Raw genomic sequence first — 132,931 nt, 5'->3', positions numbered from 1 at the left:
GGCGCCCTCCCACCAGGCTTAATAGGACTGGGAAGGACAATCAGAAACCACTGGAAACACCCACTGTGTATCCAGAGTCGAGATCAAATATCAAAGAACTTAAAAATAGGAAACACAGGAAACCCAACAGAGGACACATCCAGAGCTACTCACCCGATGTCCGTGACAGCTGACCTGCAAACCACTGGCAGCTTGGATTCCACAACTCTGGAGCAAGTCTAGACATCACGAGCACCTTGTCTCACTGATGGTCTCACTTGATGAGGCCAAGTGAGACCATGGTTCCACTTGGTTGGGCCATGTTTAGGTTCAAGACACGGAGACTCAACCAGAGCAAAATGCTGCCCATGCTCCACTTTTAAGAATTGTTTTTGACTCTGTTGGTTTTCCTTGTGCACCCTGGTAGGTTCAAAATTGCATTGCTCATATGCAGACTTTTAATGAGAAAAGGTATTCCAAATTACTGTTGAAAGTAAATTTTATTATCTATGCCACCAATACCTCATCTAAGAAAAAGGGCACTCTGACCATGGGAAGGAGAAGCTCAGGAGGTAGGTAGAGAGAAATCTAGATCTCTAGGTACACACACATGCACACAAGACTGTTAAGTATCTTGAAACATCTTTATCTATGCAGCTTTATTACTTCTGAAAATAAAAGTATAGTAGTAGTAATATCGTATAGCTATTCTGGTCTCTGTCTATACAATAAGACTGTGAAACTTAGAATTCAGATTTAACTCTTTTAAAGGCAATGCTAAATTCAGACTGAAACTGCTGGCTCAAACATCTAAAATCAGAACAACTTGAACACTCATGTTCCTTCATCATGAGGCATGCAGAACATGGGAGACCACAGTGTACTAAGTTATTTTAAAAAGTATTTAGCAAAAAGTACACATTGCTTATATAATATCTTAGTTTCTGTTCCCGGACAGAGTTACAGTGGATATTCCACAGCCTGTGCAAATAACAAGCTAAGCTTTGAAAATCCCTGGCTCATCACTTCTGGCCCGAGGGTCACTGACTTCACTAGGGCTCAAGCCTTTTCAGGCTGTATGCTAAAATTCAGTGCATTTTAACAAGCTGTATTTTTGGATGCGACACATCACTTAGGATTTAAAGAAAATAAATCACTCTACCAAGATCAATGTGAAGTTTGAAGTACTACCAGGAAGCCAAATAATTTAGTATTCACCAAATTTTAAGACATCTACACAGATTTTGCTAAGAAGTCAAATATTAGTCACTTGATTCTTCAAGGAACTTTCAGAATACTTGTGGGTTTTTGTGTCGCGTGTGTTGCTGGGCCCAGATGAACCACCAGAGTGGTCAAAATTTGAAAGAACAATTCTAGGAGAGGTGCACTGTGAGAGCAACTCCACTGTCCTCCGTCCTTTGCCTCTCCTGGCTCTTGGCGCCGTCACTTACATCTGTGGTCCTAACTTCCAGTGCACCCGGCCCACGTGGGGTGCGCGTTAAAGACAATTCCCTAGCCACCAGAACTCAGAGTCTGCGGGTCTGTAGTGGGATTCGAGATGTACCTGTGACAAGCACCTCCCCAGGTGATCCTAATGCAGGTGATCTGGAATGCTCTCTGGGAAACCCGCTCAAAGATCACGTTCTTCCCCCTTGGGGATCACATGAATTACCCAGACCTCTATGTAGCCACCATTTTATAAATCGAATCTTCACCAAGATGGTTTCCTTGGGTGCATAATCCACTTAGCTCCGTTCTTCTCACAGGCCTGCCACGAGGAAATCACCAGCATTCAAGACACGATCAACATCAAACAGTATGGTTTAGTGACTTAAAATAGAAGGAAGCCTCTGTTTTTAAGTAACACAGATAAACGCCTTTTGGATCGCCTATTTGTTCTAGACACTACAAAATTTCATTCAAGAAAATATAGGTCCATGAAAGACTTAAATGTTTTATAGAACTAAAATCTAGTTTTCCCCAGTAAATCGCACTTTTAGCCAAAAGCCCTCCCAAAATTTCTGGAATGATACTAAAAGGGGGCTTCTGATTATACAAGAGCAAAAAAAAAAAAAAAAATTAAATACTTACTTGAACAACAAGTTTCAGTTCGAGCCTGCCGTTGGTAATGCAGATTTTTAACACAGATCACACAAAGCGTGCACCAAAAACTACTGGTGCCAAAGACAAAATGATGCTAAGAATTCAGCTAAAGCACTGCTGGTTTAGGAAAACAAGAGGCCTGAAAGCACTATACGAATATAAAATGTAGTAACCACACATCCAAGAAGTCTTTATTATTGATTATATTTCAAAATTATTTGTGTAGTTCATTGTAGATAAATTGTACTGAGTGTAAGATGGTATCTCATTGTGGTTTTTCATTTGAATTTCCCTGATGACTAGTGATGTTGAACATTTATTCATGTGTCTGCTAGCCATTTTCATGTTTCTTGGAGAAGTGTCTGTTCATGTCTTCTGCCCACTTCTTGACTAGATTATTTGTTTTGGGTGTTGAGTTTGATCAGTTTTTATAGATTTTGGAACCATGACCCTTTATCTGATATGTCATTTGCAAATGTCTTCTCCATTCTGTGGGTTGTCTCTTAGTTTTGTTGACTGTTTCCTTTGCTGTGCAGAAGCTTTTATCTTGATGAAGTCCCAAAGTTCATTTTGCTTTTCTTTCCTTTGTCTTTGGAGGCGTGTCTTGAAAGAAGTTCCTGTGGCTGCGTCGAAGAGGTTACTGCGTATGTTCTCCTCTAGGATTTGGATGGATTCTGCATCACACTGAGTCTTTCATCCACTTAGAGTTTTCTTTGTGTGTGGTGTAAGAGAATGGTCCAATTTCATTCTTCTGCATGTGCTGTCCAGGTTTCCCAGCACCATTTGTTGAGGAGACTGTCTTTTTCCATTGGATGTTCTTTCCTGCTTTGTCGAAGATCAGTTGACCATAGAGTTGAGGTCCATTTCTGGGTTCTCTGTTCTGTTCCATTGAACTCTAGTCTTTTTTGGAGCCATTACCATACTATCTTGAGGATTACAGCTTTGTAATGAGCTGGAAGTCCGGTTGTGATACCACCAGTTTGGGTTTCCTTTTCAACATTCCTTTGGCTTTCGGGGTCTTTTCTGGTTCCATACAAATTTTAGGATTATTTGTTCCAGCTCTGAGAAAAGTTGGTAGTGTTTTGATAGGGATTGCATTGAATGTGTAGATTGCTCTAGGTAGCATAGACATTTTAACAATATTTGTTCTTCCAATCCATGAACATGGACGTTTTCCATTTCTTTTGTCTTCCTCAGTTCTTTCATGAATGTTCTATAGTTTTCGGTGCAGATCCTTTGCGTCTCTGGTTAGGTTTATTCCTAGGTATCTTATGGTTTCGGTGCAATTGTAAATGGGATGACTCCTTACTTTTCTTCTGTCTCATTGTTAGTGTATAGGAATAGCAACTGATTTCAGTGCATTGATTTTATATCCTGCCACTTTGCTGAATTCCTGTATGAGTTCCTAGCAGGTGGAGTCTTTTGGCTTTTTCAAATGAGTACCATCTGCTGCAAAGAGTGAGAGTTTGACTTCTTCTTTGCTTGATTCAGATGCCTTTTACTTCTTTTGGTTGTCTGATTGCTGAGGCAGGACTTCTAGTACTGTGTTGAAGGCAGATGGTGATAATGGACATCCCTGCTGTGTTCATCATCTGAGGGAAAACTCTCAGTTTTCCCGTGAATGATATTGGCTGTAGGGCTTTTCATAGATTTCTTTTAGGATATTGAGGTATAGTCCCTCACCCTACACTGTGGAGAGTTTTAATCAGAAGAGGCTGTACTTTGTCAAATGCTTCTTCTGCACCAGTTGAGAGGATCATATGTACTTGTCTTCTGTTTTATTAGTGTGCTTGTCACGTTGATTGATTTCAAATGTTGAACCAGTTGAGTCCCAGGAATAAATCCTACCTGGTAGTGGAGAATAATCCTTTTAATGTACTAGTTGGATCCTACTGGCTAGGATCTTGTTGAGTATTGGCATCCATGCTCATCAGGGAGATAGTCTGTCTGCAGTTTTCCCTTTTGATTGGGTCTTTGTCTGGTTTTGGGATCAGGTGCTGGCCTCCCAGAACAGGTTTGGAAAGTTTTCCTTCCATTTCTCTTCTTGGAAACAGCTTCAGTAGAATAGGTATAATTTCTTTAAATATTTGGTAGACTTCCACTGGAAGCCATCTGGTCCCTGGACTCTTGTTTTTGGGAGGTTTTTGATGACAGCTTCAATTTCCTTGCTGGTTATTGTTCTGTTCAGATTGTCTGTTTCTCCCTGTTTCACTCTTGGTAGTTTATAAGTTTCAGGAGATTGCTAATTTGCTGGCATATAGCTGCTGGTAATAATCTCTATATTATTGTTTCTATTTCCTTGGTGTTAGTCGTGATCTCTCTCCCTTTCATTCATGGAGTTTACTAATTTGGGTCCTTTCCTATTCTTTTGGATAAGTCTGGCCAGAGGTTTACCAATCTTATTAGTCCCTTCAAACAACCAGATTCTACTTTCTTCTTGTGGTTTGAGTTCCAGTTTCACTTCATTGGGGTCTGAAGACACAGGGGGATTATCTCAGTCTTTTGGAATGGGTTGAGACCTGACTTGTGACCCCGTACATAGTCTCTTCTGGAGAGCGTTCCATGTGCACTGGAGAAGAATGAGTATTCTGTTGTTTTAGTGACGAATGTTCTGTAGATATCTGTGAAGTCCATCAGGTCTAATGTGTCATTCAGCTCTCTTGTTTCTTTATTGATCTTCTGCTTAGTGGATTTGTCCATTGCTTTGAGTGGAGTATGGAGGTCTCCTACTATTAATGTATTATTATGATTATGTTTCTTTCTTTTGGTTATTAATTGGTTTCTATAATGGCTGCTCCCATGTTGGGGGCATAGGTATTTCAATTGTTAATCTTCTTGTTGGATAGACCCTTTAGATATGACATGGTGTCCCTCTACATCTCTTTACTATGGTCTTTGGTTTAAAATTTAATTTGTCGACATAAGGATTGCTCCAGCTTTCTTTTGAGGTCTATAGCGTGGTCAATGGTTCTCCATCCCTCACTTTCAGTCTGGAGGTGTCTTTAGGTTCAGAATGAGTCTCTTGTAGACAGCATATGGATGGAGTCCTGCTTTTTATCCAATCAGAAACCCTGTGTCTTTTCATGGGACATTGAGCCCATTTATATTCAAATACTGACTGAAAGATATGAATTGGTGCCATTGTATTGCCTGTACTCCCTGTTTCTGCAGATTTTCTGTTTCTTTCTGGTCTGTGTGACTCTTGGGGTTTCCCGCTTCTTACCGAATCCTTTAATATTTCTTGCAGGGGGCTGGCTTGATGGTCACATATTCCTCAGTTTCTGCCTGTCATGAAAGCTCTTATCTCCCATCAAAATGCATGACAGCTGTGCTGGGTAAAGTATTCTTCCACTGCATCTTCTTCTCATTTAGGACCCTGAATATGCATTCCTGCCCTTTCTAGCTTGCCAGGTTTCCGTGGACAGGCGTGATGTATTCTGATGTTCCTCCCTCCTATGTAAGAAATCTATTCCCTCTGGCTGATCTCAGGATAGCAACCTTGGCTCTAAGATGTGCAGTCTTCACTATTATATGTAGGGTGTTGATCTATTTTTATTGATTTTGGGAGGTCCTCTTTGTGTCTTAGACATGAATATTTGTTTCTTTCCCTAGATTAGGGAAATTCTCAGCTATGATTTGCTCAAATATACCTTCTACTCCTTTCTCTCACTCTCCACCCCTCGGGGATGCAGAAATTCTGACACTGGAGCGTTCACTGGCATCTTGATCTCTCGAAGTCTACTTGGGCTACTAGCTGCCTATCCCTATTTTTCCTCAGCTTCCTTCTTTCTATCAGCTTATCTTCAAGATCACTCATCCTCTCTTCTGCCTCATTTACCCTGGAACTTAGGGTATCCAGTTTAGACTGCATCTCACTCATAGCATTTCTAAGTTCAGCTGGATTAATCTCACTTCTGCCCTTAGAGATTCTATTATGCCACTAATGCTTTTTGAAGCCTAGCTATTGACTTCATGATTACAATCCTGAATTCTATCCCTGACATCTTGCTTGTATCCATATCCATTAGTTCTGTGGCAAGGGCGTGCTCTCTGGTTCTTTTCTTTGTTGAGAATTCCTCCTCCTAGTCATTCTGTCGGGGATGGTTGAGCAATGAGAAGAGTCAAAATATCAACCCGACCCAAGCTGGAAGCAACTTAGCAAAGTCTGGAGTGGTGGGACACCACCCCCCAAAAACCACTGCCAAAACAAAACACAAGAAATTAAGAAATTGAAAAACTGGGGAGAGGTGGTGGGGTCACAATCTCTCAGGGTGGGCAATGCAGGGTGTTTCAGTTTTTCCTGGGTGTATTTTGGTCTCTGTGTTGAAGAACACTACATCCCAAAATTACAAGGAAAAGTAAAACTTGTATATATAAATAGGTAAAACTGAATAGAGTGGAAAAGAGATTAAAATAAAGCATATAACTATAAAAATATAAGTGTGTAAAAATACAAGTTAAAAAGTGACTATGAAAATAAGTTGATATAATAGACATCTAGTGAAATGAGAGCGTAAAAGAAAAATAGAACAGAAAAAATATGAAGGGCAAAGAAAGAAAGAAAGAAAGGAAGGAATGAAGGAAGGAAGGAAGGAAGGAAGGAAGGAAGAGAAGAAGAAAGAAAGAAAGAAAGAAAGAAGAAAGAAAGAAAGAAAGAAAAGAAAGAGAGAAGAAGATAAGAACAGGAGAATTCTGACAAATAAAACGAAGTTCTGTGGCCACACCTGGAGCTCCATTACAATTTCCCTGGCTTTGGGGTTTTACAGTCTTATAGGATCCATGGAATTGTCAATCAATGTTCTTCCAGCCTGTCTTCTGGGGGAGGGGCTGTCACGCTGTTTCTCAGGTTACCCTGCCTCTGCGGAGAAACTTATCCCTTTCCTCTGAGGTTGTCAGCTTGCTGGTGTATAGTGTCATAGTAGTCTCTTACAATCCATTGTATTTCTGTGGTATTAGTTGTAACTCTTCCTTTTTCATTTCTGATGTTGTTTGTTTAAGTTTTCTCTCTTTTTGATTAGTGTAGCTAAATGTTTTATTCATTTGCTTTGTCTTTTCTAGAGATCAGCTCTTAGTTTCATTGACCTATTCTATTATCTTTTCATCTGTTTCATTTATTTCTGCTCGATTTATTATTTCCTTCCTTCTACTAGTTTTGGACTTCATGTGCTCCTTCTATAGTTTCCTAGGTGTGAAGTTATATTGTTTATTTGAGATATTTCTTGCTTTTTGAGGTAGGCCTCTATTGCTGACCTTCTACAATCTTATATACATCTTACACATTTTGGTATGTTGTGTTTCTGTCTTCATTTGTCTCTAGGTATTTTGTTCTGTTGCTTTCTTTGATGACCCACTGGTTCTAGAGTGCATGTTGTTTCACTTTCCACATTTTTGTGGGTTTTCCTATTTTGTTTTTGTAACTAATTTTCATTTCATGCCATTGTGGTTGGAAAAAGATGCTTGGACATGAACGTGTGCTCTGTCTTGGAGAATGTTCCATGTACATGTGAGAAAAATGTGTCTCTGCTATGCGGTAGAATGTTTTGTATTTATCTGTTAAGTTCATCTGGTCTAATGTGTCATTTAAGACCATCATTTCCTTATTGATCTTTTTGTCTGGATGATGTATCCAGTAAAACCTATTTTGAGTAAAGGTGCGTGGGTATTACTCTGATATAAGGTACCAGGGAAGGAGAGCAGAGAGCATGCTGCTCTGGAAATAGTGGACATGGACTGAGCCAGCCTGCAAGACCCAGGCCCCAACCTGCCATAGGGACCAGCCTTCCTTGAGAGCCGTCTGAAGTGTGGCCCTTTCTTGGAGCACTTCCAGTGAGCCTGATGAGTTGCCCACTTCTCAGGAACTTCACAGATTGTCAAGACATGCCACATTCCTGTCTGCACGATGTCTCCTTAATGCTGCCCTTGTGAAATATTTCACACATCACCCCTGCACGAAACCTTGTCCCCACTCTCTTTCCCATATCATCCAGGACATATATGAGCACCCCTCATTGGGTTTAGTACTAGATGTCCATTCTGCTTCTGTTAAAATCCCTGAGTCTGGGAATTACAACATGGGGTTCAGGCACGCAGTGAATGGGAAGGAGAAGTAAGCTCAATCTCTCAAGACATTTGAGCCATGGATGGCTACATGAAATCTTTTCTACAACAGTTAAGGAAGAAAGTGTCCCTAGGACTAAGAAGAAACCGGCATTTATCAGGTCAGCCTCAGAAGGCCTATAATGATAAGACAAATCCTCAATCTCATTATTATCAAATAAATGCAAATTCTAATAATCATTGAAATGTTGCTCTTCTATTACACAGTCAAAAGTTAAAAGGATTTGGACCATCTAATGCTGGCAAAGTGTAGAGAAATAGGCACCCTGAGCCAAAAGACATCCTGAAACGGGATGGCCCTTTAGAGTTGCTTTGACTTGATCTGAGAAGTCACAGTCTTCATGCCCCCTACACTGTCCCAGCCAGTGGACAAAGGGCAGGGACATGACCTTAGCCGAGGCAGCTCTGCAAGTAAGACCTTCCTTGGAAGGCTGACAGCTGAAGGACATCTACTGGCAGCACTTCCAACAGCTGGATGGATATTCTTTTTTGTTGTTGTTGTTTTTTTTTGAGAGAGAGAGAGAGAGAAAGTGCAGGCACAAATGAGCTGGTGAGTGTGGGGAGAGGGAGACAGAGACTCCAAGCAGGCTCCATGCACAGTGCACAACCTGACACAGGGCTTGATCTCACCGCCCTGAATCATGACCTGAGCCAAAATCAAGGGTCGGACACTCAACCGACTGAGCCACACAGGCACCCCAATTCTGTATTCCTGAAAGGAATCTGAGCAGTGCATCGATGCCCCCCGCCCCCACAGTATATTATCCTGTTTATCCGCTACTGTCACCCTGAGGGCAGACATAATTGTTGCTACTTGAGAGTGAGGACACAGGTTCAGGGAGGTTAAGGGCAAGGAAGTGGCAGAGCCAGAATCCCAAAGCCCTCCACCTTCCTGTGAAGCTCCCGCCCCCAAAGCATCCAAGAGGAGCATCTGTGTTCAGGGTGGGAAGCTGCAGAATCCTTGCACCAGTGTTTCATTTGCAAGGCATTCCTCCTTAGAGTCAACCAGAAATCCGGCCCGCTTTATTAGCATGGTGCCTTACAAACGGCAAACTCAGAAACAGCTTTGTAATGTATCATCACCCCCTTCTTAACACCAGGTCATTTTTGTGTTTTACTTGTCTAACCCTCTAGCTTCAAGCTAGCTGTCCTCAAAATGGGTTTGTCACTGAGTCCTTGTGGAGTCATAGTTAACATTCAGTTGTCCTTAGAAGAATGAGCTAAGAATTTTACTTTGGTTAAAAATATCTAACACAATCCCGCCTCACACCCATTAGGATGGGTACTGTCTAAAAGAAAACAAACAAATGAAACATACAAAAACACAAAAGAAACAACAAAAAAACAAAATAATAAGTGTTGGTGAGGATATAAAGAAATTAGAACCTTCCTGCACTACTGGTGGGAATGCAACCTGGTACAGCCACTATGGAAAACGGTATGGAGGTTCCTCCAAAAATTGAAACTAGAAATACCATATGATCCAGCAACCCCATTTCTGGGTATATACCCCAAAGAATTGAAAGCAAGGTCTCCAGGGTCACCTGGTTGCCTCAGTCGTTTGAAAGTCTGTCTTCAGCTACGGTCATGATTTTGGAGTCCTGTGTTCCAGCCCAGCCTCAGGCTCCCTGCTCAGCATGGAGTCTGCTCCTTTGTCTCCCTCTGCCCCACCTCCTGTTCACATGAGGGGAGAGGTAAGGAGCCCTTCCCTCTCTCTCTCTCCACCCCATCACCCAGAAAAAACTACTAGGGGCACCTGTCTTAGTCAGTAGAACATCTGACTCTGATCTCAGGGTCGTGAGTTCAAGCCCCACATGGGTATAGAGACTACTTTTTAAAAATCAAATAAAACTTAAAAAAATAAAGAATATCAAACTAAAAATCAAAAATTGTTGAACTCAGCAGAAACATCTTCAAGAGCTTCTGAGGAATGAATGACTTCTCAGTCACAGTCACCAGCTTTTCCAGCCCCCCTACCTATACAGAATAGGTTTGGTGAAGAGAGCAGTGGAATTAGAGGTGGTTGGAACACTCGGGAAGAAAACCACATCCGGGACCCACAATAGGTGCCCAGGCTCTGCAGGTCACATGTCTCAAAGCCCGGGAGGCACTCTGTTCTGTAGGAGGGACAGCTGCAAAAGTGAGAAGTTTGGTGCTCACATTGAACAAGCCATGAGTAGCAAGTGCCTCGTGTGTGAGGGCAGTGTAAGTGGCCTGGGGTGGGGGGCAAAGGAATAGACAGGGCTGTGAAGGGGCCTACCATCGCTATATGGGAAGGCACAATATTAACATGGAAAAAATTGTGCTTTCAGGAACAGTATCAGGTGCCACGTGGAGGTCCATGCCGAACCTCCGAGTCGGTACAGGAGCTGAGTTCAGGGGCTGCCCTGGGTTAGTAAGAAAAGATTGTGCACAGGTGGATTTGGTGTGAACCATGGAGCCTTATTACTAGAATTGGCCTTGGGAAACATTACTGTGCTTTGTTGATTCAATCAGCAACCTGGTTCTATCTGTGGCTCACAAAGGGGGAGTTCCAAGCAGACACCAGGAGCAAAGGTCTGTTTTTCCTAGGCTGTCAGCACCAATCATCATAAAAGGGGATCCACTCTATTCGTTTGGTCTGCACTTTGAGTGCTTCCTATAGTCCTTTGAGGTTAGTCACTGGGCAAATAAACACTAACCCAGGGTAAATCCCCTTTACACCCCCGGGAAAGCAGCTGTTCCTCGTTCTGCCCAGAAGCCGTGATATTCCCGTTCTAGCTTTCATTTGCAACTCACCTTCGCTCCCACCTTTCCCAGGTGGGTCCACACAGACACAACGAGCCATCCTAACTCATCCCGGTGTTGTCTTTCTTCCACATCTGGTCCTATTGTGGGGAATGGATGGTTGCATATTTGTGAAACGAACGAATGGTCAAGAGGGACACAGATAAAATGGGAAATGAATTGTATCCTGATGGACTAGTTGGCGTGCACTCCAAAATGCATGAGGGAAATAACAAATTGTGCTGTCTGGTTTTCCTACTGAAGTTTTCTTTCTCTTTTTTTCATTTATTTTGTTATTTTTGTTATATTCAGTTAGCCAACATGTAGTACAACATTAGTGTTTGATGCAGTATTCAAGCTGATTCATTAGTTGCATATAACACCCAGTGCTCATCATCATAACACGTACCCTCCTTATACCCATCACCCAGTCACCCCAACCCCCATCCCTTCTGTAACCCTCAGTTTGTTTCCTAGAGTCCAGAGTGTCTCACGGTTTGTCTCCCTCTCTGATTTCTTCCCATTCAGATTTCGCTCCCTTCCCCTGTGGTCCTCTGCACTATTCCTTATGTTCCACATATGAGTGAAACCATATAATTGTCTTTCTCTGCTTGACTTCTTTTTTCAAATTTGTTTTACATTTGTGATTGGTTTGAGAAGGATTTTTGTGGAACAGTGTTCCATACACGCTATTTACACGGGCATTCCTTGTGTACGTTTTATGTCCAATTACCCCTTCATCCAGTTTCCTTAAACCCTGTCCGGGTTAGTCTTGCCTTCTCTAGTTGTCAGCTGGACCCGACCTTAAATAGGGTGCTCTCACAAAGCCACCGACAAAAACAGTCAAACTTGATTTAGGAAAACTTGTGCTTAGCCTCTTGACAAGAATGGGACTCTGTTATTTCTTACCAAATTGCTATTTTTAAAAATCAAGACCTATGTCTCTTTGCTGCCGTCAGCTGGTGTAGAAATACAGCACTGAATAAAATCAATTCCCCCATGGGGCACGTGGGAGGCTGAGTGGATTAAGCATCTAGTTTAGGCTCAGGGCGGGATCAGGGTCCTGGGATTGAGCCCCTTGTTGGGCTCCCTGCTCAGCGGGGAGTCTGCCTCTCCCTCAGCCCCTACCCCCACTCGTGTGTGTGTGTGTGTGTGTGTGTGTGTGTGTGTATCTCTCAAATAAATAAATGAAATCTTAAAAATGAAATAAATCCCCCTGGTTCAAGCCCTTTAGAAAACCAAACTAAAACTCTCTGTTGTTTGAAAGAGTTTAGGTTTCATTCACAAATGCTGAAGGTCTTCAGCCGCCTTACTCAATAAAGTTTAGCAGATGAAGCCACCTTTGTCTTCCTTCTTCAGGAACCGAGAAAACGACTTGGGAAGATCTGGTCTATTTTCTTAAGGAGGCCGCTTGGGTTGAGAAGTCATGCAGGGAATCCTGAGTCAGAGCACGAGCATCGCCCTTATTTGTACTCCTCAGTGCCCTTCATTCCACCTGCCTGTGTTAGACAGTGTTCTAGATCTGAGTCTCATGCCCTGAAGTCGGTGGGTGGTGGGTTTTCCAGAAGAGGGATGCAGAAGTCAGCATACCCTGAGTTTCAAAGGATTCCTTTCTGCTTGGGCAAAGAGCCACTGAGCGAAGAAGCGGATGGAACACCTTAAATTAGACATCAATCCCTTTTATTAGGTGCAACCTCAGTTAATTTTCGAAAAAGTAATCGGCCACTGTTACATCTATTCATCCATGAAAGGAACAGCTCTGTGCTCAGAGCTAACCACGTGCCAGGAAGTACCCAATCTCCAGGTCGTGATTTGGATAACAAGGGATAGAAAAGATGAGGACAGCTTGTTAAGAAAACGTTTTCCCCAGGCACCTTGATTCGTTTGGGTTTTCTCTCAAAGAGCTCCAGCAGAGGGCTGCTCACAGGTTGGTCCTCTCGCCTTTCACCAACCGCCCTCGAAATCTAAACACATCCTGGAAGTAAAGCCAAACCCAGTTAGTTGATGGAACACTGGGAATCAGTTGAGCATAAGACAAAGTCGATTTCTAGCATCTACCAACGGTTAAATGGAAAAACGTTGCTCAGCAGTCCTGTCAAGTAGTAAATAAACCATATTCTACGTCTCCAAATAGTGTGCCTTACGTCTAGAATAGTGTTGAACAAACTAAGAGAGCAAGTTGCTAGAAGGTCAGCCTGTGTTATTTGGCGCTATTGTTGACCACAGGTATCTCCAACCAGCTGAGCACTGTGTTTGGTCAGAACAGCCCACACTCCCCCATGTCCTGGGTTCGTTCAGGCGCTACCCCATTGAGTGATCTGCTCCCAAGTGAAAATGATGTCATGAGTTACGGGTTGAAAATTGCTGATTTGGGGATTTTTTTCCTTTTTCTTAAAAAAAATTCAGACTTTTTTGTTTCTTGTTTTTTTTTTTGAGCCGACAGCAAGGTCAGGTGGAAAGAATGGTTTTGGAAATTGATGTGACCCTTAAGTGTAGGTCTGTCTCTTACATCACTTTGGCCAACCTCTTGGACTTTTCTCGTTCTCTTTAAGAAGATGGAGTGAGGGGAGTCTGGGTGGCTAGTCAGTTAAGTGTCTGACTCAGGTCATGATCTCAGGGTGGTGGGATCGAGCCACATTTGGGACTCCTCACTCAGTGCAGAATTGGCTAGAGATTCCCTCCCTCTCCTTCTCCTCTCCCCTGGCTTGTGTGCTCTCTCTCTCTCTCAAATAAATACATAGGTCTCCAAAAAAAAAAAAAAAGTGAGAATGACTGCTTCATGGGATTTGTGAAGAAAGTAGAACTTAGGGCTATGAAAGTGCTCTTCTACTTTACAAAGAACTATGTAGCAGAAGTTGATATCATTATTCTAAGTAAAGCTGAGAAACTATATCTGTGAGACTAACATTTAAAAATAAATACAGGAGGTGCATCTGGGTGGCTCATCAATTAAGTGCTGGTCTTTGGCTCAGGTCATGATCTCAGGGTACTGGGATCAAGCCCTGCATCTAGCTCCCTACTCAGCAGGGAGTCTGCTTGTCCCTCTCCCTCTTCTGCCCCTCCGCCTCGCCCCGTCTGCTGTCTCTCTCTCAGATATATAAAATCTTCTAAAAAATAAAATGAAATAAATACAGGAGGCAATTCATCTATCACAACCCTGGCAAACCTCAAACATAATGTATGCATTTTTTTTCTGCTTTAAAGTTCAGAGTATTGCCTGGAAGCCCCAGTTGACAAAATATGATGCCTTCATAAAGCATTTTAAGTATTGGATTGAGGGAGAAGGACAGGACTGTCTACCACCTGCAAATGTGAAATGAGAGCCTTTTCAGATACAGGATAGGTTCATACATTCTAAAGGAAGAAGGGGCCAAGGGAGAAGTGAGATTCTTAAGCTGGGAAGGAGTTTCAGCAGATGACTCCCAATGGCACGGTAGCCTAGTGCTGGCGGACGGTACTCTTCACAGTACCAGAATACCCGGAGTTATCACGACACTCCGTCTCCTTGGGGGTCCTGTCACTCCCATAGGAAATGCACACATTTATGATTAATGCAAATTAAAACATAGGATCAGCTTCTTGGTTTGGAGGCTAAAGTGGACTTTGTCTACAAAGTGAATATATTTCTTTGCCTTGACTATAATTAGTCTGGTGAGCATCATCAGCTTTGCATGTCCACTAGTTACAAACAAGGACTTTACAAGTGATGTGTATTAAGTACGAGACCATATGAAATAATGTCTCATGTCCCATATTGATAAGCATCAGTGGTTTCTGGAATCTGCTCCATGAAACTCCAGATGCTAACGGACCCAAACAAAACCCTCCGTAAGAATGGTTTTCTGGGAATCTTACTGGATTTGCCTATGTGTAAATCCTCTGCTCTGTGCACATAAAGGAGACCTATGGGGACAGTCCAAACTTTTAACTTTCCTTCTGTGCGTTCAGAAGGTAGCCTTTGTCCTTCACTTGCTGTCCTCCAGATCTGTTTTCTGTTTCCACCTGTCTGTCCTGGAACAGGACAGCCTGCATACCACAGGGTGGCCAAAGACATAGAGAACCGTGGGACGCTCAGGTGCCCCAGCCTGGGAAGCAAGAACAAGCTGAAATACACTGTCATTCTTAGTGGGTCTCAGCAATGCTTCTGCAAGGCACTCTAAACAAAGCACATTATACTTCCAAATTACATCAGGTATGAGAATTATTAAGCATCTGAAGAAAAGAAGAAAAAAAATATCTTAACCTGTCATCTCACACAAACGTACCTTCAGGCTGGTGTCCTTTGGAATTCCATATATTTTGTTTCCTACCCCTACAACCTCCCTCTCAGTGATTTCTTGACTGGTGCCTTTCACATCAATGTAGTGGCAGTCCGCACTGGCGAAATGGCAGGAAATTACCTGTGCCGAGTGACAGGATGAATATTGGGAATAAAAATTCCATCAACACCAGCAACCAAACAGGGAGACTTCTTTTAGAAAGTCAGCTATTTCACTCAGCATTTGGTTTCTAGAATGTTCCATGGTGTTCTGTATTAGTCTTTTCAGGGTTCAATAACTTTTTCCCCCCAGGTACAGTTAAAGGCTAACTGAGAAATACAAGAAGTTTTTAGCTCCCTGCAATACTTGTGTTCAAAATGGGCAGGCAACATAATGACATGAGTAAGAGGACTTTACTTTTTAACATGTGATTTTTCTGGGTGTGGATGTCCTCAGGTCCTAAACAGGAATGTGTTCCAGGGTTCTTTATCATCTTCTTAGTCAGAGAAGTTAGTTAACTCAGTTGAGTTTGTGCTGAGTTGTTACTTCAATGGCTACAGATCATGAAAAAAAATCCACAAAAATACCTTGCAAACGAAAATAACATACACACCCACCCCTTTGAAATCAGCCTGACATTTGAAGTCCAATTCACATACGATCCCCATCTTGTTTCCTCCTGAACGTATGATGGAGCTTACTTGGTTCTCCCCATTCTTGAAAGACTTACAAGTTGATCTAAACTTAAAACTCACTTTCCTAGACTCAAGTTATTTCTCTTGAGGTGACTATGCCTACTGGAAGGTCTGCCTGCTTAGCCCAGAACATCAGATCTCTAGGCAGTGGAGTCAAACTCCATTTCCCACAGAAGCTCCCCACCATGCCAAGGAGGGGTGACGATAAGACCAGAGGGGAAAATCGCACACCCATGTACATGTTTTCTCGTATTTTTTTAAGGGTTCATATTTTCCCAAACATTAAATTTTAGTTGGAAAACCACTGAAAAATAGCAAACTCAGGGTATTAACACTCACATTACTTGGGTTTTTTTTTTAATTATGTAACTTTCATTTTCATACCGTAATCATTTTACACTCAACTTTTTAACATGGAATCTTTCAATATGTAGTTATTCTATCTCAGTTTATGATCCTGATCATATGGCACGTAATATAACTTTCTGACTCATGTACACTTTCAGACAATTTGTCTTTGCTTCCTGTTTTTATACACACTCATACACATAAATTTCTATTTTTCATTTCAAGTTGAATTTTGGGGCTAAGGATACATGATAAAAGGCCTAAGTTAGTGAAATCAGGTACACTCATATTATTTGTGTCATTATGGCTATATCCCCTGGTTGCACACTTCTGATGGTCAGGCTGGTGGAGAGTCTGATCTAGTCTTTATTTAAAATGTTGGCATTTTGTTCATCATGGATATTTTTTCGATTAATTTTGATTTTTTAAATACTACCCTAAATTATCATTTATCTTGATTGCTGAGGGTTTTCATTGGCACCGTCCCCCGAACCCCCATTAAATTTTGCCCCAGAAGAGAGTGCTTCTTGCCTCACTGTCATACCAGCCCTGTCAACCTAATAAAATTTGAATGAATAGAATGTGAAACCTGGTAACTAACTCTTGACTTCAGGGAGAAAACAGGACTTGCTGTGACAGACTGGAAGGCTTCACTCAGCCCCAAAGAAGCAACCAATATTTAGTATCAGGAGCCGTGTTATATGAGGAATATGAGTCCAGTAATGTCAGATCTGCTGAACTTTTGAGAAGTGAGAAATCTGGGACTATGAGAAATTTTGTCAATTTTTAATGTAAGCAATGAGGTTTTTATAAAACATTCTGGGGCTAAAAACAAATTCTGGGACTCAGGAGTGGAAAATATGGCTGCCTGCAAAATCTGAGGTCTAGGCAGCCAATTCAGAGCCATTGTTTAGATTCGATAATGGTTTTCCCAATAACAAAGCTATTATAAACTTTCCACTTATATGGTTACTGTGAGCTATATACATTCCAATTTTTGTGATTTTAGTATCTCAGCCATTGTTTCTGCCTCCAAAAGCACAGGTTGTGGGCTCTCAAGTATGTTCCTTCTCTGAAGCAATTCTATGAATGTTCATAATTCAGTGTCAGTAGGATTGGGATCCTGAGGTCACCGGGCTTCTTACTGCTATGAGTAAAAAAGCATGAGGGAGCAAATAGATTCCCTGGTAAATAAACCAGACTAAAGGACAGTTTAGTTCAATGACACAAATCTCATGAAGTTTCACAGATCTTGACATTTTTGTTTCTAACCTATTCATCTTTGGAAAGTAGAGTGATGTGAATGCATACCTTCCGGTATCCTTGAGTTCTGTTCCAACCAGATCCATGGATGAGCAAAGGATGAAAGAAAACAGTGTCCCCCTTCTCCATCACAAGGTGCACTCGGGGGCTGTTTTCATCATAGTCCTGGATCCCATGGAACATTATGTTAACTCCTCCCTGGAACACATAAGAGAACCCAAGTCTGTATTTGAGGAACTCAATGTTTGAGAATTTTATCAATGACTCATTAGGTAAAGCAAAGTTTTCCTACATTCTGCCGAGACAGAGAGATAAATGTTTTCTTAAAAGAAACTGTAAATATCCAAAAGATTCTCAGATATCTGGTTGTAAAAGTCACATTGGGATATTGAAATCATGGATTTGGGGGACCAAATGAAGAATCTGAAATTTCCATTACCCCTCATTACTGAATTGTAAATAAAGACCTAGACTGACTTTGCATTTTGCGATTAAGGCGGGAGATCCCCTTACCAGCCTGAATCTGTACTCACTGATATTCGCCTCACCTGGAACTTTGCCTAAATCATTTTGCTATTACTCAGGACTTCCTCTGAGAAGCAAGCTGTTTTCCTAAGCCAACAGAGAGAAGATGCTCAAGTTTCCTCAGCTCAGAAAGCACTAATTTCATACTCAAGTAAAGAAAGAAGAATAGTAAATTAAAACATTGTGTTTTTCTTATAACTATTTCCAAAGTTCGTTGTTCCTTTAAGTAATGGTTATGGGGGGAACACCATATCCCATTGCCCTTCCTAAGACTCTCCCACATTCTTCTGGGGGAAGGACTGCTTTCCTGCTGGACTGTGTTGGGACGTAGATCCAGTGCACTTCTCTCCTGTCCAGGGCAGTATGTGACCTTAGCTAAGTAATCTGACCTCCCACTGCCCTCACTTCATCTGAACAGAGAATTGATCAAAGGCACTGATCATGGCTAAGGTTCAACTGTCCCCACCAGGTGTCCCAACCTGACTGCTGCCACTGAACAGTGATTCCTACTTTCCTGTTTACCAGAGCCAGCCAGCCATTTCTTGACTCACCATGTGCCTGCAACCCTCCAAGACACTCACTTTGGCTTAAGTCAGCCACAACCCACTTCTGTTGCCTGCACCAAACATTCCCTAAACCTCAACTCAATTTATGAATCTCACAGTTTCAGATTTTATATCAGAATCCAGACTCAAAGATTTTCACTTAGCACTAATCCTCAGTGCCAGAATTCTAACTAATTGAGACAGAAGTCCTGAAAGCCATATTCTTTACTTCCTACAGAACCACCTTCCTGCCTTAACAACACGTGCTCGTCTCATTCTGACCATCATTATGGGGTTTCCAGACCTTATTGTCTGATACCTAAAAGACTCCTAGTCTCCTCTCTGGTTTCTCTGCCTCTGGACTCCTGACCTCCAGTACCTTCTGCTCTAGACCTCGAGATTATCATTCTTGAAAAGCTGATTTGATCTCATCATTCATGGGTGCAAAAGCATTTAATAGTCTTCTAACATCAATATTCAATCAATAAACCATGCAACGGGCATGCAATGGGATACTACTCATCCTTCCCCAGCGCCTTCGTTGGTCTAGCAGGAAAGAGATGATTCCTCCCTCTTCTTTATCCTAAGAGCCATCGATCAGTGTGTGAGAATTACTTGGCATTTGACATATGCGTCTGGTGTTGTGAGTGTTTCTGTATGACCTCTGCAATGAGGCTTGATAATCTCAGATCCTATATAGCACCTACCAGAGTTCCCCACACTGGTCAGCTTTCCAACACTTGTTGAAAGAAAAATGATTATTTTACCTAACATCCTTGAATTTTCCCTGATCCTAATTCCAGAAACCTAAAACCATGTTTTACTAAGAAAGGAAATGTGATCTCATTGTTAAAGGTCTTTATGGAATCTGATTCAAAATCAAAACAATAAGTATTCCAGGTAAGATTTATCCCCTCAGGGCTCCTGGGTGGCTCAGGGAGTCGGGTGCCTGACTCTGGATTTTGGGCTCCGGTTATGATCTCAGGGTCCTAAGATCAAGCTGCACGTTGGATACTGCTCAGCAGAGTCTGCATGTCCTTTGCCCTCCCCTTCTGCCTCTCTCTGCCCCGCCACCTCTCTCATGTGCAAATATCGCGAACTCTCTCCCTTTATCGCTCTCTCTCTCTCTGGGTCTCGGACTCAAATAAATAAATAAATGAATCTGAAAAAGATAGAAGAAAGAAAGATTTATCTTCTATGCAGACGTACCTCCCACTTGGGATAACCATGTGGCTTCAGGTAGCCTTTGTGTGTGCCTGGGAGCACACACAGGCAGCCATTGTTCCGGTCGACATGCTCCATGGCGGTCCATGCACAAACTATGTCATTGCTGGGCCTGAAGGGGAAATAGTGCAGATCCTGGTGCAAGGGATGGCGGGATGTCTTCTTGCCTGAAACAGAAGCGGCTGTTAAGACACACCTGAACCTCAGAATTTGTCTCCTTTGCCTGCAAAGCCAGAACAATGACCATCCCCACAAAACCCAAGCAACTGAAAGGACACTCTAGAAAATCAGCCTGGAGAGATAAGCACCAAATTGGAAGAGCAAAGCCACAGGGTGACTCCAGAGCCCACACTTTTCTTCTGGGTTGCTGGAAGCCGAGGACTCACTCCATTCTCTAGCAACTCATAACATGTCATGATCTCTATTGTGCTTTAATCCTTTGTAACTCTGGTTTGGGCACTGAGCCTAGTATTCAAAACAAGTTTGATTAATTGAAGAGAGTAATTTAAAGTTCCCTGTTAGCCTTCTCAGTGGCTGATACAAACACTATCAATGAACTAAATTAATAAAAGGCCTCCAAGAAGTTCCTCGAGGAACTAGAAGCACTTTGCTGCACAGTCACTCTGTAGAAACAGAGACCACAGAACCACATTTACATGGTTCCCAGTTTTGTGCTCTGAACCTGATGTTCCCCAACCCCCAACCCCGACCTCTGTAATCAAGACATCCAGGGCAGGAGAGATTTGGTGGTGCTATAGGCCAGTCACTAAAGCTCTCCTGGCCTCTTTTTCTCCAGAAAAGGTGGAAAGTGATGAAGGACCTTGAAGGACCAATTTATTACTCCTGGTGGAGTACAATTGCTCAGCATGGCCCAAGAGCGGGATGGCTTTAAAAATGCAGATTCCTGGGGGTGCCTGTGTAGCTCCGTCGCTTAAGCATCTGACTCGTGATTCCGCTCAGGTCTTGATCTCAGGGTCATGAGTTCAAGCCCCGTGTTAGGCTCCACGCTAGGCTTTTAGCCTAGTTAAAAAAAAATTTTTTTAACGCAGATTCCTGGGTTTTAGCTTCCAAATCTGTTTCTCTGGGAGTGAGATCTTAGGAACTACATTTTAGCAAACACAGATATTTTAAGAGCAACTGTAGTATGGGTTTTGTAAGAATAGTTTTAATTTTGTTGGTAATTATAATGTCTTCAGTCTTGAAGGCCGAATTCACACCATCATTGGTGAGAATGGATAACAAAATTTAGAGGTGAAGATTGTAATAATAAGAGCCTATGGTATATGAACAGTCATGTTTATTAAAACAAACTTTTGAGTAGCAAGGCAGTCTTCTGAAAATCTACCAATAACGCTACAGTTAACATCTGAAATCACCCTGGTACTTCACTATTGTCATGATGTATGCTATTTCAAGGCTTAAATAAAAGGACATAGATATTTATTTATCAAAGTTTAGCAGTTATACACACAGGTATAGTTAGAACACCATAAAGTTTTTTCTTTCTTTCTTTCTTTCTTTCTTCTTTCTCTTTCTTTCACTTCTCCAGAACAAATAAGACCTTTACCAGAATCTGGAGGTTTGTTTATCAGCATTGTATGCATGGCCATGATATTGGGTCCAGTGAAGCACTCCACATATTTCAGAACCTAAGAGAAAAGAGGAAGAAACATTTCATGAGAAATCCAATGCACAAAAGTGGCACAAAGTACAATTATCCGTACAAAAGCCAAGATGCTAAGAATTAAACACTTGGTAGGAGTGCCCGGCTGGCTCAGTTGGTAGAGCATGCAACTCTTGATCTGGGGTCGTGAGTTCAAGCCCACATTGGGCATAGAGCCTACTTAAGAAAAAGAAAAGAAGGGACCGTGAGAGGCCCCTACAGGTGCAGCAACCATGCATAGCCCAGAGGAAAAGAGAAGAGCACCTGGACCCTTCACAATCAGAGCACAATCAGACCATTCCACAGCTCTTCACTGAGGGCTCCAAACCTGGCAGAGTGACAGGAAATGGAGGCACGGTGGGGAATGAGATGAGCAGGTCCCTGCCCCCATAGAGTCGCTATCCTGGTGGAGGAAGGGTGTTCCATAACGACATGGGCACAGGGGCTGGAGAGCATGGGACCCAGAGGCCTGAGTTCGGCCCGAGCTCTGGCAGCTGGGGGCTACCTCCTTGCATCTAACCCACCGAGGGAGAGGCACGGTGGGGAATGAGATGAGCAGGTCCCTGCCCCCATAGAGTCGCTATCCTGGTGGAGGAAGGGTGTTCCATAACGACATGGGCACAGGGGCTGGAGAGCATGGGACCCAGAGGCCTGAGTTCGGCCCGAGCTCTGGCAGCTGGGGGCTACCTCCTTGCATCTAACCCACCGAGGGAGGCGTACATGCAGGAAGGACTCGGCGTTGTATGCCTACTACCTGCCAGGGGCTTTCTGCATCAGCTCAGCCCACCCTCACAGCGACCCCTGAAAAGTAATGCCCCATGAATGAATCATTAACGTGAACACCCCATCCCATTAAGCCTGAAGCTAATAAACTGCCAAGTGGCAGAACCAGTTAAATGGAAAAGATATTTTGTCTGACTCCAAAAAATGAAGCATATTCTACTGCTTTCTCACTATTTGACCCCATGTATAAGGAATATGGGCAACTGGAGCATGAAATGCTTGAAATGGTACCAAAGTCCTAGGAGTCAAACCTCATACTTTTTTGTTTTAATAAGGCGTGTCAACTTTGGGGATTCCCTTAAGCCAGTATTTTCTTTCTTTCTTTTTTTAACTAATCTCTAATCCCACCATGGGGCTCAAACTCACAACCTCAAGATCAAGAGTCTCAAGCTCCCGCGACTAAGCTAGCCAGGTGCCTCCGACCAGTAATTTCTAAACCTCAGTGACACTCATGAGCCATTTTACCATTTCTATCGTACTTCACAGAGCTGCCCAATATAGTTAGCCAATAATTTTCCTAAACTAACTCATGTCTTTTCCTGATTTATTCCTGAGGTCATAGGTTAGATGTGCTGGTTATTTTTTCCAATACACATAAAAATAAATACCCAACTACTAAAATCATGCCCACCTCCTAAAAATCACTGCATGAGCCAGCAGGTGCATGGTTCACACTTTAGAGAGGTGGGAAGCCTGGATGTCCTGGTCGTGCTTAATCTACCCTGTGTTGCCTCTCACTTCAAGCCTTTCCTCCTTGATCGATGCTCACAAGTTCCATTTCCAAAGCAGGACTTGAGGTTGGGAAGAGTGGATGGTTCAGAGGGGCCACGTCCCCTCTCGTCCCCAACCCGAGGGGCTGGACATCATAGGTGGCTTACCTGTACAGTCTCTTTCATGAGGCAAATTTTCTTTCTTTTTTTTGAATTATTTTTTAACTTTTGTTTTTTAAAGATTTTATTTATTGTTTGAGAGAGACCGAGAGAGCAGTAGGCAGAGGGAGAAGCAGACTTCCCACTGAGCAAGGAGCCTGATACAGGACTGAATCCCAGGACCCAAAGATCCAGCCCTGAGCTGAAGGCAGACTCTTCACCGACTGAACTACCCAGGTATCCCATTTTTTTAACTTTTCTGTGGGGGGGGGTTGTTTTCTTTTGGGGGGTGTTTTTGGTTTTAAGTAACCTCTACACCCAGTCTGAGGTTCAAACTCACAACCCAGAGATCAAGAGCCACGTACTCGGGGCACTTGGGTGGCTCAGTTGGTTAAGTAGCGGAGTCTTCATTTCGGCTCAGGCCATGATTTCAGGGTCCAGAGATCCAGCCGCATGTCAGGTTCCGTGCTCAGTGGGGAGCTTGCTTGAGATTTTCTCTCTCCTTCTCCCGCTGCGCCTCCCCCAACTCCTGCCTGTACTCTCTCTCTAAAATAAATACATAAATCTTAAAAAAGAAAAAAGTCCCGTGCTCTACCAACTGACCCAGCCAGGAGCCCCCATGAGGCAAATTTTCTAATAGCACTTGGAGTTATAATTTCTAACATGAGCTACATGCAAAGTGTCCTTTAAACCATTCTACAGAAATGGTTCATTAACTGTGGTACATTTATGCAATGGGATGCTACTCAGTAGTTTAAAAGTATGATATAGATTAATATATAAGTGATATGGAAAGATGTCTAAGATCTATTATAAGTGGAAAAAACTTGGTGAAACCAATATGTTCCCACATGACACAAAAGGTGGGGGTATAGAGATGCACCTGCCGTGGAGGAATTCTCGCTGAATGCACCAGAAAGCTCGGCAGAGAGTGGGGCTGGCAGGTGGGAGACTTTCCTTTTCATTGTAAGCCCTTCTGTCCTATGTAGATATCTTTATAAATATGAATTACTCTCAAAGAATAATTTTTTAAAAATGAGTTTCAATCTAAACACAAACTTAAACCTCTACTGACCAGAGTCATAAAACCAAAAGAAACAACAAACGGATGTCCAGGGAATCAGATCTGCAATGTCGCTCCTGTTGATATGCCCATGTCCAGAGTGAGAGAACTCTGTCTCTCTCTAAGGCAGAATTCCCACCCTTCTCAACCAAGGATAATTACCAGACTCCAGAGCAGGGTTTCTCCATCTGGCCACTACTGACATTTGAGACTGGATAATTCATCATTTGGGGGAGGGGGGTTTCTGCACGTTATAGGATCCCTGGGCTCCATTAGCAGCATGCCCAACCTCTGGACCTTAGAAGCCAGCAGCACACGGTCCCCACCCAGTGCCACCCCAACGTGGCTCCAGGCACCGCCAGATGTCAGCCCCCAATTGAGAACCATTGCTCACCAGGCACAAGACAAGGGGCCAGAGAAAGTGTAGGCAGCAATTCCAGAGACAAGCATGCAGATGGGCTATTCACTTAAAGGAAAAGAAAACTCAGGAAGGTTCTCAAACCTCAGGGAGAGTGCAGTATCTGAAGAGTTCCTCATCTTCTTGGAAACTTTGTACTTTTGAAACTGTCCTTTCACTTGGAGCATATTCTGATTTTGCAATAGTCACATCTCTCATTATCGTCATTTGTTCTGGTTTCACCTCCCCTTTGCAGATCCTTTCAAACTCGTTCCTAGAAAAATAAATTGGCAGATGATGCCATTACCGCAGCCTCCCGGCACCTCCCTGGCCTCTTCTGTGGAAAGATTCTCAAAGATTGGGGTGGGGGGTGTCTCTGCACCAGGCTAACCTCCAGGCCAGGCTTGGTAGTTCTGAGGAAGGGAAAGGGAAAATGGCCAGCTCAGAAGCCCCTGTCTCCTCACTGTAAGGCCGGAATTCACGTATTCCTTAGCCTAACAGAACGATGGGGAAACTTCTGTGATTTGGTTGCACCTGAGTGATAATGGCAAATACTTCTCTCATACTTACCATAGGCCAGGGCCCGTTCGAAGGCCTCTGTGTGTACTTCACCTAATTCAGCCCTCACAGCAAGGCTAGGGTATAAGTACTGTTATTATCCCCATTTTACAGTTGCGAAAACAGAGGTGTGCAAAGTTGCCCCAGGACACACAACAGAAGTGGTGGAGCTAAGATGAAAGCCAGCCAGTCTGGCTCCAGAGCTCATGTTCCTAACCACTTCCCAATGAGCCAATCACTGAAAAATATCTGAACACACATGCTAATCTTACTCACGTTCCCATTGCAAACATACAACGTATTTCTGTAAAATAAGGAAGGGTCACTGTACCTAAAGCGTTTAATATCAGCATCAGATACCAAATTTTTAATGACAAGATACCCATTTTCTTCATAAAATTGTCTCTGTTCTAGGCTTAGAACATTATTATCCCGAGTATACCTAAAGGAGAAAAAAAATTTCAAGTAAGTCCAGCAGAAAAATCATACCCAACAATATGTATCGAGAGCCTGACACACGTTCATACTCTTCCACCCAGCATTTCTATTTTTTCTTCACTGTAAGGAAATAAGCTGAACATTTTTTTTTTAAAAACAAGTCTTTGAGGTTAAGGTTTATTTTGTTTAGTAATGTCTATACCCACTGTGGAGCTCGAACTCACAAACCAGAGATCAAGAGTCACATGCTGTTCCGACTGAGCCAGCCAGGCTCCCTTAATCTGACTATTTTTAAAAAAGGTTTGAATCCAAAACGTTAACTACTACTGTCACAAAAAAAAAAAAAAAAAAAAAAAAAAAAAGGGAGAATAATTAATTAATTAATTATCCATTCAATGGGATAGGACTTAGGCATTAAAAATTAAGAGCATGGGGAAGCGTGTGTGGCTCGTCAGTTAAGCGCGAACTGATTATTTTGGCTCAGGTCACGATCTCATGCGCCTAGACTGAGCCCCACAGTGGTCGGGCTCGGTGGGAGTCTGCTTTGAGATTCTCTCTCCCACCTCCCTCCACTTGCAATGTGTGCACTGTCTTTCTCTCTTAAATAAATAAATCTTTTTTAAAAAATGAAGAGCATATAATAGCATGGACAATAGCTTAGTATAATAAAATATAGTTAGATTTGTGTAAAACCAAGATACTACTTGAAAAATATGCAAAGAAAAAAAAAATTTTAAGTGATTACCTTTATGTAATGGAATTGTGAATAATTTTTAAAATTCCTTTTATTTCTCTGATTTTTGAATTTGTCTCTAATGACTATGTTGGTTGTTCAGGTGGGAAAAAGTTCAATAGATTTTATATTTTAAGTTGTCTAGATCATACATTCTTAGAAGAAATCAAAGTGACAAAATTCAAATAACTACATGACATGTGCACAAACTCAGATCACCCCATCCATTCTTCTAGATTAGAAATGTGGCTCTATGAGAATAAACCATGGAATCAGTGTCTTCCCTACAAAGGTAATTTAAGATAAACCAAAGATACTAGCTCCATAGCAGTAGGACCACAAACTACAGGCTAACTTAAATGAGGTATAACATGCTTGTTGAAAATCAGATTATACCCTTCTGAATTTTAAAATACATATAAAAATTAAAGTCAAGGTCTTCAAAATTTTCCTGGTTCTAATTAGAACAAGTTCTGGCAACACACAATATGTATAATGAATTTTTTTTTTTAAATGTATTTATTCTCTGTAGAGATAGGGAGAGACAGCAAGCATGGGCAGGGGCAGGAGCAGAGTGAGCGGGAGAAGCAGACTGCCTGCTGAGTACAGAGCCCGACCCAGGGCTGCATATCACGACCCATATGATCATGACCTGAGCCAAAATCAAGAATTGGACGCTTAAACGACTGAACCACCCAGGCGCCTGTGTGTAATCACCAGACAACATGAGATGTATTTTATATCATAATTACCACTAGGAAAAGCTTTATATACACTGTATGATTAAAAATGACAATTCGATCTACTTACTGGAATTGTGGAGTCTGGAAACTGTTAGGAGAAACAGCCCCTGAAGTGGGGTGAGCAACCTAGGATGTGAATTAAGGCAAATAAAATGAAATTCAGGAGTCTGACTTTTCTAGAAACAACAGTCTGCCCTGGATTAGCTCTCATCGGGGAAGACTGGGTTACACACATAGCCGCTTACATCATTTCATTTCATGAAGTCCTGAGGAGGGGCCGGAAGTCCCAAGACCTTTATCACCATTCCTGCTGCCCAGAGCAGGGGACCTAGACCCATTGTGCTCAGTAACTGAGTCCACCGTCACCCAACAGAAAATGCCTCAGCCCAGACTTGACCCATACTCTTTACCTCATAACTTCCACTGGTTTATTCCACGTGACTATTCCTTCCACTAAACTGCTGAACAAACAAAAATCATAAGGTTCGAATCTAGAAGTAACGAGAAATGCACTCTTCCAAAGAGGTACTGAATTTAGTGGGAGTCCAGTCCACAATAAGAGAAACTGTTTGGCTCATTATTCCTTAAAAAAACAATAACAAAAAGTCTGTTAAAATAATCAGTGTGATCCACATAGTTGAGTATAATTTTAAATATCTTTAAGAGCTAGAAATTCTAGAAATTCTTTCTAGTTTTCTACCCAGGGAACCACAGATCATTTACTTAGCATTTCCTTCTTCTTCTTTTCCTTTTAATTTTTTTCATTGTCTCTTTATCTCAAGGAGCGACTGTCACAATGTCACTACTCATAAACATGTTATTTTTGTCCTGTCTTTACATAACTGGGGACACTATAATCCTCTGTTCTCCATGAGGCAGAGAGGTTAATGACCTTCGCCAGCTACTAGCAAGATGTGGCGGACAGAATGCAATATTTCAGTCCCAATTTCTTCTCCCTACCATTGTGGGTTTTGGTGGTGGTCGTTGCTTTCCTCAGAGAGTTTTTTTAATGATGTGGAACTGTGTCCTGTGCATACTATATAACGTTAGTGAAACGAAAAAATGGAATCAAAAAGCTGTCCACCCGGGATGGCCGTAATTATGGAAATACATAGAAAAGAAACACACCAAAAAGTTGGCTGATAATGATCCGCAGCGAGGGGTGGAATCATAGGTCATATTTGTCTTCTTCTGGAGGCATCTCTGCATTTAAAAAATGCGTTGTGTAGATGCTTGAAAACCCTGCCTTGAGCCAGAAGCCACGTCTCTTTAGAACCACTTAAGGCGGGAAGAAACTGCCACAGGATTTCCAGGATTCTGCTTAAGCCCCAACCACACACACATTCACCGACCATCTCAGCAGAGCCGTCCAATACCAGAGCCCCGGCGACGTCTGTCTCCTTAAATTGAAGAGAATGAAAATGAAAACTGCCCCTCGCCATATTTCAAGCGCTCAATGGCCACATGGGGCTCGTAGCCATGGACCTGCACAGTGCTGGTGGAGAACATCTCCACCGTGGCAGCAAGTAGAGAGGCTAGCGCTCTTCTAGCAAACACAGACGAAAAAAATAAGCTCTCACCTCAACACTATTACAGCAAGAACCAGCGGGATCCGAATATCAAAAAAAGAAAAATGAAATTTTTTTAAAGTAGGCTCACTGTCCAGCGTGGAGTCCAGTGCAGGGCTTAAAGTCACAACGGAGATCAAGAGCTGAGCTAGACTCAAGAGGCAGATGTTTCTCGGACTGAGCCACCCAGGAGGAGCCCCAGAATATCACATTTTCATAGTAGTCACAGACTGGACCTGGAAACCTTCATTCTGGCTCTAGTTATCCCCAGTCCCAGAATGTTGGGGGTTCTCACTGTTGGGCATGTATCAGAAACAAACGAAAACGACTTGATGGGCCCCCCTCCCAGGTATGTGGATTCCATGGGTCTGAGATGAGCCCAGGAATCTGCATGTCTAACAAGTTTCCAGGGAATGTTGACATTGCTGGCCCTGGGAACGCACTTTGACAACCAGTGCTTTACTTAAATGTCTTTGGTCAAGAGTTTTAATCTCTCCTGGCCTCGGTTTCTGTTCTCTCCCTGGTCAAATGAGATGACATAATCACCGTTGTCAGTGTATGGACAGGATTTTAAGCTGACAGTGGTTCCTCTACATCTTGGCTTGGAACTCAGCCTGGAGAGCAATCATAGTAATAAAAGAAACAGCTCCTAGAAGCATTTTTAGGAAAGAGTTCAGGATCCTGCACACAGCAGAACAGAGCCTAACCATGTCGCTCAGGGAGAATCGCACGCAGTGTTTTCCCCGCTGCTTTTCAAAAGTACCCCCTGAAGTGAACACTAATCGGAGCAGGAGAACCGATTCTATAAAGCGATGTGATGTACCTGTCCCGTAGTGACATCCTCGGGGATCCGGCACGGGGGCCCCACACATTGCCTCGGAGAGCAACTTCTGAAGGCCCAATCAGGAGAGATCGCATCCACTCCTCGGGGTTCACACAGCTCTCTCCAAGGAAGGAAGAGCCAGAGGGTGCCGGCCAGTGTCCCGCCAGAGCGCACTGCTGCCTGCCTACCTGCAGGCCCGCCCGCCGGCTCGCCTGCCTGCCCGCCTCCTCGCCTGCCTGCATGCCTTGCTCCAGGCAGCTCTGCGCTCCTGTTTGCGGTGCGACTGTGCTTCGCATGTCTCGGGCTCTGGGCGGTCGGGTCACGCGTGGCCAAGTGCAGAAAATACCACCGTAGCTGAGCGCAGGCCCCTCAGTAAGGACTAACACATCCCCTGGCAAACCAGGGAAACAGGCCCCCAGAATGCCCCGAATAGCCCCCGCCCCCTGTCCGCCCACCCCCTCCCCTGGCTGCCCTAGGAGCCCTGAACAGCTCTGAGCATCCCGAGGACGCGGTGAGGAGGAAGGGGAAGAGCCAGCTGGGCGGCTGGGCGCTGAGCCCTGGAGGCCACCACACTTGCAGCCCGAGCCCCGCGGAGCCCAAAGGATACGGCGGCCCCGGCCCAGCGCTGGCCGAGGTGTCCCAGCATGATGCGCAGGCGGCCGCAAGAACGCGACTGGTTCATGATTCAGGCGGGGAGACAGTCAGCTAGGCCTTGGTCCTGTCTCCGGGCAGCGGGGCGGGGCGAGGAGCAGAGGCGTCCCTGGCCGAGAAGGGGGAACTCCTAGGTTTCCGGGTTGTGCGGAGATGTTTGGAGCCTCCCGGGTCCACGGGCTGGGCCACTTTACTGTGCGGGCTCCCTGCCCACACACGCAGCTCCTGAGTAATCACAGAGATCCTCCCTGACGCACACAGCACGGAAAATGCTTTTGAAGGGTTTAGTAACCGATTCAGGTCGCCCAATGAGAAGTGAGCCAAAACACAACCCACATTCCCAACAGCCTAGTTTCAGTTGTTTATTCCACGTGACTGTGCCTGCCTCTCTGAGGCTGACGTAACAAGTCAGATGTTCAGCCCTAGAAGTAACCTGCAGTTCAAAAGAGGCGTTTAATCTATTGGGAATCCAGTCTGAAATATTAGAAACATACTGGCCCTTCCTTAATAATAATTTTAAAAAGATACATGAAATAAATGACTCCCTGAAACAGGTCGATCCACACAGTCTAGTATTATTTTAAATTTCCTAAAGAAGTAGAAATTCCTTTTCTTTATTTATTCTTTTAAAGTTTATTTACACAATCTCTGCACCCAATGTGAGGGTCAAATTCAGGACCAGCACATCAAGAGTAACACATTCCCCCCCGCCAAGCCAGCCAGGTGCTTGCCCTTTCCTCCCTTCCTCCCTTCCTCCCTCCCCCCGCTTTTTTCTTTTTCTGTTTCTTTTTCTTTCTTTCTTTCTTTCTTTCTTTCTTTCTTTCTTTCTTTCTTTCTTTCTTTCTTTCTTCCTACATTTCAATTACTTTGGGGACAAGTATACAGGATACCTCCACCACCATCAAGGTCATAACCATCTATCACCTCTCAAAGTTCCCTCCCACACTCTTTTTCCTCATTATTTTGTGTGTACGTGCTAAGAACACAACATAAGATCTACTCTCTTGGCAAATTTTCAGTAGATAATGCAGCATTGTCAGCTATGGACACTATCCTGCGTGGTGGAGCCCTGGAACTATTTACCTAGCATAACTGAAACTTTGTAGCCTTAAACCGTCCCCTCTCCATTCTCCCCTCCCTTAACCCCTGGTAACCACCATTCTCTCTGCTTCTATGAGTTTGACTCTTAAATTCCTCCTGTAAGTGGTAGCAGGTAGTATTGGTCCTGTCACTGGCTTATTTCACTTACCATTTTGGCCTCAAGCTGCATCCCTGTTGTCACACATGGCAGGATCTCCTTCCTTTTTAGGATTGAATCATATTCCATTGTGTGTGTCTACCCTACTTTCTTCATCCTTTCACTTGGTGACGGACACTTAGGTCGTTGCCAGATGTTGGGTCTTGTGAAAAGTGTTGCAGTGAACTTGGGAGTCCAGATACCTCTTTGAGATCTAATTTCAATTCCTTTGGCTGTATACCCAGAAGTGGGATTGCAGGATCATATGGTAGTTCTATTTTTAATTTTTGGAGGACCTTCCATAGTGTTTTCCATAATGGCTGTAAGAACTAGAAATTCTTTCTAGAATGTCTTTTCCATCCAATCTCTGCAGGTAATTGGCATAGCATCTCGCTATTTCTTTTCTCTCCCTCATTTTTCTTTTTTTTTTTTTTGTCCTAAAGGGTTACTTCCAGAATGTCTCATCTCATAAACATGTTATCGTTTCTTCTTTTTTTAAAAGATTTTATTTATTTGAGAGAGAGAGCAGGGGGAGGGGCAGAAGGAGAGGGATAAGCAGACTCTGTGCTGAGTGTTGAGCTCAAGGCAGGGCTTGATCTCGCAACCTTAAGATCACAGCCTGAGCTGAAATCAAGAGTCAGAAGTTTCACCCACTGAGCCAGCTGGGCACCCCTAAACATGTTATCATTTCTTAAGGGATGTCTTTATGTAATGTGGTTAAACTGCCATACTCGAGGAGAAAAGCAAGGCCAGGACTCAGAATTTAGTTAATTAGCTGCTATTTCCTCTGAGGCAGGGTGGAGAATTGTCAGTGTCCAGAGCAAGCCTTGCCCTTTAGCCTTCGTCTTTGGGTTCTCTACCCTTTTTCCATGATTCCTTCTTGCCCAGACTCTCAGATTTTTTTAGGTAGACAGAAATGTCCTGGGCCTTTCCTCATTAGCTCTTAACCTTATTGCCCACAAACTGAACATCACATGGCTGGAACCTGATCCTGAACTCGTTGACTGGATTGCCAGGGGTTTTTAGGAGAGGCACTTATGTTTATCATAGTTAAAAATGAAGTATCTGGCCTTTGGCAGGTACAGGAAAGAGAATCTTCATCTTTCTGCTTCTGAGAGAAAGGGCTCCTGGACTGGGCATGGGTGAGTAAGTGAATCCTTACTGCCCTCGCCTGGTGGAAAGTGGCCACTGATAGGAAGAGGCAGATGGAAACTAAGTTCAGGCCAACCCAGATTATTTAAAGGTCAAGACCTTTACCCACACAGGTCCTGAAAGTTATTGACTTTCCTGACCAATGGGAAAGACAGTGTGATGAGACTACCTACACCTGTAGTTTTAATGTTCCCCCAAATACCTTGTTTTACAAATGTGTGAAAATCCTCACCCGCCCTACCGTGAGCTGGTTTAAGTGGATGGTTGTTGAAAGAGACGATGGACATCTTTGAAAGTTTCCAGTTATTATCTGCCTTTTTAAAATTAGGGGATGCTGGGGCGTCTGGGTGGCTCAGTCGTTAAGTGTCTGCCTTCAGCTCAGGGCGTGATCGCCCAGGGTCCTGGGATCGAGCCCCGCATCGGGCTCCCTGATCCGCTGGGAGCCTGCTTCTTCCTCTCTCACGCCTCCTGCTTGTGTTCCTTCTCTTGCTGGCTCTCTCTCTCTGTCAAATAAATAAAATCTTTTAAAATAATAAAATAAAATAAAATTAGAGGATGCTGGGTTTAAAATGTCTCATTGAAGATCCCATGAGGGAATTAAAACAATAATTTCTCTGTAGGTAATTTGATGAATGTTACTAGTTTTTAAAAACAGTGATTTGGATTATTTGGAAATTCCCTAAGTAGGCATCTTTAATAACTGTGTTATGAAAATAAAAATATTTGGGAACGATTGAAATAGAACACTAATGGAACATAAACATAATCACAAGAACGATCATTTCTTTCTCCTTCAGCATTTGGAATTTATTCATTTCTTATTAAAGTTGAAATTTTGAAGATTACTTCAAAAGTAACCTTAAAGACAAATGCTGAAACACAATGATTTTCAAAACCATCTGATGAATAGTTCTCCCCAGATGTGTAAGAAGTTAAAGAAAATGATTTTTTAACAACAGTCATATTTAAGCAGCTAAGAGAAAAATAGTATGACCTAAGAACCTTGAATTACATTGTTCAAGAGTTGTGCACACTTAAGACAATTTTGTTTAAGATTTTATTTTTAAGTAATCTCTACACGCAGCTTGGGGCTCGAACTCACAGCCCTGAGACCAAACTTTGCAGGCTCCACCAACTGAGTCAGCCAGGCACTCCAAAACTACTTCACTATATGAAGGAGAAATTGCAATCAGTCCCCAATTCAAAATGCCATTTCTTCCTGAGAAGAAGAGATGATCGTAGCCAGGTAATTCAGTAGCAAGTTTTAAAGTTGGTCAGACTCACTCATGCACCAAACAGAAGCCCACATGTTGACCATCTACCTGCAGCTCTGCCCATCCCGGGCTTTCTCGGCTACTGTGGAGCAGTTCAGCGCTCCCAGCAAAAGCCAGCCCTCCCCTTGTGCAGTAATCCCTATCTCCTGTCTTGACTAATCCAGAACCTTGTTCAAGCGATTCTCCTTTTCTTCTCCACCATGTTGGATCTCCCCCACCATCAGCATAGAAGCCTGCTGCTAGCTCCCCATCTTATGAGAGCTCCCTACTGATTCTACTTCCTCCAGCTCCCACTCACACATCTCTCCATTCTTTCTGCAGCAAAACTTGAAAAAATTGTATAAATTCCCTGTCTCCAGTTTTTCTCCTCTCATTTTCCTTTGGAAGCCGATCGATCTTTTACCCTCCCCATTCCACCGAAACTGTTGGCCAAAGTTGACCAGTAATCACCATGTGGCACACCCAAAGGTCAATTCTCATTGTGAAGCTTATTAGACCCCAAGCATCATGGGACCCAGGGAAACACGGACGCAACTTCCCTCCCTGCTCCTTCTCAGCCTCCTTTGTGGGTGGGTCTCCCTCATCCCCCAGGCTCCTTTGACATCTCTTTTCTATACACAAGGGTTTCCCCAGTAATCCCCATCTCGTGACTTTAATTTCCTTCTGTAAACTGACAACCCCCAAATTTGTATCTCTGGCCTGGACTCTCCTGTGAATTCCAGACTCTGTGTATCCAACTGCCTGCTTCCCCATCATCGCCAGGATTTCTAATAGACATCTCAAAACAGAATTCCTAACCTTCTCCCCTCAAAAATCATGCCATCCCCCCCCCCAAAAAAAGTACGTTATGTCCTAACTCCTGGAAAGGGTGAAAGTGACCTTATTTGGAAAAAGGGTGTTTGCAGATATGATTAAGGATCTGAAGCTGAGTTCATCCTAGATTATTTGGGTGAGTCCTAAAACCCAAGAAAAATCTCTCCACGTGCCTGACCTCTCACTACCCCCACTCCCATCCTGTTGAGCACCACTGATCTCTGGTATTTTGTGACGAAGATGGGCTAGGGAGGAAAGAAACCAAAAAATCACACACACATACGCACGCACACACTCCACTCATTTCCATTCCTTTAGACCTGAGGTGTAATTTCAGAATCTGCCATGGTCTTCTCACATCAAAATAATTTAAGAAAAACAGGATAAAGGAACTCTATTTCTAAGAGCACAAGTATAATTAAGCTATGTGCTGTAGTTCTAAGACAAGCTTTCTATAAATCATTTCACACAGAGAGACACAAGCGTATTTTCTCCAAGCCTGTTTCTGATATCAGCCATAATTAACACTAGTCTGAGGAACTGACAGTGTGTGCGGTGCAGAGATTTGTAATCTTTCAGCACGAACTTGAAACTCAAAGAGACATATGTATCAATCCAGCAGAAGATGAAAAGATAAAATTATCGCTTATGAAATTGTTTGGGTTGAGAAATGTCAAGAGGACTGGGGTAAATTATCTAGCATGAAATGAGGAAAACTCAACCAACAAACCTTCGCACACTTCTTGAGCACCTCACTTGTGCAGGGCTGTGTGCACAGTACAGTGGAAAATAGGGGACAGCAACCCTTCTTGTGAGCAAAGCTTTCACAACCTCGTTGGGGAGAAAGGCAGCAAGAACCTAGCAAGGGGGGGCAAGCCGCAGGAGGAATTTCTCTACAGGGAGTGTGTGCGGCCAGAGGAGAGGGAGAGGGGCTGCAAGGAGACACTGCTGGGGGAAAGTGGGGTTTCGGTCGTGATGCCAAATTGCCCAAGAATGGGCAAATGGGCAAATTTCAGACTTCCATGGCCCCTTTGTGTATATTCCATCTTGGCATTTGTCATTTTCATATATATATTTATTATATTTATTGTAATGAATATATATGTTTAGGGGCACCTGGGTGGCTCAGTCAGTTAAGCGTCTGCGTTCAACTCAGGTCGAGATCCTGGGGTTCTGAGATCCAGCCCCACATTGGGCTCCCTGCTCAGCGGGAAGCCTGCTTCTCCCTCTCCCTCTGCTCCTACCCCCTGCTTGTGCTTACTCTCTCTCTCAAATAAATAAAATCCGGGAAAGATACCTGAGAGGATGTGTCATGTCCAGAATTGCCCTGCTGCTGTTTGATGATTCAAATATTTGGGGATTGGATGTTTCTCTAAACTACTGCCTCCAAACTGCTAGCTTTCCTGGTACGAGGTACAGGGAAGCAAATTATGCCAGTCTGCCAGCAGCCCCAGGGTACAGGGTTTGGCAGCAGGAGCTTGTGAGATCTTCCTCTCTGCTGGCCCCACTCCACAGGGCCATGTAAGCAATTCTTGTGACTAGATTTAAAAAGTGTACTGTTTGGGGCGCCTGGATGGTTCAGTCAGTTAAGCGTCTGCCTTCGGCTCGGGGCATGATCCCAGGGTCCTGGGATTGAGTCCCACATCAGGCTCCTTGCTCATCCGGGAGCCTGCTTGGCCTTTGGCCTACCGCTCCCCCTGCTTGTGCTCTCTCATTCTGTCTCTGACAAATAAGTAAATAAAATCTATGAAAAAATATAAATAATAAAAATAAAAAGTAGTGTTTGAGCCACCACTTGTGTCCTCGAACAGAAATGAACACTGGCAGACAGCTCTGGAGGGCTGTATAAATAGCTACTTGTATTCCTATTTCTTTTAAGTTTTTATTATTCATTTGTCAGAGAGAGAGAGGGAGAGAGAGAGAGGGAGAGAGAGAGGGAGGGAGAGAGAGAGCACAAGCAGGGGTAGTGGCAGACAGAGGGAGCAGCAGACTCCCCGCTGAGCGCAGACCAGACTCAGGGCTCCATGTCATGACCCTGAGATCAGAAGCTGAGCCAAACTCTTAGACGCCCAACCGCCTGAGCCACACAGGTGTCCCTATGCCGATTTTTTAGACACTCCACCTCTCATTTGCTATTTCTCTTAGTTTTGCTCACCTCAATTATTTTACACTCTGGAAGTTCTCTTGTACTATACAATGTGCCATGGAAATGCCATGGTTAGAGTCAAGGCACTCTGATCACCTGAAATCATCTGATCGTCTGGGGACGTTCCCCACCTGCCACTTGACAGCGTCACAATGTCTGAAATTTATTTATGAGAGCGGCTCTCACCAACAAAACACCACAGGAATGTTTATGTGTATGCATGTATGTATGCATGTCTGTGTGCATACGTTCTACACAGAGAGAAAGTGGATGTGGTAAAATATCAGCGACTCAACATTTCTAGAGGTATCCATTGTACTCTTTCGGTAATTTTTGTTTAAACTTGTTCAAAATAATAAGTTGGGGAACAGAAATGTCGCCTGGATTTTAAGCACCCCACAAACTTACTGTAAGTGGATTTACTAGACCAATCTGACTCAGTAAGGTGGATGATGGCTATTTAGTTTTACAGCTTTCAATATTTTAAAATGTATTCATCTGTTTGAGAGCGAGCGAGAAGGAGATAGAGAGCTCTCGTGCACCTATGCAGGAGAGTGAGGGGAGGGGCAGAGGGAGAGAATCCAAACAGACACCCCGCCAAGTGCTGAGCCAAATGTGGGACTTGATCCCATGACCCTGAGATCACAACCTGAACGGAAACCAAGAGTCCGATGCCCAACCGATGGAGCCACCCAGGCGCCCCTTTATTTCTAACTTTTAAAAATGTCCAGGTTAATGGTCTTATTCTAATACTTGAGAAATCCTTTATAGATGCATCTGCTTCCTTTGTGTTACTTCTTAATGAGCTAGAAATAGAATATAGCTTTTTACTTAAAACCTAAAAACAGGACTTCATGGATGGACCTAGAGGGTATTCTGCTAAGTCAGAGAAAGCCATACCGTATGATTTCACTTGTACGTGTAATCTATTTTTTTATATGTGGAATCTAAAAAACAAACAAAAAGCAGAAACAGACTCATAAATAGAGAGAAATGACAGTTGCTAGAGGGGAGACTGGTTGGGGGATGGGCAAAGTGGGTGAAGGGGAGTGGGAGGTACAAGCAACCAGGGATGGAAAAGGTAAGATACAGGGAGGACCGGCACAGCAGAGGGCAGATAGTCATTATTGTAATAGTGGTGACACATGGTAGCTATACATGCAGGGAGCACAGCATGAGCACAGTAGGTTCGACTACTAAAATTTTCTTCATTATTCAAAATGGACCAAAGCAGGGCCATATTCTAGAAACCACTTGTTTACAATTCTCCTCTAACAACTAGGCAAAATACAAGACTTGATAATTAACTTACCATTTCATAGGTCTTCGTAAACTTCTAGGTGCTGCTTGTGCTTATGTTCTTGAAATACAGAGTACAAAATACGTTGGCTATTCCGCAAATAGATCACTAGCATGGTGAATTTTCTTCCCTTCCACAAAGTTTTGTCAGGCTTCATTATATGCCGTCCTCCCAAGCTTGAAACGCCCTCCACAGGTAATAGGACTGGGAAGGACAATCAGAAACCACTGGAAACACCCACTGTGTATCCAGAGTCGGAGATCAAATATCAAAGAACTTAAAAATAGGAAACACAGGAAACCCAACAGAGGACACATCCGAGAGCTACTCACCCGATGTCCGCTGACCTACCCAAAGCCACTGGCAGGCTTGGATTCCACAACTCTGGAGCAAGTCTAGACATCACGAGCACCTTGTCTCACTGATGGTCTCACTTGATGAAGGCCAAGTGAGACCATGGTTCACTTGGTTGGGCCATGTTTAGGTTCAAGACACGGAGACTCAACCAGAGGCAAAATGCTGCCCATGCTCCACTTTTAAGAATTGTTTTTTGACTCTGTTGGTTTTCCTTGTGCACCCTGGTAGGTTCAAAAATTGCATTGCTCATATGCAGACTTTTAATGAGAAAAGGTACAAATTACTGTTGAAAGTAAATTTTATTATCTATGCCACCAATACCTCATCTAGAGAAAAAGGGCACTCTGACCATGGGAAAGGAGAAGCTCAAGGAGGTAGGTAGAGAGAAATCTAGATCTCTAGGTACACACACATGCACACAAGACTGTTAAGTATCTTGAAACATCTTTATCTATGCAGCTTTATTACTTCTGAAAATAAAAGTATAGTAGTAGTAATATCGTATAGCTATTCTGGTCTCTGTCTATACAATAAGACTGTGAAACTTAGAATTCAGATTTAACTCTTTTAAAGGCAATGCTAAATTCAGACTGAAACTGCTGGCTCAAACATCTAAAATCAGAACAACTTGAACACTCATGTTCATTCATCATAAGGCATGCAGAACGTGGGAGCCCACAGTGTACTAAGTTATTTAAAAAATATTTGGGCAAAAAGTACATACTGTTTACACAATATTTCAGTTTCTCTTCCTGGAAAGAATTACTGGACAGTCAATATTTCCACCCAGCCTGTGCAAATAACAAGCTAAGCTTTGAAAGTCCCTGGCTCATCACTGCTGTGGCCCGAAGGATCACGGACCTCACCGGGGCCCAGCCTTTTCAGGCTGTATGTAAAAATCTGGTGCATTTTAACAAGCTATATTTTTGGATGCAACTACATCATAGGATTTAAAGAAAATAAATCACTCTACCAAGATCAATGTGAAATTTGAAAGTGCTACCAGGAAGCCAAGTAATTATTAAGTACTCACCAAATTTTAAGACATCCTACACAGATTTTGCTAAGAAGTCAAATATGCGGTCACTTGATTCTTCAAGGAACTTTCAAAATGCGTGGGTTTTGTGTGTGCGTGTGTTGCTGGGCCCATATGTCAATCAACAGAATGGTCAATTTTTGAAAGAACAATTCCAGAAGTGCACTGTGAGAGCAACTCCATTGTCCTTCCGTCCTTCACCTCTCCTGACTCTTGGCGCCGTCCTTACATCTGTGGTCCTAACTTCAGTGCACCCGGCCACGTGGGGTGCGCGTTAAAGACAGATTCCCTAGACCACCAGAACTTGGACTCTATGCAGGACCCGAGAATGTGCCTGTGACAAGCACCGCCCCCCCAACAAGGTGATCCTAATGCAGGTGATCTGGAATGTTCTCTGGGGAACCCCGCTTTAAAGATCCGTTCTTCCCCCTCGGGATCACATGAATTACCCAGACCTCTGTGTACCCACCATTTTATAAATACGAATCTTCACCAAGATGGTTTCCTCGGGTGCATAATACACTTAGCTCTGTTCTTCTCAGCAGGCCTGCCACCGAGGAAATCACCAGCATTCAAGACACGATCAATGTTAAAAGAATTCAGAGTTAGTCATCACTAGTGGGGGGGGGGGGGAAGCCCAACAGTACGTTCACCTTACTCAGAGGTTTCCAACACATTTTATTTTGTAGACCACTGGTCTGTAGCTTTTGAGGACCAACATCTGTATACATCCCTAGAAAATGTCCAACGAATGTCAGTTCCGAAGCAGCCTTTTGGGTTCCGCACGCCGTACTTATGGCTTGAGTTCCAGCTACACTTGCAAAAAGGCTGCCCTCTAGTTCCTGATGGAGGGCGCATCCAAAGGAAAGCCTCTTTGGGGGCGTCCTCTCCGGAGGGATGGCTTCCTTTGGCAAGAAGAGGATCTGTCGGCACGGCTTTGGGGCCCGTAAGCAGGAGGCATCAGAGACTCGCAGGGCCGGCTGCTGCTTCTCTCAGGCGGACACTCGAGGAGTCAGCGAGCTGGTGCTTAATGACCGCGATCCCTCCTTATGGTTTAGTGGGTTAAAATAGAAGGAAGCCTCTGTTTTTAAGTAACACAGATAAACACCTTTTTAGATCACCTATTGGTTCTATGACTACAAAATTTAATTCAAGAAAATATAGGTCCCATGAAAGACTTAAAAGTTTTATAAAACTAAAATCTAATTTTTCCCAATAAATTGTACTTTTAGCCAAAACCCTCCCAACGCTTCTAAGATGATACTAAAGGGGGCATCTGATTATACAAGAGCAATAAAAAAAATTAAATATTTATTTGAACAACGAGTTTCAGTTCGAGCTGCGACGTTGGCAATGCAGATTTTTAACACAGATCACAAAAAGCGTGCACAAAAAATCCTGGCGCCAAGGACAAAATAATGCTAAGAATTCGGCTAAAGAACTGCTGAGTTTAGGAAAACAACAGGCCTGAAATCACTATACGAAATATAAAATGTAGTAACCACTACCATCCACAGAACAGTCTTTATTATTGATTATATTTCAAAATTATTTGTGTAGTTCATTGTAGATTGAGTTGTAAATGAGTATTATACATGAACCCCCTTCCGGAAGGCCAATTCCTTGTTGCACTAGAGAAAATCTAATTACATTGCAAAAAGGATCCTTGCTTGCTGTCCATAAAGAAAACAGTTAATAATATTACTGTAAATATTAGGAAGGCTACAAAAAAAGAAAGTTAATTTCTTTTTTTGTCTTCAAAGTGCTTTCCATACAGAGTTAAGCACTTGCCTTGGTGAACTCAATGAACTACTGGGGAAATGTCCTGGGTCAAAAGAGATACTCTTGAATGAGAAGACTGGGCTTTACAAAGCAAGGACTGGAAGGAACCATGCAACCCTCTCGCTCCTGGGATACCACTGTGTCACTTACCAATTCCATCTTTCCAGAATACCATCCAAGACACTTACAAAAGACCAGACTGATAATGATAAATACGCACAAAATGAAAAGACACCAACTGCTATCTGACACCACAACGGGTATGTCTGTGCTACGGGAAAGCACCTTTAAAAAGAGCCTATGCGGCAAGAGATAAGTGTCTAAAGATTCAAAATGAATCAACAGTATTGGATAACAATATAATTCTCAACTCAGAAGCTGCCTCCAGATTAGGTGCATCTTCAGTTAATGTAACAGGAAAAAAAGGCAATGGATTTTATTTTATTAATTGCATCCACTCACAAATCGACCTAAGGTCACCAGATGTGTAGACACAATGAGATTTTTGTGGTCGTTTAGAGTCTTTAATTGAAATGATGAAAAAGGAAATAGATCTATTTAAAAACAAAACCAAATTGCTACTTGGGTTGAGATTAAGAGGTGGCCCCCGGGGTGGGGTTCACGTTCTGAGTGGCCACCTGCGGTGCGACTTCGATGATCCGGGGCTTGTCTATGATTCTGGCTGTGCGGTTGCCCTTCTCCACGATCCCAATAATCCATGCCTGGTGGCCTTCCCCGTATTTGGGAGACTTGATCTCTGCACAGAACCGGGCGGCTTGCTCTCGTGGTAAACAGATTAGGAGGCCTCCTGGCAAAGGGAAAAAGAGAGAGAAAGGATCATCGTCCACTGGGATGCCCTGCTGGTAGTTTCTTGGCCACTGGCTTTCCAGGGCACGTCTGCCCAGACGGCTGTCTGGCCACCAACCCGTTTCTGTCGCTAAGTGAGCCGCCCTTTCCAGGCAACTGACTTCCCGCAGACGACAAGGCAGAGCAACGCGTGGGTTCTCGGTGCACGACGAACCTTCAACTGTGAAAATGACCTGTGTGAATCACCGAACACCATGCAGGGAGAGGTCTGAGGGCTCAATCACATATGCCATAGCTACTTTCTTCTTCCCACACGGAGAGAAGTATTTAAAACCAAAAGAGAACTTTTCCTTTTTGACTTGATTTTCTACGTGGATTCCTCCTTTTATAAAAAAAGACTTTCTGTATTTTTTCCCTTTAACTTAAAAGTTAAGATCATGAAGAGGTGTATGCCTCAAAGTACCGAGATCCTGTCATCTTCGAAACAGAAAAAGCATAAATATGTTATGAAAGGCTTCATCATGATGTTGGGAGCTGGGACAGAAAATTTTATGTATTTGTAAGTGGAAATGATACAATCAGGAAAAAATATCTATCTATACTTCTAACAAAGAGTAAAAACTTCTCATTTTTGAGTAAAGGAAACAGATGGAACTTGATGGAACACTTATTCCAGGTCCACCAGGTGGCAGACACTGTTCTAGGCCAAAGCGGCACCAAGAGTTCAGTCACCCGCTTGTAACTTTCTTACTAGAAAATGGATTTCGGTTTGTTGTTTTTTTAAGGATAGGAAATTGAAGGGTCCTCTACAGAGGTCTTGGGAAGCCTAGGGAAGAACCACAGGCCCTTCTGTAGAGCTGGCAAGTGGGCAGGGCTTTGCGGTCCTCACCTCCGGCTGCACCCTCAGAAGCCCACTGAGGCACTGCTACAATTCCTGCACCCAGGCCCACCCCAGACTGCTGCAGTCAGGTTTCCTGGGGGGTCAGGTGGAGGCATCAGTATTTTTACTTATTTTTATTTTTAAAGATTTTCTTTCTTTCTTTGAGAGAGAGAGAATGGGAGAACGAGAACATGAGAGGGGGGAGGGTCAGAGGGAGAAGCAGACTCCCTGCTGAGCATGGAGCCCCATGCAGGACTCAATCCTGGGAATCCAGGATCATGACCTGAGCCGAAGGCAGTTGCTTAACCAACTGAGGCACCCAGGTGCCCTGCACTGGTATTTTTAAATCCCCAGATGATTTCACTCTTTTGTACGGGTAGGGAAATTACGAAGTTAGAAAGAAAAGAGAAATAAGAAAAACTGGAAAGAACGGGACTATACCCAGGGTGAAACACAAGAGTGCAGGTAAGGGGCACTGTGGAGACATCTCATTCTTAAAATACCAATTTTGGACATTTTCTTCAAGGAAAACATATAGCATGTTCAATGTAACCTACAGGGATCACAGTTCATTCAAATGGTAAGTTTCCCATGAAAGTCGAGGAAGGACTCATTTTCCCATATTCTCCCTCCTGTCCTATCACCAAACAGAAACACTGCATTTCACGCCAATGGATCACACACAGACGGGCAGGAGATGGATGACCTGTCGCACCCGGGGGAGCTGAGGACATTCATACTAAGAAGGCCAAGGTTATATGCCAGCACTGACCTCACACACAGTGGGGTTGTGCTCATGTACTTGGCTTCTTCCTTGTCAGGGGACTTTCCGTTAGCCTCGCTAGTTTAATCCTCAGATCTGGGCCCAGGATCCTTGTACCTGATGTCTCCGGGCAGGTCCCATGCATGAGGCCAAACATGTTTCCACAGGCCTTGCTCACAGCAGCCATCTTGGCCAGGACAGGAAGGTTGTGGATCACGAAGGACACCTCGTTCCTCTGCTGCTTAGCCAGGTTCTGTGCGTGACCCAAAATTCCAAAGCCCGTGATGTCCGTGGCGGCGTGGGCATTGAATGTGTGCATGAGCCCCGCAGCTAAGAGAACACAAAGGAGCCATTTATTATCTGGTGACATAAATGAAGATGGAGAAAAAAGCCACCTTTCCTCAACTCAAAATTTTAAATACTCTTGGATCTCAAAATTCCTAATTTGTCAGGGAGGTGGCACATTGGACTAATGAAAATGTAATTTTAAACAACAACAACAACAACAACAAAAACCCACACATACAAAACAACAAAAACCAGAATGAATTTTTGAAAGCCGATTTTTTTAAAGGTTTTATTTATTTGAGATAGAGTGAGAGTGAGAGAGACTGAAAGAGAGAACACGAGCATGGGGAGAGGGAGAGGGAGAAGTAGGCTCCCCACTGAGCAGGGAGCCTGATAAGGGGCTCGATCCCAGGACCCTGAGATCATGACCTGAGCCAAAGGCAGACGCTTAATGCACTGAGCCACACACATGCCCCTGAAAGCATTATTTCTTATTCTTCTTGAACCATTTAAAACTATCAATAGCTTCAATCAACAGTAATTTTCCAGCAAACTAAAAAAAAAAAAAATCTGTCCAGAAGAATCAGATCTAAACCGTCCTAAAATCAAAGAACAAGAATTTTTAAGACAGACCTAAATTTAAAGCACTCTTACTACAAGTGATTACCTAAAAGGTTAATTTTCTAATTGAAAAAATAGTTCTCAACATAGTATTAGGTTTAAAGAAAACTGAGCAGGAAGTACAGGAGGTCCCGTATAGTCCCCTCGCCCCTTCTAGCATTAGTGCGCTCCCTTTGTTACAAGTGATGAGCCATTACTGATGCATTATTCTTAAGTCAAGTTCATAATTTACACAGGCGCTCACTCTTGATGTTGTACAGTCTCTGGGCGTTGACAAATGTATGACAAGTATCCATCGTTAGAGCATCCTACAGACTATTTGTCTATTTATGCCCTAAAAATCCTGTGCTCCACCTTATTCATCCCACCCCTCTCCCCAACTCCTGGCAACCACTGATCTCTTGACTGCCTCCATGGTATTGCCTTTTCCAGAACATCAGAATTGGAATCGTAGAGTATTTGCTCTTTTCAGATTGGCTTCTTCCACTCAGAAATACGCTTGTAAGTTACCTCCATGTCTTTAATGGCTTGATAGCTCATTTCTTTTTAGAACTGAGTAATGTTCCATTGTCTGGACGGACCAGTTTACATATCCATTCACCTACTGAAGGACTTCTTGGCTGCTTCCGAGTCTTGGCAAATATGAATAAAGCTGCGACAAACATCCGTGTGCAGGTTTTTGGGTGGATAGAAGTTTCAGTTTGGTTTGGTAAATATCAAGGGGCACGACTCTTGGATCATATTAGTATATCGTATTACTGTGTGTGTTATAAGGACTTTGTCCCCGTCTGTGGCTGGTCTCTTCAATCTCAGTGTCTTTCATGGAGCAGAAGTTTCTTATAAAGCCCGAATTGTCAATTTTTTCTTTAATGGATCGTGCTTTCGGTGCTGTATCTACACAGTCATCACCAAGGTCCCCTACATTTTCTCCTAGGTGCCTTGTAGGAATTCAACATTTAGGTTTATGATCCATTTTGAGTTAATTTTTATGAGACATGTTAAGGTCTGTGTCTGGATGTGAACTGCCTGTGAATGTCCAGTGTTCCTGAGCTATCTGTTGAAAGGACGATCCTTTCTCCATTGAACTGTCTTTCCTCCTTTGTCAAAGATCAAACTATATTTATGTGGGTCCATTTCTGGACTGTGTACTCTGTTCCACTGGTGTTCAACGTCACACTGTGGCGATGACTATCGCTTACGCTGTCTTGAAACCGGGTGGTGTCAGTCCTCCAGCTGCTCTTCTTCAACACTGTGTTGGCTGTTCTGGGTCTTTTGCTTCTGCATATAAACTCAATCAGTATGTCAATATTCACAAAATAACTGGCTAGGATTCTGAGTGGGACTGCACTGCATCCATACATCAAGTTGGGAAGAAGTGACATCTTGACAACATTGAGTCTTTCTATCCCTGTACCTGGAATACTTCTCCTTTACATCTTTGACTTCTGTCATCAGTTTTATAGTTCTCCTCATATGGAGCATGCATATACTTTGTTAGATTCATACTGAAGTATTTCATTTTGGGGGGAGTAACTGAAAGCCTAATTTTTAAAAAATTAAATACCTCTTTCTAATGAAATGAAATACACCCTATGTTTACAGGAGTACCCTGGAGAGAATGTGTATTTTTTGGTAAATTTTCTTTTTGTAGACCAACATCTCTTACTTAAGTGCATTCTCAACCCAGAGGTGGACAGAAGAATCGACATTTCTGGTCCACTATGGTGGTTAAGCAACCAGACATCCCATTCTATTAACACATCTGCCCCCAGGACAGTGGGGGGCAGCCGATAACATTTAATAGAAGCCAAGACCTGCACTTCAGAAGCTCTTTCCAGTGCCATCTTGGGTGAGCTTAGAGGACCAGAAGATACAAGAGGACACACTGAATCCTGGTCAGTAATAGGGACTCCATTTTTAGGTATCGATCACCACTTTGTCCCTTCATAGGGAATTACTGTCACTAATTTTCCTACGGAAATGTTAATGAAACGCAGAGCAGAGAAGAGTAGTCCACTACAACCAACTCCGGTGTGCCCAACAAAACCCAGCTTCAACCACTACACCCTCCCACCAGGGTCTCTTCTACTCCAGTCTACTTGTTGGCGGATGGGGTGGGGTGGATCACTTCAAAGCAAACCCTAGTCCCACTACTTCACCTGTAAATATTCTGATATGTAACTCTTAAAGATAAAAATAACTTGTTAACCACAATACCACTATCATTCTAATACAATTAATATTGTATATAACATCTCTCTTAAACCTCTGAATTTTTAAGTTTCCCCTTTTTCTCCTCCATGCCCTTTGTCTGCTGTTCACGCAGAGTCGCCGGCTCTGTAGAAGTTCCTGCATTCTGGATCTGGCTGTCTTCCCTGAGGTGACATGTTCTACCTTACACATGGCCCATCCTGGCACACAGGTCCAAGGCTTGATGAGATGGAGTCAGTGCTTCACGGGCGGGGCTCGGGGGCCCTTATCACCTCCACCTGAACCTTTCACCTGATGGTTTTAGCTGCTGATGCTTGTTCTTGAGGTTCCTTAAATCAAGGGGGCAGCAAAAGTGGCAAGTGTGTGACTCAATCATTCTTCCTGCATTTATTGGAAGTGACTCTTCTAATGAATTTAAAAGACAATTATCTGGATTTCCTGAAACACAGTCCATACAAGAAAGGTGAAATGTGTGACTGATTCCTTTAATTTATTTTCAGAATGCGTTGGTGCTCTAGCAACCTCCAAAGGTGGCCCAAAATGTTAATTATCGTGATGGTCTCATTGGTGTTTAGACACTTGGCTAGGCTTCAGCTGGCTTTAGTCACTCTTCTTGATGTTCACATTGCCCCCTCCCCGTTTGACTGCTGGGGGCCTCCTCAAGTTCCGGTGCAGCGACATGACCCCATTGGGTGACTCCTCCATTACTTTCAGGCACAGGAGCTCCCAGGCTTATCTTCTGTACTTCCTTTCCCAGAGTTGGAATCAGCCCTTTCCCCAAGGAGTCCTGGCACTTTTTCGTGGGAAATGTTAATTTTCAGATCAGAATCTGGGCACTAGGAGTTCATTACTACGAGGTTATCACTGCTTCTAGGCCTTTTCAATAGGCTCGGAAATAAACATATTTAGGGGGGAAAAAGTCCTGAGCTCACACTGATAATTCCAAAGTAAAGATTACAGTTATTAACTTAGCTTGTTCGGTCTTACTTCTTTGTATTCTTGAAATCTTTGTTCCAAACTGTATTAACTTATTTGCTTTATCATATTATCCCAACATTCTCACAAACAGAAGCCCACTGAATACAATGAGATATCTTGTGGCTTTTTGTCCGGGGGGATACACACTGAAAATACCAGGCTCAAAGTGATTTGAAATAATTCTTCCCCATGTGGTCCTGCCACTAACTTGATATATGTTAGGCAGCTTTTTAAAAAATTTGGTTTAGAATGGTAAGCAGTGTTGTTTTTTATATAATTTTTGAACCACAGAAAACATTCATTTCGAAGGCAAACTTCCGAGAGATCTACCTCCTCCCTAATTCCCTCTTAGATGGAACTATTTTTATTCGTGATTTATTTTTCCATTGTTCCTTTTTGAAAGTATAAAATACTGATTATTCACATATGAGCACACAAATGTAGCACACCATATTCGTGCTTCTGTCCCTTTCCTGTCGGATCGTATCCTAGAGCACCCAGGAATAAAGAGCTTGCACTCCTTTCAAAGGCTGGACAGTACTCCACTGTGTGCACGTAGACTAGACCAGTCTGTAAGCTACTGTGGGCATGTGGATTGTCTCCCTCTTTTCACCTATAATCAGTGCTTCAATGCGCAGTCTTACAGACATGCCGTTTCACATTTTGGCCACTGCAGCTTTGAGGCAGTCACAGAAGTGGGACTGCTAGGTCAAAATACGTGTACACAGAATTTTGGTAGATAAGATCACATACACCTCCATAAGCTCTGCCACATCGTCACTACCAGCAGTGTACAAAAACTTAAGGATGGGGAATCTTAAATGCTCAAATACAAGGAAACTGAAAGTTTATACAAATAAAAATTAATCCATTACAAATCCCTTTCTTACTGTTAAACGACTTCATTGAAGAACCAGAAAAGGGAAAAAGACTCCTTGTACAGTTTCAGTGGCACAGGAATAGAGAGGAAAAGCCTTGGTGGTCAGTGATGAGAGCATCTGAGGACCAAAAATTAAATAATTACAATTTCACTTTGGAATACAGCCAAAGAAATATTCCTGGAAGGCAGAAAACAAACTATGGAGAAATCTGATCCCCCAAACACTATTCAGGAGCGGGCAAAAGGTAAATTAATCATGGTGTATCTCTCTGGTGGACCATCCAGGCATTAAAAGTTATGTGTTCTAGGGATATATATAATGTGAAAAAAAGAATTCAGTAATGTTAAGTGAATAAAAGCAGATTTCAAATACAAGTAAAATGTATGGTAACCACTAGTTGAAAACATGAACAAGAGGACAATAAAGCAATTAAGCCACCAACCAACTTCAGGAAAAAATCCTGGAAGAAAACATAAATATACTACGACAGAAGCTGTTTTGGGTGGTGAGACGATGGATAAATTTTCTTCTCTCCTTTTTTTCATTTCCTAAGAACTTCTATAATCAGCATATCATATTTTTACAGTAAAACATATATATAAAATAAATGGGATGAGAAAACATATTACAGAAATTTTTTGAATGTAGCCGATCATTGTACGCCATGGTGTGTGGGCCCCTGGGAAACAGTGAGCGCCGTCCAGAAAAGCCACGGCAGCACTGACCTCTTACACGTTGTAAACCAGAAGCCCCGGCCTAGAAAATGCTCAGCAGGAACCCGAATGCCCACTAGCAGTAGACCACACAAGTCAGTCACGGAGTGGAAAATTACACAGCAGTGAAAATGAATTAAATACGACTACATACACCAGGAGTAACGCTCAGGAACATTAAGTGTGAACAAAGCAGCAAGAAAAAACACACAGGTAGGATTCAAAAAGCAAAAATTTTAAAAACTTAACTAATTGCTCACAAGTCTCTGTGATAAAAATACTTTACAGTGAATGAGAATGAGCACGAGATTCAGAGCAGTAGCCCCCCGACGCAGGAATCCAGGAGCGGAGTATGGGAGGGGCACCTCTGGGCTCCTAAGGCCAGGCTCTGTTTCTCATACCAGATGGTGATGCACTGCTGATCCTTAAACCCTGCACGGATTTTATAAAATTCTTTTGTATCAACTTGGGATCTCATAAAAATAATTTAACTTAAGAGGGGAAAGGCAAATATTGAAAAAAAAATCTGTTTTCACATTTTTAAGTAACTTTAAAATCAGAGTGTCAGCAAGATCTTTTAGGATCGGCTGGTCAACCTTAACATTTCTTCTTCTTTTAAATAATCGAAGACTCCATGGTTCAGTGTTACATGTATTTGGTTTAAAGTCATTTGGAGAAAGGTGAATAGAGGGGCGAAGACAAAGAAGATGCATTCAGATCCATTTCTTTTTTTTAGAGAGGGAGAGGGACAATCTCAAGCAGGCTCCAGCATGGAGCCCAACTTGGGGCTGGATCCATGACCCTGAGATCATGACCTGAGTCGAAATCAAGAGTTGGACGCTTAACTGAGTCACCCAGGCGCCCCACATTCAAATCCATTTCTGACTGAGGCTCAGGGAACCCTGAAAAACTAAATGAAGAGTGATTTTTTTTTTAAAGTAGGCTCCATGCCCAGTGTGGAGCTCAGTGCAGGGCTCGAACTCATGACCCTGAGATCAAGACCTGATCTGAGATTGAGACTCAGACGCTCAATCAACTAAGCCACTCAGATGCCCCGAAGAGTGACTTTTTTTAAGGAAAAGATTTTTGAACCTCATCTTCCAAGTTACAAAACAGAATGCCACACAACCCACATCCTTTAATACAACATGCCATTAATAATGTGAAAGAAAACTGGTATTTCCAGAAAAAAAATCATAAAAACTTCCATCACTAACTTATCAATGTGGATGAAATGTGTGGTACCAGAGAAAGAGCAGTTTTTACAGCTAGACAGTTTTGGGTTTGAGAACAGGATCTGCCTGCATTAGTGCATTTCCTTTCAGCCAAAGGGAAGAAACAGGGTCCAATTCACATGATTATGAAAAAAAAAGTCCGTGAAGTACCATAAAGAAAGCCAGCACATGGTATACAAAGGTAACTCATCCTGTGGTCCGTATTTAACAAGGACCTACAGTGAGAACGAGTCCCTCGTTCTTCCAAGTGCTGGGGCCACCACAGTGAACAAACCACTGGAAATCCCCGCCGTCTGGGAGCTGACATTCTACAAGCTGGTTTGCTTCCAAATCATCCGCACAGATGCTTTTTAGAAAAGTTCCTCTGGCACGTCAGAGGTCAGGACTCCAAAGACCCAGGAGAAGAGCTTCCTTCTTAATTACACAATATGCCTGGTATTTTCTACATACATATGAAAGCCAAAAAAAAAAAGGGGGGGAAGGAGTATAAAATACTTGAACTATATCAAGTAATTCTCTTGGCAAGCCTTACTGCGTTCTAGAAGATGAACTGTGGTTCTTGAACTTTCCTGTTTCATTTTGATCTGCTTCTGAAACTTCGTGTAGTACCAAAGTAGTCACTCAGTTACTGTGCGTAAACACTGTGGAATAGCCTCAATCTTGCACTTAACGGTGCAGAAGGAATAGGTTGTAATTCTTAGAAGCGTTATAAGCAGTAGTTTCAAATCCTGGGTCCCCACTAACATGCTGTGGGTCCTTGAGCAAGTTACTTCCCTGTAAACGGAGGATACTAGCAGCTACCTTTTAAGGCTGTCCTAAGAATTAAATAGGAAAGTAGGTCAAGTTCCTGATGCACAGTAATTACCAGATAACTGGTAGCCACTATTTATTATTATTGCTTTTACCCGTATTAAGAAGCTAGACAAGAAACAAAATGTAATGAAAAAAATGATGACATGGATGTCATTCCTCGTTCACACACACAAACATGGGAATTCAAAGTAACAATGCGACCACCTTGAATTGATAAGTCAAATACTTCTGAAAACATGCTACATAAGTTTCTTTTCCATTTTTATTGGGGCAAAGAGGAATTCAATACTGCCCATTATCCCAGAAATTTAGCACTGGAAGGAACGGAGAGAAAACAGAACCTCGACTCTGTTTCGTCAATTCGGAAACCAAATTCACGAATCCATCCCTATTCTCTGCTTCTCCTCTACGCCCGGCATCGTTGTCACTGTGAGGGAATCTACGCCAGAGCGGGGACAGAGGTGCTGGCAGAGCCACAGCACCCTGGGACCCCAGGGCCACGGCTGAGAGTGTGCTGCAGGAGGGGCTGCCGTGACCCCACGACCTCGTCTATCGTAGCATTTCCCCTAGTCCTCAGTCCTTCGTTTTTCTCTCTTGCAAGCCAACAGTTAAAACGCATTTCTGTCAGGAACACACAGTGTATCTGGACTCCCACTGGTGATCTCGGACCCCAAACCAGGTACCAATAGAAGAGGGTCTGCAGTACGGGCCCAGTCTGGCCCATGGCCTGTTCCTCCAGCCAAGAATGTGTTTTTTTTTTTACATATTTAAGGAATTGGCACCAAGGGAGGAGGGGCAACGCAGCCAAGACTGTACGTGGCCACAAAGCCTAAAATATTTCTCGTCTGGCCACCCCTGCCAGAGATGAGCCCTCCCGCCCCGATACCTGTTCTGTTGAGCCTCGCCATGTTCATCATTGCCTCCTGGTACGCCAACTCGACGTCTTCCTGGGTAACCACTAGTTTGATCTTATTCCATTTTTCAGGCTAGTAACAGGAACAGAGGTTAGGAGGAAAAGGAGAAATTATGTGATTAATCTTCTAACCACTTGAAGAAAAAGCATATTTTTGGGGGTCATCATCTGGGGGTTTCATTTATCTAATTTTATACACAAAGTTAAATTTTCTAACTTTAACTTCCTGTGACCAGTGTTTTAGGTGCCCCATTAGATGGTGAATCATGCAATCCTTTCTGTTCTCGATGCCCACCTTCCGTGGTCCAGTCGTGCAGTTTCCTGACCACGTAAGCCCAGCAGGACACAGGGCTGCAGCACGCACAGTGAGGCTGTGCGTGTGCCGGGGCAGCTCTCCCCACGGTAGGGCACAGATCACACTGGGAATAGTTCCCAATGCGCTTTGTTGCTCCTCCCCATCTCCTCTAACAAGCTGATGGCTTGCATTTCCATACAGGTATACTTGAACTGACTTTACCTAAATTCTGCATCGAGCCATCTCGATGGACAGTTGAGGGTAAAAACAGCTCTGATTGCACGTGCCCTGAGGACAGCCTTGGGTGGCCACAGAGGAGGTCACAAAGGTCACGAGAAAAGAAGCTTCCCTTTTTCCTCAGTCTGATTTTCAAACACTCTAGCATCATGATACTATCATCCTGCTCCACCATGAGTGGCCATCATCCAGGCATCTTCTTTTCTTTAAATAATACCCAATAATCTACCACCTAATGCAGTAACTGAAGTCCACCCATGTGCTCCTCCCTTAATCCACAGCTCCCCGTATCTCCCCCAGAGCTAACAACTCTTTCGAATTTTATACTTGGCCTTCTCCTGCCATACAAAATAGAGTATTCTCGTACATATGCCAAAACAATATACTCTTTGGATGCTTCTGACCTTTATGAAAGGCTATTATGTGGTTACATCTTTGGATCTTGCTTTTTTCAATTCTGAGCATTAAAAAAAAAAAGTAAAGGTGGTGTCAGATTGGGGGTAGGCAGAAGGATTCCCTCATCTTTGAGGCTCCTCTGCCTCACCTGCTTCCAGCAACCTTGTAAGTTACTCAGACCCGGACAGTCGCATGGAGAGTCACTGTGGATTCCTGGCCAGTCATGACCTTCCAATCTGATTTACAGGTCATCATACCTGAAGGGAGGTCTCGCCTCGTCACTGGATGGAAGGGAAAAGTAACTCAAGGATGTGGCTTAGAGATTTTCTCTACTCTGCCGTATCAAGGAAGATAGATCTTGTTGATCAATAACATAAAATTCTTATTCTTTCTCAACTGTTTCTCAGGAATGGTAGTTCAGATGACAGCAGCAGAAATTAAAAGCACCAAGATATGTGAGAATATGCCACAACTGTATTAATTTTTGAATTGTTATGGCAAGGAGAAGTACCCTAAATGAAGTGTGATCATAGCTCAGTGGAAAAGTGACTCAGGATAAATATCTTCATATTCTAGAGGCTTTCTCCACAAGATAATTATTTATCAAAATGTCTGAGTTACTAATTCGTTTAAAAAGACAACACAACCAAACAAAACAACCGAAAACCTCGTGAATAAAATAATTTAAATTGTCAACAACCTTGCCTGTACTTATACCCCCAAACACTACACTTTCTGTACATTCTACTATGATTTCTTTTACTGATGCTTAAGATACGAAAGATAAAGCACTTGATATGTGGAACTCTAATTTAATAAAAGACACACAGTCCCTAAAATCTGTGAAGGACATGGCTGATACTCTACTCCCTGGTAGTGGAACTGAAGGAGCTCACTTCTGGAAGACAGAGTGAAGACACGGGGACGATCTACATCTGAACGTGCAAACACGTCTAAGGGGCAGGGCTCACTTATGGACGAGGAGCGGCGCTCACTCCGGAGCAGACACGTCTTCTCAAGAAAGCACACTCCGGAGCGAGCGGAGTAAGGAGACGCTCGCTGGACCTGATGTGCGGAGTGAACGCCCGGCTCTCCACATCCACCAACAAAAACGACCCCGGTCCCACCAGCGTGCTGTCCAACCCGCCCCCCATGGCAGGCAGCGCTCCACTCACAATGTCCAGCCACTGGTGCACGGCCACCGCCACCTGTGTCCCCAGGGGCTTCGTCAGCACAAGCACATCCCCTGGCACCGCGTTATCCGGCCTGAAGAAAAGAACATAGCGGTTCAGTGTAATCAAAGAGGTAAACTCACTGTCAATGGAACAGAAGAAAGAAAAGGCTGGTAAAAGTTCACGTGCATTTGCAAAACACTTAAATTTAAACCAACCACCACCAGGGCAGTAGAACCTTCCTTGCGACTTGCTACTGAGGCCATCGCTGGAGCAGAAACGCTGAAAGAACTGAAGAGTCTGCCAATTACCTGCAGGATTCTCCCCCCACCCCCAAGGAGTGGACAAAGAAGCAGACCACAGCCTTCAAAGGCAAAGGCCTCATCGGGCCACGCTCGTGTGTAATTCTCAGTACCGACCCACCATGGTTCTGGGGCAATAAGACTCTGACACCAAGACCATTTCCTACCATCACTTAGGAGGTAGAGACACAGTGGGATGTGGCTCCAATCTGTGGGTCTAATGTTTTGGTGAATTTATCAAAGTTCTCAAATTCAAACTGACCAACACTAAGTTCCCTACTTGGCACCCAGATTCCTCGGTTGTTCTGTGTCTTAAAGATAGAAGGCCAACACTAAAAACACAAAGACTGACTCTCCAAGCGAAACCCCTATCACATTCCGTCCTCACTGTGGGGCATGGCCAGCACTCGTGTCTTCCTTGTGTCGGTTCAAGCTGTCCAGCCAGCCACTGTCCTCAGACGGCAGAGGACTCAGACACTCACCCACGTCGATCACAAAGCCAGGGGCACAGACCTAAAATCAACCACTAGCTCCCCAGCGCATCCTGTGATCTCTGTACCCACTGTTAGCTTTGAAAAATGTTCATTCGGTAACGGTACTTAAGAAACTCCTTTTCCAAAAACTAGGCCTTGAGACGTAAGTGTCTTTCAGGTGTGACTCAGCCGCACCTCGGTGCTGGTATGAGCACAGGTCACATGCCACCCACAAACATTACCCCCACATCTACCAGGTGATATTCAAGCTCACGGGCACGGCTGCATGAAACAGAACACGTGCACAGGCCCATTCCTGTTTTACAAACCAAACATACGTGCTGTTGACCAAAAAAATTCACTGAAGCTTGTTTTATTATGTTTTCCTCTTTAATTTTTGCAATTGCTTAAGTTTTTTTCTACTGAAAAGCTGAAATGTGGGAGGCAGACAGACTCCAGGCTCTTCTGTCCTGTGTGTGGAAACTTGAGGACAAGCAACGTAAAACACAGGAAAACAAAACTCGGGTGCGAGTAAAATGCAAGACCCTTCACATGAAAGCCATCAGATAATGTCTCTACAAGGAGCTCCCGTCAGTTACAAAGATGGGCAAAAGACGTGAATATATGAAAAACATGCTCAACTTCGCTCATGAAGGAGTAAGGTTTAGGCCACCAAACAGACTGGCAAAGAACAAGAGGCCTGTTAGCACTCTGTGTTGGTTGGGAGGCGGGGCCGTGGCACTCTGGTTCACTGCTGGCCGAGCCTCTAGGCAGGGCAGTCTGGACAGACCTGCCACAGGACTCTGCACATATATTTGACCAAGCCATTCTATTTTGAAAAATTTCTTACCAAGAGTTACGCATATGCAAAACGATCCACATATAAGGTTATACAACGGAGTACTATTTATAATGTCAAAATAACTGAGTCATCTGAATGTCAATAGTAAACTGGCTCCAAATTGGTAAAAGTGGTTCCTGGTCCAGGAAGGGAAACTGGTGATGAGGAATGGGGGAGGGACCCTGCACTGTAGATCTCTCGTTACTGTGGAACAATGAATCACGTGAACGCCTGTTAGTACTTCTTCCCAGAAAAAAGGCAAATGTGTACCTGGGTGGCTCAGTCGGCCCCACATCAGGCTCCCTGCTCTGCTTCTCCCTCTCCCTCTGCCCCTCCCCCTCACTTGTGTGCGTGCTAATAGAATCTTAAAAAAAAAAAAAAAGGTAAACAAATGGAGTTTCTGCTTCCTTCAGAAAATAGAACATTTTCTTTTCGTAACGGGGCATCAAACATGTAAAGTTAACAACTTGTGTTAAGACAGAATCTAAAAAAAAAAAAAAGAGAGAGAGACTCTTTTCCAAAGATCTAGAAATGGCCAGAAAGCACATGAAAAGATGCCCATATTATTTGCTACCAGGGAAATGCCCATTTCCCACAGGGCCAGAGAGCACCTCACACCTGCTAGGCTGGCTATTATCAAACACGCAGATAAGAGAACGAGGACTAGCGAGGATGTGGACGCTGGCGTTCTCCTACGTTGCTGTTTTGGATGTAAAATGGTGCCACTGTTTAGAAACCAGTGTGATGGTGGTTCCAGCTACAGTTACCACGTGACACAGTAATTCTTAGGTATAGCACTGTGGGAAATGCAATGTATGTCCACAAAAACTTGCACACCAAAGTTCACAGCGGCATCATTTGTAACAGGTGGAAACAACCCAGCGGTCTGTCAACTGTGAACACATGAACACACACTGGTCTATCATATCATGGAGTATGACTCAGCCATACAAAGGCACGAAGCAGGGACACACGCCACAACACAGGAGTCGGAAATGTCGCGCTGACTGAAAGAAGCCAGACACAAAATACTGATCTATCCTAGGATTCCATATTTCAGAAATGTTGAAAATGGGCAACTTCACAAGACAGGAAGCATATTAGTGGTTTCCAGGTCATCGGTGATAAGTGAGTTGAGAGTAACCGCTTATAGATAACAGGGTGATCGAAATGTTCTGGAATTGGACAATAGTGATGGCTGCACAACCTTGTTAATACTAAAAACCAGGAAGTGTATAGTTTAAGAAGCTGAATTTCGTGGGGCTCCAGGCAGTTGGTTAAGCGTCTGACTCTGGTTTTGGCTCAGGTCCCGTGCCAGGCTCTGCGCTCTGCATGAGTCTGCTTGCCCCCCTCCTCCCTCTCTGCCTCGCCCCAATAAATAAATAAATAAATAAGTACTTTTTAAAAAGGCTGAATTTTATGTGATGTGAAATTTTGTTATATGAATTGTACTTCAATTAAAAAATGCAAGATTTTTTTTAAAAAGGAATAAAGCACTGATACGTGCCACAGAGTGGATGGCACCTTAAAAATATTATGCTACTATCACGTGAAATGAAAGAAGGCAGAATGGGAGCCGGGGGAACATGGAACGACAGTGAGGGGGTGGGTTTCCAGCTGGGGTGACGGAATGTTCTACAATCATCTCTGGTGATGGGTACGTAACTCTGTGAAGTACCACTGATGAGAGGTAAACTCATATTTCAATAAATCTTTACAAAAAAATGAAAAAAGAAAGGGAGAACCAGGCCAGGTGATGGGAAACAAAATCAACTTACATGATAAATTCATTGGGCTGGCAGACAGTTGTGGCCACTCCTCCCAGAACAATCCAGGGGTTTAACACCGTCTGGCCACCGGTCACAGACGTCCCTGCCTCTTCTGCTGCGTCTTTAAAACCCTGAATAATTAGGGGCATCACTTTATCCCTTTCCTAGGGTTTAAAAGAACACAAATTAAAAGTCACATAATTCAGTTCAAAACCCAGAAAAGAGAATCTATGCTTACAGTTCTAAAAAAGATCATAAAACCCTAAAGGGGGTCCTGCAGTTTACAGCCCGGGTAGGAATCAGAGAATGAAGTAGGGAAGAGCATACATTGTAGCCATTTTATCAAAAGTTGGAAGGCGCTCTAGGTTACAATGTGCATGGAGCCCAGACAACACGGAGTTAAAAACTGGAATTTGGGCGCCTGGGTGGCTCAGCCGGTTAGGTGACTGCCTTCGGCTCAGGGCTCAGGTCACGATCTCGGGATCCTGGGATCAAGTCCCACATAGGGCTCCCTGCTCAGTGGAGAGTCTGCTTCTTCCTCTCCCTCTTCCATTCCCCCTGCCTGTGCTCTCTCACTGTCAGATAAATTAAAAAAAAAAAACAAACCTAAAAACTAGAATTTGGCTACACAGGTCCGGCCTACATCTGAGAGCCAGCTCTTTCAGCGGTCCTTAAGAATTCCAGGACTAGCTTCATATGCCTCCACACGCCAGAGGCCATGTGGAAGCGGTACCCCAGCAACTGTTTTGAGGGCAGAAAAGGGCCTCCTGAAAACTCTAATTTCTACAAGGCATGGCACACCTCTCTCTAGGGCACAGAAACAGGTACCTTTCAAAAAGAATCTAAATGGAAATCATCCCTGTGTCAAAGGACAGGGGCTGGTGGCAAGGCCACAGACATTGCTGTGCCAGCACGTGACTACCCAGGGCACTCCTGTCGCATCACAGTGGACATCACGACCCCACCAGCAAGCAGAGGGGGCACCTGCCCAACGTGCCCCGCACCCTGGGTCTGTAAGGCTAGGCCCGGGCCTCAGGCCTGGCACGGAGCTGCTAGGACTGTGGCCTCAACTTTAGTAAAGCAAACAAACATGCCTGTCTTGGCTTCAGTCTACCTGGAAGAGAGAAAGGGAAGCAGGTGGTGGAAATGAAAACAAGAATAGGTTGGAGTCTCTATTTTAATTCACCGATAGCTGCCAAAAAATAAATGGGGAGCCCGATGGAAGAGGAGAGCCGTGCAGCCTGGCACCTCCCGTTACAGAGGGGAGACGCAGGGCTGACCAGTCAAGTGACGCCAGCAAGACAACAGACTACTTACCCTGTCAGTCATTTTATTACTGACTCCAAGGAGCATCAGCATATTGTCACATTCCGTGACCCCCATGGCGTAGAGGTCACTGAGGACGTTGGCACATGCTATCCTGCCCTGGAAGACAGGAGAGGCGTGAGCGAGGACAACTGGGGGACTTTCCGTGTGTGCCTACAGAGCACCTCCCAGGACAACTCGGGGACTTTCCAGGGACATGGTCCCCACTTTGTGTCCTTTACTTCATCACACAACGAGGCCATTCCTGCGCTCTTTCTCAGACATTCCTGTGACCACCTCTTCTTTCTTGTGCAGAACACATAATTTCTGTGTTCTTTCCCATTCTAAATAGTGGGAGAAGCCTGCAATTTATTTAGATGGGGGAAGAGGGGTTGGGAGCAGATGCTGGAGTGAGCAAGGTTGGAGCTGATGGGTCTGGGAGGAGAGCTTATGGAATGAGTTGGAAAACCATGGTCCTACAGCAAACTTGGAAACAGCCACATATCCTAAACAGACCCTAAAACTATGTTCACTTTATTGGTCATTGAGAAGATGGTTTTATAACAAGGCTGTAGGAGATAAACAGGAAAAACATCTTGCTTGAGAAATCAAAAAATAGAAAAGAGAAAAAACATCTAGGCCTGATATCAGATTGTTTTCTAAAGCACATAAAAAGCATTTCTAGTAAACTATATTATTTAGTAAGGAACTTTAATTCAACAGATACATGATGATAAAAATTTTTTTATCTCCACTGGAGATTTTTTAAATATAAGTTGTCAGGGGCACCCAGATGGCTCAGTCAGTGCAGCATGTGACTCTTGATCTCGGGGTTGTAAGTTCGAGCCCCATGTTGGGTATAGACATTACTTAAACATAAAATCTTTAAAAAAAAAATGGTGCGCCTGGGTGGCTCAGTCGATTGAGTGTCAGACTCTTGATTTCAGCTCAGGTCATGATCTTAGGGTTTTGAGATCAAGCCCCATGTTGGGCTCTGTCCACGGTGGGCATGGAGCCTGCTTGAGAGTCTCTCCCTCCCTCTACCCTCTTGCCGCCCCCCCCCATAAATAAATAAATAAATGTGAGTTGTCACTTCTAGACAGTGAAGGAGAAAATGACAACTTGTTCTTCTGACATAAAGATCATCAAACTCCCAAGAATGATCACTTCAGCAGCTGGCTCATTGCTCGCTGATGTTTTCTTATGACTTCCTGGCAGATCAGCAGTGAGCTCAGAAGAGACAACAGCAGGGGCAACAGGGGTTTTGCAATTCAGAGGTGCCTGCTGCTGCTTGGGCTGCAGCCATGTTCTGTCCCCTCTCCTCTCTGATGCTTTTAAGAGATGCTGGCTAGAGGCACCTGGGTGGCTCAGTCAGTCAGGCATCTGCCTTTGGCCCAGGTCACGATCCCAGGGTCCTGGGATTGAGTCTCACATGAGGCTCCTTGTTTAGCGGGGAGCCTGCTTCTCCCTCTCCCGTTGCCATTCCCCCCGCTTGTGCTCTCTCCCTCTCTCGGTCAAATAAATAAATAAGATCTCAAAAAAAAAAAAAAAAAAAGAAAAGAAAAAAGAATGAGATGCTGGCTAAAGTCTGAATTCTGGTCCTAGCTGCCTCTGCCACCTCTGGTCAAGTCGGGCACCTGCGGTCTCTCAGGACTACTGCTCCAGAGGAGGGAACAGACAGGTTTCTAGTCAACTGTATGCTTGTCACTGGCACCTGAGAGGTGACCTTCCTCCTCCCTGCACTCAGCTGTCTCCGGGCCGAAGTCCCTATGCGTGTGGCTTGAGTTCAGTGCCTCCAGCACACAGGGAAGACCATTTCCTAACAGCACGATGCTCCCAGTCTCTTCACTGGCTCTTCATCCAGGAGGACAGGGGGTTAAAGTCGGGCAGATCATGGGGCTGCTGGCGTAGCCATGCACTGAGCAATCTGGAACTAGATCGAGGCAGGCCATGATCAGCAGCCAGGCACTTAATGCCACAGTTCAGATACGCATTCTACACAGCGACACATGACACCCTGGGGTGCGTAGTGACCAGAGTCAGAATCAATGGTCAAGGAGCTTAACAGTGGTGAGATGCTAAGCTGTTTATTTCTGGAAGGAAATATCTAGCATCAGTCCCACTACCGAGTATGGTAACACCTCGAAGCCTGACACACAGGCATGTGGAGTCTACAATGTCAAAGAGAGAAGGAAAGAAGGAAACTATAAGCACGTCCATCAACAGACATGCTGAGGACACAACAGGTGTTCGTGCACAGACACACACGCAGGTGAAAGAGCGGCAGAGGGGCTCCCCGCGTCCGCCTCCACCGCCTTCCGCCCGGTATGGAGCATGAGCAGGGCAGACCCAATGGCTGCAAGTGAGAAGGCAGAGCGTGGCGGGGTGACAACTGGCGTGTAGAAAGCCAAGTCCCCAGCCCCGGCCCCAAACCCAACCAACAAGCAGTTCCAGATGTAAACACACGCCAGGGTCAAACTCACCATCATGTAAGGATCATCGACGATAGGATAGATGTAATCCGTGGTCTGAACCAAAGAGAGACCGCCATGCCTCAAAGGAATGACGCAAGTATCCATTCCAATGCCTGCAAAGACGAAAGTCGTCAGCGTCCAAACACCAAAGGGAAAAGCCATTTCATCTTAAACCGTCAGTGTCGTGAAGAAGAGCAGCTTCGCGCCTGACGCGGTGGAGCGCTGCACCCTGCCAATAAGGCAACGTGTTTCCTGTCAAGACCGTAACTGAAATAAACGTGAAACGTAACTAGCTTAAGATGGAAAGTGAGAACAAAATTTGTTAGTCATGAAGACTCAACTTCAATACGGTACAATTTTTAGACTTTAATGATGCCTCCAATGGAAATTTTTCCTTTGTATTACTGTATCATGTGGCTGGCACCACACAGGATTTCTTTAAGGATGAGAAAGCATCAACGGAACTTGGGTTGTCTTAGCTACTGTTACTTTCCAAACAGATCTTTAGACATTATTCTATTTTCCCCAACAGAAAATCTGTAAAATCTTTTATACATATAAGAAATGTTATCATTACTTCTCCATTTTAGTCAAAAAGGAAAATGACAAACGGGGGGCGCCTGGCCAGCTCAGTCAGAGGAGTGTGCGACTCTTGATCTCAGGGTCGTGAGTTCGAGCCCCATGTTGGGTATAGAGATTACTTAAAAATAAATAAATAAGCGTGAGAGAGAGAGAGCGAGAGCAAAGAAAAGAGAGAAGGACAAAGCCGGAACGGGTATTCATCGTTTTCAATCAAGCGTGGACAGACACTGTGGCACCTGTGGGATCTGTTATGTAGGTTCCCAAAAGTGTTCTTTAAGAGGAAACTTAAAATTCCATGTTATTTCTCTTGCAGAAAACTTATAAATGTCACCTTTACTAACTTACACTGTAAATAAGGAAAAATATTTTGCTAAATAAGCCTGCAGGAAATATTTCTATTAATTAAAAACTGTTTCTAAACATTTAGAAAGATAGTATGGACAAACAGATGGTCTAATTAGAAATAATTCCCTTTTACTGAAATTGGTTCGGAAATAGTCAAAACTAAGCTACTATATGCAACACTTCTTTGGAAATCACCTGTAATGGGGACATTTTCAAATTCAGACTGCCCTTCCCTGCAAGTAAGCTGAACACAGAGCTTTCCCTCACCTCTCTTGAAAGGATACCCTCCTGCCCCCTTATGAGGATTCCAACTTTGCAGCACAACAGCTATGGGTGAAGGAAGAAATCAGGATAAAATACCAAAGGAAGCCAAGTGGATGGCACCTTCTTAATTCAGAATTCCATACAGAACAAGAGTAAATCATATCTGCGTCACACTGAAGCAAACACCTGAGCACCTTTCATACTCTCCTTGAGTAAAATCGCTAAGTTACAACTACCTCAGCACCACAACAGCAAAACACCCACTGGAGGCTGCGTCCTAGGGGCACCTTATTTTCCCAGGCCTTGATCCATTATTACTAATGCAAAAATAAAAAGCAAGTTTAATAAAGTCACAGACTTTGTGAAGGCGGGCTGATTTTCCACCACATAAGACGGCAAGGCAGTGTCCGGATGGCAAGTCTCACGGATTTGTGACAATGGAGCGCACTGCCCAGGTCATGAGTGTCCATGTGCATCAGGTAGGAACACGTGATAACTCATCTGAACGACGTATATGTGCACACCTCCCAGAAACTTCACCTGACGACTGCTTCTGAGCACTTAAGTGGAAAGAGGGCAAGAACCACAATTTTACTCATACTAAATCTCCCTAAATTGATAATCCCAACAGGTCATTCTGAGGATGTTACTGTTTGCTTTAGGAAAGAATGAAATACAGTTTTCTTTGGGATTTTCATGTGTAAACTACAGGACTCCTGAAAGAGACTGATCATAGTTGCTGAACGTTAGCTTTAAATGTTTCTAATCAGGGCACCTGAGTGGCTCAGTTGGTTAAGCGTCTGCCTTCGGCTCCATGATCCCAGGGTCCTAGGATCGAGTCCCATTTTGGGCTCTCTGCTCAGTGGAGAGCCTGCTTTTTCCTCTCCCTCTGCCCCCACCCCCTGTTCATGCTCTCTCTCTCAACTAAATAAATAAAATCTCTTAAAAAAAAATAAATGTTTCCAATCTGGTTAATCCAAATTTGAATTAAATAAATTTGATTTGTGAACTATTTAATTTCTATTTATAGATATCATCAGAGCATTTTAACTGATGACTCTTGAGAATGTTTGCCAAAAAACCCAACATTTCACTAGTAATATTTTATAACAATTATGTGTTTAAATGAGATTTTTTTTTTTAAAAGATTTTATTTATTTATTTATTTGACAGACAGCCAGTGAAAGAGGGAACAGAAGCAGGGGGAGCGGGAGAGGAAGAAGCAGGCTTCCAGTGGAAGAGCCTAACGTGGGGCTCGATCCCAGAACACCGGGATCACGCCCTGAGCTGAAGGCAGACGCTTAACCGCTGTGCCACCCAGGTGCCCCTAAATGAGATTTTTAATATAGAAGGTTAAAATACATTAGAATTAATTTCATCTGATGCTCTAGGAAATTTGAAATTACACGTGTGGCTCACATGGTATTTCTTTCGTATGGCACAGGTCCATAGTGACTAGGGGAGAGAGGACACATCTGAGATGAGCCACTGGCCTTAAAAAACCAGAGGATCAAGTTGAGAGAGAGGGACACTCCAGGGAGAGGGCAGGTGGTAACAGATGAAAATACCACAGCGAGGAGGAAGCCTCAAATACCAGACCAAGCAGTGTATATTTAATCACCAGTGGGTGGTGGGGAATTCTGGGTTTTCAGCAAGACTGAAACCATCCACCAAGAAAAAGAACCCCAATGATCCCAATGATCATACTACCACCACTGCCAGCAGTGATCAATACCTGATAGCTCTTTACGTCCCAGGCAAGAAACACTTATTTTAACATTTCCTTAATGAGAATACATCTCATAAACATGTGTACATTTAACAACTGTCACCATCTTAGGATCCAGGAACTCTGACACTCGTTTAGAAAAATAGTTTAGAAACAGAAAAACACACTTTGTACATATACACACACATAATTTCTAGTACTTCCAACACTTACGAACAGTAAGTATGATTATCTCATTCTAAAGATTGGGTAACTTGCTCTGATTAACACTAGTGACTTGTTAGTGACTGTGTCCGGACAAAAATCCACATCTGATTCCGAAGCAAAGCTCTGGCTATCTAGATGTTATCACTTCTGGATGAGGTTTTAGTACCATGTTTCCTTCAGCACCCATGTACTTGTAACCTAGGGTCCTTCTACCCCTGGAAAATGCCATGAATGCTCAATTTTGCGAGCGTGCATTTTTCTGGGAAAGGGTCACGGCTTCCAAAGGCTTCTCGAAAGCCCTAGGAGACTAGACTCCTTTGCGCTAGCAGTTTTTCTGCCTCTCCCCTTGCTGTTCCCATCTGTCCCTTTTGCCACTGCTAGGTTGTAGCTTACAGCCCCTCTTCTCACTGCAAACACGTTGGACATAGAAACCGGGTGACACGCAGGATGGTGGGTCGAGGAATCAGCAAACATGGATCCAGGTCCTGACCCTCGCCAAGCGACACGGGATGGGTTACCCGGCCTTCCTGAGCATCATGGGGCGGAGGGAAGGAGCAAATGACCTGACCCATTCTCAAAGTGCTTAACAGTGCATGGCATGCTCATAAGGTCAATAGGGGAAGTTATAAAGAGGAATTACTACTGTATCCATAAGGCTTTTATTGCATTTGGTTTTGGCCATGTGGCAGATTATTTCTCTTAACAAAGTTATCTGACAGCTTTCTCAGTACATTCTTATTTCTTGACAAGTAAGCCAACATCTAGTCCAACTCACTCATGTGGTATTTCTCCATGCCTAGGCATCAGCTAGATGACACTGGTTTTCAAACTGAGCTCCTGGGAGCCAGCCCTGCGGCCCCTAGAGTGTGGGGTGTGAAGTTTCCTTTCCTCCAACCAAAGCAGCTCTGTTTTTATGTCTGCTTTATATATCAGGAAAGAAAGGAGCATCCCGGGTTGTAAGACAGAATGTTGTAAGACAGAACTGCACAATGAAACAATGGGTGAAAATGAAGGGAATGAAAACCTTAAGTAAGAAAGCTGATCGGGTCACACACCATGACTACCAAACATTCAAACTCCTAGAACACACGCCAAACACTCAAAGGGCCAAGTGTTCACGGTCTTACACCACGTCCTTAACGCACCAAACGATAAAAGCTAACAAACAACACCCCAATAGCCTTGAATTTCTTTCTGAGCTCTGTGTTTGGGAAGAGGCAAACCACTAAAACATCAGGAATTTAGTAAAGAAAAAAACCACACGCTCCATGCCAGATGACGTCCTCCGGTCAGGCGCAGACTCAGTCTGGTCTCCTCCCTCCTCCCTGCTGGAGCTCATCAAACAGTGCATTTGAAGAGGAACCCCGGAGTTCCCCCCAACCCAGTCTCTGCCCTCAAAGCACTGCACAAGGACACGTAAGCACTACCTTGCCAAAGAGGAGAATGCAAACGTTTAAGGAGAATTTTAGGACAGAGGCATAAAGGAGTTTCTGCTTAATCCTCAGCTAACTACAAAATTCAATTTAGTAAAAAATGCTCTTACTGTAATAGAATTGTCTCAATTGCACACTTAATAGTTTAAAAATGGCTCGAGCACATTTCTTGATGCTTTTCAAGTACTTCCTCCAAATAAGTTACAGTAATAGAATAGTTATCGTTGCTTTGCTCTTTGAATCCCCATAGAAATTAAACTTTTTTAAAAAAGCACCACTGGAGGACAGAAATTTGGCTTTCGACTCACTGACTACAATTGTAGCCAAGATGTTCCACTTGGGGAAGCATAAAAGAAACAATGGTTCACATACCAAGCCTTGGCATAACTGCTCCCAGAAACTGCTCATCTTCTTGGAAGTGGTTCTCCTGTAAGGATTCCAGCAATTTCTGCAGGACATCTTGGGGCACTTTGCAGCCGGTGCCCTTCAGTTCAGTGAATCTGGTTAGCCGGAAGCTCTTGTCCAATTCATAACTTTCCGGGTTAAAGGACTCCCGCGTAGACATGGTTCTGGGGCGCACACACCTCCCAGCTGGGCTCCTCCCCTCCCTCTCCTAGCCGGCTGGTTTCTTTAAGGATCCACCTAGATACCGCCAAAACACAAAGACACTATTAAAAAAGCTCTCACCAGTACTTGCTCGGAATCAAGCGAATACATGACAGTGACAAGTTAAGTGTGAAAAGAGCTGAAATCATCCAGACCACAGGCACAGGGCAATCAGAGGCCACAACAGTTCATTACAGTGATGCAAAAGCCAGAACGAATCATTTTAAAAAGTGACTGTACCATCACAGACATCTTCTATGGAAGAAGATCTGACATCTGTGTTGCTTTAACTGTGGCTCTGAGGGGCAGCCAGGACACCTCCCCTGAAGAAGGCACTATGGGCCAGCTGGCACATGACACCAGCCCATCTTGAGCAGTAAGTCCCAAAGGTTCTTCTGGCAGCCAGCATTATGAGAAAACTTCTAATCACTTCATCTGTCAACCTAGAAGCACTATGGTTTAGAAATTAGAAGGCCTGGCTAAAGGGACTTTTCTGGAAAACCTTTTAATATCTACTGTTATCCCACACAGAAATATAAAATGCCCATTAAGACAGACACTCTGCAGGAAGAGGATGCTGACGGAAATGCATTTGATGAAATTCTTTATGATGCTCAATGCATGAAAAGCATGTTTTCACTCTTAGCCAAAAGCACAACATGATCCAAAACTAAGGAAGCCTCACTAAAGAACTCAACTTGAAAAGTGGAATGGCTGTTTAACACAGCAAGATTAATTTTCTCCAAGACAGCAGTGGAAAGTTTGCTAATGTTTTAATGCAGTGCTCTTTCCTAGAAAGCAAACATCCCGCCCAACAAACCAGTCCCCACACATCATTGACAAAATAATTATGCGTGCTCCTGCTCATTACGGTTTCATTGCAGAACTAAAATGAGAAATTAAACTGTACTAAACCACTGACACTTAGGGTACTTGGTACCAGCAGAAATTTGAAGGGCAAACCCTTCTAAATCTGAAGTCTCAGAGGTTAAACCAGAATCTTACATGGGCTCCCAGGGTTTACAAACCTCCAGATTGATATTTTATTGGGCATAGAATTACAAACACCCCAAGTTTTAGAGTCAGTTTCCCCTATAAAATTTATGATTAAGAACATAATTCCCATTTATAGAGTTTCTGATCTCCTGGGAAGCACACATCGCTCTTTAAAATCAATCTCTCTCTCTCTCTCTCTCTCTCACACACACACACACTAACTAAATAAATAAAACAAACCTCACAAAACCCTTGTTTGGGCAGTAATCCAAACCGTCCCTACAAAAACATGTTTGGGGTGAGCAATCATTTCGGTTTGAAACCTACAACTGTGCCGGAATAAAACTTCGGAGATTCCAAGAAAACAACCTGTCCAAGAGGGTGGCAGGAAAGCAAAGCAAATTACCCAGAGTGGAATTCTGAAGCCATTTTAGAGTTAGGAAAAGTCCACTAGCACTTTGACTTGGAAGAGTTTGGAACAAAACAACAGTCCTTTGCTCACAAAGCGCCTCGCATTTAACACCGCCTCACTCTTACCAGGGCGAAAAAAAATCCAACTCACGAGGCATCCAGTTATTTTCCTACCTCCAACCTTAACACACCCCCCCAAAGAGGCGGGGAATTTGAGGGACTAACTTCCTTTTAAACATAATTTATATTATCCCAAATTTTTAAGAGGAAAAAAGTTTAGAACACCTCAGGTCTGAAAGCACTCAGGAGTTTTAAAATTCTAAACGGAACGAGGGACACACATCCCACACTCATATCCGAACCTCGAAAACTTAGCAGTTTTTGGAGGGTGGGTGTGTGAAAATGGGGGAGGGTGCTTGGGGAAATCGTAATTAATGGGGGGAGGGGGTAAATTTGCATAAGAAGAGGTAGTCCACTCCACCCCAGAAGCCGCATGTTTACACCTTTAAAACAATGATATGAATATTTAAAGACAACGGTTAACCCTTTCCTTCTCGGCCACCTTTAAATTTTTTTTTTTTTTTTTTTTAACCGAGTGCGCCAAGCGGGCGGTACAGCTCGGGAAGCACGGTAAGCGGGGATGGGATGGGGAGGTACGCCGCAGCCCCGTACCTACCTCCCTACCCCCAAGCCCCTAAGCCCAGGAAATAAACAAAGGGGTGGACTCCGGGCCCGACGCGCGGAGGCCGGTCGCTCTCCATGCAGCACGCGTCCAGGAGGCAGCCGGAGCGCGGAGGCCGGCACACAGGGACACCTTAAGTCTCGCTGCCGCCTTTAAAGGCAGACCGGGCCTCGGCTCTTTGTGCGGCGCGGCGCGGCGGGCTGGCCGCGGCCGGACGGAGGCAGGGCGGCGCCGCCGGCTGGGCCATGCCCGCCCGCTCTCCCGGCGGCGGCGGCGGGAACCGCAGGGAGGGCGCGAGGCGCGCACCGCCAACCGGCCGCGGCGGGGCGGGCACGAGCGCGGCGGACCCCCCTGGGGCCGGCCGGCCGGGGCGCCCAGGGTCAGGCGGGCGCCCGCGGGCCGGAGGGCGCGCGCGTGGGGGCGGGGAGGGCCCCGGAGGCGCCCCGCGCCGCGCCCGGGGACCGGGCTGGGTTCTCCCGCCGCGCGCGCGGGCCGCCGCCGCCGCCGCACAAAAATGTCGGCGGGCGAAAAAATTAACCCCTGCGTCGCCGCCGCCGCCCTCCCCCTCCACTCCTCCCCCGCCCTTTCCTCCCTCCCTCCTTCCCCGGCTCCGCGCGGCGGCGGCGGCGGCGGCGGCGCGGGCGGTGCTTCTTTTTTAAAGCGGCCCCACCAAGCCCTGGCTCTGCCCCTCTCCAGGCAGCGCTGGAGAGCGCCGGCCGTGCACGGCTCCCGGCGGGCCCCGGCGGCCCGGAGGGGGATCTGCACTGCCGCCATGGGCCTGCGGACGAATATTCCCCTTTAAGCCTGGCGTCGCGCCCCCCCCTCCCCAAGCCAGGCGCTTACCGGTTCGCTTTGCGCCCTCCTCCTCCTCCCGAAAACGGGACTCCGGCGCTCCCACAATGCACCGGGCGCGGCCGGGCTCCCTTAAGCGTCGCCTGAATAAAAATGCCGCTCCCGGCGGCGGCGGCGCGGAGGGCGGGAGGGCCCAGGCCGCGCCTGGGCGCCGCGGGGGCTCGGCCTGGCTCGGCGGGCCCCTGCCGGGAACCGGGCCACCGCGCTCCGCCGTGCGCCGCGCGCGAGGGGCCTTTAAGGGCCGGCTACCGCCCTTTAAGAGGCGGTGGGCCGCGGCCGGAGCGGCTTGGTGGCTGCGTGCGGCCCGGGAAGGGGGCGGGGGCGATGTGCAGGCCCGAGCGCGGCAATGATTGGTCTCGGGGGAGGGGTGGGGGGTTGCAAACCCGAGGAGCGGTGGCATCCGTTGCATGATGCAAAAAGGATTGATTTCAAAAGTTGCGAGTTGCATTGGCAGCAGCTTTTGGCGCCCGGGCCACCACCTACTTTTCCTCGACCCGCCGGAAGGGCCGGGAATGTTTTCCAAAACCTGGCCGGGCTCCACCGTGCTACACCCTGCGGGACGCTGTACCTGCTCCCCGAGCGCCGCCGTCGTTTCGTGCTGGGAGACAATGACCGTGGAAACAGTTTGAAAAAGAGTAGGAGCAGAGGAAAAGAAGCCTCTGCCACGAGGGAAGATTTTTTAAAACCTAAACGGCGCATTTGATTTATAATGACTTCTGTCGTCTCTCCTTTCTATTGTTTAGCCTGGCTCGGGAGCTAACGTGAGCCTTAGTGGGTATGCAGACGTCCCGCAAAGTTTCTTGAATGTTCTACGTGCTTGGTAGGGAGTCCGAGCTCAAGGTTCCTCGGTTACATTGTTTGCTCTTCACATGTCCGAGTAAACATGGCAGCCTAATACTGTGTGTGTTTGAATTAACACTGATAGAATAGCTTCTGCATGTGAAAGTGCTTTCTTCAGGTTTCCGACTTTCTAATGCATTGCTGATTAAAATAAAGCAAAACGTCTTCCCAGTACTACGTCTTTTAGGGCTTCCCTCAAAACCCAGGAGTGTGGAGGAATGCCNNNNAAACTTTTGGAGGGTGGTTCAGCATTTTCTAAATGGGTTTTGGGGCAGGAATATTTTTGGTCAGGTTTGCAGGCTATGCAGATGCCCTTTTCATTCTCAAAATTTCTGCTTGACGATTCTTGAGGGTTTTAATCTCGGAGAGGATGCAGAAGTGATGTAACCTAGCAGACCGGCTGATGCAGGCTTTTCCGCTCTGTTTTTCTCTCGGTACCTCTACAGTAAGTTAGGAAAGAACAGTAGCCTGGCTTCTCTGATGTGAGTTGGACTTTTTTAAGAATGGCACAACTCTGTGTTGAGCAAAGCTGGATCTGCCTCTGAATCACCTGGGAAGATGCCTGGATACACAATCCCCAGGCAACCCTCCAGACCTCCGGAATCAGAGGAAGAGGATGCAGTATCTTTATTCCTCCCATCCTCTCCCTTTTGAGATTAATTTTGTGAGTTGTTGTGGGGTTTTGGTTTTGTTTGTGAGTTTGTTTTTAGCAAAAAAAGTCACAACTAGAAAAAGATTTTGGAGATTAGGGGCAAGGTGAGTAGGGCCCTATTTGAAGATGATGTGTCATGCTGGGGAGTTTGGTATTTATGCCATAGTCAACAGAGTTTGTCAGATTTGTTTTTTTACAAGTTGAGCTTATTAAAAAAAAAAAGGCTGCACCACACCTGGGAGGATGGCATCCCCCAGAGGGGAAAACGGGGCCACATCTCTAATTAGAAGGTAATTGTAATAGCACGGAGTTGAGGGGATTTGAAATGAAGCAGTGGGACTGTAGACAAAAGAGGGGATTTGGGATGTGGTTGGAGGGAAGAAGCATAAGATGACCCCCAGATTTCTAGTTTCGGGGGACTGGGTGGATAATAATGCTAACTGAAATAGCAGCTATAGGAAGGCAAACAAGTTTAGGGTTAAGTTCAGCTTTGGAAATGTTCAATTTCAGGCACCTGCCAGATATTCTAGGCAGAATGCAATTGGTCAAACTAGGGCTTGACACGAGGGGGGGGTAGGCTCTGAGTTTGAGATGCAAATATGGGACCATCAGCATGTAAATGGGGTTTAAAGCGTTGGAAAGAGGTGGGATTAACCGGGAAGTGGAGTTCAGGATGAAAGGTGAAGGAGACCTTGGACAGAGCCCGCCCACCCCCCCCCTCAACCCCCCAGGGGGCTTCCAAGTGGAATGGCTGGGTGTGCTGGAGGCTGATTCCTGCAGAGCTTGTGGGCGGCCAACATCCTCAAAACCTGCTCCTTCCTCCCCCAGCACCCCCCACCCCCGGGTGTGTAACTCTTAGCAGCTCCACAACAGCTGGAGTCAAATTCTTCTGGGCAGAGGCTTTAGACTCTTCACTAAGCCACGGATGCCTTCATTCATATGGAGTCCATCTCCTTGGGCCCGGATAATCTACTGGATCTTTCCACCCCCCTTCTTTGCCCTAAATGCATGCCTCTCTGTGCTTCCCCCAGTCGGCTTTTCTCCCACCAGCCTTTTTCTGAGTCCTCCCCAGTGGAGCCATCAGAGCCCCATTCCACTGGGAGCCTTCTTCCCTGAGTTTTCAGGTCCTACAGGCTCCAACTAAAAGATGGTTCTCCTGGGTTGCTTTAGCTCGTGGACCCTTGTTAAAAAATACACATTTACCAGCCCTGCCCCCAAAATCGTATCTAGCTGGCATAGTGGGTTGAATAGTGAGAGTCTTTGCTTGACTAAACTTTAGTCAGGCTCCTGAAACTTCTAGGCCCATCTACGTGCTTCCTTGTAAAATCCCATTTTAGCAAGATTCCCTCCCCCACCCTCAATAATCTGATCGGGTTCCCTACCCACCACCATCCCCCAGGTGATGTCTGATCACCCTGGCCTGCCTTTAGCAAGAATCCTGTTAGGTAGGTTTAGCCAGAATCCCCCCCACCCCTGTTATTTCCTCTTAGTAATTTTCCACCCACGGGTCCTCACCCTGCTCCTTGACTATAAATTCCCCCTTGCCCATTCTGTATTCGGAGTTGAGCCCAATCTCTCCCCCCACTGCAAAATTCTCTTGCGATGGTCCTGAATAAAGTCTGCCTTACCATGTTCAACATGTTTATAAACTCTTTCTTCTTTAATAATTGTGTCCCCCACCAGAGATGTGTTGAAGTCTTACCCCCTGATACCTGTGAACGTGGCCTTATTTGGAAGGGTCTTGCAGGTGTCATCAAGTTAAGATGAGGTCATGGTAGATTTGTGTGGGCCCTAAATGCAATAACTTATGAGAACAGGAAGATTTGGGGACAGAGACACGGGGGAAAAGGCCATGTGAAGACTGGGGCAGAAATTGGAGTGAGGCACCTTCAAGCCAAGGAAAGCCAAGGATTGCTTCTGATCCCCAGAACCAAGGAAGACCCTTCACTAGAGCCGTCAGAAAGAGCCTGGCCCTGCCAGCACCTTGACTTCGGACTTCTAGTCTGCAGAACTGTGAGAGAATACCTTTCTTTGTTCTGCATTAAGCCACCTAGTGTTGTGGTATCTGTCACGGCAGCCCCAGGAAACTAATTGAGCTGGTTGGGGGTATATGTTTGGGGGGAAGGAGTACTAAGAATCCATGCTTTAAATGGGCTCCTCTGGTGATGCTGATATTGGGGGGCGAGGGTACTGCCCTAAGAATTCTGCTTTCTCAGACACTCAGAGGGACAGGAAGCTGCCTGTTCCACCTCCCACATTCTGCAAGCTCCAAAGCAGCCTCAGTGACATGGCTTGCCTCCTGTCCTGACTTTCTCATTTCGGATTTTTGCTATCGAGCATAACCACCATCTATTGCCAGGGTAGTCACTCCCTACATTGCTTGCGTTGTGCCTGTTCAAAAGCGGCCCCTGATTTGTCCTCACGGGGTGGGAGGACTTTCTGGTCATGACTAAGACCTGGTAGGTGATGGACACCTCAAATCTAATGACTTTTACCTTCACTCCACTTCAGCTACCCATTGTTGTGTCTATATGATAAACTGTCTCTTCTCTGGGAATATTAAGCACCAGCATCCTATCTCGGCTCTTGTAGTCCCCTCATTTCTTTACGCCCAGCCACCTGCATTTCCCCTGTATGGGGGTCACCGGTCTCTCAAGATGGTCCCTTTTCCTTCCATCCGGCCTGGAGCCTTCAGTATGCTCCTCAGCCTTGTCTCCAGCCTGGAGCCTTCAGTACGCTCCACAGCCTTATCTCCTGCACTGCCCTTTGACCACATCCACCCTCAGACGTCTGGTCTTACATCCCTTCCCTCCACCATCTTCCCTACCACTTTACAAGGCAGAGAAAACTCAAGAGTTTAGAGATTGTGCTATGACAGATATATGCTATCCAGTGCCCACTGGGCTTTCCCAACAGCTCAGAAATCCCTAAGTATGCTCTTCTGAGTCTTCATTATTGTCCCCAAAGTCCGTACCACACTGTACTGTCCTCAGAAGCAGAAGCAGCTCAAGAAGAAAATGGATGCCCTCATAGGAAACCCTTCAGCTTGCTCACCCTGTCCCCACCCCACCCCTCTGACCATCCATGTCTTGGAGGGAGAACCGTCTCTGTCTGTACAAGGCTGAGTTGAAGACTATACACCCCACTGTATAGACTCTTTTATGAACATTGACTCAGAATTCTCCCAACAGCCTCGTGAGCTAGGTACTATGCTGTATTTCGCCTTCATGGTGGAGGAAACTAGGGCTCAGACTGATTGAATAACTTGCCCAAAATCACTGTCTTACTTAAGGTTCCTCTGAGGCAGATCTTGAGATGAGGATTTGGAGCAAGGAAGTTTATTTGGGAGGTGACCTCGGGAGACACAAAGCAAGAAGTGGACAAGATGAGTCAGGGAAGGAAGAAAGTCCAAAAGAATGTAAGTGAGCGGGTCACCGTCGTGGGCTCAGTCCTGTTGGCATCTATCTGGGAAACTGTCTGGAACCCCCTCTGGGAGGTAGAGTAATGCCTCTGACCCCAAAGATGTCTGTGTCCCCATCCCTGGGACGTGTGAACGTGTTATGTTACAAGATAAAGAGGAATTCAGGCTGCAGATGGAACTAAGTTTGGCCTTGAGGAGGTTATCCTGGATTACCTGGGTGGGCACAGTGTGATTACAGGGCCCTTACACATGGAAGAAAGAACCACAGGAGGGACCCAGAGTCATGGCAGCATGACGAGGATTCAGCCCGGCGCTGTCAGCTGGGATGGAGGAAGGGGCCACAAATCAGGGGAAACAGGAGCCTCTGGCAGCTGGAAAAGGCAAGGAAACAGTCTCTTCTAGCGCCTCCAGAAAGGAATGCCCCCTGCAGATACTCTGATCTTTGCCGGGTAGGGAGGACCCCCCCCCAGCTTCTGACCCACAGAGCCGTCCAATCACAAACGTGCCCGTGTTCACAAAGTTGGTGGTGATGTGTCAGGGCAGCAACAGAAACAAATACCCGCGCTTAGGATCACAGCACTGGCAGACGGGGAGGCTGAGACCTTTCTCCAGTGAGTCCCCTGGGCCTCCCTCCCTCTGGCCGGGGCAGGCAGGTGACTGAGGGGGGCATGCTGTCCTTGAAACCACGGGCGAACTCGCAGGTGGGCCGGGCAGCTCTGCCGCAGGGCCCAGCGGTGAGCAGTCAAGCCAGGATTCACAGGGCCGAGTCTGGAGTCCTTGTGCCTGGGCCGGAGGGCCTCCCTGCAGCATTCGAGGCCCATTCATTCCTCCTCTTCCTGAAATTCTCGGGGGGTGGGGGCAGTGAGGTTCCTGTTAGCTCTTCCCTCATTCTCCTCCTAGCCTCTGTGGCTACCTCATCTTTTTTTTTTTTTAGTTTTTTTGATTTATTTAAGTAATCTCTATGCCCAACATGGGCTGAAGCTCACGACCCAGAGATCATGACTCACATGTGCTTCTGGCCGAGCCAGCCTGTCTCATTCTTTTCTGATGCCTCCTCTTTTGCCGTCATTCGCACCCCACGCCGATGTGCTCCAGGGTTGTCCTGACACCCTCTCCTGCACTTCTGTTGCATGTGGCTCCCAAGCCATGTTGTCAGTACAGCGGCCACCCTTCGTGGGGGTACTGAGCACTTGCATATCCGGAGTGCGCCGTCCTCTCAGTGTAAAAAACCGCACTGGAGTTTGAAGACTTAAAATGAGAAAAAGAATGTCAACTATCTAAATGGTTTTTCTATTGATCCATTTTGAAATATAATAATTTGGATAGTTTGGGTTATAGAAAATAGACTATTCATTTTGTATGTTGCTTTTTACTTGTTTTGATGTGGCCACTTGACCGCTGGAAAGGGCATGGGGGGCTGACCGCCTGTTTCTGCTGGATGGCACTGCCCTGGAACGTGCCCCAGACACAGGCATTCAAGCACATCCACCAGTGTCCCTCAGTACCTCACAGTCAGCAGATGCAAGGACCGGAGGAATCGTTTCCTTCCAACCCTGACCCCCCCCACCCCACCCCCGCACCCTGCCACGGACTCCCCCCTTATTCACTATCTTGGTGAATGGACAATTATCCGAGGCGTTGCACATGCTGGGACCCAGCAGCTCTCCCCAGTCCCCCTTTTCCTTTTCCAGTCTTCGCTATCATCCAGCTCTTCCCACCTCCTCAGTACTGTCTGTATCCATCCCCCTCCTCCACTCCTCTCCCCTTCTCTCCCCTCCCTCCCTTCCCCACCTCTCCTCCTGTCCCCACATCCCCTCCCCTCCCCTCTTCCTGTCTTGATTCATTTTCTCATCTCTCACCTTGACAATTGTGAAAGTATGCTAATTTATGGTCTTTTTGTTATAATGTTCACTTGTTTCCATTCAATCCAAAGGGATTAATGCTGCCGGAATGGTATTTATCACAGGCAAACCTAACCATGTTGCCCCCCCCCAAAAAACCTTCAGATGGTTTTGCGCTGCCTCTGGCTCTGTTTCTCTAAGTATGGTGCTCATTCATGCTGCGTGAGGATGATTTTAGGTGGTACATGCAAGAACATTTTACTTTTATAGTTCTGTATTTGTTTCAAGACACAGTGGAAAAGATAGAACTAACATATAAAACCTGTGATTTTGGGACATTATTCTTTAGGACAAAAAAATGAGTCAAGAAAATTTTTAATTTTTAAAATTTTTATTTATTTACTTTAAATTTTCTTTCTTTTTTTACTTCAGAGAGAGAGAGAGAGATAGGATCTCCAGCAGACTCCATGCTGAGCACGTTGCCCAACGTGGGGCTTGATATCACAACCCTGAGATCATGACCTGAGCCAAAACCAAGAGTTGGACGCTCAACCGACTGAGCCACCCAGGTGCCCCTTTATTTATTTGTTTGTTTGTTTGTTTGTTTGTGAGAGAGAGAGAGAGAGCAGGGGGAGGAGGGGCAGAGGGAAAGGGAGTCTCAAGTAGACGCTGCTTTGAGCACAGAGCCCAACACGGGGCTCAGTCCCATGACCCCAGCCGAATCCAGCTGCCCCACCAAGGCACCTTGAGTCAAGAAAAGTTTAAAGAAACAGTGACCCATATTAGTTAAAGTATTAGCATTGTTTGAGTGAATTTCAGATACATTTCAGACTTCTTACTATGGTTAAAAAACACCAAAACCAAAAACCCTTGGTAATCCAGCTTCCACTTTTCTCCCTAATCTGGTCTCCAGAGGAACTCTCTTCTGAGTCTTCAGCCATACAGCCAGACCAAGGGGTTGCAGGTCTCAGGCTCACCTTTTCTCATTCTCAGCTTAGCATCTCAGCAAGCGCTGTTCCTCTGCTTGTACCTACCGTGTCCCCCCCGCCCTTTTCTGGCAAATGAACTAAACCTGTAAGATTCTGCCCCGAGAGTCTTCTCTCTCAAGAGTTCTCTGGCAACTCCAGGGGGAGCGACCGTGCCGTCTGCGGTAGGCAGAATCGTGGCCCCCAGAGATGTCCACATCCTATCACTCTTACTGTATATGTTACTGTATGTGGCAAAAATGATTTCGCAGATATAATTTAGGTAAGGATTTTTTTGATGAGGAGATTATGCTGGATTTTCTGGATGGACCAATGCAACCACCAGGAGCAGAGTGATGGGGAGCCACAAGCCAAGGAATGTGGGTGGCTTCTAGAAGCTGCAAAAGGCAAGGAAATGGATTCTTCCCTAGAGCCTCCAGAAGGAACACAGCCCTGCCACCCCATTCTGGTCCTCACCTTGGAACCTATCCTGAGGGTCTGCAGTTGTCCCATATATCTAGTCTCCCTTCTCTCCCCCAAAGCCCTGAGTTCTTGTAGAGACTGTCTTGAGTATCTTTGCCTCCCAGAGCCTAGCACGTTCCCTGGCATTGGTAGGAACGGCAGGAGAGTGTATGCTGAAATTGGTGGGGGGACAAAGAATTTTAAGAAGGTAGGAGGAGCCGACATTATCAAGTGCTAGAGAAAATCGAGGTGAGATCAGAATTGAAAATAGATCATTGGGTTTAAGAGGTCCCTGGTGGCCTTGCCCGGAGATACTTACGTGCAAGGGCCAGGGTGGAAGGCAGGGTGTAGTGTGCTGGGGAGACGACGAGTGTAGACACCTCTTTTAAGAAGCATGCCATAGGGGGTGCCTGGGTGGCTCAGTCAGTTAAGTATCTGCCTTCCGCTCAGGTCATGATCCCAGGGTGGAGTCCTGCACACCGGCTCCCTGCTCTGTGGGGACCCTGCTTCTCCCTCTCCCTTTGCCCCTCCCCCTGCTCACATGTGCACATGCACACGCACTCTCTCTCTCTCAAATAAATAGATAAAATCTTTTAAAAGAAAACAAAACAAAAACAAAAAACCACAAGTGCTTGCTGTGTGCTGGCCCTCTTCTTGGAGCTCTGCATATATTAATTCATTCGGTCCTCGTCACGAACATATGAAGTAGGTACCATCATTATTTCCACTTTACAGAGGAGGAAATCAAGACACAGAGAGGGTAGTAAGTAACTTGCCCAAGGTCACAAAGGCAGAAAGTAGCGGACATGGATTTGAACTCGGGCCCTCTGTCCCCTTGTCCGCAATCATGGATGGAGGCATTCAGTAAGTAGTGGTCAAGTGAATGAGCAATGGCCCTAGCTTCTCGTGCTCCACCATAAATAGCCAGATGAGTTTGCTCTTCTGATTCGCTCTTCCCCTCCTGCCAAGCGGCGCCCTCAGCATTGTCCTCTCACGGATGAGGCTTCAGTGGAAGGTCCAACTGTCTACTGGACCAGGGTTGAGGCCGCAAAGATGCGTGAGATCTTATCGTTTAGCCTCCATGTGGAGGCAGGACCCGCAAACCCTCGGTTCCATTAGCATGACACCTTCCCAGACACCCCCTCTTCCCTCCTCCTACATCGTGGCTGGGGCCAGAAGGAGGATTCACCAGGCCAGCCCTTGCTTCCCAGCAGGTTGCCGGAATATTCCTTCCACGTCACCCCCTGCGGGCTTGGCTTCACGGCCCTAGAATTGTCTGATAGCAGCGCTTAGCAACTTGATAGCTAGTGTCCAAACCCTACTGGAGGCGGTTTCTGCAGGGGAGACAGAAATTCAGATGCAGAACCAGGAGGGCAGAGAACCTAGGAAGGCAAGATGGGGGCTTACCGGGTCAGGCAGGAGAGCGACATGGAATCACTCATTGTGGGTACGCTTGCAGCTAGCGTTGTCCTGGCGAGTGGATGCTGGAAAGGAACAAGTCCCCTAAGACCAATTTTAGGGCGCATCCTGATCTTTGGAAGGGGAGGTCCCCTCTGTTTTCTCCGAGGCCCCTGTTGAGGCTTATTCTTATAATGACATATTCTTCCCTATCAATTCTCCCGAGGACTTAGGTCCTGGATCCCTGTCTGTATAAGAGAAATTGGCTCTGTTTCTTCATGGTCTGAAATTTCCAAGGGATCCAAATCCTAATAAAAATGGAACTAGCTGAAAGACCAGTGTTTCCTTGCATGACATAAATATGTGTTCTCCCTACTTCTAAATATCTTTTCTCTCTTTCCACCGTTCTTGCCTTAAAAAGTCAGGTTAACAGTGAGTCTTATCTTTGAGGAGCTACTGGTTTGCAGGCACTGTGCTCAGTATGGGGACCCTAAGAACAGGTCAAAATCCCGATCAATGGAAGAATTGCTGTAATATCAAGTGCTAAGTGGAGGTCTCGGAATTTTTTTTGCATTTGGAGGGGAATCTAGGAACCTTCTAAAATTATATGCAAAATTGTGTCTACTTGTGCATTTCTGGGAAGAGCGTTCCTAGCTTTCACCAGCTCCTCAGAGGGGTCTCTGACCCCCAAACTGAGTAATATGGTGGCAAGGGCTATGGCAGAACAGAATTTGAATTTGGAGGAGAAAGTTGAAATATAGGGAGTACATTATTATTCCATTAATTCATTAATGCTACGGTAATTTCAGTCATCATCATTCACTTTCATCAGTGGCCTTTTACAATCTGCAGTAAAAACCATAGGTTTTTTGGCAAGACATAAAGGTCATGAGAAATTAAAGTCATGGCGTTGGCACTTCTGTGTCTCGTTTCAGAAACAGCGACTTGATTATTTCTAAATGAAGGACACTTTAAATAGTGTCATTCCCAGTTAAGAAGCCCCCTTCAGGTCTCCGCCAGGGTCTCCTGAGTGACACCCCCCTCCCCACCAAATCGGGGGCTCCCTCTGAGATCTCCTCCCCATGACGCCCTCCCCCGCATTGTGCGTGGCTCTGTGGTTGGGCTCAGGAAGGCTCACGGAACCATCTCGAGCTGGCAGATTGGCGTCAGGATGAAGGATTCTGACTCAGTGTACGTACTTACACAAGGGGACGTCTATTTGATGAAGTTGGACAGAAAGACGATCCCCAGTGTGGTCGGTCAGGGGGGTCCTCGCCACTGAAATGCAGTTAACAGTAAGGCAGTTTCTGAAATTCTGGCTCTGCACCTCCCAAAATGTAGCCACATTCCATAAGATCCCACCATGCCGTGGTATTTTCCCCAGCAGATCCTGTTTCTCTCGAGCACAAAGGTGATTAATTTCGTGCCGTGTAGTGAAGATGTCATTGTTTGCACCCAGAGAGTATCTGAGGCTACAAAATTATTAAGTTTTCCCTTTGTCTTTCTCATGCATGAAAGATAATACTGGCAGGGGCTGGTGTATTTTCTTCTATTGCATGTTCCATCCTTCTCCCTTCCTGTCTCCACTGATTACAATGAATCCAGTTTTGCGTCTAATTTCACAAAATGCACAGAACACCCCCCCCCCAAATCCTGAGACCCCGATAGCCAGCCCCTCTTCATTATTGACCCAGTTCTTCACTCAAACATTCAATTCTCTTCATTCTCTCTTTTAAGAAAAGCTGCTCTGGGGGCGCCTGGCCGCCTCAGTCTGTGGAGCGTGCAACTCCTGATCTCAGGGTTGTGAGTTCGAGCCCCCTGTTGGGTGTAGGCATTACTTAAGGAGAAAAAAACCCCAAAAAACCCTGCTCCTGCCTACTTATCAGGTGGCCTATCCCAACCATTTCCGTCCCCTCCAGCCTCCTGTCCTGCAGGGATTCTGCAACACAAGAAGAGTCTTGATGACCTGGGTTTGGGCACATCCCTTCCCATGTTTCTGCATCATAGGTAACTGGCTCTCTTCTCTCCTCCGCTCATGGTCATATTGTAATGCATGGTGGTTGTTAGAAGCCAGATTCTCCTGCGTATTTGGTGGGGGCAGGAGGGAAGGGAGAGGTGAGGCAGGAGAGAGAGCTAGGTGGAAAAGGCACATGTGTGTGGGCGCCTGTCTCAGGCTTCCTGTCTCCTAGTCTCAGAATTGGTTCACTTAAAATTGGCCCCAGAGGTAAATCCTGAGTCACTGTTCTCCAAGCAGAGGAGCAAGCTATTCATTCACAGTCTTTGTTCCCAATGCTCAATCCATGGCAGACTTTACCCTTTGCCCCCCACATGCACCATCTTCCTCAATTATCTCCTCTGGCCAGAGGTCGCTTGGGAAAAATACTTACAAATTGAGGTCCTCCTACCTGACCGTGACTGTCCTTACCTGGCACTCTGTGTTGGCGCTTTGCTGGGCATACGCTCAGGAGTGGACGCGGTCTTGGGGCCTCCAGACTTGGAATTAGACAGGATACGAGATGAAGAAGAAGAAACAAATAATGGCGGAGGCAAAAGTTGTCTTTATTTGGACTCCCTTCAGAGCATCCACATCTGGAACACAGGGACCACATCTGGTTTTGGATGTTGTTCAGGTTTGGCCCTCCTCAGCTCGAATTTCTCTGCGCAGAGCCAATCCTCTGTCCTTCGCGGCATTCTGCTCTTCAAAGAGAGAAAGTGGGAATGTTTCCGTTTTGATGCTTGGCAAGTGGATGCAGCACATGGGTGGTTGTTCTGGATGAGCACTGAGAGACTTTTTGGCCTGGAGATTCTGCGATTCATTTGAGGGGGAGGCACACCCCTGATGGTTTGCTGGTGGTGATTTGCTCTGCTCGCTCTGGCTTCCAGTGGATCCTACTTCTCTGAATATTCCTCAAATCCATTCAGTTTCATCCTCCTCCGCTGGTTCTTCATAAATTCACATTTCATTTGCCTGAACGACTTGCTGTGGTCTCTGGCTAGGGACTGGATCTTTGTTACTTTCCAAGATTCACCTTCCTGTGCTGGTCGTGGGAGGTGGGGTTGGTTTGATGAGTCTGGTTGAGATGAGGTCATGAGGGTGGGGCCCTATGATGGGATTAGTGCCCTCTTACTCTCTGCCCTGTAAAGACACTGCAGATGTCTACACTTGACAAGTGACATCTACAAGTGGGAAGGGTGGCTTCACCAGACACGTATCTGCTGGCATCTTGATGTTGGCCTTCCCAGCACTCCCCCCCAAAAGGAGAGAGAATGTTTGCTGTTTCAGTCCCCTATCTGGTATTTTGTGAGAGCCGCCTGAGCTAAGTCTCTAACTGCTTCCATGCTCTTGTCCCAGCCCTCTAACTCATCTCCGAAATTCCATCCTGAAGCACAGCACAGGTAATGCTGCTCCCAGCCTGAAAACCTAGAGCTGCCCCCCCAACCCCCACACCCCGCCTTTGGAGTCAGGCCTGCATCTTTTTGTCCAAGTAGCCCTGCTTGGCCAGTGGTGGAGGCCTCATCAGCCACATTGTTACTCCCACTCAGTGTCGAGATGCCGAGACCTCACTCAGCTGATAAAGGAAGCCTGTCTTGTGCAGTGCCGCCCTCTCTGAAATTTCTGGAAACGTCCGAGGTGCTTATATGTCCCCCAAAGCAAGCCCAGTTCTTATGGCTCATCACACAGTGCCAGATGCTCTTGTCCTCACCCTTAAAATGTGGAAGGGGAGTACCAGGAGGCCTGCAGGGTTCACGAGCGTAGAGGCCAGTGTGTCTTCCCTTGCTTGAGCTGTAACCTAAAAAATTAAAAATGTCAAAAATGGTAAGCGGGAGTGGTATAATTGAAACGTATTTATTTAATAAATTAATGCTTTTCACATCTATACACAAAAATCAATGCATTATAGTTGTGCAAATTGCAAGGCAATTATAAGATTTATTGAGGAAAAGTAAATCTTTACACTCAGAGTTTATGTCTTCTGAGCAAGAAGGATTTCTTTCTTTCTTTCTTTTTTTAAGATTTTATTTTTAAGTAATCTGCATACTCAGTGTGGGACTCAGACTCACAACTCAGAGATCAAGAGTCGTATGCTCTACCGACTGAGCCAGCCAGGCGCCCCAGGAAGGATTTCTTAAACAAGACAAAAAGCACATATCAGAAAGCAAAATATCAGCTTGGCTGTGTGAATACTTAAAACTTCTGTATAATTAAAAAAAATACTTAAACTAAGTTAAAGAACTATGGGTAGTGGATATATGTAACTTGTAATCAACTAAGGAACACTTTCCAGAATATGTGGAGAACTCATACAAATCAGTGAGGAAATAAAATCCAACAGAAGAGAAATGGTAACGATCTGAATGGGAAATTCACAGAAGAGGACATCTGAGTTGCTAACACATGAGATGTTCAACTACCCCAGTAACCAGCAGAATGCAAATTAAAACAAGATAGGGTTTTTATGGCCACTGGATTGGCAAAAATTAGCAAGACCACATGTGGTCAGGAATGTGGGGGAATTGGGGCTATCTGATGCCGATGGCAGGAACAGAAATTAGTAAAGCCATTTTGGAGAGCCACTGGACGCTCTGTAAAGTTAGAAGTGCATTTATCTTCTGACTTGTTAATTCCTCTAGTAGGTGGGTGAATGCGCAAAGAGACATATACAGGGGTATTTGAAGAGCCAAAAATTGGAAATAATTTAAATTTCCATCCAAAAGAGGGGAGCCTGCTGGCCCAGTCAGTTGAGCCTCCAATTCTTGGTTTCCGCTCAGGTCATGATCTCACGTCGTGAGATCAAGCCCCTCATGGGGTTCCACGCTCAAGGCGGAGTCTGCTTGAATTTCTCTCCTCCCTTTGCCTGTCCCTGCTGCGCTCACATGTGTGCGCTCTCTCTCTCTCTCTCTCTCTCTAAAATAAGTGAATAAATCTTTTAAAAATGTTTTCATCAAAAAGGGAGTGGAAAAATAAATGTTGCCTATTGGATCATGGAATACTACATAGCAGTTAAAATGATTGCAGCGATTCTAACTGGATCAATGTGAAGGACTCCTGACGCGATGTTAAGGGAGTTCCTGTTGAATAGTGGGGAGCTGCCTTTCAGGAAGATGAAGTAAAGTCTGGCGATGGGTGGTGGGGCTGGTTGCACCACAGTATGAACGTAGTTAATGCCATTTGAACTGTACGCTTAAACATGGTTTAAATAGTAAATTGTATATATATTTTAAAGATCTTATTTATTTGACAGAGAGAGAGAGAGCACAAGCAGGGGGAGCGGGAGGCAGAGGGAGAGGGAGAAGCAGGCTCTCCGTGGAGCAGGGAGCCCAACGAGGGGTTCGATCCCAGGTCCCCGGGATCATGCCCTGAGCCGAAGGCAGACGCTTCACCGACTGAGCCCCCCAGGCGCCCCGTGAACTGTACGTTTTATATATACTTTACCACAGTAAATATATGAACAGGACAAGTGCACCACGAAATGCCTTATGTGATGCATTCATGACACGTATGACACGAACTACTACTACCACATACTTACTGAATATGTATGTATGTCATACATGCAGAAGGGAAGGCTGGGAAGGTGTCACCAGCTCTAAGACACGCTGGCCTCTGGGAGGGAGAGAGGCGGAAAGTCTGAGGGGTGGCCGCACTTGCACTCTATTTGTGACATGTTCTCCCATTAAGCAAATCTAAGAAAAGTCATGAAAATGTTTATGCGGAATGGGGGTTTAAGGCACTCGTCTCTCTGCTGTTGTGTCTGAAGAGCAATCCCTCCCTCCCACGAAGGCATTTAAGATGGGGCTTTATCTCTCATGCTATCTGGCTGTGCAGCCGTTTACTAACAGATCTCATCTCTGTTTTCCTGAAGGGCCTTTTATGTCTCAGGCACTTTGCTGTGCACTGGGCACTTCACTCTGAACGGGCAACGGGTTCCACACTTACCGTTTTCCTCCTGGAAATGTTCTTGGACAATGGTTTTCAAAGGCTGGTCTCACCTGGGAAGTTACTGGAAATGCACATTTGGGGGCCACCCCCAGACCTGTTAACGCAGGCGCTTCCGGGGTGGGGCCCAGCATTCTGTGCTTTGATGAGCCCTGCCAGTGATTGTGGTGCTGGGGCAAACTTGGGGAACCATTGCTCTTCTGTAACGAAGAGATTGCTGCCTGCTTTCAACAGCCTATCTGAGGCAGGGAGGTGTCCGTCCGGAAGTTTCCCAGAAGTGCTACAGTTCCCACGGAAAAGTGGGATAGTGCTACATACCTGGGTATTGGGGGGTCTGTGCTCCACCAACCCACAGACACTCCCCCCCACCCGCTAGCCCCCACCCCCAGCCCCTGTCTGGTCCAAATATCCTTCTATCCTCCTTAGCTTGGCTTTTAAGACCCTCAGGAACCTGACCCCATCTGCCCTTCTCTCCTGAAAGCAACTTAGGCTCCGGAAAAACAGCGGTACTTGTTCATAGAAGATGCTCGCGCTTTCCAGGCTCTGAGGCTTGTATTTTATTTTATTTTATTTGTATTTCTTTTGTCTGGAAGAGTTTCCATATATGACAACTCCATCCCCATCCCCCACCCCATCCCCACAGATGCAGCTTATCATTTCAGATCAGCCTCAAATGCCATTTCCTCCTTCTCTAGCTAGAGGCAATTGCTTCTTTCTTTGTGTTTGCCTAGTAGAGGGTTTTATCAGCCTCTGTAACCTGCCATTTATCTCTTACATTCCATCTGGTATTCCAGTTTATGTATATGTCTTATTAGGTCATAAAACCTTTTATTCAAACATCTTGGTCAAGTTGAAGTCTTTAATAATGCTGAGCATATTTTCAAATTCAAGTGATATAAATAAGTGTATTATTCACAAATACCTAAGACATGGTCTGTCCTCAAATTTCTGGAGGTCTAGAGCGTAACGGAGACATGTATAAACAAGGCGACAGAGCTAAGCACAGGGCAGTGTGGTTCCTGGGAGGACAGACAGACTGAGTCAGCTTGGGAACAGGTGCAGGGGTGGAGGTGGGCAGAGTTTGGGGAGAAGGTGATAGTGTATGCTGTCCATGAGGAGATGCTGAGACCAGGCACAGACCTCCTCCCCTATTTGGGGGATTGGAGGGGGGGCGGGCAGAAAGGTATATGGGCAAAGAAGAGAAGTAAGTTCAGTTTCACAGAAGCCAGGGCAAGAGTATAGAGCTATAAACAGCACCAAAATTTAAGTACAGAGATGCCATAACGAAAGGTCATCATTACTGCAAGACTTACTGTGGGAAGTAAGCAAGGAACATAATCCCCAGCACAAAGATAAGGTCTGTGCCTTGCACAGTTTCCCTGGAAACTGAAGGCATCTTTTAGAATTTAAGTCTTGGTTGCTGTTTGAACTTCTTCATTTGCATGATATAGAATGGTGTTTTTCAGTCTGGGGACTGCAGATATATTTTAAAGAGATTTTTTTCCCCCTTTAGTGTATTACCGAAGCACCGAATTACAGTTTTCCTGCCTGTGGGTTTTGTGCAGTGTCTTATTGTGGCCAATAGGAGGCAGCACAACCTAATGTTCTGTGTCAGGATCCTCCTTGCTGGAGTCAGCTCTGGCCCGGGAAGGGGGAACTGCTCACCAGTTTTGTGCTTGTGTTCTCTTCTCTGTATCCTGGAAAAGGTAGGAATTAACTGATAGCCAAACATCTTCAAACATTCAATGATGTGGGGGTGCTGTGCCTTGGCCCTGAAATCTGAAAAGCTCAAAGCTTTTTACAAGTGAGTCTTGTTCTCATTTCTGCAAATGGAAACTGGCATGTTATTCACAGTAGACATAAAATGTTCTGGGAAGACGTCTGGTGGACTGGTGTGCAGATGTAGCTGAACTAAAATAAACCCCTCACCAAACTTCCACCTATAGGTATGAAAGTGGAAAAGCATGAAAGAGAAAAAATATATAAGTAGAATAAGACGTTATGTGAAAAATGGTTGTGTCTCTTACAGACTCATCCTGCGTTTTAGTGTTCGGGAGGCTCAGAGTAGCCCTGTCCCATAGAAACAGAATACAAGCCACAGGTGCAATTTTAAATTTTCTAGCAAGCCACATTAAAAAAGTAAAAAGGGAGGCGCCTGGGTGGCTCAGTTAAGTGTCCAGCCCTTGATTTCGGCTCAGGTCATGATCTCACGGTTGTGGGATCGAGCCTTGCATCTGGCTCCATGCTTAGCGCGGAGTCAGCTTGAGATTCTCCCTCCCTCTCTGTGCTCCTCCCCCTCTCTCTGCCCCTCCCCCACTACCTCCAGCCCCGCTCAGGAGCCCTCGCGCTCTCGCTCGCTCTCAAAAGAAATAAATAATCTTTAAAAAAGTAAAAATAAAGAAGTAAAGAGGAACAGATGAAATTAATTTTAATAATATATTTTATTGAACTCCGAATACTCAAAATACTATAATTTCAACGTGTCACCGATATTTTAAAAGTTGAAGTCTCTTAGTCTTTGACATGGGGTGTGTATTTTACACCTAGAACACATCTCACTTTGGATTAGGCACGTCCCAGTCTCAAGGGCTCGGTGGCCACACGTGGCCAGTGACTACCATATTGGACAACTCGGGCTCAGAGAACCCGTGCTTAGAGGGAATCCCAAGGAAAACCTGAAACATCACCAAGAAGGTACAGGGAAAAAATAATGGAAAAGAATCAAAGGCACATTTAGGTTAATCTACAGGCCAACATCTGAGAAGAGAGCCTGCCCAGGAGAAGTGTTAAATGACAATGACTTAAATTAAGATGAAAAACTCCTCCTTGTAACTCCATTTCTCCTAATTCCGCAGGCAGAGATCAGGCAGGGTGCTTGCGGTCGAGGCCAGGAGGCAGTATAGACGTGTGTTTGTTTGCCGCTTTGGCTTCTAGTTTAATCTTATGTTTAGCTGCTTCTGGGTGTCTACAGGTTGAGGCTATGAGGTATTAGGCGATTTTTTTGTTTTAATCTGCAAATCATGTATAGTAACAGCAACTACTTCCCGAACGCTTTAGCCGCACGTAAGTTTGGCTCCCCATCTCATCCCCATTTGCTGGTTCCCTACCTTTTCACTGTGTCTGCATGCTGACATTCTCTTCACTCCCCCTCCCGACTGCCCCCCTCCCTCTGTCTCATCTTTGGGCCAGTTTCCCCCAGACAGAAAAAGTGATAAACCTGAAGTATTTGGTCCCCTCCTGACCTGCTCTGATACCTCCCCCCAACTCGTGCCTCTAAAAACATCATACAATCCACCAGATTAATCGGGTGGGTCTTTCTCGGTGCTGCATAATTGCACCAGGAACCGCCATCGTAAGTCAGAAGATCTTCTCTAGGGCGCCTGGGTGGCTCAGTCATTAAGCATCTGCCTTCGGCTCAGATCATGATCCCAGAGTCCTGGGATCAAGCCCCACATCGGGCTCCCTGCTCTGCTGGGAGCCTGCTCTTCCTCTCCCACTCCCCCTGCTTGTGTTCCCTCTCTCACTGTCTCTGTCAAATAAATAAATAAAATCTTAAAAAAAAAAAAAAAAGAAGACCTTCTCTAAACCTTTCTGCGAGGGCTCTGGATGTTTTGGTGTAGGAGGAAGATGGCTGTGTAATTAGACACCAAATCTTTGCGTTGAACGTCCAGCCTACCTCGAAACTCATCCAAAGGCGATTTGCTTTTCCCTCTCAAGTACATCGTGTGTTCCACGGTCTGTTAAGAATTTAAGAGCCAAACCCTCCTCTAGGGTTACTGAATGGGTATCTCCTTTTGTTATGAAAGAAGGTGTATAATTCTTCTGCTCAGGCTCGGACACCTGATCCGATCTCCCGAGGATGCTCCTTAAGCGCTCGCTTCCCGAGTTACTGTCTCCGGCGGGCGTGCAGTGCCACAGAACTAAGCCTGCTACTGGATCGCCCCTCTTGGAAAGCAGCAAACATCTGCCAGGCTCAGAGGAGCCTGTTTAATGTAAACATGTGCCGCTTAACTCCGTCATCTTGTGACTTGTGCGTAGATGCAGGCAACTGAGTTGGGACCACATGCTTTCGATAATTTTTTTGGCAAGTAAGCACTTCCTGAAGCCAGGATTTCTCATTATCCTTTCCCTTCCTTAGCTGTTGAGAAAAATACATACATATTTTGTTGATTGCACTTTTTGAAAGTCACTTGTCTGTTTTTTGGTGTCTGAAACAACTTTTACAGCCAAGAGTGTTGGTCTTGGTTACTTTCCCTCCTGTGGGTGAAGTCACTTTCCTTCTACAGTGGGAGCAGAAAGGCGGGCAGGAAAAAATGACCTGCAGAAAAAGAGGGAGGGTAGGTTAGGGCAAGGTGCCCCCGTGCTCCTGTCTGGGGGCTCCTCTGACTCCCTGCTGTTCCAGCCTTACTCCCTCCTCCCAGTTCAGGTTTGTGGTCAGAAGCTGATAAAGGTCATTTATAACTTAGGTTTTGTTTTGTTTTTTAGATATAATACACGTATCATAAATTCAATTATTTAAAGTGCTTTTTAATTTTTATTTTATTTTTAAAAATATGTATTTTTTAATTTGCTTATTTATTTGAGAGAGAGAGAGCCGAGTGCACACGCACAAGTTGGGGGGTGGGGAGAGGGAGAAGCAGGCGCCCCACTGATCAGGAAGCCCGACGTGGGACTTGATCCCAGGACCTTAGGGCTGTGACCTGAGCTGAAGGCAGACACCCAACCTACTGAGCCACCCAGTCGCCCTAAAGTGCTTTTTTAGTATCTTCCAAAATCTTACCACTGTCACCGCTATGTAGTTCCAGAATATTTTCATCACCCCAGAAAGAAACTCTGTACCCATTAGCTGTCACTCTCCTTGCTGCTGTGAACATTTCTTTCTGTACATATGTGGACATATGTTTTCGCTTCTCTTGGTTATATACTTCGGGGTGGAATTTCTGGGTCATGTGTTGAACTTTTTGAGGAACTGTTCTCCAAAGAAAGGGACTGCTCCGTTTTACATTTCCGCCAACAACGCGGGAGAGCTCCAGGTTCTCCACATCCTCACAGGCACTGGTGATGGTCTGTCTCGGGGTTATAGGCGTCCTCATGGGTGGGAAGTAGTATCTCCTGGTCGTCGCTTGCGTTTCCGTAGTAACGGATGATGTTGAAGGTCTTTTTGTGTGTTTATTTCATTGCATATCTTCTTGGGAGAAATGTCTCTTCAAATCTGTTGCTCATTTCTCAGCTGGGTTGTTCGCCTTCTCACTGTTGAGTTGTTAAGAGTTATTTGTGTGTTCTGGATACTAGACGCTCATCGGATATCAGATTTGCAGATACTCTTTCCCATTCCATGAATTATCTTTTCCCTTTCCTGACGGCATCCTTTGAAGCACAAACATTTTTAATTTGGAGGAAGCCTGAATTATCTGTATTTTATTTGCCTGTGTTTAGGATATTTTTAAGCTATGTCACCTCCTTCAGTGTATTGATGTTTTAGACCTTAGCTTTAATTATAGAATGACGGTCTGTTCCTTCAGTCAAAATAATGTAAGCGTTAGGATCAAGTTGGCAAAGATTTTGAGGGGCAGGGGGAACACCCAAACTATCTGCATGTTGGAAAACACTAGGTAAGGAGCGCCTGGGTGGCTCAGTCAGTTAAGTGTCTGCCTTCGGCTCAGGTCATGATCCCAGGGTCCTGGGATTGAGCCCCGCATCGGGCTCCCCCCTCAGCAGAGTCTGCTTCTCCATCTCCCTCTGCCTGCTGCTCCCCCTGCTTGTGCTCTCTCTCTCTGTCAAGTAAATAAATAAAATCTTAGAAAAAAAAAGAAAAGAAAAATAAAACACTAGGTCACAGGCCAGTGGTGCGATAGGCACCTTAGTACAGGGAACACTTGAACAACATGGGGGTGCCCCCCTCACTGTCCAAAATCTGCCTATCACTTTTGACTCACTCAGAACTTAACTACTAACAGCCTCCTGTTGATCGGAAGCCGTACCGATATTATAAACAGTCGATCAACACGTATTTTGTATCTCGTATGTATTATAGACTGTATTCTTACAATAAAGTAAGCTAGAGAGAAGATGATATTAAGAAAATCACAAGGCAGAGAAAATTTATAGTACTGCACTGCATTTATTTATTTATTTATTTATTTATTTATTTATTTATTTTTAAAGATTTTATTTATTTATTTGAGAGTGAGAGAGCGCGTGCACATGCACAAGGAGGGGAGGAGCAGAGGGTGAAGCCGACTCCTCGCAGAGCAAGGAGCCTGACTGGGAGCTCCATCCCAGGAGCCAAAGACAAACACTTAACAGACTGAGCCTTCCAGGTACCCCAAATGTGTGTTTACTCTTAATAGTCTCCTGATTATTTTAAACACACACACAATGCTTTTAAGTCGTATGGTAACAGTTTCAAAATTTAAGCCACTTGGACCTATTAAGGGACTAACACAAAAATTACAGATCCAAATCAGAACAGGTGGTTACCAGGGGACCAATGTGGTGGGTCTGTGCCGGGGAGACAGGGCTGGTTAAGCTAACCGTGATCTCAAGTGAACAGGGTTGCAGCGTCAGGCGTTTTGCAGGCACTCGGGAAGCAGTTACTGAAGCCATGACCTCCAGGACTGAAACAATTATTCCCCTGGTTAAAATAGTGGAAAGGGACCAGCCCTGAAACGGGGAAGCTAGGGTTCTAAGTTCGATTGTATGACCCTGGCTGGCATATCTGCTCTCCAGCCCTCACCCCCTCATCAATAGGGCATGTGGGTATGGGTGTAGACCCGTAACATTGGACATGTGGATTACTGGCCCAATGTGATCCATGGAACCTGGAGATTGGCTTTTGCTCCCTATCTCTGGGTCTGTCTCTCTGTGTCTCTCTCTCTATTTTTTTTTTAAGATTTTATTCATAAGTAATCTGTACACCCACTGTGGGGCTCACACTTACCACCGAGATCAAGAGTCGCGGGCTCCACCAACTGAACCAGCCAGGTGCCCCTCTCTCTGTGTATTTTGATCCAAGTAAAGTTCATGTAACGTAAAGCTAACCATTTTAAAGTAAACAGTTCAGTCGCATGCAGTATATTCTCAGTGTTGCACAAACACTTCGTCTGTGTAACTCCAAAACATTTCAGCACCTCAAAAAGAAGCTCCACACCCATTAAGCAGTCACTCCCCATCCCCCGCACCAGCTCCTGGCAACCACCCATCTGCTGGCCCTCTCTGTAGAGTCCCCTCTTTTGAACATTTCCTATAAATGGAGTCATACGGGATGTGACCTTTTGTATCTGACTTCTTTTCACTTGGCGTAATGTTCCAAGGTTCGTCCATGTGGTAGGGTGTTTCAGTTCTTCGTTCCTTTTCATGGCTGAATAGTATTCTGTTGAGTTACCCTGCTAATATTTTGTAAGCAAAATTAATTACTTACTCTGCACTAGACCAACGGTCTCTACCAGCCCTTCGCCATGTCATGTAACCACAGCTGCTGGGCTGCCCTAACAAGATTGGACCTTTTGGTCACTGTAGTCAAAGCCGACTCTAATTAATCAGATAATGTAAGCCATTCTAATTTAATTCCACTCAAGGAGGATCATGACATCTGGGCACTATCAGGGATTATTGGCAGAAGAAAATAGATAAATATGATTAAAGCCTCTGAATGGATTAGATTTCTGTTTGAAGCCTGTCTTGCACCACTGTTGTGAACGGTCAACCTACCTACTGTTCTCACCAGTAACTACACCGCACAGCCTGCAGTCACGATGGGGAAAAAACACTCCGCCCTAGGGCTATTCCGACTCTAAAAATATATGATCCCATGGGTCCGTAGCTTACTTCTGCCCAGAAGTGCTCAAATTTCTGCATCTAGAGACATCTGGGGGAAACCTCCAGTGTATGACAAGTTAGCTGAAACGTCATCAGGACGTTAGGGCAGTGAGGATGGGGTTTAGATTTGGAGGGACGCTTGAGAGCTCACACAGGAGGTGGTCACAAAAGCTAGCTTGGGGTTGAACCCCCGGACACGGGCAACTGGAGAGCCAAGGGTATGGGTTCTAGACGCCGGCTGCAAGAGTTGAGTTACCTTTGGGTTTCTTCTTTGGCTTCTTTGCTTTTCTTTCTTTTTCTTTTTAAAAGATTTTATTTATTTGAGAGAGAGAGAGAGCACGAGTGGTGTGCAGGGGCAGAGGGAGAGGGAGAAGCAGTCTCCCCGCTAAGTAGGGAGCCGCTAAACTGGCTGAGCCACCCAGGCGCCCCTCTTCTTCAGTGTCTTTGGTTCTTTCTTGGGGATAGCAGGAGAAACCAAGGGCCCCTCACTAAGAAGAGAAGGAGCAGAGCAGATTTCTTAAAGCAGTGGCAGCCGCGTGCACGAAGTGGGTAGGGAAGAGAGTTGCGATTTAGAACTGCACAAGGGGTCGGACTGAGTCCTTGGGAGGTGAGAGCAGAGAAGGAAAAGGATGAACCTCTCAAAGCCACAGGTTACTCAACTGAAAAACGCAAATGATAATTGAAAAGTGCTTCCCACTCGTAAGTGAAATCAAAGGCTATTTGTCTTCCTTTGGCTTATTTCATGTAGCATAATACCCTGTAGGTCCATCCATGTTGTTGCAAATGGCAAGATTTTATTCTTTTTATGGCTGAGTGAGACTTCATTGTATATATATATATAGACCACATCTTCTTTATCCGTTCATCTCTTCATGGACGCTTAGGTTGCTTCCATACCTGGGCCATCGTAAAGAGTGCTGCAGTAGGCCAAGGAGTGCATGTATCTTTCTGAATTAGTGTTTTCATTTTCTTGAGGTAGATGCCCAGCAGTGAAATTACTGGATAGGATGGTACTTCTGTTTTTAAGATTTTTTTCCTCCCTTAATGCTCCCTTTATTTATTTATTTATTTATTTATTTAGTAAACTCAACCCCCAATGTGGGGCTTAAATTCACAACCCCAAGATCAAGAGTCCCACGCGCTCCCGACTGAGCCAGCAAGGCGCCCAAGCTATCTTTAGTTTTTTGAGGAGACTTTGTTCTGTTGCTCATCATGGTGGCGGCCCCACTTTACACCCCCACAACAGTGCGCGAGGGTTCCACGATCCACTACTGCGGTGAGCATTTCATCATGCGTAGAATTGTTGAGCCGCTATGTTGTACACTGGAAACGAATTTAATATTACATGTTAATTATTCTTCAATTAAAACCCAAACCCAAACCAAAAACACTTCCCACTGTAAGGCGCCAGTAGAAAATGTCAGCATCAGTTGCACGTTCTGGGGATGCCATTGAAGGAGATCAGAATGTGCCACTCCAAAATCTGCTACTTTGGCGTAAGGATGATTTCGAGCTGAAGGCAACTGAGGATCAACAGATGCAGGAAGAATTCTCTGGCCTCCCCTTATCTGCCTAAAAGCAGGGCATCAGTTTCCTTTTGTGACAATGTCCTCTCTCGTACCAGAAAAAGGAGAGCAACTTATCACTGGAGACAGAGTCAGCACTGAGATGAGTCTGCATAAACAGATGTTACTAAAATAACACTTATCTTCCATTTGTTCCCCCGTGTATATCCTTCACTTCCCTACAGTTGATCATCCCTTGAAGCCCAGACCCCCTTTCCTTTGTTAAAATGGTATATAAGGGGGCACCTGGGTGGCTCAGTCGGTTAAGCTTCTGCCTTTGGCTGTAGTCATGATCCCAGGGTGCTGGGCTCGAGCCCCGCATCGGGCTCCCTGCTCAGCGGGGAGTCTGCTTCTCCCTCTGCTGCTCCCCCTGCGTGTCCTCTCTCACTCTCTCTGTCAAATAAATAAATAAAATCTTTAAAAATAAATAAATAAAAAATAAAATGAGGTATATAAGCCTCCAAGTCTAGCTACCTCTTTGAGTTTCACTTCTTTCTGTGAATATTAGTAAACATTGTGCCTTTTCTCCTGTTAATATATCGTTTGTTAGTTTAATTTGCAGGCCCTTGTTTTCAGAGCTTAAGGGGGTAGAAGAAAGGTTTTTCCTCCCACATACCATGCACCCTACAGCATGGGTGGATGACCCTGAGGGATGCTCTGCCTTCTGCCACTGGAGGTGAGGGTACCTCCTCACAGCTAGATTCAGTGCCCCGGCATTGTAGGAATTTGCCAAAGCTATTTTTTGTGACGGCTGTCCATTAGAATTGCCTAGTAGATACCCGTTGACTGTTTGGCTGAGGACATGTTAACAGGAATTAGGAGGCAACAGCTTTCTTCTAAGGAGTTGTAGTCAGACTCAGAATGGAAGAGTGAGTAGAAACAGTCAGATGGTAAGGTGGGGTTTGGAAGAAGAATGGAAAACGTGTTTGCTGAAAAGTGTCAAGAGGCACAAAGTGGTAATGTTGTTAGTTTCTTTCATTTTCCATAAGAAAAAAGGAAGCTCACCATAGGTAAAAGGGACTTGACACAAACTGTTGGCTGATTTGAAAAGAATTGACCACCTAGTCATCTAGAAAGGATGTTTCTCATCAGAAAAAAATATTCCAAGGCAGGAATTTTGTGTAGAGAAAGTCTCTTGACTGTAATCCCCAAAGACACGTTGGTGAAATTTAGTTTCCTAGAATAAGTGTGTTCTTAAGCCTCCGGAGAAAGACAATACCATGACACATCTTAAAAAAAAAAAAATTGGGGCATCATATAGAGAAGATGAATCACTACGTTGTTCACCCGAAACGAATGTGTCAACTCCACTCAAATAAGAAAACTTTAAAGAAATATTTAGGGATCACAATGGGAGCCTCTGATCTAATTTCTCAATTGCGCCACACCAGGCAGGACAAGAAACAAACTGCGTTTACGTCTTAAAAGAGAAATAACATGGTCATAAAAGGTGGCTATTTTAGGATGGCTCACAAGCCACTACAACGCCAGCCAAGGAAAGTAGGAGCCAAACCGGGCTGTGGACCGAGCACCGGACAGCCCCCCCCCCCGCCCCCGGCAGGGGGCTGGTGGAACCATCCTTCCAGGTTTGAGAGCAAAGCGAAGTTACCCGTACAGGAGAGCCTGAAACTGACCAGGCGAGGTGGTGAGATGCCAGCTCCGAGATGGGTCCGTTTGCCCGGGGTCACACTAGAAGAGGCTGGAGTAGCCCCACCCCCCCACCCCTAAGTGGCTCACATCACGGAGACCACAGTGCAAAGAGGGGGAAAGAAACAACACTGGATCAGGAGTATACACACACACGAATAGGAAAAGTTTGGTCAGCTGGAAAGGAAGGAGAAAAAAAGGAGAGAAGAAAAATGCAGCGTGGCGAGTGCTTGTGGTCAGAAGCGAGAATCCGTGAAAACTGGACCTTCTTTCTCTCTGTGGGCAGAAGTTTCCGCCGGGCCAAGGGCAGATAAAGGAATCCAAGGCCGATTGCCAAAGATCCGGAGGAGTTCAGAAGTTCAGGAAAATAAAGGAGGATTATCGCTGAAGGGTTCTGTGAAGCAGAGAGAAGGTGAAACGACAGGAAACCCTGGGAGGGGCTGGGGCACTGAGCACCGCCCCGCGGGAGGTGTGTGCCGGGTGCCGGAAGGCGGGCAACCTCGGGTGAGCAGATCGAGGGGTCCAGCCTTGCTTCTCTCGGAGCGCTTCATCAACCCAATGGGCTCCTAAAAGAAAAAGAGAGACGAGGCTGGAGAGGACGGTGGAGGGCTGTTTGCAGGCAGGCTCCATTTTCCCACTCTTGGAGAGAAAATTCCTTCTGCCATGGCCTTTGCATTTTGTGTGTGTGTTCAAAACGTGTTAGTGTCATGTGTGTAGTGCATACATGTATACACCGTACGTATATACATATGCACCTGTACCTAAATGCGCGCGCACGCGCACACACTTCTGTAAACATAAACCATGCCTGATTAGAGAGCTGCGTGAACAAAGGAAGACAGAAGTAGGGCTGCGCTCCCGGCAACCCCCCCCAAGCCCCCCCTCCAAGGAGTCTAGGCGGTAGGAGATAATGAAAAAGATGGAGAGGTAGTTAAGTGGGGGTGTAGGCAGGGCAAATCAGAGAGCTGAATTACCGCGCAGAGCAGGAGACGAATCAACAGGAAAATATTGACAGCAAAGAGGAAAGAGGGAAATCTATGTAAATGATGGGCGTGAAAGACCAAATGGAGACAAACACACAGGAAAGAATGAGATCTCAAACAGAAGGCGAGGCAGGTCCTCATCAAAGCCCGAGGCAGGAAGGCCCGTTAAGGGGAGGGAAGGGAATCGCGATGTGGATAAAAATTAAGATAAATAAAAACTGATGAAAAGAATTTTGTAAAGATACAATTTTTAGTATGGGCAAGTTTCGAGGCTTTCTTAAGAGGAAGCAGATGGGACAGAAAATTTAGATTTTAAAGGTCGAAATTAGAACTTGAAAGGTAAGAAAGAAGATAAAGAATGTTTTCTCGTTCAGCTAGACTTACTGTTGACTTAAAAAATAATAATGTTCAATATTTGGTCATAGGGTTTTGATGCATTCTTAGAAATTTGAAATGATAGCCAAAAAGGAATTCAGAGATAATTTTTTAAAAATATTTTATTTATTTATCCGAGAGAGAGAGAGAGAGAGAGAGAGTAAGCAGGAGAGAGCACAAGCAGGGGGAGGAGCAGAGGGAGAGGGAGAAGCAGGCTCACCCCGCTGAGCCAGGAGCCCGATGGGGGTCTCGATCCCAGGACCCTGAGATCATGAGCCAAAGGCAGAGGCTTCACCGACTGAACCGCCCAGGCGCCCCCGGAGAAAATTTTTTTAAAAACGCCATCTATTTGCTCTATTTCTTTCTCTGAATCTCTCTTTCTGTGTATACACACAGGTGCCTGCCCACACACACGCACACACACACAGATATTCTTTTTCTGAAACATTTGCAGACATCATGATACCTCAGTATGTATTTTCTACGAGTAACAACATTCCCGGATGTGCCCACAAAACCACCATCCTAAGAAAGCCAGTAATGATTCCATGGTACCTAATGAGCCGTCCTATCAGCAATGCCAAGAATCGTTTTAGCTGTTTTGTTTTTTTTAAACAAGAATCCAATCAAGGGGCACCCATCGAATGTGCTTCTTTTGTCCCTTGGGAGTCTAGACTTTCCAGCCCAAGCTCATCATTGGGGGCGTGAGAAAAACTCTGTCAGGATAAGGTGATTTGGGCTCAAGGCCATTGCCCTGAGCACGTGTTCCATTTTACCCAGGCGAGATTTTATGGTTAAGATAGCTTTAAGTTTTAAAATAATTTTAAAAGGGTGAGTATCAAAACTGTCATCCTAGCACAGGAATTACTACTGCTCCTAGAAATACGGAGCCCTCTCAGGGTGTCCCCTAGATGGCCTAGGGGACATTTGCATGCCGGAGCTCAGTTAAGGCTCTCACAAATCCCAGGCTGACTGCGTGGAGAGCCCCGGAGGTCCCCTCTGGTCCCTGTCACACAGGCGAGGCTCCGAGCTGTTTGCCAGCCTGCCGGAGGGCTGGCGGCTGGCGGAGGACCCAGACGGCACTTTGCAGAGCCTTTTGACCACTTTCCTGCCCTGACACCTCAAAGCGCCAACCCGCACTGCTGCTGCTGAGTGTCTATCAGACGTTATCTGTAAAGGGCACGCGGTTCTGGAGAAAACGGCAGCACGAGGTAAACTCTTCAGCCAGCGCTGCTTCGCCCGACGCCCCGACGCGGACTAATGGGAGCTGTAGGCCGCGTCCTGGCCATAAAGGGAGCCGGTGGAACCCTTGGTAACACTAAGAGGAAGGACAGATTATGCAAATGAGAAATGCTGTTTGTGTTGCCAAGTGAACCTCCGTTCAGAGTCGATTTAATAGAAGTGGAAATAGATCTTTCTCGTTCTGCTTTTTTTTTTTTTTTTGGTGAATGAAATGAAGATGCCAGGAAGTTTACGGTAGGTATTATGCTTTATTTACCTTTCCATTCTCAGGATTTAGTGCATCATTCAGAATATACATAGGTATTCAGATAATATGTTGTTTCAGCAAATATTTCCTGAATGCAGTCTATGTGGCAGGCCCGGTGCTGGCCCCTGCCCGGAGGTAAGAAACACGTATTATCTGTTTGAGACACAGGATGGACGATGCAGCAAGTACCTGGTGGCCTGGGCACGAAGGGGGATCATCTGATACAGGATAGGGAGGGACAGGAAAGGCTTCCAGGAAGAAGTGTCATTTCAGTGGCGACTGGAGGTAGGGTAGCAATTCAAGTTTGCTGAGCTGAATGGGTGGCTTTTCTTTTAAGGAGCTTAAAGCCGCAGGGCAAAGTAAACCATTTACACACACCTTTCTTGTTTGAATTGGCAAATGATATTTACAGTCCATGAGCTGCAAGAAATGGGTGACAGGGGTAGCCTGTGTGTAGGAAACCGAGTCACCAGGGCAGGAAGGTACACCCTTTTGCACCCCTTGAATTGTTTACTGATATTTTTGAGTAATTCAAAATGAATGTATGTTCTCTTATTTTTTTTTTTTTAGAATTTTATTTATTTATTTGTCAGAGAGAGAGAAAGTACACGCACAAGCAGGGGAAGGGGCAGAGAGAGAGGGGGAAGCAGGCTGCCCACTGAGCAGGGAGCCCAGTGCAGGACTCGATGATCCCAGGACCCTGGGATCATGACCTGAGCTGAAGGCAGCCACTTAACCAACTGAGCCACCCAGGTGTCCCGTGAATGTATGTTCTCAATGTAAGGTCACTGCAGGGAACAGACAGGGAAGGACATAAATATGTCCTCCTTCAGTTTAGTAAAATTTGAGGATGCCGTGGAATTGACAGTGGTCTGAGGGAAGAAGCCATGTTTTCCAATCTGCGACCACTCTGTGGGCTTCCTCAGGGTCCAAAGATGGAAGACGGTGTCGGTGAAGCTGTTGGAGGGAAAGAATGAAAGTGAATGGGTTCATTAAAAATCTTGGCAGTGTTTTGTGGGTTTTTTTAAGATTTTATTTATTTATTTGATAGAGAGAGAGACAGTGAGAGAGGGAACAGAAGCAGGGGGAGTGGGAGAGGGAGAAGGGAGCTGAGCAGGGAGCCCCATGTGGGGCTCGATCCCAGGATCCCGGGATCACGCCCTGAGCCGAAGGCAGACACTTAATGCCTGAGCCACCCAGGCGCCCCTCTTGGCAGTGTTTAAAATAAAACCTCTAGAAACAGAAATGGAGAGAAAATCTGGGAATGGAAGAGGAGAAAAGAAGACTCTTGGAAATATGGCAAATGCATCCCTGAAAGCAATTAATTAATGTTTTTCCATCCTTAGTTTTTTTTTTTTTCTAAGATTTATTTATTCATTTGCGAAAGAGAGAAAGAGAGCATGAGACGGGGGCAGAGCAGAGGGAGAGGGAGAGACTCCTCAAGCAGGCTCCCTACTGAGCTCGGAGCCCGATGTGGGGCTAGACCCCACAACCCTGAGATCTCGACCTGGGCGGAAATCAAGAGTCAGATGCTCAACTGCCTGAGCCACTGAGGAGGCCCTCCATCCTTAGGGGTGCTTCTCAATGTGAATCAGAGAAAGAGTAGTTTTGATGAAGGAGTTTTGTAAAGCTGTCGTGTCTCGTACGTTAACATTACAGTGTCAGAGTGTTCAAATGTGAGTTGTTTTTTTTTAATGGACTGATTTATTTTTTTAAAAATTGCATAAGGGCAGCACTTTAAAGAAAACATGAGACTTCTGCTAGTCCCAGGGCGAAAGAAGGAGATGCTCTGTAGTCTGCGGGAGGGTGTTCCTATGAGTCGGAGGGGCTGGAGTTTAGATCCTGACCCTGCACTCACCGGCTTTGGGACCTTGGGGGTATTATTCCATTTCTCGACATTGCCATAGCTTTATGGTGGCGTTGGGTGCGTAGCCCACGTGACAGGATCGTTCTGTAGGCAGTAGTGGAGTGGCAGCTCGCAGCCTCTTCCTCGGGCTACTTCCGCAGGGCAGGACGCCAGAGTCCTGGGACACTGCCCATCTCAGGGGTGAGGAGCATCCTGTTGCTGCTGGTTCCAGAAGAAAGCTGTGAAAAGTGCGACGGACCCAGCAAGCAACAAATTCCCAGTTGCTTCCTGGGTAGGTCTGCTTTTTCAGCAGGGATCCAGCCCTTTGTTGGGCTCTGTGCTCAGCCAGGGAGTCTGCTTCTCCCTCTCCTCCCTCTCTCCCGCTCTTGCGCGCTCTCTCTCTCTCAAATAAATAAATGAAATCTTAAAAAAAAAAAAAAAAAAAAGACTGGGGCACCTGGGTGGCTCAGTCGTTAAGTACCTGTCTTCGGCTCAGGTCATGATCCCAGGATCCTGGGATTGAGTCCCACATGGGGCTCCTTGCTCAGCGGGAAGCCTGCTTCTCCCTCTGCCTGCTTCTCCCCCCGCTAGTGCTCTCTCATTCTCTCTCTCTCTGTCAAATAAATAAATAAAATCTTTTTTTTTTAATATTTTATTTATTTATTCGACAGAGATAGGCAATAGCCACGAGAGAGGAACACAAGCAGGGGAGTGGGAGAGGAAGAAGCAGGCTCATAGCGGAAGAGCCTGATGTGGGGCTCGATCCCAGATCGCCGGGATCATGCCCTGAGCTGAAGGCAGACACTTAACCGCTGTGCCACCGAGGCGCCCCTAAATAAAATCTTTAAAAAAAAAAAAAAAGACTATTAGGGGAGAATCATGTAGGGAAGTCAGTTTCCTAGTCAAGAATCCATTAGTGTACCTCTTTTTTTTTTCTTTTTTAAAGATTTATTTATTCATTCCAGAGAGAGAGACAGAGAGCGGGGGGAGGGGGGGCGCAGTGGTGGAAAGGGAGAGAGAGAAATCCAAACAGACCCCACGCTGAGTGTGGAGCCTGATGCGGGACTCCATCTCATGACCCAAGAAGGTAGACCTGAGCCAAAACCAAGAGTCAGACACTTACCCGGCTGTGCCACCCAGGCACCCCGTAAGTGTACCTCTTGTCTGGGAGTTTGAGGCCTACTGTAATCTTGCCAGCGTGTGGCAAGAGGCACATAAAGTGCTATTTCAGGGAGGGAGAGGGTCGGAGAGGAAGGAAAGAACATACTAGAATGACTTCGGGGAGGAGGTAGCAGGAGAAGTATAGAGGTTGGGGCGTTGATTATAAGAGTTGGCTGAATAAGTGCCTCACACTTTGGGGTGTTTGGTGAAATGCGGCAGTGGTAGTCTCTGGGTCGCCAACCTGGAGAGCGTACTTTGGGCCGTTCTGTGAAAAGCCTTTGTTGGCAGGCTGGGAAATTTCTACTTAATTGGGTAGCCAATAGGATTCCCTCAAGGTCTTCGTGGAGCAGAGTGACACTGAATCGTGTCATCTCAGAGCTGAAAGAAGAGGTAAAGATCTTTGTTTCGCGCGAAGTCTGACGTCTGTGCGCCAAGTGCAGGCTGGGGCTGCTTTCTACCGGCCGTGAGCATTAAACAAGCACTCAGCTCAGGGTCTGCCATCGAGTCAAGCTCAACAGACATCAATATTGTCGTTGCCATCATAAATGTGGTTGCTGTTAGGAAGGTTCTCCCTAGGCCTTCTTCCACATTTGTCCTATTTGAGAACAGTTATCCCATTCCTATGGGAGCCTTTTCTTCTCCAGCCTGATGATTCCTGGCTTCGTCCACCAGCCCCCATCCTTGTACCTTGTACCTTTCTAGACCATCCTTGTATCTTTCTAGACCACCCTTGTACCTTTCTAGATCATCCTTGTACCTTTCTAGATCATCCTTGTACCTTTCTAGACCATCCTTGTACCTTTCTAGATCATCCTTGTACCTTTCTAGATCATCCTTGTACCTTTCTAGACCATCCTTGTACCTTTCTAGACCATCCTTGTGCCTTTCTAGACCATCCTTGTGCCTTTCTAGACCATCCTTGTGCCTTTCTAGATCATCCTTGTGCCTTTCTAGACCATCCTTGTGCCTTTCTAGACCATCCTTGTACCTTTCTAGACCATCCTTGTACCTTTCTAGACCATCCTTGTACCTTTCTAGATCATCCTTGTACCTTTCTAGACCATCCTTGTACCTTTCTAGATCATCCTTGTACCTTTCTAGATCATCCTTGAATCCCGTTGTTCCATCTCAGCGGACCAGAGCAGACCCTTCCTTTCTCTCATTCTATAGATGGTGCCTGAATTGGAAGAAAACAACAAACACAAGAAACAAACTAAGATTTTTGCTGGCAGCGCCATCAACCTGAATATAGTACTGATTCAAACTCGCGCGTCATTCCTGCGTGCAGTCCTGCTGAGCTGCAGCCTTTCCCACGCTCTGCCGGCACTTGGGCCCTGCACGCAATGTCAGATTGCTTTATGACGATTAAGTCTCCTCTTAGTGTTGGGGACGATCATGAAAGGCCTTGAAACGGGCAAAGTGGTCACCGAGGCTCTTTCAAAGGATGGCTGGGTATCAGCTAGCATGGGCTTCTGGGTTGCCTGGTTTTACCGAGTTCTGTGTCTTCCACTGTTTCAGACTGAACTACGTTGCAACTGGAATTTGTAGAAAACCCATTGCAATGCAAATGACTCTTGTCCACAGAGATACAAATGAATTTTGTCTGGTGGTTGTGCCACTGATTTCCACCCTGTGAAAGAGGCCACCGGTCTTGAATCTATTCTATTAGCAAGTTTATTTCAGCATTTCTGTTGGCTTTCAGGTGTGTGTGTCTTCGGACACAGCTATAATATTTTACTTCCTCCATCATTAATTAATGAATAGTTAATTGATGGACATATGTTTGTTTATTTTGTATTTGTATAAGAATCTGATTCTTTTTTTTTTTTTAAAGATTCTACTTATTTGAGAGAGAGAACACAAGAGCATGCATGAGCGGGGCAGGGGGGAGTTGGGAGGCAGAGGGAGAGCGAGAAGCGGGCTCCCTGCTGAGCAGGGAGCCTGATGCGGGACTCAGTCCCGGGACCCCAAGATCATGACGTGAGCCCAAGGCAGATGCTTAACCGACTGAGTCACCCAGGTGCCCAGAACCCTGATTCTTAAGAACAATCTTTGGCATAGATTTGCTCATCCCTTCACAATTGGAGAGGTAGAAAGAGGGCAGAAATGGAGACTAGCCAAGCTCTAAAGACTCTGTTTTATATTGACATGGGTCTACCAACCCGTACCTCTAAGTAACGTTGTTCAACCAGTTACTAATCCACTTAATCATGGCAACGTGCCTCTGCTTACAAACAAGCTGTCCGTAAGTCCGTTTGTTCATAAGTTCAAAGTGATTAAGAGGGGTTAAAACTTGCTGTCCCCAGATGCATTCCCAGCAATGATGAGCAAAGGTCAGATTTTATAACTTTAAAATCAGCCATAGATTTCTCCTCCTTGCTCATATACATTGTAATGGATACCGTTTGCCAAGATAGATTAATTTTACCTACGCTGAAACCCTTAATGATCCCATTGGATAGCACTGGGTAGGGGAAATGTGCTGCTCTGCAGAAGGGGAGTTTGGGGGCTGGTCAGTAGAAACAGAAGGTGGTAAGTGAGTAAAGTTAAGGTCTGTCACAGGTCAGCAAGGTGTGGTGGAGAAACAGATATGATCAGGAGGGGGTGGCTGTGGTGAGTGCCTTTGTGACCACACGACAGTGAGAGCACTAAACGCCGTCGGACTGAATGGAGGAGAGGGTATCATGGACCCTGTGTGGTGTAGGTACCCTGCTCCCTGGAAATAGGGCCCTTCCTGCATGCTAATGATGTTGCAATGATAAGGTAAGCACGTAATCTGGTCCTAAGCGAGCCCGTGTATCGTGACTGCTCCCTGGCAGGAGGAGAGGAGGGGTGTGAGAGGGGGGTACTTCTCAGCAGTCAGAGGATAAGACACTGGACAGGAAAGACTGAGTTAAGAGGACAGGAGCCGATGAGGCAGCCAGGGTGCTGGAGACCGTTGTGGGTATTGCTTTGTGGGTATTGTAGACCAATGGCTTCCCCCAGGGTTGGTTCGGGGCTGAGTACATGATAAATCAGAAGGCTGGCCCCACCGTGCCTCACTGTGGCCCTCGCTGCACTAAAGGTACATTTGGAAGGACGAGGAGAGGTGAGGCAACACATTGGGTAAGTTTGCAGGACATTCCTGAGCACTTGCTGCGTTCAGAGCCACAGAAACTATTGACGGCGGCAGTGTCTTGCCCACTTTCCCACAGGTGCTAGGGGATAAAGCTGGTCAGCGCTCACTCTGGACCTGCCTTGTCTGCATCGGTGAAAGGTCTTCTGAAAAGCTTCTGTGTTATGGTTTAGAGCACTTCTCAAACTTCTCTCCAAGGATGAGAGACTTATTTAACGCCTTGCTAAAATCCTGACCCGGTATGTGTAACACTTTTTTCTAATTGACTGAGGTCACCGTAGAAAGGAATTAAATTAATCTTCCATAACACAGTTGTACCTTAGAAAGGTTAAGTTGTCATTGGTGGGCAGGATGTCTGGGGGGACGGAATAGANNAGAGAGGGAAGGAAAGAGTGTCAGGGAGATGGGTCTTGCTGGTTGTTGTACGGTGGACAATGGCGGTTGACCATGTAAGAGGCTACAAAGGTGGAGAGGTGGGGAAGGATGAGCTGAGTGAAGGCTTTCAGACAGAGCAACTAGGTCATTGGCAGTCTTGGGGTTGAGATAGAAACTAGGTAACAGGAGATTAAGGAAGGAGTGGGTGGGTAGGAAGTGGAGAAAACGGGTGTAAACCACTCTTTCAATCAGATTGGTGTGAAGAGAAGGCAGGAGATGGGATGGGTAGGCTAGCAGGAGTGGGAAGGAGGGTAATTTTTAGGATTGGGTAGTTTGGGGACAGTCATAAAAAGAAGGGAAGTAATTAATGTATCTGGGAAGACTGAAGATATGCGCAGAGAGGAGATAAGTGGTCGAGTGGAACCCTGGGGAGGGTGGAAGGGCCGCCATTAAGAACATGAGCACATGGATGAAGGAGCCATGGGAAGGAAGGAGGATGCTTGTTCCTGAGAAGAACAGTGACAGTTTGGATGGACAGTCAGGAAAACGTTGACAAAAAGTGGAGGCATGTTGGACTAGGTCACATCAGGTGCTGTCAAAAAAATTTTTTTAAGATTTATTTATTTATTTGAGGGGGTGGGAGAGAGAGAGTGCACGCAGGACCAGGGGGAGGAGCTGAGGGGGAGGGACAGGGACAAGCAACTCCATGCTGAGCGTGGAGCCCAATGCAGGGCTTGATCCCAGGACCCTGAAGTCATGACCTGAGCTGAAGGCAGACGCTTAACTGACTGAACCACCCAGGTGCCCTGATGGCAACTTTTTTAAGGCAAGACAAACCTGTAGATGAGGAATGGGGTGATCTGGAGAATCAATTAACCACCCACTCAGATGCCTTAATTTTGCACTTGACTCCTTAGTGCCTTCATGCCCTTGACCTTCCTTTGTGTCAGTCTGTTCAGCCCTACCTCAGAGACAAATTCCCTGTCTTTGTGGACTTTATGTTCAACTGAGGTAGCCAATAAGTAGTGGTGTAGTAGTAGTAATATAACAGGACTGTGAACAAAGACCAGGCAGGGTAAGAGTTTAGAGGGTGCCAGGAAAGGGACAGCAGTTATCTCAAGATGTCTGGAGTACGGATGATTCGCATTTTTTTCTTTGTATTTTTCTCTAGTTTCCACAGTATTTACAGTACACAATGCCCCTTCTGCAATTAGAAAAAAAAAAATAAAAGTGATCTGGAGACCTGTTCTAGTGTCCCACCTGGTTTCCGCTCCTCCTGGGTTATTAGGTGTCTATCCCCACAATGAAAAAGAGCATGTCTGGGATCGTCCGAATCCATAGCCTCCACCACGGACCTCGAGGCTCGGTGTGGACCATGGCTGACAGCCCCCCACCAGCAGAGCCCTTGACCCCGCCCAGTGTCACCCCGGGAGAGACGTCTGCAGCCCCTGGTGTGGAGCTCAGGGAACTGAGCCCGAGGCACCCGTCTGTAACCTGCTTGGCAGTTACCGAGTTCATAGAGCAGAGTCATGTACAGATGGTAAACGGATAAGAGGCCGCGTTGGAATTCAGCATAGAGAATGTGAGGAATTGGAACCAGCTGCAGGTCAGTGTTTTAAGAGAGTCACCATAATATGAGATGTTGGAGAGAGACGCTGGGGCCAAATAGCGGGGTTCTGTAGGCTCTTGGAAGTTAATGCTCTTAGGTCTCTACGTGTCACTTGTTGGGATGTGGACATCCTCTAGGCATCCTGGTTTTTTCGATCTTTTAGGATATTCTTCAGCATGTTGTCTCCCCACCTGGGAGATGCTCAAGTAGAAAGCCTTTCATTCCACGATTGGATACAAGGATGAAAATGTAAATTCTGTGCTGTGGATGCCAAGCTTACTGAGACCTGGTTCCAGCCCTCAGGGGAGCAGTGTGGTGGGAGGCGGGGCCGGTGCAGAAGGCAAGACCCAGGAGGCAGTGGACACAGGAATGAGGGCCCTACATGCAGGTATAATTTCCATAAATTATACAGTTGAAACATGAATGAATTTTCAGGGCTGTATTTGTAGAATTATTTTTCTTTGGGCTATCATTAACTGAATCCATTCCACAACCTACCTTCTCATAAGAGGACGCCACTGACTGATCGCAGGCTGGTCATGCATGGAGTAGCCCCTCCTGCCGGTTATCGGCACTGGACCCAACTCTAGTGCTCTTTGCTGAGTCACATGGATCGGGACACCTGGGTGGCTCAGTCAGTTAAGTGTCTGCCTTCGGCTCAGGTCGTGATCTCAGGGTCCTGGGATCAAGCCCTGAATTGGGCCCTCTGTTCAGCAAGGTGTCTGCTTCTCCCTCTCCCTCTGCCCCTCCCCCACTCGTTATCTCTCTCTCTCTCCCTCTCTCTCTCTGTCTCTCTCAGATAAATAAAATCTTAAAAAAAAATTCACGTGGGTCAACTACAAAGTGAATTAGTGTATCGTGGTCCAGGAACGATAATACAGGGACAAGGTTTTACATCCGTGCACTTGTTTCCTATTGCTGCTGTAACACATCTTCGAAGACCTGGCGGCTTAAAACAACACAGATTTATTATCATGTAGTCCTGGAGGTCGGAAGTCCGAAAGGAGTCTTAGGGGACTGAAATCCAGATGTATAGGCAGGACTGCTTTCTTTCTGGGAGCTCCAGAGGAGAATCTGTTTTCTTAGCTCTTTCTGCTTCTCGAGGCTGCCCACATTCCTTGGCTCCTGGCCCCTCCGCCATCACAAAGTGCACTGTTCCAGTCTCGGCTTCTGTCCTCAGGTCTCTTTTTTCTGACTTTGGCCCTCTTGCCTCCCTCTTTATCTCCATTGTCGTTTAATACCTATAACACAAAACTGGCCATTTAACCATTTTTTAAAAGTGTAAATTCAGTGGCATGAATCACATTCACAAGGTAGTGCGGCCATCACCAGGATTTCCAAAACCCTTCCCTACCCAAGTAGAAACTCTGTACCCGTTAAGCCATAACCCCATTCCCTCCTCCCCCAGCTGATGGTGACTGCAGACCCACTTGCTGCCTCTATGAATTTGCCGTTCTAAACACTCCATGTAGACGGAGTCCTGGAGGATCTGTCCGTTGTGTTTGGTGATTTCGCCGAGCATAAAGTCTTCAGGGGTCATCTGAGCTGTAGCATGTTCTAGAATTTCCTTCCTCTCACGGCTGAATGATATTCCACTCTATATACATTATGCATACATATACATACCACATTTGTGTATCTGTTCATCTCATGATGGACCTTGGGCTATTTCCGTGTTTTGACTATTGTGAATAATGCCACTATGAATACTGGAGTACAGGTATTTAAGTTCCTGTTTTTCATTCTTTTGGGTTTATATCTAGGAGTGGAATTCTGGGATTATGTGAAAATTCTATGTTTACATTTTTTTTAAAAGTAGGCTGCCAGACTGTCTTCCCTAAGTAGCTACATCACTTTCCATTCCCACCAGCAATGGACAGGGGTTCCAATTGCTCCACATCCGTGCTGACGCTTGGTATTGGCTGTCTTTTTGATTCCAGTTATCTTAGTGGGTGTGAAATGCTCTCTCCTTGTGGGCGTGTATTTCTCTAATGACTCGGGATCAGATGCATCCTTTCCTGTGCTTGTTGGACATCTGTATATCTTCTTTGGAGAAATGTCTATTCAAGCCCTTTGCCCATGTCCTAATTGAGTGGTTCGTCTTTTTGTTGTTAAGTTGTCAGAGTTCTTTACATATTCTGGATATTAATCCCTTAACAGACTTTTGATTTGCAGATAGTTCCTCTCATTCTTGGGTTGTCTTTTCACTTTCTTTACCCTCAAAGGAGGGTATCCTTTGCCTCCTTCTTCTAGGGATCCTTGTGATAACACCTAATAATCCAGGATCATTTCCCCGTCTCAGTGTCCTTAATTTAATCACATCTGCAAGGTCTACCCCTCTTGTGAGGTAATTTATTGACGATTGGTTTTGATGGTAGGATGTGATCATCTTTGGAGGACCCATTGCTCTATCACAATTCCTTTCAAAAAATGTCTACAGGGTCAGAAGTTGTAGATGTATTTTTGCAAAAAGGTGAAAGCAAGCAACTTTGAAAGAAAGTAACCTGCCTGGTGTGCAGCTTTCACTGAGGGCTTCTGCCCTGAACCCCCAGTTTGGCAGGGACACCCTGTGCTGGGTTACTAAGCTTCTCTGTTCATTTTAAAATGGGACTAACCGTCCTCGCTCCTGTCTTCCCATGAGTTTTAAGCGTAAGCGATAAGTAGACGCAGTTTGGGACTTTTTGTCCTCGCACGAATCAGAAGTCCCAAATACAAAAGCCATTTTAGGGAATATCGAGAAAGCAGGAGCACAGCGAATGCACAAATACACACCAACAAATACAGTGTCGGTTTGGGTCTGTGTCAGAAAGAAAAATCACAGACTTGTGAAGATTAATGAGACCATATCTCTGAAAACCTTTGAGCCCTTTGGAGGAAAAGCGCTTCGTAAATGCCAGCATTTCTGTGCCCCTCCTCACCTTTTCCCTACTAGCAGCTGTTTTGCCTTTGGATGTCCTGTATCTATCACAGCACCCTGTAAGTACGGGGAGTCCTAATTGTGCTTGGGTGGAAAGGTGGGCAGAGGGTGAAGATACCCCTGGTAAGAACGTAGGACCAAATGTTGCATTCGCATCAGGGGAGGGCCCAACAAGTTCTTCCTTGACCCACGAAGTCACAGGCTTGGACAGACAGCTGTTTTCCTGTGTTCCAAAAGCCTTGAAGGCAAATGTGTGCATGTTGGACACAGTAATTTCATTTAGAGGAATGTAGCTGAGCGAAATGATCAGAAATGCAGGGAAGGGCGTATACCAAAGATGTTTGTCAGCATTATTTGTAATCGTTAGAAACTGGAAACAACCTAAATGTCTAATGACTGGAAACGGTTGAGTCAACTGTGGCCTGAAACACCATGCAATAGCATGCAGCGTGTCAATGGATCCTTTATTATTATTATTAAAAATTTTTTTAAATTTTTATTTATTTGAGAGAGAGTGCGCAAGCATGAGCAGGAGGAGGGGGAGAAGCAGATTCCCTGCCGAGCGGGGAGCCTGACGTGGGGCTCGAACCCAGGACTCTGGGATCATGACCCAAGCCAAAGGCAGACGCTCAACTGACTGAGCCGCCCAGGTGCCCCTAAAATTTTTTTAAAGCAAGCCCCACACTGAGCACAGAGCCCAATGTGGGGCTTGAACTCATGACCCTGACATCAAGACCTGAGCTGAGATCAAGAGTCAGACGCCTGAGCTACGGAGCCACCGAGGTGCCCCAGCAATGGATCCTTTTTAATGATGTTTGGAAAAGTATATGATAAAATGTAGCAGAAAAAAGCCAGACTCTGATTTCAATATAAGGATGCTCTCAACAATGTGAAATAGTGATGGATGGAACCATAGCAAGAAGGGAATATAGCACGTGTTACCACGAGTCTTTTCTGCGTGGTGGGATTCTGGATGATGGCGGTCAACAATACCCATGGCGGCTGGATTCTCTTGCTCGCCATCTTGCTCGTTGCTGTAGGTGATGGTAACATGGGGGGGTTGTTTTTTGATGTCTGCCTTGCTTTGGGGACAGATCATAGAGCTGAAGTATTAAAAAAAAATTTTAGGAGAAAATCATAGCTAACAAATACTGAGATTTGAACTACTCTCGGTGTTGTTTTTGAAATCTCATTTACAAGTAGTGAGAGTAGAAATGAAGATAACAAAACAATGCAGTTTCTCTACCTCCCTTCTAAAAGCTGAGCTATTTCCAATAAGTTAAACAAAGCGTTATTGATCGGACTTGTGCTAATCCGTGTGCAGCAGAGCCTCCCGGGTCCTTACCTACTGTTATGGGCCGGATTGTGCCCCTCACCCCCAGATTCATATGTTGATGCCCTCACCCCCAGTCCCTCAGAATGCGATTGTCTTTGGAGATAGACTTTTGAAGAAGTGACTTAGGGGTGCCTGGGTGGCTCAGTTGGTTAAGCGTCAAACTCTTGATTTGACTCAGGTCATGATCTCAGGGTCCTGTGATTGAGCCCCACGTGGTGCTCCATGTTCGGCAGGGGGTCTGCTTGAGAATTCTCTCTCTCCCTTGCCCTCTGCCCCCTCTCCAGCTGCAAACCACTCCCCCACCCCGGCCCCATGCTCATGTGTGTGCATATGTGTGTGCTCTCTCTTGTGCGTTCTCTCTCTCTCTCTCAAATGAATAAATAGGGTGCCTGGGTGGCTCAGTTGTTTAAGCGTCTGCCTTCGGCTCAGGTCATGACCTCAGGGTTGTGGGATCGAGTCCTGAGTTGGGCTCCCTGCTCCTCAGGGAGCCTGCTTCTCCCTCTGCCCCTCCCTCAACTCATTCTTTCGCTCTCTCTCAAATAAATAAAATCTTTAATAAAATAAAATCAATCAATCAATTTTTTTTAAAAACTAAAAAGGTGCTTTAGGTGACTGGTGTCCTTATAAGAAGAGTTTAGGACACAGACACTGTTATGGATTGAATGTTCGTGTCCCCCCAAAATATGTTAAATCCTCACCCCCAAGATGTTGCTGTCAGGAGGTAGGGCCTTTGGGAAGTGATTAGGTCATGGAACTGTCAGGAATGGGATTGGTGCCTTATGAGAGAATCCCCAGAGAGCTCCCTCGCCCCTCCCACCATGTGAGGACACAGAACCTGGAGGGGGGCCAGGCACCACACCTGCTGGTGTCTTGATCCGGGGCTTCCGGCCTCCAGTGCTCTGAGTGACGCACGTCTGCTATTAACAAGCCACCTGGTTTCTGATCTTTCAATATAGCGACCCAAACGGACTCCCACGGACACAGAGGGAAGACCCCATGAGGACACCATGAGAGGCAGCCGTCTGCAAGTCGAGGAGGAAGAACCCCCCACGGCCGGCCCCACGCCCTCGGGCTTCCAGCCTCCAGAACTGTGAGAACATACATTTCTGTTGTGTAGGCCGCCCAGTCTGTGCTGTGTTGTGGCGGCTCTAGCAAACTCTGCAATGCACACACACACACACACACACACTAAAGTGTGTTTGTGTCCATTTCTGAGGATCCCAGACACCTCAGGACACAGATGGTGACGGTAGTTCGAGGTAGGAAGAAGGGTGCGTGCCAGGCGGGGGGTGAGGCGTACGTGCGTAAGGCCCCGCGCGTAGGGACAGTGAAGCAAGAAGATGTGGATTGTTTTTTAAACTAGACCTTTAACTGCCCCCCCGGGATTTCCTCCTGCAGGGCTCCGCTTTCCCGTTCCCGTTCTTCTCCTGTGAGCAGGGTCACTCACCTCACTGACCGCGAGGGGCCCCCAACTTGCCCGAGCGCAACATCCCACCCAGCTCCCGTCACTGGGGCCAAAGGCCTTCCCACCACAAAAAGGGGCCCGAAAGGTAAGGTGAATGACCATGTCAAAGGCAACGGTGACGAATCCGGTTGAATTCGGACTCGGGGACAAGGCAGGTGGGGTTCATACCCCACAGGAGGTTGAGGAAGTGGTCTGCCGTCTCAGTGCTGTGGGGCCTGGCCCTGCCTGGGCCTCCCCGTTCTCCCCTCCCCACTCCTGGTCATTCAGATTGGGAGGTTCTGTGGCCTTCTACCCTCTCGACACATCTCAGGCTGCTCCGCTCTTTCCCCTGACTAGGGCCTGAGCGAGGGAGGAGGCATTTTGCATCCTTGTCATCGGGCCCTGTTTCTCATCCACTTCAGTGACCCGGCCTGCCCGGAGCCACAACTGGCCTGTGGATTCCTGACGGCTTGGGATGTGTTTCTGAGCGAGGGAATTCTGGTCTCTAAATGGAATCCACAGGAGTGGTTGGCACCTTCCCTTCGGCCAGCCGGCTCTCTTTGCTTGGTCGATACGGACTTCTGACTTCCTTGGTCCAACCACGGCATTTCCCCAGCGGTAGGCCTGGAGTTTCCATGGCTTTGGCATGGTTTCTGTCTGAGAAGTTTAAGTGATAACACAACAGAGCAACCTAAAAATAGCGCGGTAACCTCCCGTCTTGAACACCAAGGAACGCAGACCTACCCCCCCCCCGGGGTCCACCTGTTCTGGGATTGGGGCATTGCCCCTCCTGGCCTTGAGGGCTGGCTGTGGCCATCCTGACCTTTTCACGCACAGCAGGACCCCCTCCTGGCAGTACTTCCAGGGGGCGTCTCTGGTCATAGAGTAATTTTTTCAAAGGTGATGAAATGATCTGTCACCCATAATTGAACCCCCTTCCTTTGCTGGCTGACCTCTCCTCCGTCCGCAGCCCAGCCCTGTGCTGGGAAGCCAGGTCCTAATGTGGTGAAAAGCCAGGACCTAGCAACATGTGAGCTATCAACTCAGCCTTAAATTGGAAACATGTCTTTTTGTTTTGTTTTATATTATGAAATGTGTTCTTTTAGTACATGATGTAATCTCTGTTGATAGGTAATACAGTAGGTTTTTAAAAAAATGTTTGGGAGGCACGTGGGTGGCTCAGTCGGTTAAGCGGCCAACTCTTGATTTCAGCACAGGTTATGGTCTTGGGGTCCTGGGATGGAGCCTCTCGTGGGGCTCCTTGCTCAGCAGGGAGTCTGCTTCAGCATTTTCTCTCTCCCTCTGCCCACTCCCCCCACTTGTACGCATAAGCTCAGGCTCTCTTTCTCTAAAATAAATAAATCAATCATTATTTTTTTTTTGTATTTTTTTAAAGATTTTATTTATTTATTTGACAGAGAGAGAAACAGTGAGAGAGGAAACACAAGCCGGGGTAGCAGGAGAGGGAGAAGCAGGCTTCCTGCTGAGCAGGGACCCCGATGCAGGGCTCGATCCCAAGACCCCAGGACCATGACCTGAGACAAAGGCAGACGCTTAACAACTGAGCCACCCAGGCACCCCTAAATAAATCTTAAAAAAAAAAATAAATGTTTGGGCTCTGGTACCAGACTGCAGGCATCCAAATCTGAGCCCAGGCGATTGGAAGCTGTGTGAGCTTAGGCCCGTTACTTAACGACTCTGGTCATTGGTTTTCTCCTTTATAAAATGGGGTTGATAATATTGTACCTACTTTTTTTTTTCTTTTTTCTTTTTTGTTGTTCTCTGTGTTTATGAGTCTGCTTCTGGTTTGTTGTCATTGTTGTTTGTTTGTTTTGTTTCTCGATTCCACATATAAGTGAAATCAAATAGTATTTGTTTTTCTTTGCCTGACATATTTCACTCAGCATTAATACCCTCTAGGTCCATCCATGTTGTCACAAATGGCAAGATTCTTGTTTATGGCCGAGTAATATTCCATTGTGCATAAACACCACATCTTCTTTATCCATTTATCTATGGATGGACACTTGGGCTGCTTCCATATCTTTTTTTTTTTTTAAGATTTTATTTATTTATTTATTTATTTATTTATTTATTTGAGAGAGAGAAAGCAAGAGATCACAGAGGGAGAGGGAGAAGCAGACACCCCGCTAAGCGGAGAGCCCAATGCAGGACTCGATCCCAGGACCCCAGGATCATGACCTGAGCCGAAGGCAGACGCTTAACTGACTGAGCCACCCAGGGGCCCAGGTTGCTTCCATGTCTTGGCTGTTGTAAATAATACTGCAACAGCTACATGCTTGCCCAAAGTGCAGGACGGTTCCCTTTTCTCTACATCCTTGCCAACACTTGTTATTTCTTGTCCTTTTGGTGCTACTCATTCTGACAGGTGTGAGGTGATATCTCGCGGTTCCGATTTGCATTTCTCTGATGATGAGTGATGTTGAGCATGTTTTATGTGTCTGCTGGCCATCTGGATGTCTGCTTTGGAAAGAGGTCTATTCAAATCCACTGCCCATTTTTAATTTTTGTTTATTTACTTATTTATTTATTTTTAAAGATGTATTTATTTATTTTAGAGAGGAAGAGAGTGGGGGTCAGGGCAGAGGGAGAGAATCTCAAGCAGACTCCGTGCTGAGCATGGAGCCTGAAGCAGGGTTTGATCTCATGATCCCGACAAGATCATGACCTGAGCTGACACCAAGAGTCAGTTGCTTAACCGACTGAGCCACCCAGATGCCCCCATTGCCCATTTTTAATCAGTTGTTTGTTTTTTGGCATTGAGTCCTGTAGGTTCTTTGTATATTTTGAATGCTAACCCCTTCCCGGATATGTCATTTGCAAATATCTTCACCCATTCACTAGGTTGCCTTTTTGTTTTGTTAATGATTTTCTTTGCTGTGCAAAAGCTTTTTATTTCAGCGTAGTCCCAGTGGTGTACTTTTTGCTTTTGTTTCCCTTGCCTGAGGAGACAGATCCATAAATATGTGGCTAAGGCCGATGTCCAAGAGATGACTGTCTATATGGGATATCTAAAGATTGTTATGAGGGTTGGGGCACCTGGGTGGCTCAGTGGGTTAAGCATCTGCCTTCGGCTCAGGTTATGATCTCTGGGTCTTGGGGTCGAGCCCCGTGTGGGGCTCCAAGCTCCATGTTCAGTGGGGAGTCTGCTTCTCCCTCTTCCTTTACCCCTCCCCCCGCTCATGCTCTCTTTCTCTCTCTCTCTCAAACAGATGAATAACATTGCTTTAAAAAAACGGTCTTTATGAGGGTTGTATGAGTTTTAAACAATGAAAGGACTTAGAATAGTGCTGGGCATATAGGAAGCACTCAATAAATAATAAGTTCTTTTTTATTGTGATGAAATATACAGAACATGAAATTTAACCATTTTAACCATTTTTAAGTGTACAGGTCAGTGACGTTAGGGTACGTGCACATTGTCATGCAGCCATCACCACCGTCCATCTCCCGAACTTTTTCATCTTCCCAAACTGAAACTCTGTCCCATTAAATACTAACTCCCCATTCCTCCTTCTCCCCAGCCCCTGGTAACCATTCTGTGGTTACTTGACTACTCTAGACTCCCTATATAAATGGAATCACAATACTTGTCCTACCGTGACTGGCTCATTTCACTTAGCATAATGTCTTCAAAGTTCACCCATGTTATAGCAGGTGCCAGAATTTCCTTCTTTTTTTTTTTTTTGAGATTTTATTTATTTATTTGAGAGAGAGAGTGTGAGAGAGCAAGAGCATGAGCACGGGGAAGGGCAGAGGGAGAGAGAGAAGCAGACTCCCCGCTGAGTAGGGAGTCCAACTTGGGGCTCAATCCCAGGACCCCGAGATCATGACCGGAGCCAAAGGCAGCCGCCTAACCAACTGAGCCACCCAGGTGCCCCAACATCCTTTCTTTCTAAGGCCAAGTATATCTCATTGTATACGTATAACCACATTTTGTTCATCCATTCATCTTATGAGAAACATCTGGGTTGTTTCCACCTTTTGGCTGTTGTGAATAATGCCGCTGTGTACACAGGGGTACACATGTGTGTTTGAGTTCCTACTTTCACTTCTCTTGGGTGTATACCCAGCAATGGAATTGCTGAATCATATGGTAATTCTGTGTTTAATTTTTTTGGGGGGAGGCCACCATACTGTTTTTCATAGCAGCCGCACCGTCGTTCCTGTGTTTTATATACCACAGGCTGACAAATTCCAGCTTTATGCCCACAACGCTAGGTCTTTTCTGAGCTATAGAAAGATATTCACAATTGCCTACTTGATCTTGTCAGTGAGATGTCTCACAGGCGTCTTGAGATTAAACAAGTCCCAGACGAAACCTTTTACCCCTCCTCCTACTCCTCCCCATTTTGGTAAATGGCAGTAATGAAGCATCCAGTTGCTCAAGCTGGAAACCTTCAAGCAGGGCCAGCTTCCTCATTGGCCAGACTCCATGCAAAGTGAAGATGTGGAGCCTCAGCCGGGCAGGGAGGTCTGTTCCTTCTTCCCACTGGCCTGTTGCCCCATCCCACAGCAGATATGTCGCCTGCAAGGGCTAGCCGGCAGCCTGCAGGCTGGGCTGTGCTCAGTGCCTGGATCCAGGGGGCAGAGAGCCCTCCACTGAGGTCATAGCCAGCCCGAGGTGCGGACGGCTCTTGCACTCGTCATGCGCCCATGGAGCTGGCCCCGCCTTTGATGGATCCTTAATTCCTGTTTCCCTCACCCTCTGCCTTCACTTTGTCACCAGGAACTGTAAGTTGTACCTCTGAAATCAATCTCAGCCCTCTGCTTCTCTGTCTCTACTGTCATGACCCACCTCCAAGCCACCACCTCCTCTTTCTATCAAACCACCCAGCGAGTCTCCTTTCCTCACATGGGCCCCTCCCACCACATTCCACATAAGATCCAGAGTCATTGTTTCCACAAATAATTAGTCCATGTTTACTGCCCCATTTTAGAGCATGGGCTCCTTGCCATACCTAGAACAAGATGGCAGCTCCTTGCCATGGCATACAAGGATGCATACTGTCTGCTTCCACCTACTTTCTTGACTGACTTCATAGCTCTGTTTTCTCTTCTGTTCTTGTCCAGGCGTGGTGTCCTGCTTTCTACACCTTGAAGGTGCCAAGCTTGTGATGGCCTCAGGGCAAGGGTTTCTCAACCTCAACACCATTGACATTTTGGATAATTCTCTGCATAAGGGTTTGTCCTGTGCAAACTGTAGGATGTTTATTTGTATCCCTGGCCTCTAACCATTAGATGCCAGTAGCATTCTTCTCTACCACCACATTGTGACTACCAAAAAGTCTAGACATGGGCAAATGTTCCCTGGGGGGCAAACCCCATATCCTTGAGAAGCCTTCCTTGCAGCCTTGGGGCACTGGTTCGTCCCTTCTTCTAGATCATCGCCCCCACCCCCACACCACCTTCCCGCTTCTAGTGCTCTCTTGCCCTTCAGATATCAATTTAATGTCGCCTTCTTAAAGAGGCCTCCCCTGACCAACCAATATAAGACGGCCGCTCCGTCACTTTCTCTCTCTGGTTTCAGTTGCTGGGTAAACCCCCACCAGTCTCCGATCGCTCTTTTGGGCAGTAATTTCCATCGTTTTGTTGGGTGCTGTATTCCTAACACCGAGAATGGAACCTGCCATAGAGCGGGGGCTCAGTACATGTTTGCTGAATGAATGAATTCACGATACTTTGAATCTGTGATCTTACTTGTCCCTGTACACTTGTTAGGTCATTTTCACATTTTTCTAGTTCGTCCTCTGCTTTCCCTTTTTTAAATTGAAGGATAGTCAACCTACAGTGTGACGTTAGTTTCAGGTGTACAATCTAGCGATTCCACAATTGCATACATGACTCTGAGCGCGTCATGGTGAGTGTTCTCTCCATCCCCTTCCCTTATTTCACCCCTCCCTCCCCTCTGGTAACCACCAGTGTGCCTCTTTTTTCCTTTGTTTGTTTGTTTTGTTTCTTAAATTCCACATAAGAGTGAAATCATATGGTATTTGTCTTTCTCTGACTGACTTTGCTTAGCACGATGCTCTCTGGCTCCATCCGTGTCACTGCAGATGGCAAGATTTCATTCTTTTTTACGTCTGAGAAATATTCCAGTGCGTGTGTGTGTGTGTGTGTCTGCACACACCACACCTTTATCATTTATCAATCAGTGGGCACTTGGGCTGCTTCTGTATCTTGGCTGTTGTAAATAATCAGCATTTTATCGCCTCCACTTTCCCTTTCGTATCCCCATTTCTGCTTCTCTCTCTTCATCATACCGCAGGTGATACTTCCCTCCACTACTGTGATTCAACGTTGTTCACAACAGAAACTCTGACTAAGAAAACAGGAGACAGATAAGGTTTCAGTGAAGTTATCCCTCAGGAGCAAGATCTGACGGCAGGGACTTATTGAATTGTACACGACAGGAGGGTCTCCCGGGACACACAGTCCCAGGAATTGACTGGAATTGGAGAAGACAGCTCTGGTGGGAACGTAGGTGGCCCTCTCGCTCTGCCCCTTGTCCTTCCTTCCCTCTGAGTCTTAGCTTGATTCTTTGTAGACTAATCCCCTAAGCCTCTGTTCATCTGGCAACATCAAATGGTGCTGCTGTCCGCACCTCGAGAGACTGTATTAAGGAATCATGCAGACTGAGCTGAAATATCTTTACCCCAAACTCAAAGCCCTGTGGAGAAGATTCGTTGGCTCAAGCTAGGGTGGAAGTTGTTCTTCCTGAGTGTCTAGCATGGGCCAGCTGCTCTCCAGGTGATGAGGATCCAGGCAAAATCCTGTTGTCATGGAACTTACAGTCTTACGTTACTGACTCCGTGTTTATGAGTAAGCACCTATCAAGTTGTGCAAAATACGCAACCATAATTGCGTATGGTGATGAATTCATTCATTCGTTTAGTTAACTTTCTAGATTGCTCTATGAACATACAGTAAAGGGACTTGATCTGCTGGGGGCAGGGCTGGGGAAATTTTTTTAATGTGAATTAAATTAACTTTACTTTTTAAATAACAGTTGTAGATTTACGGGAAAATTGTAAAGACAGTGCAGAGAGTCCCAGATAGTTCACGTCCAGTTTCCCCTATTATTTACATCTTCCTTTACTGTGGTACTTTTGTCACATTTGGTGAACCGATATTGATGTATATTATTAACTAAAGTCCATACTTAATTCACATTTCCTTAGTTTGTACCTAATGTTCTTTTTCTCTCTCAGGAGCCCTTCCAGGATATCACATCACATTTATTTATCTTTTATCTTCTTATTTTTTTTGTAAAGAGCTTATTTATTTATTTGTCAGAGAGAGAGAGCACAAGCAGGGGGACAGGAAGAGGGAGAAGAGGCAGACTCCCCCCTGTGCAGGAAGCCCAACGTGGGACTCAATTCCAGGACCCTGGGATCATGACCTGAGCCGAAGGCAGACGCTCAGCTGACTGAGCCACCCAGGTGCCCCTCACATCACATTCAGTTGTTATATCTCCTTTTGGCTCCTCTTGGATGTGAAAATTTCTTAGACTCTTCTTGCTTTTGATAATCTTGACGGTTTTGAGGACCACTGGTGAGTTATATTGTAGGATGTGGAATTTGTTCTCATGGTTAGACTAGGGTTACGGTGTCTGGGAGGAAGACCATAGGGGTAAAGTGCCCTATTCACCACGCTGGATCAACGGTACAGACTTTCGCCATGACTTATCATTGTTGATACTGACCTTGATCACTTGGCGGATGTAGTTCTTGTCAGTTTCTCCAGTGTGGAGGTACTTCCCTTGCCTCTTTCCCTTTCCGTGCTATGGTCTCCGAAAGGAAGTCACTATGCACAGCCCACATTTAAGGTGGGGGGAGGGTGCCCTACCTCCTTGACAGTGTTGTTGGCTTTTTAAAAATATCTTTAGTGAGGTGTAATTTACATACCACAAAATTCACCTGTTTTAAGTGAACAGTTTGATGAATTTTTGGAAATTTATACAATTGTGCCTGAAGGGACTGGTCTTTGAGCTGGTATCGGAAAGATGAGGAGAAGTTAAGTAGGCAAAGACTGTTCCAGGCAGAGGTAACAGCACATTCAAGCCCCTCAAGGGAACGTGGAGCATTCCAGGAACTTGGGTTAACCCTGAAACACCCAGAAAAGGTAGAACAGGTCACCATCCTTCATTTAATATGCTTCATAAATATTTTCTTCAAAACATTTAAAAGTCAACAGCATTTTATTGCCTAAATGTATAAACTTTAGTTCTTTGAAACACTTGTCTGGAACAGCTCAGCCCCTGATGGTTTATCTAACGTTTTACAATAACAATCAGTAAATATTAGGGTAGTAAAATACAGAATGGTCCCCGAGGAGAAGAAAATGTCATAAAATTTCCTTCCCTTTCAGGTCTTGTTTAAACAAGAATGTAAAGTGCGTGTACTATTTCCTTTCTGATAAGCCCTTGATTTATTTCCCTTTGGAACAAACACACCACAACAAAGTGAGAATGGGGAAGGTAATTCAGAGGGAGACGAAGGGAAGGGAACTATACTCAGAAATACGTCCCCATACAAACTTAGGATTGAAAAAATCCAGTTAGCAAAAACACTGCAAGGCTTTTTCCGTGTGTGAAGTAGCCAAGAGGTTCTCTCAGAACTTCTGTGGTCCTGGCGTGTGTGGGCACCCTGAGTCCGGATAGGCAGGGAGTGCTGTGGTAACAAACAGACCACGTATTCTTAGTGGCTTAATCGGATAGGTCCTTGTTTGTTGGGGGTCCGGGGGCTCTCCTGCAGTAATTGATTCTGGGGTCTAGGCTCGGTTTATCTTGCCATAGTGTCATCTTAATCCTATGTCCTCAAAGTTTGCCAAGGAGGAGGAAGAGTGAGTGTGGATGATGCCAGAGGGGATATTATGGTGTGGAAATGGTATGTATCACTCCTGCCCGCATCCACTGGGCGAGAACCCGGTTACATAACCTGAACCGAAGGGCGCGGGAGGTTGGCAAGTGTAGTTACCGCGTGTACGCAGGAAGAAGAAAATAGAGTGGGGTTTGATGAATGTATTTGCCACAAGCTCCTAAGCTTCTTTTATCTGATGTTTTTCAAATGATAAAATAATATGGGCTGGTTATAACCAGTGACACCCAGGTGTGTAAAAGCGAAGCTAATTATCTCCCTACTTCCTGTCAGCTCTCCCTTCTCCTTGTCTGTGTGTCCTGCCACACCTTCTTCCTTGTTCCTATGACGGTATTCCACATATATGTGTGACTCAGGGGAAATGAACTCTGGCAGAGACTTCCGAACTGGAGGTTTTCATGATAATGCTTCTAGTTGCTAAGAAACACTTGAATGAATTCTTCATCCAAGAGGTACTTTATGCTGACAGAGGAGAGATAGAATTTCGCTGGAATTTAAAATTGAGGGCTTTTGTTTATGTTGGTCTTGGCTTCCCTACGGTTCTTTGGCGTTCACTCCTCCTCTGGGAAGGCTCTCCGGGCCCCCTTTGTCACTATGAGAGGCTCTGCCTCCGAATGATCCCAGCAGCCATGGCATCGGAAAGATCTGGGTTCAAATCCTGGCACTGCCTCCTACAATCTCTGTGACTCTGGACAAGTAATAAACTCCTCCAAGCATTATGGAGGCATAACTACCTCACGTTTGAAACAAATCTGGGACCTGTCACTTGGGGGTATTTTCAGTACTACAAGATTAAGTCTACTTTAAATCTTCCGGGTTACTGGACATCTGTGACATCTTAATATCCACTAACTAGAGACCAAGGCAACTGGTATTTAAACTGTGTACAGGGGGCGCCTGGGTGGCTCAGTCGGTGAAGCATCTGCCTTCGGCTCAGGTCATGATCTCAGGGTCTTGGGATCGAGCCCCCGCATCGGTCTCCCTGCTCAGCAGGGAACCTGCTTCTCCCTCTCCCTCTGCCCCTTCCCTCTGCTCATGCTCTCTCTCTTTCAAATAAATAAATAAAGTCTTTAAAAATATAAAAAAAAATGTGTACAGCATGACCAAGAAGCTGAGGTAATCCTCTACAAAACAAAATACTGTAAGATGGGGAGGAAGGGGAGAGAAAATCTAGACTGCAAAATGTTGGTGAGCCGTAGAGGATTGGGAGTATTCATTTAGGAAGGAAAGAAGATGTAGAGGGAAATGAAGCTGGGAAGATGTAGAAGTTATTAGAGACATGTCGAGACTGATCAGGCCGCCTTGCTCCCAATTTTCCTCTTCATTAGTTATGCATAGCTCCGTCCCCAGGGGCAGAGTCCTGCTGTGGCAGACCTTTTTTGTTAATGACCCAGTGGAACAAAAGGTTCCCTGGAACCTGGAGGTGTTCCCGGAGGAAGGGATTGGGGCTGCTCAGTGTTTTCAGATTGTTTTGCAGTTGGACGTAACAGGGGTCTAAAAGCGGAGGAGCCCAGGTAGGGGCAAGCATCCAATTTTGCCAGTGTTGACAGGGTGGTAGGAAGACACATCCGCAGCCAGAAATTAACACCAGGAAGATGCCGTCCCAGAACTCTGAGGACAAAGGACAGGAGCCAAACATGAAAACTTGGGTGTCGGCACGGATATCCAAAGAAAACATGTCGGAAAAAAAAATTGAGGGTTCATCAGTCAGGGTCTGGTCGGGAAAACCAGAAATCACTTTAGCTATTTCAAAGGAAGCAGGATTTAATACAGAGAATTAAGTCTGAAAGCTGTTGGCAGGGGCTGGGAGAGCAAAAAGGCAGGAGGCATTGTTACCCAGAGATCGGAAGTTCGGGAAGCGCAGTTCAGTCCTGGGCGTCAGCGCTGCTCATCACCCCTGCTTTAAGAGCGGCCCTGCGGCTTTGTGGTCTTCGCGGCTTCCGTCAGGCGCGTCAGCTTAGAATGCCGAGCCTTAATTTCGTGCGGTTCCCCGTGGGCGCCCAAGGCTCTGACAGTGATAAGGTAGTAAGGGCCGGGCTACGAAACTAGCCCGTGGTGTCTCCAAGCTTCGGCTGCTAGTGGCCTTCGCGCAGATGGGATGCTAAGAATGGCTCCCTCGGTCTTGCCTTTCGCGGATGCCGGCCAGGGGCGTGTTGGCTCTGCGACTGGCTGACGGTCGTGTAAGCGAAGAGACGGTGCGGGCTGCCGTTTTCTCCTCAGGTGCCTTTCGGAGGGAGAGTGATTCTGGGTTCCGGGTGCTGAGTCCAACATACTTCACGGCCAGTCTGACAGCAGGGTTGCTGAACATTTTCATGGACTGTTTGGGTTCCTGGGTTTTTGAAAGGAAGCCATTTGGAAGGAGCGTCATGGTGACTTTGTGGCAAGGTAGGGTGTGGGGAGGCCTTTGGCGGTTCCAGGTAGTTCCCCTGTGAGCATCTTGGTTGCAAGCCTTTTTGCTGGGTAACTAATCGACTGTAAGGCAATTTTCCCATAAAAGATTAAAAAAAGAAAAAAAAAAGCTGGTTGACCATTGGGTTTGACAGCGTGTTGGTCTCATCAACTGGTTTTCTTCGTTGACGCAGTACTCCCATTTTTATTGTATATAAATCTTAGCCCTCATAATGGTCTATACAGTCCTGCGAAGTTTCGAACCCACATTTCCCATAGAACTTTGGACCATTTATCAGTGGACATCTGACAATATGCCAGGAACAAACAACCGTGTAGAGGCGTTCACCGTGCAATACCAAACTCAGGGACAAACCTGCATCGAAGTATCTGGAAGCAGATACCTCTCTTGATGAAGAAAGACATTTTAGCAAAAAAAAGAAAAAGTACGCTGTCAAACCAGGACATGAATCCACATACAGAAAAGAGAGAGAGAGGAAGAGAGAGAGAGAGAGAGAAAGCATAATACTCTGGAGGAGAGATTTTGAAGACAAGTGCTTAGATACAACCCACAAAGTAAGATCGGTTATTTGTGCTGGCTTGGCGTGAATCTACACATATGTTAAATGCATTCAGATATTTTGTATTTTGCAATGAAGTCTTTTTAATTTTGCTATACATTTTCCATGTTTCATTATGTGCTTTTTAATGAAGGTCCCTCTTTGATCTTTTGCGAGTTGTTCTTTCACGGCGACATCGCTTGCCGGCCGAGCAGGTGGCGAGATGCGTGTGGGCAAGATCCTGGCAGCGACGCCAGCGGACACGGGAACAGAGCGGGGTTCCCTTGCAGCCGTCTGGAGCGCTGCAGCCTTTTTTCCCGCCGCCCTGGCTCGTCCTGTCCCCTTTTGCACCCTTGGGCCTGTCCTGCCAGCGCCGTCCCTCCCGCACAGGCCGGAAGAGCTGCTCTTGCTTCTCTGCCCCTGTCGTGTGCACACTCGGCGTTAACACGGAGCCCAGACATCCCGGCAGATCGGCCGTCGGCGGCGGCTCTGTTGGCAGAGTCCGTGAGGAAGTGCTAAGTGACCATTTCTCTGCTCGTAAGCCCCTGCTTGCCGCCTGGAGCAGGCTTATCGGGGCATTTTCACCGCAGTGGTGTTTCTTCTTTGGCCCTCACCCTTCACCCAAGATAGGAGGTTATGCATCGAGAAATAAGTGTTGCTGCTGAGTCCTCGCCCCAAGAGCTTTCCAGTCTCCCTAAAGTAGGGTCAAGGGGCTCCTGGGTGGCTCAGTCAGTAAAGCATCTGCCTTCAGCTCTGGTCATGGTCCCAGGGTCCTGGGATGGAGCCCCACATCAGGCTCCCTGCTCAGCAGGAAGCCTGCTTCTCCCTCCCCTCTGCCTGCCTCTCCCTTGCTTGTGCTCTCTCTCTGTCAAATAAATAAATAAAATCTTAAAAAAAAAAAAAAAGTAGGATCAAGTTCCCCAGCCTGAGAAGTTTGTTTCAGACTTGGTGTGGGACCAAACTTGTTCTGCAATCTACTCCTGGTGTTCCCTGGGCTGTTCCAAACCAATTCCCGAGTAGGGTTCTCCCCCCAGCCCATCCTCTCCGATCCCACATTTAGTTCCCTCCTTCACCTGGTGCGGCTGCTAAAAGCTCGCGCAGCCGGAGCGTCTTACTGCAGGTGTCCCCCAACACCTCCCCCAACCCCAGCCCGCCGAGGAAGGCGCCGTTCTAGGCGGCTTCTTCGGGACTGTGTTTGGGACGCCTGCGGTTACCTCTCCTGAGTGTGATCGCCGGCAACACCGAGACCCAAGAGTTCCTGCGGGCGGTTGGGAGGCGCACGGCTTCTCCTGTGCAGTGTGACTTACTGTTTGCAAGGCATCCGACATCCTAGCACACATCGTTAATGAGATCCTCATGTCTGTGGTTGGTCACAGATGACAGAAGTGGAGCTCAGGGATGAGCGTGCTTATGCCTGCTCACACGGTAGAAAGTTGGGCGAGAAATCCACTCCAGATCCTCAGATTTGGACTTCCAGACCCTTCTCCCTGTACCAAACAAGGAGCTAACATCTGTGACGCTGTCATGATTGGGAGTGTTAGCAGCGAACCTGTCCTTCCAAGGTCAGAAGATGAATTTCGGGCACCTGGGTGGCTCAGTCGGTTGAGCGTCGGATCTTGATTTTGGCTCTGGTGGTGATCTCGGTGTCATGAGATCAAGCCCAACGTCGGCTTCGCCCTCGGCACAGAGTCTGCTTGAGATTCTCTCTCCTGCCCCTGCCCCGACTTGTGTGCTCTCTATAAATAAATAAAATCTCTAAAAAAAAGATGCATTTACCCTTCCAAGCCCTCTGAACACAGGAAGGATGAAGACGGGGTAGAAAAAAACGAGAGGTTTAAATATACCTCATACTCACAAGAGCCTTGCTTTTCCTGGGCCTTCATTTCATTGGCTTCACTGCCCTGAGAATATTCAGGGAGAGCTCTGGAATAGACGAGTCTGAACCGTTGTTCTCTTCCTTTATCTAAGCACTGCGCATCATTGCAGTAAAAGAATCTTGTTTGTTTTAATGTGTAATGTATTCCTATCTCAGGGAAGATTGGGAGACAGAACAGTCTAGTGGGGAAAAAAAAAGCGTGGGCCTCGGAGTAGTAATATAGCTCACCTTTGCTGACTTCTGACTTTGTCGTAGAGATGGTTCCAGGCACCCGACAGGTACTGACTTGTTGTAATCCTATGAGATAAGCACTATCGATGTTTTATTGTACAGAGGGGGAAATGAGGGTTTAGAGAGTCCATGTTATAGTTGAGCCTGAGGTCACACAGCTAGTAAGTAGGGGAGTTAAGGTTTGAATCCAGGCCGTGGGACTCCAGCGCCCAAATTGTCAATGCCTCCCTTTTAAGATCAGGCTGTTGCCCAAAGCCTCTGAGCCTCAGGCTCCTGATCTGTAAAATGGCAATAAGTACACACCGCGCCGAGCGATCGAATGAAAGAACAGACAGAAAGCATCTGGCATGCAGTGGGGACTTAGGTATTGGCTGTTACTATTAGCGCACTTGAAATCTGCCCAATGGTTCTTCTGAATTAAAACCAGGGTGTGGACCCTGCCAGCATGTAGAGAAATAAGCATCTGGGCCCCCCTCGAACAAGCTCTGTGATTTTGGGGATGTCGCTTCATTTCGCGGAGCACGTGCCTCGTTTATAAAGTGGAGGGTGATAGTAATACTGCTTCTCTCTTCGGGGTGTTGTAAGGATCAAATGAGGTCGTGTGAGCTTGCCTGGCATCGTGTTCGGTGCCTGTGAGTGCTTATTATTATTATTATTATTGTTGTTGTTATTATTTGTTAAGCGTAGTTTTTGTAAAGAAAGGCTCTTCTGAATGATGGCGAGTGGGGATATGAAAGCAGGCTATGGCGGTGGAGGACCCCCTCTGTTGGGGGAGCTATTTCGGAACATTTTCCAGGGACACCTGGGTGGCTCAGTGGGTTAAGCGTCTGCCTTTGGCTCATGTCATGACCCCAGGGTCCTGGGACCCAGTTCTGCGTGCAGCTCCCTGCTCAACAGGAAGTCTGCTTCTCTCTCTACCCCTCCTCCTGCTCGTGCTCTCTCTCTCTCACTCTCTCTGACAGATAAATGAATAAAAGTAAAGTATTAAAAAAAGAACATTTTCCAAAGGTGGTGTCTTTTGATTTAAAAAAATATATTAAGAAAAGCAGCTCTGTTCGATATATGGTTGCGAGAAGAGGGGTTTGACTCTAAAATCCCCAACGAAGGTAGTGGAATGTGGTGTAGTATTATGCTCCCGTGTCCCAAACCGGGTTTATCCCTCTGATGCTAAATCTTAGTTATTCTCTCAGAGGAAAAGGGGAGGAGGACTTGAAACATAATGATTTTTCCCTGCTGTGACACCCCGCGGCCCTACGCCTCTAGAATGTTGAGAATTGCCGACCAAACTTTCAATCTCCAGGATTGAGGCCTGGTCGGGTTTGCCTGTGGGGCTGGTGGGGCAGATCCTAGTGCTGGCCCGCACTAGAAAGCGTACAATTCCATGGCGTTAAGTACATGCACGATATTGTGCAACTGTCACCACTATCTATTGTCAAAACTTTTTCTCCATTCCGAAGACACTCTACACCCATTAAGCAGTAACCCTTCATTCCCATCTCCCCTCATCCCCTCAGCCCCTGAATACCTCCCATGCAGTTTCTGTCTCTGTGAATTTGCCTGTCATATAAGTGGAATCATACAATATTTGTCCTTTTGTGTTAGGTTTACTTCTCTTAGTGTAATGTTTTAAGGGTTTATCCATGTTATAGTATGTGTCAGAACTTTATTCCTTTTGGGGCGCCTGGCTGCCTCAGTCAGAAGAGCCTGTGACTCTTGGGGTTGTGAGTTCAAGCCCCACATTGAGTGTAGAGATTACATAAAAATTAAAAATCTTAAAAAAAATAGCTTTATTCCTTTTTATGGATGAATAATATTCCATTGTGTGTATAGACCACATTTTGTTTATCCATTCCTCTGTTGACGGACGCTTGGGTTGTTTCCACCTTTAGGCCATCACGAATAATGCCGCACTGAGCATGGGTGTGCGAATATGTGTTCAAGTCCCTGTTTTCAATTCTTTGGGTACACGCCCGGGAGTAGTATTGCTGGGTCATGGAAATTCTGTGTTTAGCTTTTTGAGGAACTGCCAAACTCTTTGACGTTCTTAGTTTTTGAACAAGGGGCCCTGCATTTTGATTTTGCACTGGGCTCTTCGAGTCACATAGCTGGCCCTCTCTCAGGGCTCTGTTCAGAGGATTTCACCGTCTAAGACACACCCGAGTTACCTCTCCCTTGGGCGGGTCAGCACGTTATCAGCCCTCCATAGCCAGAAATTAGCCACCACACCTCTCCTAGAATCCATGGACAAACATGGTCTACTTCTCTGTGTCGTACTGCGGGAAGGAGAATGGTTACCGTAAGGTCTTTAGTTTGAGGACTGAAACCACCGACTCCCACTCAGCTTACTTATGTCTACAGCAACGTGGCCGCTCACTAAACGTGGCTTACCCACTGTCTTTACCAATGTAATTTTACTACTACAGAAACACTTGCCGAAGATAAAAGTGGCAAATAGCTATTGTTTTAGGAACTTCCCAAGACCCACCTAAAAACTGCTTACCTTCAAAAGATAGCAGTAAATAACGATTAACTCACCTTGCTGTGCCCACAATCCTGAACTTTTATATCATGAGCCTTAGTCAATCCTAATCCACTCCACACCGAAACACCCACCATAAATGATGAATGTCCGGACTTCCCCAGCCCCACTTGGAGACACTGTGAAAACTGCTAAGAAGAAGGAGCCCGGCTGGCTCAGTCGGTGGAGTGTGTGACTCTTGGTCTGGGGGTCGTAAGTTTGAGCCCCACTTGGATGGAGAGATTACTTAAAAATAAAATCTTAAAAAAAAAAACCAAAAACCTGCCAAGAAGTGACCTCTCTTCATGCCAAGAGCTGAGCCTTATCAACAGGTTGTCTTGGTGTTATTTTATGGGAGCCCGTATTCAATAAACTCCAGTTTTACCTTCTACGTTACGCATTTGCTCCAATCCTGTTTTGGATCTTTCATCCGATACATATCCGTCCATTGATGTGTTTCATGCCTGCCGTGTGTGAGGCGCCCTTAGACACTAGCTCTGTGATGCCTGGGACAGATACAGCTTTCATTTTTATAGAGCTCACCCTCTCCTTCATCCTGGTGTCACATTCCTGCTGCTCGGGAAAGTGGAGACAAGGACCACTCTCAACTTGAATTTATTTGAAAATGGAGCTTCTCCAGCAAACAAGCCAGATCTCTGCTTTTAAAATCTGGATGTCTTGATATTGTTGGGGTGGAAAATCTTTTCTTCTACCCTCTTAGGTTTAGTGCCTGGGGGCCTGCAAATTTAACCAACAAAAGACAAACAGGAGAAAAGGAATACAAATTTTATTAATATTTTTCTTGCACAGTTCATAGAAAAGAGGTGGTGAGACTTGGTCGGGGGGTTTATATGCCATCGTTAGCAAAGGAAAGGAGATTTGGGCTTTAAGGAGACGTACACTGATGAAGTGATAAGGATATATATGGGAAATGAGGGGTTTTTAGTAGGGTCTGTTAATGCAGACTCATCTCTGTGATGACGCTCTTGCTGGTAACATTCACGTTCTTCCTAGTATGGGAGATGGGGACACCTTTACAAAGGGAAATTTATGTCCTGCTTTTAGGCAGAAAAGAGGAGGGAAGAGAATTCTTCCTGCATTTTGTTGATTCTCAGATGCCTTCAGCTTAAAATAATCCTTGTGCCAAGGTAGCATAGTTGGGGGAGGTGTATCTTAATCCCCTTCAATTTATCTTTATTTTTTTAAAGATTTATTTATTTATTAGGCGCCTGGTGGCTCAGTCGGTTAAGTGTCTGCCTTTGGCTCAGGTCCTGATCCCAGGGTCCTGGGATTGAGTCCTGTGTCAGGCTCCCTGCTCGACGGAGAGCCTGCTTCTCCCTTCCCTCTGCCGGCAGTTCGCCCTGCTTGTGCTCTCTCTCTCTGTCAAATAAATAAATAAAATATTAAAAAGAAAAAAGAGAGAGCACGCATGCGATTTGGGGGAGTGGCAGAGAGAGAGAACCTTCAAGCAGACTCCCCGGTGAGCACGGAGCCCCAGGTGGGGCTCCATCCCACAAGCCATGAGCTCATGATCTGAGCCGAAAGCAAGAGTCAAGACAGTCAACCCACTGAGCCGCCCAGGCGCCCCCATCTTGAAGGCCAGGCAGCAAGATGTTCTTAGAACGAGTTTGCCGCTGGTCACGATTACTTGTCCCTGCTGTGCTGCCTGACCTCCCAGCTACTCCTCGCGTCCTGGTGTGCTCTGTACCGCTATTGCCGGGCGTCGCAAAGCAGCCGAGCCTCCCCAACATAGCCGCTTTGAAGCCCCATGTCTGGTTGGTGAAATGACCCCCAGGAGGCACAGGAGAGCCCCCAGAGGGATATTTCCAGGATATGGGATCCGTCTGGTAAGTAAGGGGCCCCATCAGAGGCTTCACCAAGAGATATGACCTGCCAGACCGGTTTGTCAACCAGCTCCAGCTACTTTGGGGGGCCTGCTGTCCGTCTGGATGAACGCAAATCTGGATGCTGAAACCATTCTGTCGATGTTTGGTTTTCTTTTAACTGAAGAAGGGCTTTCACTTTTCTTCCCGTTTTATCTATTTTGCAGCTGGTTCTGAAGAGATGCTCTAACCCGGTCTGTTTATCTTGTGAGCTCCAGAAGGGCGCCCCCCTCCCGCTCCCATGGCTCCTTCCCCATGTGATTACATCTTTCCTTGGTAATGGGGTTTTGACTGGCCTTTTGTAGCTCGTGAAGCCACAATGAGACCAGAATATTCTCCCCTTATTTTTATCAGGCGCTTTTTTTTCCTGAGCTGTTCTTGTAAGTGTGCTTGTTTCTGGTTCTGCTTCTCATCTGGAAAGGGGCCCGGGATTCAGGGATAAGATTAGATGCCCTGGTGTGTCAACTGGTCTTTTAAAGAAAGAAGCAAAAGTTGATCCCATGCTGAAGCTCAGGGCCGATGCAGAGTTGCCTCCCAAGAGGCCAATCAATTTCAATTAAGGAGATTAAAAGCCCCGAGCACAGAAAGGCCTGGTCACGGGTTTCTGAATGCCTTGCTCCTCCAGCCGCTGAAAAGCAGGCAGCGGACCCCAGAAGCACTGGATCTTGTCCTCTGGGCCAATGTCAAGGCAGCAGTGAGCGAGCGCGTGCAAAAGAAGCAGCTAGCAGAAGGGGCTAGTGAGCCTTCACGGGGCCCTACTGTCATCCAGGGCAGGACCGACCTATCATTGTTCTTACCCCCACTGAGTATCCAGACCCAAATTACTGGGCCAACCCAACCCAATGCAAACTAGCACCCCATTACACTTCCCAGGGGACAGAACTACCCCAGGTCCATGGTCTGTGCCCTCCCCTTCCGCTGGGCATCGCAGAGGCTCCGAGGTGGCTGCTGCCCTCCCCGCCAGATCCCAGGTCCCCACTTTCCCTAACCGCTCGGGCATCCTAGAGCCACACCGCTGAGGGGTAAGGGCAGGGGCCAGAGGGGAGGTGCCCGGCAGAGGAGAGGGGACTTGCACCGCACGGGGTCTGCCTCTTACCAGCTCTGCATTGGCCCTGAGCAGCATGAGACCGAATTTCTTTTTAAGACCGAATGGCACACCAGGACATCCCCTTAGCACACAGGAATCTCAGCGAGCCTCACTTTCCCTGTGTATCAAACGGAACCACCACCCGCCCCACCGGGATGGCCAGGCTCCCAGGAGGTAACACATGGATATGTCAAGTGCCTGACATTCCCTTGCCACCCTCTGCAGGCACACTTTCTGATGACAGTGGCCCTGGGCAGGCAGGGGAGGGGGGTGCGGATTACATTCAGCTCCCCCGATCTGATTTTTGCTCAGGCGTCAGTGAATCAGCAGTACTGTTAGGGCCCGACAATCATGCTTTGTCTGCTGTGAATGCTGTGTAAATAGCGAGGCTGTGTCACCGGCCAGGGGGCAGGCAAACCAGGGCCAAAGAAGGGGTGTACAGGGATTCAGGGGAGTGGGCTGAGCCTGCTGCAGCCCCGGGCAGGGCAGGAAGGAAGAAGGGCTCTCCAGGAGGGGAGTAGCAGGAGGCTGACAGAAAACAGTTACTTGTTGGGCAGGAAAGAGAAGTGGCTAGAAATGCCGCTAACTGTTCAGGATGCTGCCTTAT

General features: G+C 45.7%; 3 protein-coding genes and 1 long non-coding RNA gene across 18 annotated transcripts in view; 1 reads left to right on the top strand and 3 right to left on the bottom strand.

Annotated features, from left to right (window-relative positions):
* Positions 1-12,628: 12,628 nt before the first annotated feature.
* Positions 12,629-30,474, bottom strand: PHYH (phytanoyl-CoA 2-hydroxylase). Of its 2 annotated transcripts, XM_040645408.1 has the most exons (9): positions 30,070-30,469; positions 27,139-27,197; positions 25,489-25,599; positions 24,705-24,873; positions 21,392-21,473; positions 19,810-19,991; positions 17,579-17,728; positions 15,231-15,365; positions 12,629-12,940 (listed from the first exon to the last, which is right to left on the bottom strand). In XM_040645408.1, exons 1-9 carry the CDS (start codon positions 30,142-30,144, stop codon positions 12,887-12,889), a joined length of 1,017 nt encoding a protein of 338 aa, XP_040501342.1. In that variant the 5' UTR covers positions 30,145-30,469; the 3' UTR covers positions 12,629-12,886. The 2 variants fall into 2 exon arrangements, with proteins under 2 accessions (XP_040501342.1, XP_040501343.1); XM_040645409.1 differs by lacking the exon at positions 15,231-15,365 and having other exon boundaries at positions 30,070-30,474.
* Positions 30,475-40,089: 9,615 nt separating this feature from the next.
* On the bottom strand, positions 40,090-69,815 carry SEPHS1 (selenophosphate synthetase 1). Of its 7 annotated transcripts, XM_040645404.1 has the most exons (11): positions 68,827-69,006; positions 66,984-67,186; positions 66,510-66,779; positions 61,587-61,690; positions 59,116-59,223; positions 57,808-57,962; positions 54,417-54,507; positions 52,287-52,386; positions 43,778-43,990; positions 41,849-42,018; positions 40,090-40,474 (listed from the first exon to the last, which is right to left on the bottom strand). In XM_040645404.1, the coding sequence occupies exons 3-11, from the start codon at positions 66,700-66,702 to the stop codon at positions 40,421-40,423; spliced, it is 1,188 nt and encodes a 395-aa protein (XP_040501338.1). In that variant the 5' UTR covers positions 66,703-66,779; positions 66,984-67,186; positions 68,827-69,006; the 3' UTR covers positions 40,090-40,420. The 7 variants fall into 7 exon arrangements, with proteins under 7 accessions (XP_040501338.1, XP_040501339.1, XP_040501340.1 ...); XM_040645405.1 differs by lacking the exons at positions 66,984-67,186; positions 68,827-69,006 and adding an exon at positions 69,676-69,815; XM_040645406.1 differs by lacking the exon at positions 66,984-67,186.
* Positions 69,816-81,801: 11,986 nt separating this feature from the next.
* Positions 81,802-85,303, bottom strand: LOC121106340. The gene is made up of 2 exons (XR_005838973.1): positions 85,202-85,303; positions 81,802-83,054 (listed from the first exon to the last, which is right to left on the bottom strand). It is a non-coding gene; the product is annotated as an uncharacterized LOC121106340 (long non-coding RNA).
* Positions 85,304-96,387: 11,084 nt separating this feature from the next.
* The window catches only part of LOC121106313, a 40,362-nt gene continuing 3,818 nt past the window's right edge, over positions 96,388-132,931 (top strand). The window contains exons 1-4 of one of the 8 annotated variants that reach the window (XM_040645401.1): positions 96,388-96,643; positions 112,394-112,527; positions 112,836-112,987; positions 124,907-125,544. In XM_040645401.1, coding sequence (XP_040501335.1) covers positions 112,445-112,527; positions 112,836-112,987; positions 124,907-125,394 — 723 coding nt within the window. In that variant the 5' untranslated portion in view covers positions 96,388-96,643; positions 112,394-112,444 and the 3' untranslated portion in view covers positions 125,395-125,544. The other 7 variants (XM_040645400.1, XM_040645403.1, XR_005838936.1 and 4 more) reach the window with 7 other exon arrangements.

The sequence above is a fragment of the Ursus maritimus genome, unplaced genomic scaffold (assembly GCF_017311325.1).
Source record: "Ursus maritimus isolate PB19 unplaced genomic scaffold, ASM1731132v1 scaffold_31, whole genome shotgun sequence".
In the NCBI taxonomy this organism is placed as follows: domain Eukaryota; kingdom Metazoa; phylum Chordata; class Mammalia; order Carnivora; family Ursidae; genus Ursus; species Ursus maritimus.
This window is presented reverse-complemented; position numbering and strand designations above follow the sequence as displayed.

Bases quoted from the DNA above. Each gene is read 5' to 3' on its own strand.
- PHYH (XM_040645408.1), bottom strand. From the start codon at position 30,144: ATGAACCAGTCGCGTTCTTGCGGCCGCCTGCGCATCATGCTGGGACAC. The intron at 24,874-25,488 runs GTACAGTGACCC...TTATTTTTCTAG, and splicing joins GCTGATATTAAACGCTTTAG to GAACGAGTTTGAAAGGATCT. The intron at 19,992-21,391 runs GTAAAGGTCTTA...CTTCTGTTTCAG, and splicing joins AAACAAACCTCCAGATTCTG to GCAAGAAGACATCCCGCCAT.
- SEPHS1 (XM_040645405.1), bottom strand. From the start codon at position 66,702: ATGTCTACGCGGGAGTCCTTTAACCCGGAAAGTTATGAATTGGACAAG. The intron at 54,508-57,807 runs GTAAGTTGATTT...TCTTTTCTTCAG, and splicing joins CAGCCCAATGAATTTATCAT to GCCGGATAACGCGGTGCCAG. The intron at 43,991-52,286 runs GTATCGGGGCGG...GTGTTCTCTTAG, and splicing joins GGCGAGGCTCAACAGAACAG to CTGCGGGGCTCATGCACACA.